This window comes from Aristolochia californica, unplaced genomic scaffold, assembly GCF_029961685.1.
Source record: "Aristolochia californica isolate CCGP_79_NKW_82.1479 unplaced genomic scaffold, dmAriCali1.0.hap1 SCAF_4, whole genome shotgun sequence".
Lineage (NCBI taxonomy): Eukaryota > Viridiplantae > Streptophyta > Magnoliopsida > Piperales > Aristolochiaceae > Aristolochia > Aristolochia californica.
In genome coordinates this window covers 40,631,698-40,773,227 of record NW_027182103.1, presented here as the reverse complement: position 1 = coordinate 40,773,227, position 141,530 = coordinate 40,631,698, and the positions used below count along the sequence as shown (strand labels likewise).

The 141,530-nt window shown below is 38.8% G+C and overlaps 12 protein-coding genes and 1 non-coding gene across 19 annotated transcripts; 6 read left to right on the top strand and 7 right to left on the bottom strand.

The window, feature by feature from the left end:
* Positions 1-1,103: 1,103 nt before the first annotated feature.
* On the top strand, positions 1,104-3,092 carry LOC137962835 (peptide-N4-(N-acetyl-beta-glucosaminyl)asparagine amidase A-like). The gene has a single exon (XM_068809935.1). The coding sequence runs from the start codon at positions 1,152-1,154 to the stop codon at positions 2,997-2,999; it is 1,848 nt and encodes a 615-aa protein (XP_068666036.1). The 5' UTR covers positions 1,104-1,151; the 3' UTR covers positions 3,000-3,092.
* Positions 3,093-4,872: 1,780 nt separating this feature from the next.
* On the top strand, positions 4,873-8,451 carry LOC137963337 (linoleate 9S-lipoxygenase 6-like). The gene is made up of 9 exons (XM_068810473.1): positions 4,873-5,044; positions 5,155-5,435; positions 5,579-5,819; positions 5,931-6,272; positions 6,347-6,432; positions 6,588-6,677; positions 6,784-7,115; positions 7,183-7,446; positions 7,586-8,451. Exons 1-9 carry the CDS (start codon positions 4,873-4,875, stop codon positions 8,352-8,354), a joined length of 2,577 nt encoding a protein of 858 aa, XP_068666574.1. The 3' UTR covers positions 8,355-8,451.
* TRNAK-UUU (transfer RNA lysine (anticodon UUU)) lies at positions 6,484-6,556 on the bottom strand. Its single transcript has one exon. It is a non-coding gene; the product is annotated as a tRNA-Lys (tRNA).
* Positions 8,452-12,092: 3,641 nt separating the features above from the next.
* On the bottom strand, positions 12,093-16,944 carry LOC137962079 (probable phospholipid hydroperoxide glutathione peroxidase). The gene is made up of 6 exons (XM_068808789.1): positions 16,691-16,944; positions 16,357-16,433; positions 13,521-13,582; positions 13,032-13,150; positions 12,400-12,567; positions 12,093-12,300 (listed from the first exon to the last, which is right to left on the bottom strand). Exons 1-6 carry the CDS (start codon positions 16,829-16,831, stop codon positions 12,268-12,270), a joined length of 600 nt encoding a protein of 199 aa, XP_068664890.1. The 5' UTR covers positions 16,832-16,944; the 3' UTR covers positions 12,093-12,267.
* Positions 16,945-19,151: 2,207 nt separating this feature from the next.
* Positions 19,152-21,567, bottom strand: LOC137963577 (acyltransferase GLAUCE-like). Of its 2 annotated transcripts, XM_068810705.1 has the most exons (3): positions 21,084-21,567; positions 19,666-20,584; positions 19,152-19,525 (listed from the first exon to the last, which is right to left on the bottom strand). In XM_068810705.1, exons 1-2 carry the CDS (start codon positions 21,537-21,539, stop codon positions 19,682-19,684), a joined length of 1,359 nt encoding a protein of 452 aa, XP_068666806.1. In that variant the 5' UTR covers positions 21,540-21,567; the 3' UTR covers positions 19,152-19,525; positions 19,666-19,681. The 2 variants fall into 2 exon arrangements, with proteins under 2 accessions (XP_068666806.1, XP_068666805.1); XM_068810704.1 differs by having other exon boundaries at positions 19,152-20,584.
* A 7,783-nt stretch (positions 21,568-29,350) lies between these two features.
* LOC137963647 (serine/threonine-protein kinase Nek6-like) lies at positions 29,351-30,415 on the top strand. The gene is made up of 3 exons (XM_068810802.1): positions 29,351-29,510; positions 29,705-29,740; positions 29,807-30,415. Exons 1-3 carry the CDS (start codon positions 29,481-29,483, stop codon positions 30,413-30,415), a joined length of 675 nt encoding a protein of 224 aa, XP_068666903.1. The 5' UTR covers positions 29,351-29,480.
* On the bottom strand, positions 29,630-35,298 carry LOC137963646 (biotin synthase, mitochondrial-like). Of its 3 annotated transcripts, none has more exons than XM_068810800.1 (7): positions 34,947-35,298; positions 34,014-34,193; positions 33,555-33,661; positions 32,041-32,246; positions 31,648-31,787; positions 31,058-31,357; positions 29,630-29,891 (listed from the first exon to the last, which is right to left on the bottom strand). In XM_068810800.1, the coding sequence occupies exons 1-6, from the start codon at positions 35,124-35,126 to the stop codon at positions 31,058-31,060; spliced, it is 1,113 nt and encodes a 370-aa protein (XP_068666901.1). In that variant the 5' UTR covers positions 35,127-35,298; the 3' UTR covers positions 29,630-29,891. The 3 variants fall into 3 exon arrangements, with proteins under 3 accessions (XP_068666901.1, XP_068666899.1, XP_068666900.1); XM_068810798.1 differs by lacking the exon at positions 29,630-29,891 and adding an exon at positions 30,650-30,829; XM_068810799.1 differs by lacking the exon at positions 29,630-29,891 and having other exon boundaries at positions 30,928-31,357.
* A 183-nt stretch (positions 35,299-35,481) lies between these two features.
* LOC137962878 (uncharacterized) lies at positions 35,482-38,568 on the top strand. 2 transcript variants are annotated; one of them, XR_011115176.1, is made up of 3 exons: positions 35,482-36,466; positions 37,579-38,013; positions 38,121-38,568. XR_011115176.1 is itself a non-coding variant. In XM_068809995.1 (2 exons), the coding sequence occupies exons 1-2, from the start codon at positions 35,892-35,894 to the stop codon at positions 37,838-37,840; spliced, it is 837 nt and encodes a 278-aa protein (XP_068666096.1). In that variant the 5' UTR covers positions 35,482-35,891; the 3' UTR covers positions 37,841-38,568. The 2 variants fall into 2 exon arrangements, 1 of the variants encoding a protein (XP_068666096.1); XM_068809995.1 differs by having other exon boundaries at positions 37,579-38,568.
* A 351-nt stretch (positions 38,569-38,919) lies between these two features.
* On the bottom strand, positions 38,920-53,783 carry LOC137963115 (U11/U12 small nuclear ribonucleoprotein 35 kDa protein). 2 transcript variants are annotated; one of them, XM_068810293.1, is made up of 8 exons: positions 53,462-53,783; positions 52,993-53,090; positions 52,849-52,900; positions 52,254-52,324; positions 52,044-52,134; positions 51,885-51,960; positions 43,258-43,336; positions 38,920-39,555 (listed from the first exon to the last, which is right to left on the bottom strand). In XM_068810293.1, the coding sequence occupies exons 1-8, from the start codon at positions 53,598-53,600 to the stop codon at positions 39,418-39,420; spliced, it is 744 nt and encodes a 247-aa protein (XP_068666394.1). In that variant the 5' UTR covers positions 53,601-53,783; the 3' UTR covers positions 38,920-39,417. The 2 variants fall into 2 exon arrangements, with proteins under 2 accessions (XP_068666394.1, XP_068666395.1); XM_068810294.1 differs by lacking the exon at positions 38,920-39,555 and adding an exon at positions 42,936-42,954.
* Positions 53,784-53,966: 183 nt separating this feature from the next.
* Positions 53,967-57,568, top strand: LOC137962560 (protein FAR1-RELATED SEQUENCE 4-like). The gene is made up of 3 exons (XM_068809497.1): positions 53,967-54,015; positions 54,370-57,051; positions 57,267-57,568. The coding sequence occupies exons 1-3, from the start codon at positions 53,974-53,976 to the stop codon at positions 57,279-57,281; spliced, it is 2,739 nt and encodes a 912-aa protein (XP_068665598.1). The 5' UTR covers positions 53,967-53,973; the 3' UTR covers positions 57,282-57,568.
* A 3,666-nt stretch (positions 57,569-61,234) lies between these two features.
* Positions 61,235-71,302, top strand: LOC137962117 (phosphoglycolate phosphatase 1A, chloroplastic-like). Its single transcript, XM_068808835.1, has 11 exons — positions 61,235-61,629; positions 62,688-62,755; positions 63,133-63,225; positions 63,313-63,384; positions 63,711-63,786; positions 69,758-69,813; positions 69,953-70,005; positions 70,166-70,263; positions 70,489-70,588; positions 70,817-70,920; positions 71,008-71,302. Exons 1-11 carry the CDS (start codon positions 61,371-61,373, stop codon positions 71,112-71,114), a joined length of 1,086 nt encoding a protein of 361 aa, XP_068664936.1. The 5' UTR covers positions 61,235-61,370; the 3' UTR covers positions 71,115-71,302.
* Positions 71,303-72,048: 746 nt separating this feature from the next.
* LOC137962823 (CMP-sialic acid transporter 2-like) lies at positions 72,049-126,475 on the bottom strand. 2 transcript variants are annotated; one of them, XR_011115170.1, is made up of 17 exons: positions 126,119-126,475; positions 125,040-125,305; positions 118,684-118,800; positions 118,404-118,460; positions 97,351-97,428; positions 97,213-97,257; positions 95,962-96,021; positions 95,630-95,752; positions 88,135-88,212; positions 84,063-84,132; positions 83,850-83,957; positions 83,612-83,745; positions 83,450-83,529; positions 80,322-80,370; positions 80,139-80,205; positions 79,683-79,841; positions 72,049-72,559 (listed from the first exon to the last, which is right to left on the bottom strand). XR_011115170.1 is itself a non-coding variant. In XM_068809910.1 (16 exons), exons 2-15 carry the CDS (start codon positions 125,202-125,204, stop codon positions 80,155-80,157), a joined length of 1,215 nt encoding a protein of 404 aa, XP_068666011.1. In that variant the 5' UTR covers positions 125,205-125,305; positions 126,119-126,475; the 3' UTR covers positions 72,049-72,559; positions 80,139-80,154. The 2 variants fall into 2 exon arrangements, 1 of the variants encoding a protein (XP_068666011.1); XM_068809910.1 differs by lacking the exon at positions 79,683-79,841.
* A 4,204-nt stretch (positions 126,476-130,679) lies between these two features.
* On the bottom strand, positions 130,680-135,118 carry LOC137961915 (PTI1-like tyrosine-protein kinase 1). The gene is made up of 8 exons (XM_068808554.1): positions 134,820-135,118; positions 133,777-133,954; positions 133,226-133,479; positions 132,938-133,064; positions 132,577-132,850; positions 131,885-132,017; positions 131,701-131,787; positions 130,680-131,152 (listed from the first exon to the last, which is right to left on the bottom strand). Exons 2-8 carry the CDS (start codon positions 133,868-133,870, stop codon positions 131,018-131,020), a joined length of 1,104 nt encoding a protein of 367 aa, XP_068664655.1. The 5' UTR covers positions 133,871-133,954; positions 134,820-135,118; the 3' UTR covers positions 130,680-131,017.
* Positions 135,119-141,530: the final 6,412 nt, after the last annotated feature.

The window sequence follows — 141,530 nt, the reverse complement described above, 5'->3', positions numbered from 1 at the left end:
GTATTGCATTTTGGGCTAACCAATGCCCAACTTCCTTTCAAAGCTTCATGAAATTTGTACCAGTATTCTTTGATGACATCTTGATCTATAGTAAGAATCTTGAAGACCCTACATCATCTAGATGAAGTCTTGAGTCGACTCCAACACTACCATCTCCATGTTAAATTATCCAAATGCACTTGATTCTTTGAAAGTACACTACCTAAGGCATGTAGTCTCTCAAGAAGAGGTGACAACAAAAACAATAAGATTAGAGCCATGCAAAAAACAATTAAGAGGGTTTTTTTGAGTTAATTGTGTATTATAGGATTTAATTGTGTATTTTTAGAATTAAATGAGTATATAATTCCAAATTTCTTCACATTGGTTCCTCTTTCCCCAAGAATCCTTGCATATTTCCTCAATACTTCTATTATTGCATCAAACCTCTTCCACCAAAAACATCCTTCAATATATTCTAACTTTCACTTCCAAATTCTAGCCTACTTGAAAGTCATACATTCCTAGTTTTTCTACTCGCGAATTGAAAAAGATAGGACCTTGAAAGGGTTTGTACCAATTCCTCGACCATATGAAGGGAAAACGGTTTTATTTAAACAAGTCAATCACCTCACCATGTCAATAAGGTCTGTTTGGAACTCCTAGAAAAGAAAAGAAAAAGAAAAAAATTTGATCGTTATTATATTAAAAAATAGTTAGTAAAAATGAGATAATGATCAAATTTTCCTTTTCAATAACTATTTTTAGAAATAATAATGGTCAAATTTTCATTTTATTTATGGGTCGAAACCGACCGGATAACACTTAATCCATATCCAATTAGAGAGACTTTGGCAAAAATCCTTTGTTAGTAAAGAAGAGATGTGGAATTTTGGCTAATGTAAATGATCTTTTGAACAATCAAATAACCTGTGAAACCTATCTGCTCCGTGATAAACCCGTTAAAACTGCAACTGTTGCAGCTCGATCCTTCGAAATTTAACGGGAGCGGTTCGATTCTGAAATCTTTACCTTGATCTTCATCGAACTCTCCGATTTAGTTCACCTTTCGTCGGCTCCGCCGCGATTTAAATTATTTCTATTCTCTGTTGTGAATTGTGATACTGCTTAAAAGGGCGTGAAGCTCGAAGTAGTGACCATTCTCACCTGTGATGGCTTTCCCTACTTTCTCGTTACCTCTCCTACTTCTCCTGCTACAACTGGTGAACCCTCTCCTCTCTCTTTCCAATCTCCACAAGGCCAAGTTGCTGGAACCTGAAACCCTGTTAGAATCCTCTAATGCAGATGATGTGCCCACTCGATTCTTCCAAGTAACCAGACCCATCAAACTCCCTACCACAAAACCCTGCTCTTATCCCATCCTACAGCACGATTTCGGCTTCACTTACGGAAAACCTCCAGTCACAGCCCCTTATACTCCACCCACAAGCTGTCCATCTCAGAACTTCTCTAAGATTGTTATGGAATGGACGGCAACCTGCAAAGGAAGGCAATTTGATCGCATTTTTGGCGTTTGGTTAGGAGGCGTCGAACTTCTGCGCTCCTGCACAGCGGAGCCAAAAGCTACTGGAATTGTGTGGACTGTTGAGAAGGACATCACTAGGTATTCCTCATTGCTCAAAACCCCTCAAACTTTGGCTGTTCATCTTGCGAATCTTGTCGATAAAACCTATACTGGAATATACCATGTTAATATAACCCTCCATTTTTATCCGGCCGAGGAAGAACATCCAAATTCGGCGGCATACTTGGGTAACAATTTTGATTCTCACCCTGATTTAATCATACCCATTTCGAGAAACCTCCCTCTGAATGATGGATTATGGTTTATAGTCGAGAACTCGACGGATACCCAGTTCAAGGAATTCGTAGTTCCGAGGAATACCTATCGAGCGGTTTTGGAGGTGTTTGTCTCTTTTCATTCAAGTGATGAATTCTGGTATACGAATCCTCCCGATGAGTACATAAAGGCGAACAATTTGACCGGCGTGCCCGGAAATGGATCTTTTCGTGAGGTTGTAGTTAGCCTCGACGGAAAGACGGTGGGGGCTGTTTGGCCTTTTACTGTTGTTTACACAGGTGGTATCAATCCCCTTCTTTGGAGACCCATAACTGGAATTGGGTCTTTCGATCTCCCTGTGTACAACATTGAGATTACGCCATTTTTAGGAAATATTTTGGATGGCAAGCTTCATGAATTTGGATTCGGTGTCACGAATGCTTTGAATGTGTGGTTCATAGACGCAAATTTGCATCTCTGGTTGGATCACAAGAGTTCAATAACGGAAGGACATCTTGTCCGATCCAGTGCAGAACCATTTAGCCCTTCTATAATCTCACATTTTAGCGGCTTGAATGGAACTTTCGTGACTGTAGCAAGAAGGAACATCTCTGCTACAGGATGGGTGAAGTCTTCTCACGGTAAGATCACAACGCATTCATTCCAGAATTTTGATTTTTTAAACCGGATGCTATTCGGAAAGGATGGTGATGAGCAGATTGTGAATCAGACGATATTTGCTAATTACGGCGTGTATGCGGAGTTTCCGGCCTTTAACATGTATTCAACCCAGGTGTCTCATCACTTTCCTCTTTATCTGTACACCGACACTCTGGACGAAGGCAACGGAAGCTACTCTCTGGTCTCAAATGTCTCGATGGGATTTAACGAGGAAAAGTTTTCCAGTGCTGGATTTGGTTTTTCGTATTCTTCTCTGAGAAACAAGCAGAAGGGTCAGGGATCTATGCTTGTGAAGGGAAACCTAGTGGTGGGTGGATTAAGCAGTACTCAACAAGCTTACAAATATTTCAGTAATGGCGGCTGCTACTTCAGGACGGTGAGAAGTAAAAACTACACAGTTCTTTCTGATGAATCGGGAGAGACTTGTGGAAAGGAATTCCATGGGTTCGGGTATAGTAAAAGGCCTCCTTTTGGGCACAGACGGGCCTCTCTTGCAGCCCACTTCGGACCAAACCCAAGGGGAAATAGACTCATTTGATTTTCTCTTAGAAATGCAATTGAAAATAATCCAAATATTGTTTATGAGTTGTGATGTAAGTAACTAAGTGAATGCAATGTGACTTTATGTGTATCTTATCATCAAGTAATCAAATTAATGTAAATTATTAACTATAATCTATTAAATAATGTGTACATTAGTGATTAATTAAGTGCAACCTAATTGTTACTTAGGTGTAACATATAGTGATTAATTAGGACCACTTATTATTAATAATTATGTTAATGTTATTTAAGGTTTCGGTTGTCGATTAATTAAGTGTATGTCATCGATAAATTTATTTAAATTTTATTTGATTAAACTGTAAAGTTAATTGGTTAATTTGTGTTGAAGTAATTAATTATGTATATCTTAGTGATTACTTAGGCATAGATTATAACTTAATTGGGTTAAGTAAAGCTTGCAACTCAAAAAACCCTAAAGAAAACTTTTGATCGACCAAATGGCCTACATAAAAAGGGTGTCGTCTAATCGTACATGAGAGAGAAGAGGTTTCGCTAATTTAAAGAGGGTTGATCCAATACGAAAAACCATTTGGTGTGAAACATACGACTCAACCACTATAGTAGGGAAGGGTAAAACTTTAGAGTGCACAAAAAAAAAAAAATCGATCAGTTGGAGGAAATCAAAAGCAATTAACCTTATAAGCAAAACTCGGAAGCGATCGACTACAAACAAAAAAAGAAAAAAAAATCAACTATAGAAGCAGCTGACTTATGAGAGGGGTTTGAAAAGAGATTTGATTGATTTGAAATTTGCTTCTTCTAAAATTAAACTTGAATAACTTTTGTTTAAGTATAATATTACGACATAAAATATACTTCTTATGAAGGATATGATCTCTAATCGAACTGATATTCTGTTCGGTAAACGGTTGAGACAGAATAGGTCCAAAGGACTACTCTGACACAAATTGACAAGAAACCTACTCACTATAGAACATAATCTTTTCTAAAAGCGAAAAGAAGAGTTTTAAAGAGGAAGATTAAGAGGGTTGGAATAAGAGAGAAGGGAAGAAGAAAGGTTCCTATTTTTTGTCCCATACCTCAATTTCCCTTTTTACCCTCATGCCCTGCACTTGCTACTTTCTCGAAGGAGGGTACCAATGGCACCATTTTTTATTTCTTCTTATTTTCTTCTTTGGGGATAATTTTTGGCAAAAAATTCCGCCGGAAAACATGAAATATAAAAAATAATTAATAAAAAACTTTATTAGAGTAATTTCCATAGGAATTATTTAAAAAAAATAAAAAATTCACATAAAAGTAGCAAATTTTTTTTATTGAAGAATAATGAATTAAAATATATTTTTTATGATCAATAAATAATTTATATGTAATTTTTTAAAAATAAATTCGGATAAAATATTTTTCTGAAAATATTTAATTATAATAAAAATTAAAAATTATGTCAAATATTATTTTCAAAAAAAAATCTACCACCAATTATTTAGTTTTTTACTGTGGATTTTTTTGCCTAAAAAATATTTTCTATGGGTTTTCAATGAAAAAATGGGTCAGTAAGGCTAATTTTCATCTTTTAGGGCAAATTTTGTCAAGTCTCCACAGTAGTTCCATTAGCTCAACACGAAGGCAGATTCATCTTGGTCGAGTTGCTCCTGGCGAGGGAATTTTTGCTATCCATTCCTAACAAGGAAGAAAAGGGATCCGATTCACTGCCAAAGTTGCAGGTTAGGCACCTTTCTTTTAAATTATTTCTTTGTTTTTGTAAGATAATGTTAATAGCTAGAATTGTTTTTCTTTCAATGCAAGCATCCATTATATACCCTCTCAATTACTCTATAAAGCTCACAACCAGTATTCAAAACCAGTGATCGAAGATTTTCGCGAAGATGCAGGTAGGGTGGTGGACGAGCTTAAGCGATTGTCTGCATTCGTGCAGTTCTCCTTCGAAAACTTTTGTTGTTATCAAAGGATGCGTCGTCATTCGCCGGAATTCAGGCCAATCAGGGCCGAGAAGATCAGCTTCAATTCAGCTCTACAGCAGCACCGAAGTAGATAACAGTGAGTCTCTGTGAATTTCTCTTTTTCGTTTTTCGTTTTTGTTCATTCTTCTCTACTGCTTTGTTGGACGCGTTCCATTAGAATTCAAAAGCTTCCAATCCATCTTCCAGGTACTCTCAAAGGGAAATTGAGTGAGAAAGCGTATCTGAAAGACGACAAGAGTGTGAAAGAGAAAGGATCGAGAGAGACAAGATATCGCGTCGAATTTCATGTTGAGCGGGAATTCGGGACACCAGGAGCTCTGGTTATACAAAACCAACACAAGCACGAATTCTTTTTGAAGTTCGTGAAGCTAGAAATTTCGAGAGATCAAACTATACATTTCGACTGCAACTCATGGGTTTATCCCTATTCCAAGACAAAATCAAGTCGCCTGTTCTTCTCTAACAAGGTAAACGTTTTCAAGCATTTAAATTATTTCATCGATGAATTGCATATTGGATGACTTTGCTATCATCATCACACAATACAAATTTGCAAAAGTTCATTCTGAGTTACTTAATCCGTTTATATCTGCGATCATGTACATGGAAGAGTTACCTTCCGAGTGGGACGCCGGAAGCTCTGAGAGAACTGAGGAAAGAGGAGCTCCGGAACTTGAGAGGAAACGGGAGAGGAGAGAGAAAAGAATGGGAGAGGATTTACGACTATGATTACTACAACGATCTAGCGAATCCTGACAAAGGCCCTGAACATGAGAGACCCGTCCTGGGTGGATCAAGACAGTACCCATATCCTCGCCGGGGAAGAACAGGCCGTGCTCGGAGTGCGCAAGGTACACTCTCTCTCTCAATTTCTCCGAATCATACAACCTGAAAGAAATTTCAGAAGAGCACAACAGATAGCAACTAAACGATCCTAATCTCTTCCTGTTACTTATGTTCAGATCCTCGCACAGAGAGCAGACCGGAAATTATCAGTTTGGACTTCTACGTTCCTCCAGACGAACGCTTCAGTCCGAAGAAACAGTCTAAGTTCATATCCAAATCGGTCCAAGCAATCGTGCAATTTCTGATACCGGAGGCAAAGTCCTTGTTTGAGGAATCGAACAGCTTCCAATCGTTTGATGAGATATTTGAGATATTCGAAGGGAACCGGAACCATGTCGTGGGGGGTTCAATGATTGAGAAGCTGGAGGCAGTGCTTCCTAAGCAGCTCTTTGGACGCATTACTCATGAAAGCAGGAAAGAAAATCCAACAAAATTTCCATTGCCCCAAATCATAGCAGGTCAAGTCTGGTTGTCTGTAAATTGCAGTCGTGTTATGTTATCTTCCATTGAAAGAGATCCGTTCTGCTTGCAGCGAGTGATTCAGCGTGGAAGGAGGACGAAGAATTTGGGAGAGAAATGCTCGCTGGACTGAACCCTGTTGTCATCAGAGGCTTAGAGGTGAACTCCCAATACCAAAATTTTAAAAATTTACTAACCAAAACACTAATTCGCCGTCTGTGGGAATCGAACCCACGACCACATGGTTAAAAGCCATGCGCTCTACCAGCTGAGCTAAGACGGCTTATTTTCTTATATGTCTTTTTGTTCTATAGACTTTTCCACCTGAAAGCAAGTCCGGCGAGAAGAGCTCCATCCGAGCCTGGCATGTAGAGAACAACTTGGACGGCTTATCCCTTGAACAGGTAAAGAATGTATACTTCATCTATTGTTTCAAATTCAACCAGGAAGACGCCGTCACCGGAAAAGAATCAATTGAAACCCATATTGGAAGCTGCATATTTGTTGCAGGCAATGGGCGAACGGAGGTTGTTCATTCTTGACCATTACGATTATTTGATGCCATTCGTGGAACGGATAAACTCCCAAGGGGTCTGCATTTACGCGTCCAGAACTCTGTTATTTCGGAGAGAAAATGAAGCTTTGAAACCACTGGCAATAGAATTGAGCTTGCCGTACCCCAAAGGCGATGACCCGACGTCTGCAACTACCAACGACTACCAGGAAGTGATCAACAGGGTCTTTCTTCCGGCGACGCATGGAACCGAACGGGCGTTGTGGCAGCTTGCGAAGGCACATGTTGCCTCTAACGATTCGAGTTATCACCAATTAGTTAGTCACTGGTGAGTCCTATAGCAAGCTCTCCTCTCCTGTAGAAGGAGCTTTACATAAATATCGCCATGTTTTCAGGCTGAATACCCACGCAGTAGCGGAGCCTTTCATAATTGCAACGAGAAGGCAGCTGAGCCAGATGCACCCAATCCACAAACTGCTGGATCCACACTTCAAAGACACTATGCACATAAACGCACTCGCCAGGAGCATTCTCCTAAACTCGGAAGGCATCTTGGAGAAGACCCTCTTCCCTGGCAAATTCTCTTTGGAGCTCACCTCCGCCCTCTATAAGGATTGGAAATTCGACGAACAGGGTCTTCCGGCTGATCTACTCAAGAGGTGCTACTCTTCTCCATCTGCCTTTCCGCCGTTTTCTTCTTCCGGAACCATTTGTCGTACCACGTATCCCTTACGTATACATGTTTCTGCCGGTTTGATCATCCGACTCTCTCTGACCTTATTGTTAAACAACGTCCAGGCGAATGGCCGTGGAAGACCCCCTCCAACCTTCCGGCGTTCGGTTGCTCTTCACGGATTACCCTTACGCCGCCGATGGTTTAGAGATATGGACTGCCATACACACCTGGGTCTCTGACTACTGCTCCTTCTACTACTCGAACGACGCCGCCGTTGTCGCCGACACGGAAATTCAGTCGTGGTGGACGGAGATTCGGATCATCGGCCACGGCGACAAGTCCGGCGAGAGGTGGTGGTACCAATTGAACTCAGTCTCCCATCTGACAAACACATTGACGACCCTCATATGGATAGCCTCAGCCTTGCACGCCTCCGTGAATTTCGGCCAATACGCATACGCGGGTTTCATCCCGAACCGTCCCTCCATGTGCCGGAAATTCATCCCGGTCGAGGGGACTCCCGAATTCGCTGAATTCCTGCGCGACCCGGACAAGTACTTTCTGGAGATGTTACCGGAGAGGCTAACCGCCACGCTGGGAGTGGCGTTAATCGAGATCTTATCCACGCACATGTCGGACGAGGTGTACTTGGGCCGGAGGGCCTCGTCGGAGTGGACGGACAACCCGGAAGTTCTCCTCGCATTCGAGAAGTTTGGGGACAGTCTCCAGCACATCCAGAAGAAGATCTCCGAAAGGAACATCGACCCCAAGCTGAATAACAGGCGGGGGCCGGCTAAGATTCCTTACACCCTCCTGTATCCTGATACATCTTCCGGCGATGGAGACGCTGGAATTACCGGCAAAGGGATCCCAAATAGCGTGTCAATTTGATTTTCAGTTTTTTTAAAAATTCATTTAATATTCTTTTCAGTCTGAAATATCTGAACGGCTTCCAAGATTTCACTTGTTTCTATTGAAGAAAAACATTTCACCATGTTTTGTATTCATCAAGTATTTATAGGTTATAAAGAGATAAAATTATATATCTACCATACAAGACAAGTATTATCCGTTATCATGTTTTCTTTATTATGTCCACGCGAGATGGAACTCTGAGAGGAGAGTCCATTCTTCGTCTTGAAAATAATGAAGGGTGTTCGTGGAAGCAATTTGGTGAGAGCATCAACCAACTTATTCGTAGAGGAGACATGGGTAACCTGAAGAATGCCACTCTGAACTTGTTCGCGAATGAAGTGGTAATCCAAAGCAACGTCTTTCATGCAATAGTGAAATATTGGATTAGAGCACTGATTTATAGCACTGATATTGTCATAATAAAACATTGGTTGTTGTAGAAGAAAATACCAAGTTTAGTGAGAAAAGAGCAAATCCAACGGATATCAGCTGCAGTGGTTGCAACAGAGCAATATTCCGCTTCAGTCGAGGAGCGATCCAGAGTCTGTTACTTCTTAGAACTCTAAGAGATAGGATTGCGACCTAGGTAAACAAGATAGACACATGTGGAAGTGAAATCATCCTTGTTTCCTGCCCAATCAACATTTGAGAACACATGAAAAGGTAAAGAAGATTACCAATGGAGGACAATACCTTGATCTAGAGTCCCATAAAGATAGCACAACAATCACTTGACAATATCCCAATGGTCAGTGGTAGAGCAATGCATAAACTAAGACAACTTATTTATTGCATAAACAATGTCAGGACATGTAAGAGATAAGTATTGGAGACTACTAACAACAGTCTGATATTCAAATGGATCAAAGTGTTAGAATGAAGCGTAAGTGTAGATGTTGTGGCAAGAGGCGTAGGTACAGGCTTTGCATTGGTCATGCGTGTGTGAGCAAGTAGATAAGAAATATACCGGCATTGAGACAAAAGTCAACCTTGAGAATGATGAACAACTTCTATGTTGAGAAGGTAAGTCAAAGAGTCAGGATCTTTGAGTGAAAATCGATGATCAAGAAGGTGGATAAACGTTGCAATAACTTGATCATTGTCTCCTGTAATAATGATACCATCTACATAGACCAAAATATACAACACAATAGTGCATGTGTGAGAGATAAATAGAGAGGATTCTGCATGAGAGTTGGTAAAGCCAAAGGTGATAAAAAATTGGTGTAACTCATGATACTAAGCAGGTGGAGCTTGTTTGAGACAGTAAATAGCATTGCGAAGTTTGCAGACATGGTGGGGATGATCACAATCAATGAAGCCCAGTGGTTGTGTCATAAAAACATCATCAGACAAGATACTTAGGAGAAATGCATTATTAACATCAAGTTGTTGAAGTAACAAGCCACGATTTACAACAAGGCTAAAAATAATGCAAATAATGGTGGACTTGACAATGGGACTAAAGGTGTCATGATAATCAATCCTAGGGCACTGATGAAACCCCTTGGCAACTAAGTGAGCTTTGTACATGTCAATAGAGCTATCAAATAGATGTTTAGTACGAAAAATCTAATTGATTATTTAGAGAGATCCAATTGCCCTACTTGGTAGAAAGTAGAAACATGAATTCTTTTTTTATGGTTCTATACATCTTACCACACTCTCTATATTCAAGCAGATACCACCACTAGTGATCATCCACCCATAACGAAATCAAAACCCCACTACTTAAATTGACAATGGTGTTGGCTCTGAACTGAAAGCTCCTTGAGGGAAGAGGTGGTTTGTTGGAGTAGGAGAAAGCAGAGAGTAAAACAATGTTAAGGCGCATCCTTAATCCAAATAAGGTGTAGAGGTTCCATGAGAATGGAAGGCTTCATTGGCTGGAGAAGAAAAACCTCATCATCAAAGGCAAAACATGGTGAGTGCAAAACCACAACCTTTATCTATAGTTAGCCAATTATTTTCCTTAAATCTTTTTTTTTTTTTTTTATTTCCAAGTGCTAACATTAATCTATAATTTGTAATATGAAATAGAGATGGAGACCAATTGTTCTACGACGTTTGCAATCATAGATAGCTGATGCATTTATTATGCTTTGTTTTATTACTTTTATTGCTGGCGGGAAGGGATTGGTTTCTTTATTTTCTAGAATGTCAACCACTTGATTCATGTGTATTGGTTTGCCATGTAGCTTTCAACATCTCTCAACTTAGTAAAAACAAATTCGAGTAACCAAGGTTGCTATCTTAGATGGTTCAATTTTTTGTAGCACATATGTCATCAAATGAGCACATTGGAGATGAACTTAAAATTTGGGTTTTGACAACAACTAGATATCATTGTAGATTAGCAAGGCAAATAGCTTTTAATAATTCATCTCTTGCGTCATTTTTTAAACAACAATCTCAATAAAATAAGGTTGGGCAAGCTTCCACTATTGCAAGATCTCGTTTTATTGTATATGGCCTAAAAAACATCATAGACCCTTTGAAGGTTGTCAGTACTAGAATAAAGCTTGAGGCATGTATCCTATATGTTTTTAGTTGTTTTAAGATAGACCACATTATTAGCCACAAACTCTTCTATACTGTTTACCAACCAATTAATTACCAAAGTGTATTTTTTAAACCGTTTTTGGTAGCTATCTCTCTCTTATTAGGTAAGATCAAATTATTTAACCATGCTGGAACCATTGTTTGAATTTTTGTTACTTTGTGTGGTTCATATTGTGTTGAACTTTTTTTCATGCTTTCGGAATTGTGTCATTGCCTTAGTGGAACTCGACTGTTCATTTGTGAGTTTGAAGACCAATTTTTTGTATTTTATTTTTTTAGGGGTTTTTGAGACATATTTGGTAGTAAGTTGAAGGTATACGTTCCAAGTAGAGGGGGAGTGCTATAAATTACCTATATGAGAAAATTGTAAATTAGAATAGAAAAAAAGTAAATCATAGTAAATCATAAAATAAAAAATACTATTATAAATAAAAATAAATATATTTAATAGTAATTTTGAAATATTAAAATTAAATAAATCAGAAAACAGGCACTTTATATAATCAAATAAAACCAAGGTGAAGATTCAATATTAAATAAATTTCATAGTTTATTCATTTAAAATATGTTAAGGTTTATAGTTTTCTCTGACTTCATCCACCCCAACTGCTACTAGTGCTGGTACTCTTCCCGTCCTTTAGTTTATGCGAACACGCTTACTTTTTTTTAAGACCAAGATTAGACTCTCCTCTTAGAGATAAGGATAAAGATCAAAATACAAGTACCAAATATACTCAAACTCAAACTCTAAAGAGTTGTAATATCTACAGTCACTGTTATAATTCTATAAATATGTATCTCCTTATCAATGAAAATCACGATAAACATTATTCTCAATTCCTAACTTCACAAAGGTACTTATATGTGAGCATCCACCTAAATTATCAACATGTAAAGCCCAAAAAGGGCCTACACGTGAAGGAGAATGTTAAGGAATAGTCCCAGAATACAATTATCTTAAATTTATTAGTTGATAAAAAGGTTTCCTTTTAAGTTTTTTTTTTTAGATGACATTAAAAAAAGTGACATGATATCATTGAAACAAGAGCCTGTAAGAATGAGCCGTCCACATTAAATCATGGCACGGAACGGTTCCACGTTCGAAACCCCCGCTGTCATCTCCTCAATAAATTAATAGGAGTGAGTTGAGCATACAAAAATAAAGACCTTAGATAAAGAACACTCATTTGACTCCAATTTGATCATAAAAGCCAATCTGGGTATTTGTTACAGAGAACTGACAATCCAAACCATACATAGTATAGCTCACATCATTCAAATTTTTGGCATAAACACGTTTAATTGTTCGTGCAAAGGAACAATGGAATCAGGCAACTGCCAACAGATTTTGAATGTCCTTCTGCAATGCAAACAACAGCAAGAGTTTAGCAAAACCATAGTTGCTTTAGATTACATAACATAGAATGAACAGGATAATGAAGTTTGGGGGATAACAAACCTCGATTTTCAGTGGAGATGTGGTGGGAGCATATCTGCTGACAATCTTCCCGTTCTTATCAACCAGAAATTTTGTGAAATTCCATTTGATAGCATCTCCGAATATTCCACCTTTCTGTGACTTTAAGTACTTGTAGAGAGGTGAAGCATCTTTTCCATTTACTTCAATCTAGAAATCAAAGTTTGTGGAGCAATAAGGAAGAAGGGTTAACATATTCTTGAAGGAAGTCAGAATCACAGAAACATCAATGACACTGGTTTCTTCTGATGCTCTTGAGCGTGTGAAGAAAATTAGATGGAAGTTATAATCACCTCTTTCACTAACCCTGTTCTATAATTACTGTCATTTCTGTTTAAGACTACAAAGCAAAATTACAACAAATACTGACAAAAGTTAAAACAGAATATCACCTAGCTGCCATACAAAACTAAAATACAGTAAGCCCAAGAGAATATCTCAGACAATTTAGCAGAATATTGATTCTTTTTTGCCATTGACATGTACAGAATTGAAGAATTGGAAAGAAAAAGGTCAAAATAATCCATTTGCTCCTCAAGTTAACCATGACGAGAGGTTTGAAGATTCAAAAGACGGAAAATGCCAGTATCCTGTTGCTTAGGTTCGTGGCTAACCTTATCAAAGACAGGAAATTCAGCTTTGAACATTGTGCAAACAGCTTGCTTTATTTCTTCATTACTTCCGGGTTCTTGACCCGCAAACTGGTTGCAAGGAAACGCCAGTATCTCGAATCCTATAAAAAAAGATAAATTAAAAACAATTAGAAATCTAATACAAGAGCTTTGAGGGTACCACTGTGCAGTATGCTTCACTCAAGAGACATGCTCTTATTAAGAACTACATTATATAGATACAGCACAAAACAGGCTTAACAATTACCATGGTTGCTGCAACATAGAAAATAAATAGAAAACAAAGAGCAGTGAACACATGTGGATATTGGACAGTCAGAACCATCCAAATGCCTCCCTTCTTAGGCATGAATTTTGATAAATCACCATGACAACCAAACTTCCCTCCTTTTGGAGGGAATGGAGATGACAAAGGCAGCTGAAAAGCACAACTACATTTCCACGAGTAAACCAGGTGGAGAAAACTTTTACCTTGATCTTTATACTTATCATACAATGTGTTCAGTTCCTTGTAGTTCGAATGTGTTAGGCCACTGCATTGGTAAGGAGAAACAAAAAATGGAGTGTCAGTGGAGAAGAAAGATAAACTACAACTAAAAGCATGAATTTCCAAATGGATTAAGTAAACAAAGAAAAATTACAACCACATCTGTATTTGAGAATTCCTAGTTCCACCATCCTTTTTGTCCAGACAACAAAATTTTTTTTTTTTTTTATGAAGATGTATTTCTATTAACAAGAGAAAATTACAGACGGGGAGGGAGGAAATCCCTTACAACAAGAGATTGCAGGAAAACTCCCTCCTTGGCAAGCACATCTACTGCCGAATTTGCAGATCTCGGAATGTGAGACCAAATACATGAAAAAAATGATACAATATCCAAAATCTCCTGGAATATGTCCCAGTGCCTCCATGGGGGAGTGGTATTGCGCTGGTACCAACCAGTCACAACTTTGGAATCCCCTTCAATGTAAATATGCCCACTGCAGTTGTCTTTGAACACCCAAAGTCCATTAAGAAGGCCATGTAACTCTGTCGACGTAGAGTCTGATATACCTAAAGGACCAGCAAAGGAAAAACATTGATTTCCATCTGAATCCGAAATCACGCCCCCAAAACCAGCGATCCCTGGATTGCCGAGAGAAGAGCCATCAAAATTCAATTTTAGGTAACCGTTCTCCGGGGGAGTCCATTCCTTCAGAACTTGGACCTTGGTTCCAATGTGCATCGTAGCCAAATTGATCCAGTTGTCTCGAATGGTGGTGACCTTAAAAGAGGTAAAAGGCTTTTTAGTCAATAGCCAGGTGGATATTTGCCCTGTCACTCTATCAACTACTCTAGCCTCAGACTCACTTTTAGCATCAAACCGCCTTCTATTCCGTTCGTTCCAAAGCCCCCATGGAACGAAACTAGCACAGGCTGAGATAATCAATTTGTCGAGACCAAGAAGGGGGTAGCCAATGATTAACTTGCAAAAACTTATCAGATCGGCAACAATATAGAATTGAATCTCCAACTTGCATAAAACAGAGGTCCACACATTCCATGAGTAATGACACTGGAGAAGAGTATGGCTAGCGGATTCAACTTCATTGTGGCAGAAAGGACAGAGTGGATCTATAGATGGGTGGCCTCTTCTTCTGAGTACATCAGCCGTGAGGATTTTACTTTGGCAAGCACTCCACATGAAGAATTTTACCTTAGGGGGGGGGGTACATAGTTTCCAGACAAAGTGGATATCATGTTCTCTTTGCGTCAGATCCCAACCATTGATGTATCTGTATGCCGAAGCAACTGAGAATCTCCCGCTTTTGTCAGGCCACCAAATGAGCTTGTCTGCATTGGAAGGCCTAATTCTGACATGATTCAATGAATCCAAAAGGCTGCTGGCTTTCATAGACTCCGTGTGTGATAGACCCCTTCGAGGGTGCAGGTTCACACCCCCTCCCTCAAATACATCTGCAACTGAAATTTCCCTTTGAGTGGAGAGAAGGAAAAGAGTTCTGAAAGAATTCCATAAAGGTTCCTGCCCTGTCCACCAGTCATCTCAAATTTTAAGAGATCTGCCACTCCCGACAAAAAATCTACAGGTTGCTGAGAAATTCTGAATAAGCAAAAAAATAGATCTCCATATTGAGGATAGTCCTCTCCGGTTTCCTCCAGATATCCACCATGACAAATTCCAACCCAACTTGGCACGAACCATATCCTTCCAAAGATTAGAAGAACTGATATAGGATCAAACAACCAAAAACTGAGGATATCCATAAGGCTATTTTCCCTACCTAGCTGAAACTTTGGCAAGAGGAGGACCATGATGCCAAAGAGTCTGTCAATATTTAAAATAACATATAATAGGTAAGCAAACAATTGAAGCTGAGGTCCATACTTGAACTTAGTATACAGCAACATATGGAATATGACACCACATCCTTCTGAAAATGTAGTGTCTTCTTTTTATAAAGTTGGAAAATAAAAATAAACATTACTAGAATCTTCCAAGTCTAAAAAAAAAAAGGAAAAACAAATCCGCATAAATCTTAGGCAATAGCTAGTTGTTCTCCCATTAATGTCTCTTGGGAATCCCAAAAATAGCAACCATATAACTTCAATTCACCAAGGTAGACACGCTCCAATATATTTTGGCACACCAAACTTGACAAAAGAACCGGATAATATTACTGGACCAGGTTCCACAATAATCAGTTAATAGTATGGGTGTTTAATAACGGCTCAAATTAATCTAAATGGAGAAAATATTCCACCAAAGCAAGAAAAGTCTGTAGCATAAAGAACTGATAGAGAGGAGCCAAACCAACTACATTCTTGGTAATTCAAAACTTGATCTGTAAAATATTAACTCAACAGTAACTGCAAATACAGCACATGAATCTTACTTTCATGCGGTAAAAATATACTATTAAACAAGAACAATTCATACTTATCAGTTCAGATAACACAAGATACATATCCAGTCAAACGATGTGTATAGAGATTGTCGATTGATAATTTCGAAATACTCATTATTTTTTCCTGCAAAAATAGGTGCCATGGACAAGTTTAAGTGCTGAAAAAGCTACTAAAAAAGCCTAATAAGAATTCCTCATGCCAAACCAATCAGGAGATGCCTTTTATTAGAGAAAAATGCCATCTATTTTAAGGCTACCCAAGCTACAAGAGAATAATTCCATTTCATTGCTCAACTCTCACCCGTTCCTCATGTCTATCTTTTCCAATATGTATCTACTACTAGGAATTCGAAGCAGAAACAGTAGAAACGAAATAAGATACTGGTCAATCAGTTACCACTTAGAGGCCACATTTACAATGAGAAGAACCTTCCCGCCGTATGTACTGAGGCTCACATCATTTCCTTGAACATCCTGTAGTTCACTTAAATTAGAAACAAACAACATCCATGGACGGAGATGGAATAAATCGATAGAGGGAGGTCGCAAAACCAGTTTCCATAAGACAGCTAGAGTCATTTTTAAATTCACAGAAGAAGTAGGACAAAAAAAACACGGAAAGTTTATGCTGAAAACGAGAGAGACTAAACCATATAAGAAGAACATGCAATAAAACTGAAGTTAAGAAAAAAAAAAAACACAGAATTGAGTTCAGGACATTGGAGGAGTACCTTGACAGTGAAATCGTGGAGGGATTTGCGCGTTTCTTCAGCCATATTTTGCAGGGTTGGAGATGAATTTTTGGAAAAGAGGAAGAGCAAAGCAAAACCCAGAACCAATGAAGAAGAGAACAAATTCAGGACTTTAAACATGGAAGCTCTTCTTCTAGAAGCCTAACATCGGTGTTGACGGAATCACAGAAAATAAAGAAAGACTTGCAAGAAGACGGAAGCCTGCAAGAAAATCCAAAATTTCTACGGGACGGAAATAAAATCCCAGAGATATGAGAAGCGCATCAGAAGCTTCGTCACTAATTGATTGAAGTAGGTGCAAAAATGTGACGTGACATGGAGGTTAATATTTACGTCCCAACCCAAACCTACCCACCTTATCTTCCCCTAAGTTGTAGCCACCTAACACATGACCCAAATGAATGTTTGATGTAGTGCTTGAAAGAACTCCTTTATTTTGCCTTGTTGGCTCCAATGTTTTTTATTTGACCAACTTAGACTAGAACTTGTAACCTTGAGATCACCGCTTTGTGTTGAAGAACAAACATGGATAAGTCTTATATGGCTCTCACAAGAAAAAGTCTTACAATAAACAAAAATTTAATATGGTGGTAGAGTCTTACAAAACTCATGGGAGAAAGTTTCACCAAGGAAGTCTTTTAGTTTTATTAGTCTTCTATTTGTAACAGGAAATAGAGGACCATTGTACTTAGTTGAATACACAATCTTCCTAAAATTCTAACATGTTATGAGAGTATGTCGGTGAGTTGATTCAGTCAATCATAAAGACGATGATTACTCTCTTCTTCAATCCCATCTTTTAGTTTTATTAGTTCCCAAACCTACCCACCTTATCTTCCCCATACGAATACGACTTCCAAGTACAAGCCCCTTTTTCCCTCTTGTAGAAGGTTCGGTTTCTTGGCTCCCATTCACCTTCACCTCTCAATACCAAATCCAAACGGGTTCATTAACCAGATTTGAGGAGAATTGTCTTACCATCATGACAAATGTATTAACTCTTGGAGAACTTAGTGGTGATGAACCATCTTTATGAAGTGAATGAGCATTTCTTGCATATTTCCATGGAGAAGAACTATTTCAATGTTCCTCATATTACTTGACCATTGGTAATATACCATTTGGGGCTTGAAGGCCGAGGATGACTTTTTAATGGCACCTCACGATATAAAGTTCTTGAAAGCCGATGTATAGTCAATGTAGTTGTAGCCACCTAACACATGACCCAAATGAATGTTTGATGTAGTGCTTGAAAGAACTCCTTTATTTTGCTTTGTTGGCTCCATGATTCACTAGATTTGTATGTTTTTTATTTGACCAACTTAGACTCGAACTTGTAACCTTGAGATCACCGCTTTTTGTTGAAGAACAAACATGGAGAAGTCTTATATGACTCTCACAAGAAAAAGTCTTACAATAAACAAAAATTTAATATGGTGATAGAGTCTTAAAAAGATCGGGTCAAGGGAAAATGCCATTTTGGAGTTTTATCAACAATTTGCGTGTAGGTGGGGATCCAGTATTTTCGGAGTCCTTATGTAAGGAATTACAAAAGATATTTTTTCAACAAAGATGTGAATTAGGAAGGATTGGTCGACGAAACATGAACCGGAGACTGAATCTTGATATACCTCATATTGGGAGAAAGTTTCACCAATGAAGTCTTTTAGTTTTATTAGTCTTCTATTTGTAGCAGGAAATAGAGGACCATTGTACTTAGTTGAATACACAATCTTCCTAAAATTCTAACATGGTATGAGAGTATCTCGGTGAGTTGATTCAGTCAACCATAAAGACGATTTACTCTCTTCTTCAATCCCATCTTTTAGAAAAGAAAAGAAAAGAAAAAAAAAGAAATGAGAATTTGACCATTATTATTTCAAAAAATAGTTAGTGAAAAGAAGATATGATTAAATTCATATTTTCATTAACTATTTTTGGGAATAATAAAAGTCAAATTCTCATTTTTTTTTCTTTTCTTTTCCATGGGGTTCCAAACCACCTTCGAACCGAGCATTCATATCACTCCACCATCGTTAGGTTCAATGTAGAAGAAAGAGAACCCATTGTTGTCGATTTCCAAGACAGATCTATTATCAGGAAGTGTAGCACTCACTAATCAGATTGAGAACCCACCACCATATGAAAAAAAACCACCGTTAGCTGCTCTGGTATTCTAATGCTGGTGATGGTTGTGTTCATGCGACAATTCATCTGTGACGTGCTAGTTATCGATATCCACGATTTGTCAATCAAGATTTTAGTTTTGGTAATAAAAATTTTATTTCTACAAATGACCATACAAGTCAACTTGGTCAATTAGTCATCAAAATTAGAGTATGCATTGATGATATATTAATCATAACTCAATTAATAGTTAAGATTAAATCAAACACATAAGGTCACACTCAAAATCAAATTGAACATTCATATCTAGATCTTATTGATAGAAAATGGGCCCACTTTATTGAAAATATGGAAGATGATGAAGAGATGAATTAGGTAATCAAATGAGTAAACTTTGGTGCTTAGCTACTCATTTTAATCCAATTACACAAGCTAAATATTTTGCTATTTATTTTTATTTTTATGGATCTGCTTCGGAACTTGACACGTAGGCTCCTCTCAATGATTTCTCCTTAGGTTTGGTAGCCTCTTTCACTATGAACCAGCCTGGCATGGGTCACAAGTACGTGTACATTTGTCCATCCCGTCGGCTCGATCGCCCATTCGGTCCCGAAGCCTCCATAAATGTTCTTCACACTACACCTCCAACATCATTTAATCCCACCGCCGCACCGGCGAATTTTCAAACTGGCAGATTGAAACCAGAAGAAGAAGTTCATGCAAAGAAATACGCACGTTTACTATATACCGCGATCACGTTGTGATCTACATCTAACGAGACTGTTTGCCATAAAATTAAGCAAAAGATTCTTGTTCTTAGTTCATACCTTCTTCTTTTTGCTCTTAACCCAGCAAATTATAGAAGAGAGATTCAAATTTTTCCATCGATTTGGAGGGGAGACCAACCAATGCATAGACTCCGGTTCCATTACCAGTCGTCCCCTCCTTGTCCGGCAAGAGGACTACTATGTCGCCATTGGGGATAACGACGGGGACACAGTAGATGGCATTTCCCCATGGGAAATCCACCTCCGAGAACCCGAGTCTCCACCATGATGATACTAGCACGTCACCGTGAGGCACCCCCCTGTGTAGCTCCCCCCAGTCGATCACCGACTTCGCGTACTCGTCCGTCATCCTCGTGGCCCCCTCTCGGACCGCCTCCACCAGACGGAAAAACGGCGCTTCTTTCAGTTCACCGTACGTGGTCGTCCCATATCCCGTCAGCACGGCGTTCCCGGTGTAGGATTTCGGAAGCGGCGGTCGCATCCTCGACCGAATGTCGACGGCGTAGATGACGCTGGAAGGCTTCTCGGAGTGGTCGGTCGCGGTGGCCAAGACCTTGCAACGCCAGAGATGAGCAGTAACGACGTTGAAGCCGGTTATGGCGGAGCTAGAGGCTCCGGCGCCTCGTTTGGCCTTCTCTTTAAGGTTGGCGATGTCGTCACTTCTTAGATGGAAGAGCTTGAATTGGAGTTGGCCGGTGGTGGGATCCAACAGCGACGCCCGGGGCTCTAGCACCGGGGGAAGGTCCGGCAAGGGTTGTAACTCCGGGTGGGGGAAGGTAACGCGTGGTGGAGATCTAGCGGCAAGAAGACGGCGGTCGTTGAAGGGAACCACGGCGAGGGGTTTGCCGGAGGCGAAGGCGGCCAGATTGTCGAGGAACATTTTGAAGCTCATGCCGTCGAATGTCAAATGGCTGGCGGATATGCCCATCGCAAAAGCTCCACATCTGAAGGATGTCACCTGAAAATACAGTCGTGAGCGAACCATGCTTATGGTTTCAGAGATGCTCTTAAATTGGTTGGTTTCGCTAATGCCATTAAAATTATGAGCAGTAACGCTACTGCATAATCTTGCCTCTCTTAACAAGCGCCACCATTGTCTCATATGACATGTCTCCATTTGTTATAAATTCTGCACCTATTAAACTCCTCCTAAAAGTTGAAACGGATCCTGGAACATCTCAATCCTGTCACTCATAGGTTAATATACGTCAATGGATAATCAATGAGTTGAAATTTTTTGAACCAGTCGAAATCTCAACCCATCATTAATCTCTCCCCTGGTTTTCTTGGATTAAGAGATCGATCTCGTTTTTACAGATTAGAGAAGGTTCATATGAAAGAAGACTTGTTGCTTATAAACTACCTCCGATAACTTTATAACCATGTTCACGGACCCCCACTGGTTTTTTACGTGAGTTTTCGATTACTTTTTCATGTGCTGGTAAGATCAATCATACCTGAATGCGCAGTAGAGGACGCTTTTCCAGCTCTATGCTTGTTTCAGGTTGAACCACGACGAGTTGACGAAAAGCAGGATTAGGGTACACGAGATCTCCGACCTCCTCTAAGGAGAGCTCACTCGACGCCCGTGCGAATCCCGCTCCAGCACCGTTACAGTCGATCTCCAGCCTCCCGTCCTCTGGATTAACTGTAGCTCGTCCAGCCATGAAATCGTACGCTACGAGCACTCTTCCCAGCGCCATCTCCAGCTTCTCGGCCACCATCTCCGGTGTGAACCCTTTGGTTGCCAGAAAGAAATGAACGGTTTGGACGTCGAAGTTTAAGACTTGGTCTATGTTGGAAAGGAACATGGATCTTCTCTCTGTGGGTTCAGAAGGAACCACCGTGGATGATCCAAGGAGATGGACCCGGAGGTCCTGAAGGGGCGGAAGAATTGGAGCCAAAGTTCCCATCGAAACAGAGAGAGTAGACTGAGAGCGATGGCCGAGAGACGAAGGTAGAAGAAACTGGTTCGAGTCGATCTTTAAAGGCAAGAACTGCTGCCGAAAGTGGTTGGGAGTAGATTAAACGTCCCCATAGCATTTATGTGTAAGTGAAATGAATGAGACATAATTACCAATTTTCTTACTTCCATAATAAATTCGAAGAGGAAAACTAAGACTCCACAGTCCACTGCGACCACGGAAAAACCACAAAGCTTTCGAGAGTAGACTTTCGATCACATCTTGCCGGAGCCATCTGTAAATGCAATCAAAGCCAGCTTTCGTGTTTTCTTTTTCCCTCCTCCTGCTTTACGATCGTTGAGTTGTTCTCTCCCTCTATGGATAGCCAATATTCAGGAAGCGGTTTCACGTAGTACAACTTTAGTCTTAAACGGAAAGATTTTTACTCAAGGAAGGACACCTAAAAGAACATTCTTGACACTATTTGTTTTCTACAGTGGAGCTCTGTTACAAAGAGAAGTCGTCTTTATTTTGGGGTATTCCAGACTGGTTTGTAGGCAAATAAACGAGATTCTTACCCTTTCCACGCTTAGAAAACCTAATCTGTGGGCAGGGTAATCAATAAAAACTGATTGTGATATGGTATCATTAATCTCTAGCAATTAAAAAGGACTACGAATCGGTGAAAAAAATTCATAGGTTTTATTGAATCTACGGCGAGTTATAATCTACGTAGCTATTGATTTTCTCAAAGTGGTGGCCCGATGCTAGAGCCTGGCCTGCTGGTTGGTCTGTTCCGGTGAAATCTACGTACAAAAGCCTTGAAGTAAACGAAAACGACGTGCCCGGAGCCGATTGTTTCAGTGTTTACCATTGAACTCCCAGTGAGATGGGTTGGTGGGGAAGTCACTACCCATCATTTTATATATGCTGACAAGGGGAAGCCAGCAGCAGCAGCAGCGTATGTTCTCCTAATCTTCCCTTGGAAAAATAGTAACTCGTATATGCATGCTATGGATGTGGATAATCATCTCCTGGTTCTGGATAGGGCGTGCATGGTTTCTTAATGAATCCCGTACACGATGCAGTGAACATTTACAGCAACCGGGGAAAAAGCTGTTCGGTGATTTGATTTGAGCAGCGACTGTGATAATCTGCAGTGTTATATATTCGTAGAACACGGCCGGCGTTCCTGCGTATTTAACTAAGCTTTAACTAATCAATTTAGAACTTGGGCGCTTCCTGAAATGGTGATAGAGAAAATTGTGACCAAAGCTGCTGTTAGAGGTGTTTACGGTTCCAAATCTCAACAGATACGGATGCGGAAGCTTGGGAAGGCTTTGTCAGATGCTTCATGGATGCCAAAGGTTCGTCACTTAAGTGTCACAATGAGAGAGAGATTGACGTAAGTAATTTATCTGAGACATTGATGCTTGGGTATCGTGATAGATCATTACTGAATATAATCCGGAGTAATTGCTCTAAAAAGTCCAGTTGAGTGTAGTTGCAGACTAATCCAACCTGATAAATCTGATACGAGAAAGCTTTTAAAGCAGAAAGAAGACCGACTGATGATATTTCCGGCGACCAAGTTATCTATAAATAGAAAATGGGGACAAACATTACAGATGAGAGAAACGCCCAAACCAGGCTCTTAATTCCAGCCAAAACCTATATTTTCCACTCATAAATGTAAAGATTAAAAACTTTATTCACCGCGATCTTTACATTTACATCACATATTTATACACGAAATTGTAAAGTAAAAATTTCTAATTCTGGCGTTGTGATCTGTCTATGCCGGATCTGTGATCCGTCGGTTCCGACGGATGGAAGCCTGGTTTGCAGGCTTCCGTTGCATTGCTGTTCACAACCCCTCCGCAAGCTGAGCGTCGGATTGGAATAGACCTGAAGTTTGGATCGAAAAAATTCAAAGAGAGGGTGTGAAATACTTTTGGTGAAAATATCCATAATTTGTAGGTGAGATGACACATATTGTGTGTGAAGTTTGTCTGCAGCAACAAGTTCTCGAAAGAAATGATAATCTAACTCAACATGTTTAGCGCGTTTGTGAGAAACTGGATTGGAGCTGAGGAAAATTGCACTTTTGTTGTCACATAAGAGTAGAGGTGGTTGTGGAATTGGAACATGTAGATCGGTAAGAAGATGTGTAAGCCAAATAATTTTAGCTACAGTGTGCACAAGAGCACGATACTCAGATTCACAACTGGAATAAGATACCGTTGGCTGCTTTTTAGCACTCCGAGAAATCAAATTATCCCCAAGATAAATGGAGTAACCAGAGGTGGACCGACAAGTATCAAGACAACCAGCCCAATCAGCATCAGAGTAAGCGATTAGAGCAGTAGGAGTAGCGGATGGACAAAAAATAAGGCCAAAGTGAATGGTACCATTGACATAGCGCAAAATACGTTTAACAGCAGGAAATTGATCTTCAGTGGGTGCATGCAGGTATTGGCTAACAGAGTTGACCGCATGGGCGATGTCAGGGCGAGTGATGGTCAAGTATTGAAGGGCGCCAACAAGAGACATGTAGAGATTGGGATCCAAAAATAGAGAACCATCTACGGACAAATGATGTGAAATGACCATAGGCATAGGAACCAGCTTGCTATCAAGTAGCTGAGTGCGAGTAAGAATATCCTGTGCATATTTGAGTTGACCGATAAATAAGTCATCAGTAGTTGGTAAGGTTTCAAGACAAAGAAACTAGCTGAGCAGACCCAAATCTTTAGTTGCAAACTCATAATGAAGCTCATGAGTGAACCTTGTGATAAGGGCTGAGTTGTTACCAGTAATAATTATGTCATCAACATAGATGAACATATATATAGTGTCTAAATGCTGATGAAAAACAAATAGAGAAGTATTAGCACGACTGCAGGAGAATCCAAGTTGAGTGACAAAGGAGCTAAAGCGCTGGAACCAGGCACGAGGAGCTTGTTTGAGACCGTAGAGAGCTTTTTGCAATTGACATACGTGATGCGAAAAATGAGGGTCAATGTAACCAGGAGGCTATTCCATGTAAATATTTTCAGTGAAAGTGCCGTTGAGGAATGCATTCTTGACATCAAGTTGGTGAAGAGGCCATTTGTTGGTCACAACAAGAGAGAGCACAACCCGGACAATAGTAGCTTTTACCACAGGGCTAAAGGTTTCAGTGTAATCAAGACCAGGGATTTGAGTGTAGCCGTTGGTAACGAGGCGTGCTTTGAGACGCTCAATGGATCTATTAGGCAAGTATTTTGTTCGAAACACCCATTTAGAACCTACAATATTGGTGTTTGTAGGTCGAGGGACTAAAATCCAGGTTCGATTATTTTGCAGAGCTCGAATCTCTTCATCCATGGCAGCAAGCCAAACTGGATTCTTAGTTGCAGATTTGAATCCTTTAGGCGCAGTAGAGACAAGGAGAACAAAGAGAAGTCCAAAGGAGCCCACGATACCGAGGTTGGCCAGATGGCGTGGTTTGAAAATGCCAGCTTTACCTCGGGTTAGCATAGGATGAGAACCCAACGGTAGTGTAGTGATTGTAGTAGGAGGAGTTATTTGTGTTTCAGGAGGTGTTGGACTGGAAATCTGTGCGACAAGGAGGGACCTACAAAAGAATCAGTAGTCTACAAGGATGCATCTACCGGATCTGTACAGATTGAACATGGGTTTAACCCGGATTGAGTAATGTGCAGAGAATGGTGTGAGGAGGAAGGAGGAGTTTGTGGATGGATACGACTGGGTTCCAGAAAGCTGGAAAAATGGAGAGAGGAAGGGGGGTGAGCCTGAGATGATTTTATAAAAGGAAAGTTGGTTTAATCAAATTGGGTATGGCGGGTGATGTAAATCCATGAGGTGATAGGATCAAAGCAGCGAAACCTTTTATAAGAGGGACTATAACCTAAAAAAATGCATAGAAAACTACAAGGTGAAAATTTGTTAGTCATATATTCACGTAAGCAAGGATATACACGACAACCAAAGGGATGAAAATTTTCATAATTTGGAACATAACCATATAAAAGTTCAAATGGAGATTTACTGTCAAGAAGTGATGTGGGCAAACGATTGATGATGTAAGTTGCAGTGCTGAAGGCTTCAACCTAGAAGCGAGAAGAAAGATGACAATAAAAAAGAAGTGCCAAACCAGTTTTAGTCACATGACTGTGTTTACGTTCTGCATGTCCATTTTGGTCAGGTGTATATGAGCAAGAAATTTGATTATGAATGCCAGAGGTACGAAGATGAGTCTAGAAGCAATTACTCGTAAATTCTCCTCCACCATCACTTTGAAAATTTTTAATATGTGCCGAATATTGATTTTCCACAAGTTTTTGAAATTGGGTAAAAATATTACAAAAATCTGATTTGAATTTCAAAGGATAAAGCCAAGTGAATTAGGAAAAATCATCAATGGAGATAACATAATATGCATATTCTAAATGGGATTTGATAGGTGAAGGACCCCATATGTCACGATGAATAAGGTCTAACACATGAGATGACCTATGTTCATGACGTGGATAATGTATACAATGATTTTTAGCAAGTTGACATGAACTACATAAGGATGGAGAAGGAAATAAAGAGATAAGATAGAGATGTCCTTGTTTATGTAAAGAAGAAATAACAAAATAATTTACATGTCCTAGGCAAACATGCCATAAGTCATAGGAAGCATGTACATATTTATTTTTAAGGACCTAAAGAAGGGCAGGGTTGCCACGCTACAACACATATAAGCCTCCATCTCTCTTACCGATTGCCACCACCATTCCTGTGAGACGATTATGAATTGTGAAAAAAATTGTTAGTAAAGGTAACGGTGAGAAGAAAATTAGATGTTAATTTACTAATGAATAAAAGATTTTTAGTGAGATGTGGAACAACTAAAACATCTAACAACTGAACATTTGGGATAAGAGAGAGAATACCAGTGTGGGAGATAGGTAAGGGGGCACCATTCCCCACAATTACAGAGTCCTTACCCGTGTATGGAGCAGGTTGATCCAGGATTAATGTGTTATTGGACATGAGCAAATGTCCCAGTGTCCAAGAACCAGTCGGAGGGTGTTGATCCAGTGAGAAAACATGATCCTAAAAAAGCCTCACCAAGATGGGTAGGAGACTCATTAGACTCACTGTGGGCATAACGTTGATTGCATCGATCAACATAGTGACCATCAAGATGGCATATTTGACAGCGAGGAGGGCTGTGGCCTTTTGTGGAATGAGATCAGCCTCGAGTGACATAATGGCGGCCAAAACCATTTGTTTGTCCATGGGTTCGACTAGAGCTGTGGATCGACCAGTCTGGTCCTCGGGGTGTGGCAGTGGGAGAGACAGAGCTTTCGAGTGATTTTTGAAAGAGCTCAAAACTCTCTGGTTGGGAGACGAGGTCAGAGTAGTGAGTGAGAGGAGTAAGGGCCATTTGTGTGATGGAGAAGGTGGAAAATTCTACCCCAACTCCACGGAGAAACCAGTGGAGTTTATCAGTGTTGTCGACTGGTCTACCAATTGCGTGAAACTGATCGCAGAAACCCTTGAAAGTGCGTGTATAAACGGCTATGGATTGATTTCGGCACTTTAACTGCTGAAGATCGTCTTTGAGTCGGATTTCCCGAGCCTTTGACCGATGACTGAAGGCGTTTTCCAATGCGAATCAAACCTCATGTGCAGTGGAAAGGCCAACGACTTCGGCCATTACCTCCTCAGTGAGGGAGGAAAGGAGGAGGCTGAGAAGGCGTTGATCCATTACTCTCCATTGCAAATATTCAATAGTATGAATGGTAGAATCTGTAGTAGCAAACTGAGGTGGTGGCGCGAGGGTTCCATCCACATAGGGAAAAAAATTATTACTCTCCAAAAGAGGAAGAAGTTGGCTTTTCCACAAGAGATATATTGTGGAACAAAATTTAATGGTAATCATATGGATGAGGTTATGAAGAGGAAGAATATGAGAAAAGGCTTCAAAGGCCATTTTTTTTTAACCAACTTGTTGAACTGAGTCAGGTCTGGTGCTAACCTGATTAGCTGTGCGAACCCGGGTGGTACGACAGAAGGGAGACATGCGGCTCGTCTCCTTCGTTTTTGACAGCGGGCAACTGGTGTTTCGGCGAGTGTCCGAGGCGATGTAGTTCATCTCCGACGGATTTCGGCCAGTGTCGCTTTTTGCACCGGTGATGGGGGGATGCTCGTTTCCGACTGTGTGAGGTCATCGAGTGATTGCGCTCTCTGGCCAAGGGTGGTGGTGGCCGAAGAAATTTTTTCCGATAGATGGAGCGATTATAGCTCTGGGAGGGAACCTCTTGTTGTCTGTTGTTGGGCTGGACGCTGCTACGGCGGCGATGAACAACGGGACTACATCGGCGGAAGAGGTTACTCGTCGGAGAGGAAAGAAGAAAATGTCTTGGGAAACAGGATTGGAAGGACTCCAGATGCCATGTAAAGATTAAAAACTTTATTCACCATGATCTTTACAAACCATTTACATCACTATACACAAAATTGTAAACTACAAATTTCTAATTCTGGCGTTGTGATCCATCTATGCCGGATCTGTGATCCGTCGGTTCTGCGAACGGAAGCCTAGTCTGCAATAAATATATCGTTAGCTTGAAACAGTCGTGTCTAATCTCTGCTTTCATGCTCTCTCTTGTCTCGTTCTAAATCTTTTCAAAAGCCCAAAGTAGGGGTACATCCACTACTCTCTCTGAGAGACGGGTGCCATAGTTTTCTAACTTGCTTCTCAACTGGATGGATTCATATTTAGAATCACCTATGATCCCATTAGCCTGGTCTGATTCGAGTGGCTCTTGATTTTAAGTGAAAAAATCTTGTTGATAAAAGATAACGAATAATAAAAGTAGAAAGTGGTATGAGACCATTCGTTTGATAAGTTACACACTTTATTCGAAATGGATAAAGGTGTTTCATTACAATTGAATTCGAAAGAACCTTTACTTGTATTTATTCTCTGTTGTACCTACTACATACTGCTATACGTTTATTCATTAAAATATGGCAATTTACTATTATTTTTATTAAATTTGGTGAAGATCTCTAAATGGGGGCAGTGTAGAGGTGATTGGGTGTAGTAGGGTAAGAACAAATCAAGGATGAGATGGGATGAGATGGGTCAACGGGGATTAAGACAGAAACACGATAAAGCTTGCAAGGATGAGATAGATAGCAGCACAAAAATCCAACCTCGTCATAAATTTAAGCTGTAAGAGAGTACACAGATCTCTTCTCCTCTTTTATTATGGCAAAATGTTGCCTAGTGCATGTTCCCTCCAGTCACTCTTATTGTACCATCCACTTGTCAAGAGTCAAGACAGATCCACCAACTCTTTATAAAACTTTTAATTTATGTAGAAATGTCACCTGTTATGCTTGCATTTCATGAAAAGTGTAAGACTTAAGGGCTGTCTGTATTATAACATTTCTTCTTGCTCTACTTCTTTCTGTCTTCTCACGTTGCTTGTTCATTGCAAGTGATTCTCAAATACATTTTTCCTTTCTTATTTGTATCTGTTTGGATTTATTTTTAATCCACTTCGTTCTGCTCATTCTGAACAAGTCTTCTCTACAAGTACCCAGAGATCAAGCACCGGCCTTTGTCAGCTTTTAGCTTCTCATTAACTTAATAATGGCAGCCATCACATGGTGCGTTTCTGGGTTCTCCTTTCCCAAAAGCTAGCATTTATCATCATCTTCACCTGCCCTTTGAATCAATTCCATGTGACGTTCGGTTATTATATATGCAAGTAAATCATTGCTGCTAAATAGAAGAGGTAGATCATCTTCACCTGCCCTTTCAAAGTGTTTCTTCCCCAAAGAGATGCACAAATTTCAAATCTCAGAGGAAAACAGAGTTCTAACTTCTAAGGTTTCCTAATTTCTCGCTGTGTCTTTCCACAGGATCCCTGGCTGTTGATGCTCTCTGTTCTGCACCACAATTTAAAGGTACATTTTTCTTTTGATCAATTTTTCTAGGTTTCTTCTATTGTCTTTTGAGTTTTTATATATATATATATTTCTATTGGAGTGATGATAAAAAAAAATTATTCTTATATCCTCTTTAATATTTTCTGGGAAGAATTTGGAATAGAAATTTTCCACACACAGAAATTTAATCAGAAAATTTCCTGTTTCTATAGGTTTCTATTGGCATAAACACAGGCTATGGACAAATGGTAAGTCTATGGAACAGCTATCTTACCCAACTATATTTCAACTATTGATGGACTCACTGGTTCTAGGCAGAAGAACTCCTGAGGCATGCTTATCTGAAGAAGTATGTCATTGAGTATGTAATGCCACTGTCTCTCATTTCCTCTCCTGCACCTGCAATGACTGAGGAAGGGCATAAAGAACGAAGCTTTTCAAGCATAAATCATAACAATAGTAGCAGCTCCAGCAGGGCCAGTACAGAAGCCAACAGCTCCTTGAGCCTAGTTACAGAGACATGTAGCCAATTGCATTCTTCTGCAGAAATCATAACACTACAATTGACACAAGAAAGCAAATCAGAGGGCAACTTTTCTGATCAGATTCATCCATCCAGTTTACCTAATAACATTGCCAAAAACAGCTTCTACCAAACCACCACAAATGGAGTAAAGGAAACCATGAATCATGAACTTGAGTCGAAGGGATGCAAAGACTTGTCTACCATGGCATCTGCTACTTCTAGAACCTACCAAGAAAGGGCTGAAGCATTAGAGTCCCTTTTGGAGCTTTGTGCTCAATTATTTGAGCAGAAGAGAATGGAGGAACTAGGTGGAGTGCTGAAGCCATTTGGGAAGGATAAAGCCTCACCAAGAGAAACTGCCATTTGGTTATTAAAGAGCCTAAGATCCATCGAGTGAAAACTGAGAGGAGGAAGGAATTTACCTTTGCAGTCAATCAACTTGCTCTGAAAATCAAATCAACCAAGTTAATTCGGTGCCTGTAGAGTGTGGTGCCTGACATTGATTTCTCTTTTGTTCTTATTTTACCTTTTTTGTTCTTATTTTACCAGTATTATGGAATATAATGCAATCAGGTCCAGGTAGACAGATTGCCACTTGAACTTGGTCACATTCACTTGGTTCTTGTATCAGATAAATTATCCAACAGCGTGTTAGACCCTCATAAATTCTGATACCAGACTAACTTGATTCAATAGAGACTCTTGAAAGCTTCGTGGCCACAAAAACGATTGCTGCTACCACAGAATTGAAGCAGGCACTAGATGAAAACCAGAAGCTAGTTTGCTGACCCCTCACCCATGCCTTTTTCACCTGGACAGGGGAGAGAGTACGTTTTACTAAGAAGTTTTTGCATGAAACTTACATTTTCCAGGAATAAAATATTAGCTGGTATTCATGTCTCGCCCAGGTTGGAGCAAAAGAAAGTTAATTCTACATTTAGTTAGCAACAACAAAAACAAAAAATCACCATATTCGGCCAAATGAAGTGAGATAGAATTACTTTAAATAGTACAATTATATGAATAAAACTTCTCTGACCTAATTAGAGGCAACAGCTGCTTCACATCGTTCTGCTTCATTAGTTATATCTTCGTGAAAATTGGATCCCTTTGGAATCAGGCCAAGCAATTTAAACATCAATTGATCAGCATCAAAATCATTGTTGGGGGTTGTCAAAAGCTTTTCGCCTGTAAAGATGGAATTTGCACCAGCAAGGAAGCAGAGGGCCTGCTCAGGCATAGAAAATCGGACTCGTCCAGCAGATAACCTAACCATTGCTTTTGGCATCACTATCCGCGCAGTTGCAATCATCCGAATCATCTCCCATATCTCAACTGGCTGAAGAAAAGCAAGATGAGAAAAAGGAGGTCTTACCATCACCTTTTTTTAAGAAAACCTGTTTGATTAGTCTAACAATTTTTTCAGCACTGATATGTTTTCTATGGTGCAAATGACACAGTCATGTACTAAGCCACATGACTTGAAGAAGAAAATTCTTAGAGTGGTGGGGATACCGAAAGTTAAAAAGATTCATGGAAATAAAAAATCAATGGAATTGCACAGAAAAGAAGAGTTCATATGGTCCTCACAGCACTAAAAGATGATGCCAAGTATAAGAGGATGAGTACCTTCTGATCCTGGAGAGGGGTACCTCTGACAGCAAGCAACGCATTGATAGGGACACTCTCTGGATGAGCTGGCAGAGTGGCTAATGTATGCAATAAACCAACACGATCCTCTTCAGCCTCCCCAAGCCCAATTATTCCCCCTGTTGGCACACAATTTATGAGTTACAAAAACAGTGGCATCCACAGAAATTGATTTATTTGATACATATCACTCTCCAATGTCCAGGACGCTAGTTAAAACATTAAACAGTTCATCATAATAGATTGAACATCTGAGTAACACCACATACAGTCCAACCTTATCAAGTTTCATCACAAACATTTCATTCATCTTGAATATTATACACTCTCATTGTTTAACCAATTTTTGAATGATTTCCGAACTAAAATCACCTGAGCAGACACTGATTCCAGCATCCCGTACATACTGTAGGGTTTCCAGTCGCTCATCGTATGATCTTGTGGTTATAATATTTGGGTAATACTCACGCGAGGTATCAAGATTGTGATTGTATGCTGTAAGTCCTGCCTTCTTCAATTCAACTGCTTGCTGCTTTTCCAGCATGCCTAACGTGCAACATACTTCCATGCCCATACCTCTGGGAATTGAACAAAAATGCATAGTCAGCACAAAGAGGTTTCTATATTTCCTTGATGTCTATGTACTAAAATTCATAAAAAAAACACATGTTAACTCAAAAAAAGCTCATAATCATGCTAAATATTGTTTTTGCTTTTCTGGAGTGAGATTTAAATTGAGCAACAACACGAACACATAAGAATCCTGTTGTTAAGCAGGATTCATTTGAATATGGAGAAAAGTGGGAGCATACACCTCGTTGCCAAAGCAGCAGTTCTTCCCTAAGGGGGTCATCATTTTCCCTTTTTGAAACAGGAGGAGGTTATCATCTTTTATGTATCACATTAGCAATGTCGACCATTTCTTTTAAGGAAGCAACTTTATTAGGTTCTTTTAGCTTCTTTCTATAGTTTTTTAAAATCCCAAAGATTAAATCTTCCATTACTTTCCATTGGTTGATTCAAAGTTGAAACTGAATCTTGGAGCACATCTTTCATAATGATTAAACTTCTTACCTGTTTTTCTAGTAATCTGCAAGTCATTTAAGAAAGAAGTTTTACTTAGGAAACAACACGAGACTGAAAGAATAAAGGACAAACAGAATCCATAATGTGGATAAGGCAACATAGAATGTTGAATGTTGTAAAGAATAGGGGATTTATTAGAGGAGGAAGCAAGTTCCTGACAGATATTTTCCAGAAAAAATACTAAATATTATAAACATGCTAACGATTTCTTGAAGAATTAATGTAGTTGCAAAAGAGGGTGCTTCTGTCAATACCAGAACATGAGGGAATCCCAGACTTATTTCCAGAAAACATATGTTTATGTACTTCCCCCAGCCTTAGAGGAAAAAACATAAAGGACTAGATATTTTCAATGAAGAAAACAAATCCAAATCTATCTCCATATTCACAAAGCCTTAAAGTTCCATAATGAGGAGTCATCCAACTTAAATCAGAAACAGAGTAAGAAAGTTAGTCATCCAGCTGAAGTCTATTTTATCAAATTAACTCTTGGAGAATAAGACACGGAAATGTTCTCTCAAAATACTGCAGAACTTCCACATAACTGCTTGAAAGAGTACATAGAAAAGTCACATTGAAGAAATAGGAGACAAGTGAAAGCACGAAGAGACATTAGATCAGATAATAGACACCTCAAGGTCTGTACTCGAATAAATGCACACGTGGAGACGAAACAATTACTAGTTTAGAATAAGAAATTTTGTCAAAATGCACAACCAGAATACTATCATGGGAAATAGGCTGTCAAATGTGAAATTGGCGAAACCAAGAGCACAATAATCAATGCATCTTTTTCATACCTTATTTCTTTTACATATTCAAGTATCTGATTGAAGTTAGTCTTCCTGCCAATGGTATCCCTCCATGCAGCACCCATGCAAAAACGAGTGCTTCCAGCTTCCTTTGCCTACAAAGTAAAAAGAAACTCGAGTATTAACAAACTGAAAGACTTTAAAATGTGTTACATCTTAAGAATATAAGATCTTCTCAAAGAGTGGAAGTTTTTAAAACACTAAGCAGTCATGAAGTTATGCCTAAGATCAACTTTAAAAGAATTAAATAAGCAAAAATATGCTCCTTCTTGCCATCAAAATGAACTACATTGAGTTTCTAACGTAGCATGCAGCTTTTTAACAGGAAAGCCAGCTTTTAGCCCCTGTTTGTGACTTCCATCACATGCTTTTTCTGGACTTCACACAGCATGTGTATCACTGACCAAATACTGAAAAATAAAAAAAATAAGAAAAATTAGATTGTACCTTCTTTGCTGCCTCCAGAACATCATCCTTGCTCATCAACTTCTGGGCTTTCAAACCAGTATTGTACCTAGAGGATTGTGGACAATATGAACAATCTTCACTACATCCACCCGTTTTAACTGAAAGAAGAGTACATTGTTGTACTTCCCTAAAGTTGTGGGTATGCCTGTGGACTTGAGCCTACAACAGAAGGCACAATTTTGAAATAACTTGTCATTTAGAACATAGCAGAGAGCAGCTACAGATAAAGATTCTAGCATAAAAGCCTTCAGAAGCAAAACAAAGTCAGCCCCCATAACATTGGGACGGAAATAGACTCTGAAGCTTCAACAGGCTTGCCCGGTTTGTAAAATTCTTAAAATCTTATTACGCTTCCATTAGGAGAACATTTTACTGTTTTTCTAAAGAAATTCGAGCAACATCTGAATCGGATTATCTCATTCAGTTGTATATCGTAATCCAATTAATGCGAAGTGTGAGTGTTGTGACACTCCCACGTCGATTCATTTTCGTACTCCCACTGAAAACTGACAGAAAGAGTGATTATGGAGTTTCCAGATGCTGTATTAAACTATTAATTGCCTATGTTCTTTCTTCTCTTCATTAAATTTTTAATAATGTTAAAGGCAGCACGAAAAGTGTACATTCAGAAAACATAAGCTAACTTCGACAATATCTTAACTCCCTCAACGTTAAAAGTGGCATACAGAGATGCGCCCCTTTACCAAATTAAGGGTAAGAAAGCTGCCTATACCTACCCAAAATAACATAAACCACAAAAAATTAAAGTTTTAGAATTAACCTAGAGCACATTATGAGAGGAACAAAAGAAGTACCCAATCCGCGGAGCATATGAACAACCAAAGAATTCCACCATAAAAAGTCCAAAGCAAGCAAGTCTATAGACTTGAACATACGACGAGGAAAACTTACACCATGGAAGAGGAGATCCAGCAGGGGAGAATCGTAAATAGACGTGATTTCACCCTTAGTCCAGTTGTTTCTTGGCCCCTCCCGAATCGTTCTCTCCGCCTGAACAGCGGCTGCGGAAGAATAAGAGCAATGGGAGATGGACAAGCTCGTAAGGACCCGCAGAGAACGAAACAGAATCATTATCTTCCTTCGTTAGGTTCCCCGAAGATGAGTTTTACAGAAATCCTGAGTAGCTCTCTTTACTGAATCCTCCAAAAGGTAAAGAGGATCGGAAACGGGTGTAATGGGCTGAGTGACTGGAGGAAGGAGGAGGCAGAGAGGCAGTGTTTCTCCATCTACAGCACCAGGAGTCGGTAACCACGGCGGAAAAAACAAGGCTGTCTATTATTATTATTATTATTATTATTATTATTATTATTAACCGACCCTGGTACCGGTGGTTTTTTGCGTGACATCATACCCGATGGCCACGTATACGGGTTTTATTGGGCGTAGAAAGCATTGCGTGCATGTTAGCAAAAGTGGTTCCAAGAAGTCCAAAAAAGAACAATCATAATCGTCTCCGGCTCCGCTGCTGATATCTCGTGACAAGATCAAATGAATCTCTCCTTTTTTGAATTCTTTCTTCCTTCTCCTGTCGACTGCTGTTCCAAAATTTTCAATTTTCTATAAATTACTTCCCATTACGGCATCACCCTTCAAACGACTCCTCTTGTCTCTCTCTCTCTCTCTCTCTCTCTCTCTCTCTCTACACACACTCTCGTCTCCACTCTACCTTCTGTCCAAATCCCAGACCTTTTTCTCTCTCTACAGACTTATAAGGCGTCTCCACTCTACCTTCTGTCCAAATCCCAGACCTTTTTCTCTCTCTACGGACTTATAAGGGGGGGGTACCTGCGTCCTCTCTCTACGGACGCGTCTTTCTGCCTCTGCCTCTGCCTCTCCATGGGTTCTGCAAGCAGGTCTCAAACTCTTTTTAAACCCCCCAAAACTGAAAACCCTAAAAACCCTTCCACCAGCAGCGACACGGAGGAACAGGATAACCTTCCCATGCCCCGGCAGTCGGATCCCTTCAAGACTCCTCTCTTGATCGATGGCCTTGAGGAAGACTCCGCTCTCGCCCTCTCCGAGTACCTCACACGGGAGGAGGTCCTGCGTCGTCGCTCCCGCCGAGTCAAGCAACTTGCCAAGTTTTACAGGGAACAGTACTGGGCTTTGATGGACGAAGTTAGGGTCAAGTACAGGGAGTATTATTGGGATTACGGCAAGAGTCCTTTTAAAGAAGATCAGGAAGAGGCTCATGATGGGGAAAAGGAAGGGAACAGCGAAACTGGGGTGGACGAGAAGAATCGATTCGGGTTAGGGTTTGAGAATATTAATGGTAGTATTGATTCTAAGGGGAGTATTAGTCAGAAGAAGTGTGCATTTCCCGGCTGTAAAACAAAGGCCATGGCGTTAACGAGTTATTGTCATCCGCATATTCTTGCAGACACTAAGCAGAAGCTGTATAAACCTTGCGTGTAAGTTACGAAGTGGCTCCATCTATTTAGTTTTATTTTTCTGACCTATTTTTTTCTTTCCTCTTTTTATTTTCGATTTTAACCAAAATATTCGCGCTGAAACAGTCAGACGTATGGAAATATTATTTCATTTCGTACCATTTATGTATTTTTAGGTATTGCGAATTTGGATGCCTCTATTATGGAACATTAATTTTCTAGATGTCTTTCCTTTTCCCTCTAATGACCTCGAGTTTGTTCTGTAGTAGCTTCTTGATGATATTCTAGAGTAAGGATACATGGCACTTTTGCTATCTAAGAAAGATTGTCTGTAACTACTGTTTTGGCGAATTCCATGAGATGTTATTATCTCTAATTTCATTCTAATGACAGCACGAGGTCTTTCCCCTTTTGCTTTTCAAATTATGTGATTGTACATACAGGATGATACATCTTATGAAGGGAAGATGATAGAATGCTCAAACCATGACAGCTTATTTAGGATCATGATTTCTTTTATTTTTCTATAATTACTCAAAGATGTGAATCCAAATTCCTTGAGAACATTGTTTGTGAAGGCAATCCGTTTCAAACAAAACATTGTTTGAGAAAACAATGGCGCTTTGATGTTCTTGAACAATTCATTTAACAAATTGCATTCTGTTTTTCATTTGCTTTATGTTGCTTCCTAAATAGGAAATTCTTTCTCGTTGTTGTAAATAGATAATAAAAAGAAGTATAGATGACAGCAACAATGTCTGTGGTTATTATATATTTTTTTTTTCCAAAAAGAAGAGAGAAACAGTTTAATAAAAGCTACAGCTGGTAACCTATGAAACTAATGCTGTCATTTCATTACTTAATCGGAGCCCATGCATTAGTTAATTATTTGTTTAAAATATTTTGGAGGCAATCACATTTGGGAAAAAAATTTCTTATTCACTTTGCTGCAAGCTTATATTGTGCCTATGAATATGCAGTTCTGATCAGTTTTGAGGTCAGAGATTTCTTGTATGAAAAAGTTGAGGTTTTTGTATGGAAAGCGCAGTTATATGTAGCTTGGATTTATTATCCAGTTTTCTTTTGTATTTTATTCCTAAAAGAGTGTTAATATGTGGACTCCTTTTTTCCAGTTTTCCGGTTGGGCAAATTACTTGTGGGAAGCCGATCCTAAGAGCTGCTGTGCCTTCTCTCTGTAATGGCCACCTCCAAAAGTATCAGAAGAATGTGTTAAGGGCTCTTAAGAAGGGTGGCATGAATGTCACTTCCTCAAGCAAAGCCCCAAAATTTTCAGTCATAATTGCAGAATATGTCCGGCAAATACAGGCAAAAAGACGGGAAGCCCGAGATAAGGTAGTCATGAATGTTGTTGTTAAGGAAGAGAATGGCAGTTGAACTGTTGCTGAGTAAGGTCAATTTGATAACCTCGTCCAGTGGAAAGTTCATAGGCATCCAGTCAAACTAACGTGGACAAATGAGCCATATAGATGCTGGGCATTAAGAAGGCCAAGGGTGGATGAAGTTCTCTGCACTTGGTGCCGGACTGTTCAGGACTGTGTGGATCTGAGGTATATCTACTTTTGCTTCTCAACTTCTTTGTAGATTCAATGGGCTGATCTTGATTCATCCTCCTTGAATTGTTCTCAAGGGTTTTCTTACTGCCAATTTTTGTCAGGGTATCTGTGATTATATGTCGCACAGGTTGTTGAGACACTTAACCATAGTGGCAGAGACTTGTATAGGGTTTTGCTGACAGGATTGCTATCTTTTCTGTGGGTTCGACGGGGCATTCCTGTGGTTGCATTTGGATGTGGTGATGGTTTTATGCGAGGGTATCAGTTGTATGATTTTAGGATTGTCAGCTTCTGCTTCATGGTGGTTTCTTCAATGGGTCTTGTTTTGTTTGTGAGGTTAATAGCCTGGCATTCACAGTGAGGAGTGTCAAGAAGTTGGTCATTTTTTCTCAGGCTGCAAGTGGCCGTGTTTCATACAATTGAAACAGTGTACCATATCCGTGTTTCATGTTAATATTCATTGTAAAGCTTCTCTTAAGAAAAAAAGTATTCTGCGCATGCGGGATCTGAATGAAATGCTATTTACCTTTGTCCTCTGTTGTTGTCAATTTGTTGGGACTGAGCTGTTTCGATAAGGGTTCTCTGGAAAGCATTCTAAGCCATGTGGTTGTGCGAAGGATATTCTGATTCGAAAATTTTCTGGCCATGAGGTTCTTGTTCTGTTGTTACGTTTAATGAGTACGCTTAACAGAGTATGTAAAGTGAAAAAGGAACGCAGAGCTGATGAGCTCTTGACAGTTTTTAATGGCTTTTTGATGGTGCAGATCATTTTTTGCTATATTCGAGTACGCAACAGAATGTTACTGGAGAATCTTGAGTCGTCTGGAGCAAGTCGAAGGCAACAAATATTCCAAAAAAGCGTAAATTTCTTACAATAAAATGTTGTGGAAGAACCAACAATTGTTCTCACAAAGCGTGAATTCTGCACCATAAAAGTGTTATGGAAGAACCAACTTTTACTTATCCAAAAAAAAACAAAAACAGAAAAACAATTTTAATAAGAACGAAAAAATTTCAAGGCTGTCCTTGTTACAGGTTTTGGATTTATCAGAGTAGCCGGATAGAGCATCTAAATGTTCTTCAAGGTTGTCTAAAGCCAAGATCTTCAGCTATGACTACAGTTTCTTCATACAATACCAAAAGTGATTGGATTATAAACGATTGCTATGACTATCCATTCGAAGCTCTTTTTCCAGACTGCTCCATTTCAGCATAAAAATCTTTCAGTAGATATTGTAGAGATCCATGTAAGAACATATTTGTCTCCACAGCACATTTTCTAGCCTGGCTCACCGGAACGAGAACATGAGATGAATGGCTCTCCTTGATGTCAAACTTAATTTCTCTATTCTTCTGCCAGAAACTAAGAGGAAAGCATGACACATGATGCCATTAAAATCAATCGAGACTATTATCTCTGCTTGAAGACTGCCTCCGCTCATGCCGGTGTGAATGCTTCTGCTTGTGCCTATGGCGCTTGTGAGATCGTTCTACCTCCTCCACAGACCCTTTTCTCCGCCTAGGGGGTGATGGTACCTAAGTATCACAAAGGAAAATATGTTCTTACACATAATTCTACATGATACAAAGAAAAATTAATAATTTAACCCTGGCAAACCAACTCTTTGCGCGCATATGAAATGGTGGTAAACGAGTGGTGTGGTATTGAAATTTATACTGCTACACCTTTTCTGTAGTAGGCAAAAACCAAAAAAAATTCTTCCTACTGAAGGCCACCAGGATACACATATACTACTATAACAAAAAGAAATGATGAAAACACCACCAGCACAGTTTAAATCAATAGCAAACTTAAAAGACTTTCAGCACTATTGAGGGATGTTCCAGCTGCTAGTTTGTGAAAATAGAAAAATGGCTAATTGCAAAATTATTTTTACCAAGTAGGGCTAGAGCAAGAATTTGAATGTCGTCTCAGGATGGTCAACTCTAATGCAGTTGAGAGCAATGATCACAACAAAGGTACAAAATGGCTACTACATAAAACTTTCTTTTCTAGGAAAAAAGGGCCAGGTGACTACACATTGAAAATATTTTTCGTAAAAATGAGTACTCCCAATGAAGAAAAATTAAACATCCATGCACAGATAGGGAGACAATTTGGGAAAACCCACTAAATCCAAACTATCTTCCCTATCCTCATTTTTTAAACATGCCGCCAGTGCATGAACAACCCAATAATAATGTGGGATTTAAAACTAATATCTTCTGCTCCAATTTTTCCCCATTATCAATGTTGGATTTAGGATCCCATGATAAAGAACATGAAGTAATCATTTAAAGGTAGATGATAGCCCGAAGGGAAGAAAGAAGAGAAGGAAGAAGAGAGAGAGTGAGAGAGAGAGAGAGGTGGATGGCTAGAGTGTTTGAGAAGAGGGAAAGAAGGATTAGGGTTGTAGTCACGTCCCTAATCTTCCCCCTCACATGTATTTATAATAATTGATATATCAAGAATTACATCAATACCCTTTTCCCTAAGAAGGGAGGAAAAGGGACAAAAATAAAGGATCATTTACATCATTGTCACTACATAAGTTGTATATTCTAACAATCACCCTCAAGCTGGGGGAGAGAAAACATCGTAGATACTCAGCTTGCCGCATACATTGGTCTGGATCTTGGATGTGACTGACTTTGAAAGTATGTTTGCCACCTGTCCTTGAGATGAAACATGTCTGAGAGATAAAATACCGGTTTGAAATTTCTCCCCTAAAAAGTAGCAATCTACCTCAATATGTTTTGTTCTCTCATGGAAGATCGGATTTGAAACAATATGAATGGCTGTTGATTATCACAATATAATTCCATAGGGGCTTCTTTGTACAACCCCAATTCAGTAAGAAGAGATCTTACCAATAGAAATTCACTGACTGCATGGGCCATAGCTCTGTATTCCGCTTCTATACTAGATCTCGCAACAACATTTTGCTTTTTACTTCTCCATGTAACCAGGTTACCTCTAACTAAAGTAAAATACACTTCCTATCGTCAGGTGATCCAGCCCAATATGCATCCGCAAAACCTTCAATGTTGAAGTGACCATGATTTTTATAGAGAAGTCCATGAATTCCTTTTAAATACCTCAGTATCCTCTCTAGAGTTTGCCAATGGGTAAGTTGTGGTTTGTGCATATATTGACTAACCACATTTACTGCATATGATATATCCAATCTAATCGATGCAAGGTAAATAAGCTTTCCTACAAGTCTCAGATATTTATCTACACCAACATCTTCAATAGAGCTTGCACATAGCTTTGTGTTAGTATCCATAAGAATCTGATGGTCGACATCTCATCATCCATGTGTCTTCAAGTAGATCAATAACATATTTTCTCTGATATAGGACAACCCCATGCTTTTACTAGAAGACCTCAATACCCAAGAAATAATTCAGAAGTCCAAGATCTTCCGTTTTGAATTCTTTGCATATCTTTTCTTTGACTTCTTTTATACTATCTGCATCACTTCCAGTTAAGACAATATCATCCACATAAACTGTCAATAATACACTGCCCTTTAAGATATTCTTGACAAAGACAGAATAATCTATTGAGCACCAGCTGAATCCAAACTACAACATTGCTTGGCTAAATTTTTCAAACCAAGCCTAAGGAGACTATTTTAGGCCATACAAAGATTTTTGCAATCTGCATACTGACTCCCCCTCTAAGAAGAGAAGGATGAAGAGAGAGAAGAAGAGAGAAAGAAGCAGAGAGAAAGAGTGAGTGAGTGAGTGAGTGAGAGAGAGAGAGAGAGAGAGAGAGAGGTGGACGACTAGAGTGTTTGAGAAGGGGGGAAAGAAGGATTAGGGTTTTAGTCACGTCCCTAATCCTCCCCCTCACATGGATTTATAATAATTGATATATCAAGAATTACATCCTGCCCCTTCTGTTGCAACTCCCCTGAATCCCCCACCCATGTCCTCCTCCATTGTCAATTCGTCCAAGCCATTTGGGTCAATCTCCTCAACCAAATTGGAATATAATTTTGCGTCCCCCCACAATCTGCCATCCATGATCCTCTCCATCACCAACTCTCGTCTTCCAAAACTTAGAAAGATGCTCATATCCAGTTGTGTGGGTCACATCCATTGGGCGCTCTGGAAAGAGAGGAATAACCGGAAATTCCAATTCAAAGCCTCTCCAATTGAGGTGCTTGCAGAGAACATTGCTAGTAAGGTCTCTGCCTGGCTATTGACGAAGGACTTCATCCACCTTAGTAGCTCTGATTTTAGGGGGAGCTGGCATCTGATTGCCACCATGATGGGGCATTCTTGAGCCCCAATCATGACAATGTGGTCCCCCCCAGGTCACTATAAGATGATTTTCGATGGTAGTGTCGTTGAATGCCATGGGTCCGCTGGTTTTGTTGGGGTAATTCATGATGAAAATAGTTGTCTCCTCTACTCCTTTGCTGGCTCATTGGGTATATCTGATTCTAATACCACAGAGCTTGCAGGTTCAAGGCCTCTTGATCTTCTAAGACCTTCTCATTGGGTCCTTCATCATCAAAGGTGACTCCAAGGTTGTCATTGACTGGTGCGCGAAGAGAATAAATAAAGAATTACATCAATCCCCTTTACCCTAAGAAGAGAGGAAAAGAGACAAAAAAAAAGGATCATTTACATCATTTTTGAAATGTCTTAACTTCGGAGTTCTGATGGGATCCGGTGCTTTAGTGCTGGTATGGATCATTTACATCATTGCCACTACATAAGTTGTATCTTCTAACAATCAAGATTATTACACTAGGACAAATGGTTCTGAATACTCTTCTCTCTTCAAGTAGGAGAGTAAATATTTTTCATTACTAAAACCTGAGACTGAGACTGGCTTCATGAATCCCTTCCCCATATAAAGATTCTGAATGAAGTTCAATATACAGGAAAGTACTAAACCTCAACTTACTGCACCATCTGTTGATCAAGGAAAGAGATCTTATCAAAACCACTAGCTTGATAGTAGTCAAGTTCAAGTGCAATATTTATGAGTCTCTTCATCCGTTAGTTGGCATCGAAATCAAATTAAGCTCATGTGAACTTTAGCAGTTTTATTTAACCATACAGATGGTCATGGTCCAGAATGTATGAAAGTAATGTAAACATAAGCAGCAGATTCACAGTAAGATTTCCTCACTTCAGAACATTTTAAAAGAAAACAAAAGAAAGAAGAAAGACAGAAGCTGAATAAAGAAAGGAGAGGTAGTGATACTGTGATACCTCAAAGCGTGTCATATATCTTCCTTCTGGAGGAGGTGGTATACCAAGCCTTTTCAGAACATCATGAGGGATTGGACGCCTAGTCAAATGAACAGGATATAGATGAATTATCTATAAACATTTTACTTTTTTAGAGATTGAAATATAAAAAAAAGATGGATAAACCATGAATAGTAACGATTAACCAACAAAAAGTAGGAAATAGGTGATTCCATTTTAGGGATATGAGAAACAAATTCAAATGCATATGTAACAAACATGTCCACTTTCTTTGGTTGATATGTCCAGAACTGCATATGTTATAGAGTATGTTATGCAATGTAAACTGGATGGCGGTCCTTACTCCTGGTGTTCTATGACAGATTGTGTTTTGTGTACGTTATACACATAGATATTAGCTAGTTGTCCAGATTCTTGGTGTTCTACTACTGTTTGGCCTGTGTTTCTGGGTTATTTTCTTTTTGTCATATAAGTATTAGGTACCTAGCGAGTGCTCTGAAAGCTCTATAGCTGGTGGAACACAAAGGCTGGACCATAACCTTATTCCATAGTGGACTGGCCAATCTGATGCCCTTACTCCAAATTAGCACATAGACATACAATAATCCACCACACATCCAAGGAGCCTACTCTTTGACAAGTCTCACCCAACGACTGGCCCTTTTCACGATTATATTAACTCTTGCTTTAGCAATAGGTAGCCCTTTCCATAAGTCTACCCCTTTTTAGACATGATGGCCCACTCAATGAAGGCTTTCATATTGATCAAACAACTTTTTTCACCTCTTTGATAGCTTTAACTCAACACTAGCCCTTTTTATAGATCTTAGGGTGAAAACAGGTAATGGTAATGAGTATTCTGTTACCTGTTTCATTTATCCTGCACCTACTCATTTACCCTTTCGGTTTGGAATGGTAAAGGTTTTCTGTGACACATAGACACATAATTATCCAACACACATCCACGGAACCTACTCTTGATTGGCCTTTTCATGTTTATGATAACACTTGCTTCAGCAATAGGTATCCATAAGTCACCGGCCCACTCAATGCGGGCTTTGATATTGATCAGACAACTTTTTTCACTTCTATGATAGCTCTAACTCAACAGTAGCCTTTACTATAGATCTAGGGGTGAAAACAGGAAGCGGATCGTTTGGGTAATGAGTATTCTGTTACCTGTTCCATTTATCCTGCCCAGATTCCTTTACCCTTTCAGTTTAGAATGGTAAAAGGTTTTCCGTTAGACATAGACATAATAATCCACCACACATCCAGAGCCTACTCTTTGACAACTCTCACCCTAAGATTGGCCCTTGGCCCTTTTCACGTTCATGATAACTCTTGCTTTAGCAATAGGTAGCCTTTTCCATAAGTCGCCCTTTTTTAGACATGATGGCCCACTCAGTGAGGGCTTGCATGTTGATCAGACAACCTTTTTCACTTCTATGATAGCACTAATTCAACACTAGCCCTTATTATAGATCTAGGGGTGAATACAGGTAATGGATCAAATGGGTAATGAGTATTATGTTACCTGTTCCATTTATCCTGCCCTATTCCTTTACCCTTTCGGTTTGGAATGGTAAAGGTTTTCTGTTACACATTGTTTACCCATTTGCACATGGGAATGATAAAAGGTTTTCTTTTACACATTCCTTTACCCATTCACCCACGGGTAACAGAGGGTAAATGGGCACTCTGGTAAATAAATAGATAAACCAAGAGGGGCAGCACCTCCTTCCCTGACCCCACATAGCATCACATGCACACACCCATATTCCAAGTTTGATCCACAAGACATACCAATAAGAAAGATGATTTTTGGATCCAAATATACAGTCAAGTCCTCAGCCAATTAAAAAATAGTTTGTTTATGTTGGCCTTTTGCTGATCTCCACTTCTATTGCTCCACTACATGCTGAGAATATGAGTGCTGGTGTGCTACACAAATTGTCAAAATCCTGTTTTGCCAGACATATGATAAAGGTTTATTTGGCAGCATACACTTTGAGCAGCTAATAGTACTCTGCTCATAAACTTGCAAAGGACTGGGTTTTCCATCCTTGTCTTGTAATTGACGGAGCTTCCGCCCCATGAGGGTTAATTTCCCCCTAGTTGTAAGGTTATGCATTTATTACAAGAATACGAGTTTCACTAATTTAAAAGAAACAGGCTTCTTGTAATCCCATTCAAGTATCTACAGGATAGTTCTATTTCCCTTCCTCACAACTCTTCATCTCATGAGCAGGGTGATTTCATTAGCAAGGGTTATGATCACTATTCAGAAAGAAAGAAAGAAAGCCCAAAAAAGAGGAGCTATGATTAAGGCATGACATCAGTTTTTAGTTGGCAAATCTATATAGACTGGTATCAACATGAGGTACGGAGAACAGAGACAGGTTTAATAACGAATGTCAACCTGGCTCTTTTGCATCATTTTGTGTATGACCTTCTAGGTAAGCTCACATCTAAGGTATTCTTGCAACTGCAATCTGTTTTCTCTTATATTAATGTAATGGTAGAGCTGGATACTCTCAAAACAAATAGTATTAAATATTCTTCCATGCGCTCTCAGCTTCTCAGTTGAGGAGGTGGGGATCAAACTGAGTGTGGCCTGCACAAAGAGCACTAAGTTGATTTCTACTTAAGATGCCTCAAAATCCCCTGCGGCATGCATCAGACATCCAGAAAACTTAGAAGAATTGTTGGTTGACCAATTGTTTTCTTGTTATCCATAAAAAAATGTTGACTTAATACCCTTGAAAAATGTGCACCGTTATCCTAATCTAACATCAGTAGTTACAAGTTTGATGTTCCATAGGCCCTTGAAATAAGAAGTGGAGAAAAATTCCAAAGACATGCTTTTTAACTGCTGACTCCTCATCATGAATAAACATTTATAGTGTATTCTTAGGCTTTTCCTAGTCCAACTCAGTGAACTGAAAACAAGCCATCATGTGATGTCTACAGAAAGATACATTAGACAAAAGCAATTCAAAATGATAACTTGCAGAGGAGGAACACACTTCTGGCCTATAAGTTACAAGAAAACCTCCACCTACAATTTTATAGGTGAGAAAGGAGAGATGTAGTACTTCAGCCCCTCATGAGGCAAGATGTACAAAAGCATAATGTGCTAAGTATGAAACTCTTTGGGTTGAGGTTTCAAAGTTCAAGACAACTTCATTAGCAGTTCTAGATCGATGTTTTACCTTTTCAATGTTTGCAAAATTTGATAATTTGCATCTCATCATCTCAAAGATATAACATATGTTAAAGTTCAGGGGTATTTTGGTAGTTTACCATGATATATTGAGTAAAAATGAAGTCATAGTTAGAAAGGGGTTAATTAAACATGTCCAATGATGTATTTTTTATCTTCTTCTATTGTGGTTTTATGGCTGTTAGTAATATAGGTGTTGTAGGGGCATTTTGGACTTTTTATCATGTAATCACTTAAGCTATTAATAAAGAGTTAGGGGTCAAATAGATACCCTAAGAAGACTGCTCCAAAACGTAGTCTTTCCCCCTTTCTCTTTTCTTCCACTTTCTCTCCTCTTTAATTCTTCCTTTCTCTTATTTTATATGGTATAATAGCAATTGATTTGATTGTTGTGGATCTTCAACAAGTTTCTTCCTCTTCTCAAGTTTGCAATCTTCCAGGAAGAGGGATTATCCAGAATTGCTGATTGAAGTTAAAGGTCAGACCCCTTTCTTGTTTATTTTATTTATTTATTTATTTATTTTTGCATTGACCCTAGGGTTGTGCTGTTAATTGAACAGTTTTATGTCATCTTTTGCGCCCCTAGAGGGTTGTTTGGGATTTTCTATCCCAATTCCATGCATACAGGCTCAGTACTGCATGCAAGACAGGCCATATTTACCTTCTTTTGACGTTGTATTCATTGGAATACTGGATTGTATCAGTGCAACTGTCTCCAACAGAATTTGGATGTCCTAATTTTTGTGTTGTGTGGGCCCTACCTAAATGGAGTAGGGTAATACAATGATCTTTTGGTGAATTATTGGTGCCGGTGTCTATAATATTATATTCCAGCGTGTGATTGTGAAATTCATTGCTGAGAATTGCTCTATGGGTGAATCTAGGGATGTGGTTATACCCTCTAAAGGCTCAAGCCATTCAAATTCCAAGGAATCTCACTATATTCAGATAACTTCTACTAAGTTGAATGGACGAGACTACATCAACTGATCCAGGTAAGTTCAGATGTTCCATAAGGGAAAAAAGAAGCTGAGATTTCTAAGTGAGGTTCCTTCTTTCCCTCCTAATGATGATCAGGAAGTTGAAGATTAGGTGATCAGGTGATGAGCCGTAACACATCAAAAGAGACTTGGGACACTTTGAAAGCTATTACTTCACAAGAAACCAATCTGTCAAGGATTTATGAGTTATATGCTAAATTCTTTGGCATGTTAAGGGGAGATAGAACAATGACCCAATATTTTACAGAGAGGAGAGGTATTCTACAAGAAATTAGCACTTTTCACCTCTTAACAACAGATGCTACAGAACTTGGGAGGGAGAAAAATCAGATTAGATTACTAGGTTTCTAGATGACTTGGGACCTGCATATGATGTTGTTAGAGCTCAAATTCAGGCTGATGATGGTGACCATACATTGGAGAGAGTTTATAATAGAGTTCTTTGTGCTGAAGGAGTGATTAAAACTGGTAAACCTACTGATTTGATGTTGTTCTTAATATTTCTTCTTCTACCTCTTGTTCTAAATCAGCTCTAGGTAGATGGGGAGGCCTTGGTGGAGGGATGAGGAAGGGATAGTGCTGGAAGAGGTAGAGGCAGTGGTGATAAAAAAAATGTGCGCATTGTGGAAGATCAAATCACTTCTCAGATAAATGATGGGATAAATTCGGAAAACCTGTTTGGGCTAATTCCAAAGTTTTGATGGAAAGTGGAGAAGTGGTTAATGGTAAGACTGGGTCATCTAGTAGCACCGAGGATACACTGCAGAAGATACTCCAATGGAGAAGTGGTTAATAGTAAGACTAGGTCATCTAGTAGCACATACACTGCAGAAGATACTCCAACAGTTGGAGTAGCTAGCGTTGACCACCACTTAGACTCCAACGGCTAGTGCCACAATGGCAAGCTTAGGAATGTCTGCACATCATATTTCCTCTCTCTCGTCTTGGGTGATAGATCTGAAACCTCCAACCATTATTAGGTATGTCGTCTATTTATCAGAGGTATCTCTATCCTCATTTCATAAATTGTTCACATTAGCTGATGATTCTACTTCCTTTGTTTGTGGAGAAGGGGATGTTCACTCTTTATCCGAAATTTTGTTAACTTCTATATTGTATATTCCAAATTTTCCTATCAATATATCATCAGTTAGCAAACATACTAAGTCACTTGCTCAATCACATTTTTTACATCTCATTTTGTGTTTTAGGACTTGCAGACGAGGATGAAGATTGGTTCAATGCATGAGAGTAATGGGTTGTACTACCTTGACATTGTTCCAGAGAAGAAGTCTATTGCATTTCAGGCTAGGACCTCTCCTTATCTATGGCATTTGCACTTGGCACATCCTTCAATGGTCAAGCTACGTCAGCTCCTTCCTACTTCCTTTGATTGCCAATCATGTTAGCAAGGGAAGCACCACTACAATTCATTTCTCTTAAGTGGTAGATAGAGTCAGCGTCCTTTTTATTTGATTCATTTTGATGTATGGGGTTTATGTCAGGTTCCCAATTCTTTTGGTTTTTAGTATTTCTTGATATTTATAGATAATTATATCAGGTGACTTGAGTGTAACTCCTTTGGGAGAAAACAAAAGTATGTGATGCATTTCTCAAGTTTTATGCTGAAACAAAAAAAACAATTTGGTGCTTCTATCCAAGTTTTCCATTCAGATAATGGTCTTGAATTTGCTAATAGTAAGTTCTCCACTTTTTACATTATGCATTGCATTATTCATCAAACATCCTATGTACTCCTTAGCGCAATTGAGTTGCAGAATGCAAGAATCGCCATCTACTTGAAATTGCTCGAATAAATTTTGTTCCAAATGAATGTTTTAAGTTCTGGGGAGGTTGCAATTGTCATAGCTTGCTATTTGATTAACAAAATGCCTTCTTCTATATTAGATGGTTGTATTCCCATGCGTCCGCTAAAACCTAGGAATAAGCTTTTTGACTATTTCCTCGAATCTCTGGTTCTGTTTGTTTTGTTCTCTTTGTTGGCCCTCATATTGATAAACTGTCTCTTCAACTATTCGTTGTATTTTTTTTTTTTTTTTGGGTATTCCAAGAAATAGAAAGGTAATTGATGCTATGAGTGTACACCTTATTTTTCTTAGGAAAGTGTATGTCTTTGTTGATGTTACCTTCTTTGAGAGTACATCTTCTCTTTTGTTGTCTGAGGAACTCTCTTACCAACAGGATCTCTCTTCAGTCATCTTTACCTATTCCTATTCTTAGATGTCCCAAGCACCAACACTAGTCAACATCCACAAAAACCATTATAGGTATATCAAAGGAGACATGTCATCTACAGTTATCACCAGTTAAAGGCCCAACACAACAATCAACGGCTCCCACTCCTTCGCTGCCCCCACCATCAACCTCTGTGCCTGCAAATCCTGTTGTGAATGATCTTGATCTTCCTATTTATCTTCTTGTACTCAACATCCAATTTCTCGTTATTTGATTCTCTGTCTCCTCAGAATAGATTGTTTGCCTTGTCTTTGTCTAGTATGTTTATTCCAACTAAAGTGCAAGATGCTTAAACTTCACTGGAGTGGGAGAAGGCCATGAATGAGAAGATAAGTGCCTTGGTTGTTTGCCTCTTGGAGCAAAATTAGTTGGATGTAGATAGGTCTATACAGTATACTGCATATGGCATTGTAAAACGCTATAAAGTCAGACTAGTTGTTAAGGGGTACACTCAGACAATTGGGGTTGATGTTTTTGACACTACTATCTGAATTTTGATATCAGTTGTCATCAATAACAGCTGGTCCATGTCCTAGCTTGTTATTTTTATATAGAGTCTTGCAAGAGGAAGTGTATATGGAGCAACTTCCTTTGTACGTAGCTCAGGTGGAGATCGATAAAGTGTGCAAGCTCCAAAAAACTATGTATGGTCTAAAACAGAGCCCACCAGCATGGTTTGAAAAACTCAATAAGGTGGTTAAACCACTCTCTATTTATTTATCATCGATAGACTGGTATTATTGTGTTAGTGGTGTATGTAGATGACATTGTGCTCTAGGAACGACATTGAAGGTATTAAGGAAGTGAAGAACCATCTCAAGCAACATTTTCAAACCAAAGATCTTGGTCCACTAAAATATTTTTTGAATAGAAGTGGCCAGAAGCAAAAAGAGTATGATTGTCTCAGAGGAAATATGCAATGGATGTTGACTGAGTATGGATTGTTGGGTGCAAGACCTGTAGACAAACCTATGGAAATGAACTCTTGCATGCAAGATGGCAATGATCCAATACTCAATGATAGAACCATGTATCGGAGATTGGTTGAACAATTAATTTATGCTATTGGTTACTAGGACGGATATATCATTTGCAATTGGAGTTGTGACCAGTTTATGTACACTCACAGAAAAGTGCGTCTTGAGGCAGTACAAAGAATCTTATGGTACTTAAAGGGACCTCCTGGAAAAAGGGTTGCATTATGAACCACATGGACACTTAAATATTGTTGGTTTTTCTGATGCTAATTGTTCCAGATAAAAGTTATACAAAAATTCACTATAGGATATTGTGTGTTTGTTGGAAGTAAATCTTATTATCTGAAAGAGTGAAAAACAAAATGTAGTTGCCTGATCAAGTGTTGAAGTAGAATATTGAGCAGTGAAGCACACCATAAGTAAACTTATGTGGGTAAAATCAATGTTACAAGAATTTGGTCTAGGAGGAAGTGGTCCCATGAAATTGAAATATCATAACCAGGCAGCAATATTTATTGCTAGCAATACAGTATTTCATGAGTGGACAAATGATGCAGTTTTAAGTGGTAAAGTGATCACTCTATATGTGAGGACAACTGACAAGGTTGGAGACTTGTTTACCAAGGCCCTTGAAAAACATCTATTTGTTGAATTTTGTTCCCAGCTTGAAGGGGAGTGTTAAGTTCAAGGGTATTTTGGTAATTTACTACGTTATATTGTTGACTGAAGTCATAGTTAGAAAGGGGCTAATTAAACATGTTCAATGATGTAATTTTTATCTTTTTCCATTGCTGTTTTATGGATGTAAGTAATATAGGTGCTGTTGAGGCATTTTGGACTTCCCATCATGTAATCACTAAAGCTGTTAATAAAGAGAGTTAGGGATCGATTAGACAACCTAACAAGACTGCTCCTCAACAGTCTTTCCTCCTCTCTCTTCTCTTCCACTTTCTCTCCTCTTTAATTTTTCCTTTCTCTTATATTACAACATACTCAAAAAATTCTAATATGATATATTCCCTCATAAATTACAGAAGCTGAATGGGTAATAAAGTGCTTAAAATTAACATTTTAACCTCTTCTGATGTCAGCCTGTATTTTTTATTTTTTGCCTTTTGTTGAAATATATATTAAACAATGAAATTCACTATGAAAGAGAGTAAATACAGAGGTGCTCGAAATGGCCTTTCACGTCCTCCAAAGCGTAGTTGTCCAGACTCTTTTTTGCCACCAAGTCCTCCTCCTATGGCACATTAATAGCTCAAATTATTCTACGCACAAAAATGAAGATCAAATTTTCAAGATGAGGAATGACTTTTAACTGACCTAACCTTCGAGGGATCCAACCAGGCATCAGCTGTTGCCTATTATAATCTACAATTATTTCACAGTCATCGATCCTAGAATGGTGGGCTTCCTGAACATGAGAGGAATTAATGCCAAAAAACAGTGTATTCAAAGAAAAAAGATATCATGTCACTACTGGCAAAGAAACTTCAAGAAGGATAAACTTAAGTCAGACAGAATCTTACATACCTCATATGCACGGCGCATATCTTTTTCAGTTTCATACTCAACAAAAGCATAGCCACGTGAAGCACCTGTCACTATAAATTCATTGCAGGGTTAAACAACCTCAAGTTAAAATGCATTATACATGTTTTGAAACATTGAACTATAGCATAAGGAAAACCACCTTAGCACAAGGTGTAACCAGACTAATCTCAACTGGAAACTTAGAACACCTCTGGATTAATTTGAAAAAAATAAACTCTGCCAGACATGATAAAAAAGACTTAAAAGTGTTTGTTGTCAATAAAACTAAATCACATCAAGTTTAATGTGGTTAATGATTTGGACAGCAGCTAAAATTAAGAACAATGGCTTGCACTTGATTGCTAGTAGAAGTACAGCCACTGGCCAAAGAATGGACATGAGTTCTTACTTGGATACAAAAAGCAAATAGAGAGAACCTTAAGACATGATTGTTAAAATATAAACCATGAAAATAAATACAACTAGACACATGTATTGAAACGCTAAGATTCCGATACAGTACATCCAAGTGCAACAAGTTGATAATCTATGTATGCTTGAAAACATGGTGAAAAATTATGGATTAAAGAGTTACCAATATCACGGACCAATCGCAAGTTCTTCACCTTTCCATATCTACTCATAGCCTACAAGAGAAAATTGCAAAACTCAATAATCGGAACACGAATCTGAAGCCAAAATCTTCAGACTCAGCAAAGAGGTCATATCAAGCAAATACCTTGTTTAGTATCTCTTCACTTGTGGAACGAGAAAGACGACCAACGAACAAAGTGCAATACGGGTCTCCGATTACCTTAGGATCCCCAAGTGGGTCGTCTGCAAAATAAATTTCGTGAGATCAAGAAGTTGAAGTTCGTACTCTTTAAAGTTCGATAACAAAGCGCAAGAAATAACTCCAATATGCAACATCCAGGACGAATTTCGTGTTCTCCATCTTAATCTCATAGTGAAAAAATGAAAACCTAACGCCGTGACTGACCTGACAGTAAGATTTTTTGTTGGAATGGAAAATAAACAAGAATGACAAATAGAGCAGAACCGTAGAAAAATATAAAACGGGTACTCCCAAACCGAGTGAGATTTAATTTATCAACTACTTAATCCGAAAAGAATTGATTCTTTACTTTAATCCGACGCGGTGACTCAAAATATCATAGCCAGTGATGCTCCTTACGAAAGAAACTTACACAATCCAGCAGATTGACAAAGAAGAGCTCGATAGATGGCGTTGTCGTGGGGAAGAGTGTCAGTCCCGTCGATGCTTCCAGCTTGAATTGGATAGTAAGAATCCGCATAAAACACAGCGTTTAGGTTGCTGGTAGCCATGGCAGTTCCGTGAAGTGAAATTCACGTTTCCAGTTTCCCCTGAATTCTGAAGTAGCTCAGGTTACTCCCAGCCCCATCTAGCAAGGAGCGGAGTGGGGAGGATCCATTCTCACAAATTTCCGACGAGAGAATTCTCTCCGATGGCTTGCGGACCACAAAGTCAGGCTGGGCCCACACGCCTTGTGATTTTGGCTGACCCGTTCATCCATTATAACTTGGGCACTTATAATTGGAAAGAACTTGGGCACTTATAGGTGCCCCACAGCCGTGGGCCAGAGTAGAACCAAACAGTCCTTGACCTCCTGGCGCGAGTACTATCGCGATTTTACTCTACGCCGGTTGACGCTTCAGCAGGAGACTGAAACGAAGAGCCATGGCGGATCAGTTCCAGGTTTCGCATTTGGGTAATTTTCAGGTACTATGCGGCTTTTGCATTAACCATTTGTTTTCTGTTTCATTTGCTCATCTTGGTGTTTTTACGGAATGCTTAGGGCTTAGCTTTCTCTTTGTGGTTTTTCTTTTTCTTTTTCTTTAAATGTCTTCGTTCATTTTTTTCAATTGGATCTCTCTCTGTTTATTGAATTTTTTTTTTTTCTTCTTAGATAAGCATCTTATTTCATCGTCTATTATTTTTTGTACAACAAAGGAACTTTGATTTGGAGTGCATTTCATCTCTCATCTATATTTAGAATTTTGAGTAAGTTTTTTCGTAGTTCTCATTTTTTTGACAATTTTAAGATAGAGATAGTTGCATTACGTTATGATGCAGTCTCCTATAGTTGGAGTTGACATGGGAACAGCTAGCCTTATGGAGACCCAAAGTTGTCTGGAAATTGATCAGACTGAACCTCTCATGGACCTTGATCATTGTATGGCTAGAAACACACTGGAAGGGCCTTCTCATTGCAAGGAGTCCACTGCCACAGAAGTAGCTGCATTTCTAGAACCATGTGCGGGCATGGAATTTGAATCTGAAGATGCAGCTTATTCTTTCTATAATGAATATGCAAGGTGTGCAGGTTTTGGGGTCACTAGGCGATCCAGCCGACGTTCTCGGACAAACAGAGCATTTATTGCTGGACAATATGTATGTTCTAGACATGGTTTCAAGAAGTCCAATGGGAAAAATAGTGCACGTTCCATTTTGAGGGTGGGGTGTAAAGCTATGATGAAGGTGAAGAAAATGGACTCAGGCAAATGGGTCATACTTGACATCATCAAAGAACATAATCATGAACTCAACCCTGAGAACATTTGTTTGTTCCGATCACATAAGGAACTTAAGCCCCCCAAAAGAAGTCCTATGAAATGCAGACGAGCATACATGATGGAACATAGGGGACATGAAGAGTCAGAAGGTGGTGCAACAAAAAGTATTGGATCTCATGGGGAAAGGGATGATGTGGAAGAGAATTCTTTTATGGCAGAGTCTATAGTTGAAGGTGATGGAAATTCAGATCCCTATATAGGTATGGAGTTTGAATCAGAGGAGGCAGCGTATCTGTTTTACAATAGATATGCTAGACGTGTGGGCTTTGGAGTGACCAGAAGATCAAGCCGGCGTTCAAAGACAAATAAATCATTCATTGCTGGACAATATGTCTGTTCAAGACATCGCTTTAAACGGCGTAATGAGAAAACGAATAACCCACAACTTATAGCATGGGTAAGCTGCAAGGCAATGTTAAAGGTAAAGAAAATGGAATCTGGCAAATGGGTAATTGTTGATTTTGTAAAGGAGCATAACCATGAAGTACATCCTGAGAATGTTTTTTTCTTTAGATCACATAAGCAGTTTCTCTCTTCTACAATGAACTCTATCGGAGCAAAGAGAACCTCAGGAGTACGATCAAATAAGATGTTCCCCATCTTATCGAAGCAGTGTGGTGGAATTTGCAGTGTCAGCTACTCAGAGGAAGGCTGTCAGACTCCTGTTGATAAAGAAAAAGGAAAGTCCCTTACATTGAAGGATGCAGAAATAATTTATGATTACTTTATTCGTATGCAGCATTCTAATCCCACTTTTTTTTATGCTATGGAGCTGGATGAGGGGCAACGGTTTAGAAGTGTCTTCTGGGTTGACGCCAAATCTAGGATGGCTTATACTCACTTTGATGATGCAGTCACCTTTGATACTTCATATGTAATGAATAAGTACCGTGTACCATTTGTTTCTTTCACAGGAGTTAATAATCATGGGCAATCTTTGTTGTTTGGTAGTGCTCTCCTTGCAGATGTGACTACTAGATCAATTGTTTGGGTGTTTAAGGCATGGCTTACGGCTATGTCTGGACGTTCACCAATGGTAATAATGACAGATCATGAAAAAGCTATGAAGGAAGCAGTATCAGAGGTATTTCCTAATGTTTTCCACTGTTTTAGCCTCACACAAATCTCAAAGAAAGCTCCAAAGAAACTTGCTCATGCATGTACAGTTCATGAGAATTTTATGAACGATTTGAGTGAATGCATTTTTGGTTCCACCACAGACTGCGAGTTTGAGACCAGGTGGAAGGAATTGCTTGATTGTTTTAACCTGAAGGAGGATGAGTGGCTTCAAAGTTTGTATGAAGATCGGCAGTTCTGGGTTCCAGCATTTGTAAAGGACAAATTTCTTGCAAGGATGTTTTCAGCCCAACAAAATGAAAATTTATGCTCTTTCTTAGATGCCTATGTGAATTCTGAAACAACTGTGAAAGAATTTTTAGGAAAGTATGATGAAGCTTTACAGAATAAACGTGAAGAAGAGGCTCGAGCAGATTTTGAGACATACTACACAAAGCCTCTATTAAAGACACCCTCACCTTTTGAGACACAATTGGCATCGGTCTATACAAGAGAAATATTCAAGAAATTCCAAGTTGAGGTATCAGGTATAGCTGCTTGTCATATTATAAGTTTTCAACAAGAAGGGACATCCACTTCTTATATGGTGAAGGATTTGGAAGCAATGAAGGATTACACAGTTAAGTGGAACATCTCTGAAACTAAAGTGTCTTGTATTTGTCAACTCTTTGAGTTCAGAGGTTTCCTCTGTAGACATGCTATGACAGCCCTCGTAGCATCAAGCATATATAAGATCCCATCTCACTATATCTTAGCACGTTGGACAAAGGATGCAAAAAACAGAAAGAATCTGGACCATGGTTGCACTCCTGTCCAAAGTGATGGGCCTGAATCTACAGTCCTACGTTTTAATGACTTGTGTAAACAATCCATTAAGTTTGCAGAAGAGGGGTCACTGTGTAAAGAAACCTATAATGTTGCACTAGCCGCACTTCAAGAAGCACTGGAAAAGGTTGTGAATAAGAACGACTCTCTAGGACGGATTGCACAACAAAGAGCTGTGAGCAGTAATGGTTACTATAAAGTAAATGAAGGAAATGAAGAATATAGTGCAGTAGAGATACCAGTAATGGTTGACCCTTGGCGGACATATCAATTAGGACTGGTATTACTCTAACCTTTTGTTTTATTTTTGTGCATCAAAATTAACCTTGTTTAAAATCTGCCATTTAGAAGAAAAAATAATATTGTAGTTTATAGGCTGTATGGCTGATCAATGCTAGTTGGTTCATTAAAAGATCGGCATGATTATTTATAAACACTTGTTTTTTTTTTTGTATCCAGGATATTGAGAAATTTTTTTTTTGTGTTGCAATTCAGGGTGATGGCAGTTGATGACTGTTACAACTACAGCCATTGATGAGAGTAAGGAAAAAAGTAGGCTGGGCTAGATCTGAAATATAGTACATGACTGGTAAGTTGTAGGCATTCCATGATCCAAAGAATTCCTCTCTTCTTTTTTTTTTTTTTTTTTTTGAGTAACTTTTTTAGATTCATTGGTGGTGTAATGTAGTTTCTGCTGAGGGGGTGTGCAAATAAACAAGGAAAAATTTATAATCTTGGCAATTGGAAGGGGTCACAGAAGGCTCTTAAGTTATGTGGTAGTTCTCCAAGCATTAGCGTTTAGGGAAATAGACTTTAAAGAAAAGAAAACTTTTAAGGAAATAGGGCATGTGCGTAATCCTTTGCAATGCCTTTCTCCAATATTCCCTTACCCTTCTTCTTTATGACTTCTCGTTTTAACTTCTGAAAACCGAAGTTGTGCAAATGGCATCTTGGCTGACTCATCGCATGAAAGCAACTGAATGAGCCAATTTTGTCTTTCTAACAAACATTTTGAGGATGTAGGATATTTCTTTGTTGAAGTATTTCTAATGAGGAGAAGTGAGAAACAAGAGAGCATTGGAGATCCTTCTGGAATTGTAGTGTGCAAAAACAATCACCACAATAGCCCACAAACAAGGCCAATGCTTTTGGATTGAAAAAAAAAAGGTCTATCCTGAATGCATGGAGAACATAACTGCTAGAATAGCTGCGGTTACATTTTCTTGAATGTTGAGTCTCCACCAATAACAAAGTCGAACTAGTAAAACTGAAATCATTTATGAAAATAGTCTGAGATGTATTCTCAATTTATCTATGATCTATGAAATCATTTATACTTATCAAGTATATTTGATCTCTAGAGAGGACAAGTCAAATCTGAAATGGACTCCATTGAAGTAGAAGCCCCTGAAAAATTGCTTCTTCATATTTGTATGGTTCTGGGGTTATAGTTCCTAAGCAGCATACTCCAGTATTATGAGCTAAATCCTTTGGCACGTATGCCACCACCCAGATGCGTGATCAATTCTGAATTTTGCCTGGATGAACATCCAAGTTTCTAAAGCTCAGGAAGGAAGAAAATGTCCCCCTTGGTGGCAGGCCTTCCAAATTGAATAGGTGATTGTAGACTTCAGAAAGTGTGAGGAGATCCAGAGGTCTGAAGTCTAAGGAGATCTAGAGGTGGGCATTGCTATCTTGTTCATCACATACGTTGCCTCTCTTTCAGTTAGCCAAAGCAAACAGTCAAATGTCAAGCAGCTGTAACCTTCTCTTTCAATCCACTACTCTCAAGATTATGTTAGCTTTTTGCATACAAGATGAATTGCTAGGAAAGGAACTTTATTATAAAAAAAAAAAAGATGATTCTAGGCTCACATAAGAAAGCAAAACAACAGGAAAATCATTTTCCCTTTGGGACCGTTTGTGCAACTGTTGGAAAACAAAATGACAGAAAAATAATTTTCCCTTTGGCTAATTTTCTTATTGGAAATTTTCCATTTGGAAAAAATCCCCTTTGACAAAGAGGAAATCTTCTAATGGTATTTTTCTTACACTTTCTCTATTGGCACAAATGCATCCTAATTGGTCATGAAGAATGAAAGATGAATTCGCTTGAATAACCCAATGTTAGTTTTTAACCTAAAGCCGTTTGGTCTAGTGGTATTCTCTTTACACCAGGTGCACGAGTTCAAATCGTGTTACGCCCTTCTAAAAAAACTAATGTTATTTTTGAAAAGCATTGACGATAACAAAAAAAAAAGAAACTTAATAAAAAAGTGGAGAGAGATGGACATATATAACAATGAATTTATGCTATGAGATGTCAGACAATGGGAATGAGGTCGACTGTATGTGACTCCAACACCCTTGAGATAAGCAGCCTGATTGATGGACTCCAATGTCAGGAATATGTGTCTTCCTCTATATGAGTATCCAATGTTGTGTCTCACCATGTTGAGGGGTAAGAACCTTGTTTGAGTATCGAACAAGGACATGTCCTAAGATAGTATTATATACTAGATATTTATGTAAAATTTACTAGTATATAAATTTGTATTATTGAATAATTGGAATTGAAGTGGATTCATATTATATTAAATGCCTTTATAAACTTTCATGTTAAATCAATGTTATTATTTGTAGATAATATTCATGGTAGTTTGAGGTATGTCGGATTTTTGAGTTAAATATGCGTAAGTTTTGGATTTGATTATGTACTATAATCAGTGGTGAGAAATAATGTTTTGGACTCTCCTTATGTTTTTGTAGTTTTATTTTATGATCAAGAGTAAATCTTACTAAGTTCATATTCACATATGTGGTAATTCATTTTTCAGAGGATCTAGGGACAAACTAAGTACGGTCAGCTATTAGTGCTAGTTAGGAAGACTTCCTTTAGGCCGAAATTGGGAGGGGTGTGGGAAAATGTACAATTTTTGTGTAGTTGTACATATATTTTCTATTGAAAACCTTATTTTTCTATAAGAGAAGATAATTCTTTTGGTAAGAATTAGTAGATAGTATACGACAAACTCGGATGAGTAGTAATCTAATGCAGCCATACGGAGATTTACATGGTCACAGAGAAGGAGATAGTTATTTGACAAAACACATAGTCGGGTATAATAGTTATTACATTCAAAAAATGAAAAAGAAGGTTCGATTTAAGTCCAATCAAACTCGGAACATAATTTTTCTCTCCTTTAAAAGTCTCTCTATTTTATAAATGTTCTTTATCTTTATTTTTAAATTGAAGAAAAAATTAAAATAAATTTTAAACATGATGTAAGAAATAAGAAAAAGATGTAGATTAAAAAAAAATATTGGTTAAGTCATTCAATCTATAGTTTTTGTTAAATTAAAAGATAGGTCCACCTAAATTAGATGGAATTAGGTTCATACTTTTTTTTCTCTTATTATAATTTTAAAGAATTATAATAATTTAAAATTAGTAATTTTAAAAGTCAGATTTTATCTATGATCTATGGAAATTAATTGCTATGACTAGAGATTCATGTTTGGATTTACAGATTATGAATTTCATGTTGTATTTATAAAATTCATTCTGTTAGTGCGCTTAGTAAGTAAGTGAATTAGTTTGATTATAATAAACTTTAAACCATTGGATTTACATTTTGTGTTAATATATTATTAATTAATAATATGTAAATAAATATATTATGTTATTGATAAATTAATATATTTATTTATTTATTTTGTATTAAAATAGTGAGTTTTAATGTTAAACTATATCTTATGTCATTACGAAATAATTTATTTATTTATTATATTGGTTTATGTTATTTTTAAAATTTTTATTTATTTTAAATAATTTATTCTAGTCACACGTAATTAGTATATTAATTTATAATAAACTGTAATCATTAATTTGTTTAATTATCCAATTTCTATAATTAATTAAACCATTAGGTTTATTTATTATATTCTCTTATGTTATTTTTTAATTTTTTAATTAATTTTGTATAATTTATTCTAGTCACACATAATTATTGTTTTAATTTATAATAAATTATAATCATTAAGTAATATAATATAGTTTTTCATTAATTAAGATATTAATATATTCTAATACTACACGTTAAATCACTTATAATTGTAGTTAATTATATGTTTAGGTATATATTCTATTTAAGTATATTATAAAAGGTTACTCATTCTTCCTTATATCATATTTTTCATTTGGGGGCACTAACACTGAAATCTGTTTTCCAGCTACTTGAACTTATCTACACTAACACCCAAACATGAGTTGAAGTTAAATCAATTTATTTCACTTCAATTCAATTTGTCACTTCAATTCAAGTTCATTGTGGATGATATTTTAATAAATAGATTTTTTATTTTCGTTTCTCGTTTCATTTTCCACTTCCAAATTCCAATTGCTCCTCTGATATGTATCGTCGTGCTAATCCTTCGGACACCAACCGCTTGATATGGATAACCGAGGAAGCGCCCGCCTCCATTGTCACCCATCGGCTCTCGGAAACGAATTCCAAAAAAGACGAGCTCGCCACTCACCAATGGCCCCCTCCAAAAGTAGAGGCAGACAAAGAGGCGACGTCAGAGTAAAGAGAAGAGATGCAGTGTAGAGTCTCCCATTCACTTCTGCGCATCTCTCCTCCTCTGTTTCTCCCCAGGATCCCGTATTGTCGGTTTTTGGGGCAGAGTAACGTGTCTGCCCGGCGGAACCCCTTGTTCTCTTGTGTCAGGCCTAGATCATGGAACCGTAAAATGGGGGGCTCTCATGTGAGTTTTAGCGTTAGAGCGACGGCGCAGCAGCTCAAGAACCCTGACGAGTTGATTGATTCCGTTGAGACGTTTATTTTCGATTGTGATGGTGAGTCAGTTTGAAAGTTTGTGGAGTCGTGTTGTGACTGTTTTGGAATTGTGGAAGGGTTAAATTTCCTTTCTGTGTTTTATACTTTTCACGCCGAGTCTCTGTATATTACTGAATTTTGATCGCTGACACTTGAGTTCAATACTTGAAATGGTGCAAAGGTCTTTGTATTTGTGGCAGAAAATTTGATACTCTGTCGATGGAGTTTGAAGGAACACAAATACATATTAGTGAGCTACATTTGATTTTTCTATCTTTTCCTTAATTTGGGCACTTGGTCGATGATGGCAAGGTGTATGGTCCGCGTTCCTTTAATATGCGATGTGGGAACATACCAGTAACCCTTCAATTAGGATATTTACCTTAACTAGATGCGTTCTATCTGTCAACAATCTGGATTTTCTTTTACGTAAACAAACTCTATTTCAAAAACTGCTAGATATTTAGGCAAGGAAAGACATGGTGAAAGAAGATCTAAAACTTGGTGAGTAGCTGAGTGGTGCTATATGCAAAAAACTACTGGTGTCACATTATCTTCTATTCTCTGGCCATGGTACATACTCTCATAATTCATTATTTATTTGCTGTTGGGCCGGGAAAGTGGAGCATAATTAGAAAAACTGGAGAACCCAAAATGGAAAGTATGCATGTATACCCGTGCTGTTAATCTCCAAAATTCCCTTCGCTTAAATTTTGTGGTTTTCCTTCTTTTGCCATTATCATAATTTTGAAAGTTCAGGTGTTGATTTTTCAGTTATTGATAGTGAAACCTTACTTAAGTTCCCCATCAAGTGGTTTATGTGTTTTGTCAAAGTCAAAATAACTATGATTGTAGTCTAGTTTGACACTATAATGGATAAGTGGCAGGATTTTGCTGTATTCGATGCTAGGGCACTAGTTCTCATATGTTGAATCTGTAACTTCCTTTACTATGGGCACATTCTCTGCAGTGTTCTCTGTGTCACACTGGAACTTGTGTTTTAGAGGTAGTTACCAATGGTGATTAATGAAGGGGAAAGTCTGTTATTGATTTCATCTATCTACATAATATGTCTCAGGAGTCATATGGAAAGGGGACAGTCTTATTGATGGGGTACCAGAGACTCTGGATATGCTTCGCTCAAGGGTTGTGTAAAGATGCTTCAACTAGCATTTCATTCCTTTGGTTTCCTATTCTACTTTTAAATAAATTATTTAATTTCATTTTGTCAAATAATGTCCAGTTCCATGAAATAAGAGAAGTGAATGCAAATTGGGCATGTGAAAGTTCACTTGTATCCTGAGAGCTTTAATCTAGTCTTGCTAGTGGTATTGTGATGAAGATTATTCCTTTTGCAAAGGTTTTGCTCAGATAAGTGTTTTTTGTGAGAACCCTATTATCTGTGATGAGAATTTGTTCAGAGTAATCATATAAAATGGCCTCATCAAGATAGAGTACTTTTATATCTTTACAGGTTGAGTTGTTGGTGAAACAATCAATTTAATTTTTTGTTCTTTTTACAGGGCAAACGACTGGTTTTTGTTACAAACAATTCTACAAAGTCCAGAAAACAATATGGCAAAAAGTTCGAAACACTTGGTTTAAGAGTAAACGAGGTCAGTTCAGAATCTACTTCTCTCTCTCTCTCACCCCCTCTGTTTCCTTGCATGCTTGAAATAATATCTGAAGTTCACTTTATTCAGGAAGAGATTTTTGCGTCTTCCTTTGCTGCTGCCGCTTATTTGCAGTCAATTGATTTTCCAAAAGATAAAAAGGTATGCAATGAAATGCCAATGAACATATAGGAAATTCAAGTCCAACTTGGAGTTCTTTGAGGGTAACTGATTCATCTTTAACAATTTTAACCTATAGGAAATTCAAGTACATCTTGGAGTTCTTTGAGGATAACCGGTTCATCTTTAACATTTTTGTGGTCACGTGTGATTTCTTATTTGTCTTTAGTGGATAGCTTTATCATTTTAAATTTGGCTCTCCTTGGGCCCTTGGACCAGTTTGGGTTTTGTGATTTCTAAATTCATATTTCAGTTTTTTTTTTTCTTTTTTAACACATAACCCAAATCTGACAATTCAGTGATTTCAGGCTTATGTTATTGGGGAGGATGGAGTTTTGAAGGAGCTAGAACTTGCTGGATTTCAATATCTTGGTGGTCCAGAATGTTTTTTTCTCTATTATTATGACAACACCCAATTTCGAGGCATGATTTAGGTGTTTCTAATGCATCCCTATTTGTTCTTGATTTTTGCCTTTTCCATTTATTAATTTAAACCACATATTGAAGCATATTTCTCCATCTGATAAAATGTATGAGTATTCAAGAAATGAATACAATGACAAGAAAGAATTCATTAAGAGGCCACCCCAAGTGACTGACAAAACAAGATCAAGGGACTGACGGAACAGTCCAAACATCCACAAGAGAGAGCGTAGCTCTCTGGTTTCACAGCGAAACGAAACACACGACGAAATCCAGAATTCTGTCTGTTGGAGATTTTTCCCCTTTCATTAAGTATATATCCTTTAGGTTTTCCTGTTACAAAATGGCCCATGGGCCCAAGACAATACCCCCTCATCCCATTAAGCCTAATCAAATAACCCTATATACATATCCCAAATTATACAACAATTATGAATATAAATTACATTGAATATACATTTTAACATATCGTAACATCCCCCCTCAAATTGATGATGGTGAGTCAACCAGCAACAATTTGCCAACCAAAAAGTTATGTCGGGATTGAGACAATGCTTTGGTGAAGACATCGGCCACTTGAAGATCCGAAGAAATGTACGGTAGAGATATTACCCGGCGCTCCAAAGTATCACGGATGGAGTGACAGTCAACCTCAATATGCTTGGTACGCTCATGAAAAACCGGATTGGCTGCAATCTGTATAGCACTTGTATTATCTGCATGAAGCGATGTAGAGGAGGGCTGAGAAAACTGGAGCTCAGCAAGAAGACCACAGAGCCAAATAACTTCCGAACACGCAGTAGACATAGCACGATTCTCGGCCTCGGTAGATGACTTGGACACTCGATCTTGTTTCTTACATTTTCAAGAAATTAGTGTATCGCCTAAAAACATACACCAGCCTGTAGTAGATCGACGGGTATCGGGGCACCCTGCCCAATTAGCATCACTGTAGGCAACCAGATGTAGCGCAGAGCCAGTAGGAAAGAATAAACCACGAGCAGGGGAGCCGCGCAGATAGTAGATGATGCACTGAACGGCCGCAAGATGAAGATGTCGAGGAGATGCCATAAACTGACTGACCTTATGAACAGCATAGGAAATGTCCGGGCGAGTAGTAGTCAAGTAGATGAGACTCCCGACTAGTCGTCGATAGATAGTCGGATCATCAAGGAGAGTCCCTTCATCTTTCCGATATTTGACATTGACCTCCATAGTGGTAGCCACCGAAGATGTGTCCTCCAACCCAGCGGGTGTGATAAGATCTTGAATATACTTATGTTGGTTTAAGAAAATACCTTTAAGTGTGTGATGGACCTCCAACCCTAAGAAGTAGGTGAGGCGTCCAAGATCCTTCATATGAAAGTGGCATGCAACACCTTCTGAAGCGTGGGAATCAGTCCAGAGTCAGTGCCAGTAATGATAATGTCATCCACATAAACCAAGAGAATGACCATGCCTGCAACAGACTTATGATAAAAGAGGGAGGAATCATACTGACTCTGGGTAAACCGGTGGAGAATAAGAGTGCTACGGAATTTCTCAAACCAAGCCCGGGGGGCTTGTTTAAGCCCATACAAAGGACGTCGTAGCTTGCAGACGTGATCGGGAGAGGATGTAGACATACTCGAGGGAAGCTTCATATAGACATCTTCCAGCAGATTACCGTGGAGAAAAGCATTCTTCACATCCATCTGATGCAATGGCCAAGATTGAGAGGCTGCAATGGCTAAGATAGTACGGACTGTGGTCATCTTGGCAACTGGGGCAAAAATTTCCTCATAATCAATCCCATATTCCTGCCTGTTCCCCAGGGCCACAAGGCGGGCTTTGTACCTATCCAATGATCCATCGGAACGCAGCTTGACAGAGAAGACCCACTTACTTCCAAGAGGCCGAATAGTGGGAGGGCAAGCCACAATGTCCCAGGTGTGATTCTCCTCTAGCGCTTGTAGTTCAGTTTGGATGGCCTTTTGCCAACACGCATGTGCTATGGCCTGTTTATATCCAGAAGGAATGGAAATAGAAGACAAAGTAGCTACCAGAGATACAGGGGAGGGAAAACCATACCGGTCAGGAGGGTGAGAACTACGTGTGGATCGACGAAGATGGAGGGGAGCAGAAGTAGAGGGAGGATCAGGAGCAAGCGCTAGGTCAGAAGGGGAAGAGGGCAACGAAGCAGTGGATTGAGGCTCATCAAAGCTCGGCAAACTAGACAAAGAGGTAGACGGAAGTGTAACTTGAGATGGAAAGAAATATTGGTTTTCAAAGAAGACCACATTCCGAGAAACACGGACTCGACGTGCCTGAGGATCATAGCAAACATAGCCCTTTTGAACACTGGCATACCCAAGAAATGCACACATAACGGATTGAGCTGTAAGTTTATGTCGTTCATGATCAGGTAAATGCACAAAACAAACACAACCGAACGTCCGAAGAGCTGTGTAGGACGGAGAATAACCGAATAATTTAACAAAGGGAGAGACATGACGCAAGACAGGCGAAGGCAGGCGGTTAATTAAATGGACGGAGGTAGAGAGAGCTTCACACCAAAACCTAGGAGGAACGGATGATTCAATGAGAAGGGTGCGGACCATATCAAGAAGGTGACGATTTTTGCGCTCAGCAACACCATTTTGTTGGGGTGTCGAGGGACAAGAACGTTGAGAGATAATGCCTTTGTTTTGAAGAAATTCTTGAAATTCTGCCGACATGTACTCGCCCCCAGAGTCAGAGCGGAGTACTTTAAGGTGAGCGGAGAACTGGGTTTCAATGAGTGCAAGAAACCTCTTAAAAACGACAAAAACGTCAGACTTAGCTCGTAGGAAGTAGACCCAGGTAAATCGACTAAAGTCATCAATAAAGGTGACAAAGTACTTAAAGCGTGCATGCGAGATAACAGGAGCAATTCCCCAAACATCACTATGAATAAGGTCAAAGCAGTGGGAAGCATGCGAGGCATGATGCGGAAATGATAGAGTTTTACTTTTGCCAAGTTTACATGATGAACAGTCAAATGACGTGTCACGAGACATACAATCTTGATTGCCTAATAAACTTGATTTAAATAATGTACGAAGTACAACCGAGTTTGGGTGGCCTAGACGTCTATGCCACAACTTAGGGCCAGATCCAACAACATTACAAGCAAAAGAAAGTACAGGAGAATGTGGAATAACAGTGGATAGAAAGACTTTAAGTGGAAATAGCCTGCCCACTTTAGGCCCCTTCCCGATCACCTTCCCCGACGCTTGATCCTGCACAACACAGCCAAAGCGAGAAAACTGAACATTACAGTTTTTATCAACCAATTGACCAACAGACAAAAGGTTTGTCGACAGGTCAGGAGACACAAAGACATCAGCTAAAGATGGAGAGAGATCACCAACAACACTGATAGGCAGAGTGCTGCCATCAGCAGTGTTGATGTGCAGATTGCCATCATACTTTCAGACATTCGAAAGAGAGACCACATTGTTGGTCATGTGGTTAGAGGCACCAGAATCAAAATACCATAGGTGAGTAGAAAAGTTCTGTTTACCTGAGATACCAAAAGTAGAAAAGGCAGAAATGATCATCTGTTGTACCATTTCAGGAGTGAGAGTGGTGGAACTGGCAGGTGCTGGTGGAACAGGAATGATAGGGACTGAAACAGCAGGTGGCAATGTGGTAGAACTAGATGTACCAATGGATGCATGATAAGCTGTAGGCTTCCTCCGTGGAGGTCGTGTAGGGCAAACGGTGATGTGATGACCCGGCTTCTTACAGTAGCTACAGAATAGAACCGACTTCTTGGGGCAGTCCCGAACAAAGTGACCATAAGCCTTGCAGTGGAAGCACTGAACAGAACTGGTGTCCCGACCCTGAGACCTTCCTTGTGCTACATAAGCTACAGGAGCCGAGAGATCATCCTGAACGCGAGGTGTCATGCTAGCCTGAGTAGTAAGGCGCTGCTCCTCCCGGAGAAGTTCACTCAAACAGGCATCTAGGGACGGCACCGGATGACGATTCATCAGATGTGATCGAGCAATCTCAAACTCGGGACGAAGCTTCATCAAGAATTGATCCCGTTTACTGGTGTCATGGACAGCTTGCACAGCAGAGAGAGCAGCAGCAGGGACATTCTCATAAACAATGTCAGTGTAGTCAGCCCATAGATTTTGGAAGCCCGAGAAATATTCTTCAATCGAACGACTGCCTTGGGTGAAATTTGCAAGTTCATATTCAACTTGAAATCGACAGGCCGTGCTGGTTTGACGATAAACTTTGTGGAGGTAATTCCACATATCGGCGGCAGTTTTGTAGGGCCTCAGATTTGGGACTAGGTGAGGCTCAAGAAATCCAAGTATCCAAGTCATGACTCTAGCATCCATGATGATCCATTTTGACAATGCGTCAGCATCGCCAGGGGCCGGATCACTCCCATCAATATGACCCCATAAACCTCTTCCCTGAACAAATAACCGGAACTGAAATTCCCAAGTACCGTAGTTCTTGCCCGTGAACCGAATAGGAACGAAATCGGATTTATCTGCTAACATGATAAAATTGAATCTAGCAAAATTCTTGATGCACCCCCTCAAGATAAGAAATTCTAAATAAACCCTCACTTTTCAGGAATTGCAAATAGACCCCTACACTTACTATCCAAGAGTTGCCCCCCAGGTTAACAGAAATTCGAATTAGACACCCAAACTTTCAGAAATTCGAAAAGCATCCTTGTACTTTCAGAAATGCCAGAATAGCCCCCCAAGCTTTCAGAAATTGCAAAGCGGCCCCCAAACTTTCATAAATTTCAAAGCGGCCCCCAAACGTGCATATATGTCATAGAGGCCCCCAATCTTTCAGAAATTGCAAAGTGGCCCCCAATCGTTCAGAAATTGCAAAGCGGCCCCCAAAGATTTTTAAATTGCAAAATGACCATATGCCAATTAATCACCCGAAACGAACGCGCGGGAGAAAAAATTTTTTACCTTCGTTCCCCCTTCCGGTAACGGAACCCCCGTAACTCGTCCGGCAACGAAACCACCCCACAAGTATTTCTAACAGCGCCCGAAATCAATGCCGAAAGTGAACAGAAAAAAAAAGGGTCGGACAACATAGGTCGTCGGACGAGAAATACGTCGGGGTTACTCTTTCAGAGCTCTGATACCATGACAAAACAAGATCAAGGGACTGACGGAACAGTCCAAACATCCACAAGAGAGAGCGTAGCTCTCTGGTTTCACAGCGAAACGAAACACACGACGAAATCCAGAATTCTGTCCGTTGGAGATTTTTCCCCTTTCATTAAGTATATATCCTTTAGGTTTTCCTGTTACAAAATGGCCCATGGGCCCAAGACAATACCCCCTCATCCCATTAAGCCTAATCAAATAACCCTATATACATATCCCAAATTATACAACAATTATGAATATAAATTACATTGAATATACATTTTAACATATCGTAACAGTGACCTGATAAAGAATATTCGAACAAATTAATGTTGAGTTCTCAAATAAGAAGACCTGTGGGGAATGCCAATGAACTAAGTTGACTTCAAGCCAAGCCCAAGGTCAGTAATAAGTTCGAACATGTATAAAATTTTCTGTATAACGCAAATGTAATGGAATAACACTGAATTAATATATGCTTGAGTACACTGTCTGTCATTTGACTAATTTTAAAAAAAGTTTTTAAATATTTTATATGTTTTAAATTGTTACTGTCTTGTTCACTAATACTGAAAGTCAGTTGAGTATTTTACTTATTCTCACCACGAAACATTCTTGCTTTTTATGAATAAAATATTTGGATAAATGTATAATTTATATGTACACATACTACAACATAATTTGAACTATAAATTTATTTTTTAAATTCTAAACATCTATAGAAAAATAAAAATTTGATTTTTCTTATTTTGTGGGTATACTGCAGGCAGATGGCGATAAGAAGATCGAATTGAAGCCTGGATTCATGATGGAGCATGATAAGAATGTAAAAGAGTTATGCATTTGATTCTTTTTAAAAATGGATTGGTATCTAGCTGGATTGAATAAGATTGTAGTAAATGGTCTTATATCTTCCTGGCCTTGAACTCTAACCAATATTCACAATGGTTTGCATCGTTGTTTAGGGTGGGGCTGTTATTGTTGGATTTGATCGCTACTTCAACTACTACAAAATTCAGTGGGTGAAACATTTTTTCTTGTGTTCAAAACTCTCAATGCAATGGATCTAGATATATTTTCTATTCACTCTCTTTGACATGAGTTGATTGCAAAATGTTTATAAAAATCATATATTTGATCCTGAGGAACTCATGTTGGTGACTTTTGGTACATTTCAGGTATGGAACACTTTGTATACGTGAAAATCCAGGGTGTCTTTTCATAGCTACAAATCGTGATGCAGTTACGCATCTCACTGATGCTCAAGAATGGGCAGGTATGTAGCTTAAAAACTATCCCGCTGCTCTGGAAATGCTACACCTAATACTCTTTGTACCTGGAGTTAAAAATATGAAAGTAGTTGATAATACAACATCAAGGACTTAGTCAAAGGAAGGTGGAAGCCACTGAAGAATATTTTGAAAAGTTTCTCTTGCAGATAATGTAAAATCTTGGAGTTCTATTTATTGATGTACTACAAAACTAATGAAGTCATCTTCAGGTGGTGGTTCCATGGTTGGTGCAATCCGTGGATCAACTCAACAGGAACCTCTGGTTGTGGGAAAACCGTCAACATTCATGATGGACTATCTGTCAAACAAGTACAATCACATAGCTCTCTCTCTCTCTCTCTCTCTCTCTGTTCTTGCTCCAAATTAATATTTTATAGAATCTTATTGGATTTGTATTGAGTCTTATTGGGTGTGACTTTTAAAAATGGACTAGAAAAAATGAGCAATATTTATCTCTCACATGATCAATTCCTGAAACCAAGACATTATTTTGAAAACAAAGAAACTGTTCTCATTTGAGTTTCTGAAATATGGCAGATTTGGTATACTCAAATCTCAAATATGCATGGTAGGGGACAAACTGGATACAGATATCTTATTTGGGCAAAATGGTGGATGCAAAACCCTTCTTGTTCTATCAGGTAATTCTTGTCCTACCCATCCAATCTCTCTTAATGTGGGTATTTATGTTATTCCAGTAACTTAAACAGGAATTCTCTCATTCATAGGTGTTACTACTCTCTCCAAGCTTCAGAACCCTGATAATGCCATCCAACCAGATTATTATACTAGCAAAATAGCCGATTTTCTTACCCTCAAAGCTGCAACTGTTTGAGAATATAATGCCATTGCCATTTCAGTACACATTTTTCTTGATTACAACATGAAGTGTATATAAGATCGGATGGAAATTCTCCACCTTCTTGTTAAAAAAGGTAGTTGGAGGACACTTGCATTCAGGAGTTAAACAGCCAATTTATTTGACTATATTAAAAATTCAATTTATTGATGATGCTTTCTATTGATTCGCCCCTAATTTTGCCTTTACCTTCGATCTGGTCTCCTCTGTTTGGCTATCATAGGGAATCCTTCTTCTCTACCAACGAAAGACTTCACATAGCCGGAGTTTCCCATCTAATGTTGTAATTTTAGCAACCAGAGCCTCATTTGGAATATCCTGGGTTCTTTGGGATCACCGAAAGCTTCTTTGGCAATTCTTCTATCACTCTGATATCTATAGCCTCCGAGCTGCTCGCCAACACCCCCAACCACAGGCGCATCTATGAGAAATGGATCTGCTCTTACGGTTGAGCTCGCTTAAGCTTCGAATTTTTACCATTATAAAGTCAAAAGATGAATCGCCAAATGATAAAATAGAGATGATGGATGCTCATAATAGCCTAAGGTCTGCTCTTCTAATGGTTGTGTTTGTTAGTTAATTAACTATTAATTACTTTCCGTAAAAAAATTATTCCTTCTTGAACCACAAATGGGTGATTCGTAGATGAATGTACTTGAAATTTCATTAGTTCGTAGGTTTCCAGGAATTTCAAAGTGAAACCACATATTTCACTACTAGAAGGCTGCAATCTTCATGCATAACTGGTGGAAACGCCTGCATAGCGTCAAAAGATTCCTACGTTTTTCTATTTCTTTGTAAGAAAACATCTTATAACCAAAAAATTATATATATGAATTGGTTTTGACTGATGTCTGCACAGATAAAAACAGATATTCTGCCATATCTAGTATTTAATAACATTCACAAAGAAAAAGTCTCTTTTATCCCTTAAAATAACAAGCTGAGTAGATACGTCAAAATTTCTTCCATATCTAGTATAAAACGCAATTCCATGTTACACATTCAAAAATGGACAAAACAAAAGGGTAGAGGCATAAAGAATAAGGCACGCTGGCCACGGCCTCAAAGTGTTTAAAGAACAGGCAGAGGAAGATACAGAAGGACGATCATCAGTAAATTCTAAGGGAATACATGTTATCAAACTTCAACACGAAGGAGAATTTTGCTGCCTTCAGATGAATACAACCCAAAAGCTTCAACTATATCTTTTGCTCATTTTGGAACCACTCACTTCTCATCCTTTCTGAATAGCTCACTAGAAGCTAGAGCCAATTAAAAAAGACTGGCAAGAGTAGTGGACAGAAGAAAACAAAAAAGAATAGTTTCTCTTCACCTCTATGACATAGTTTATTGATCGATATAAGAACTGGCTCAACTGTAACTGAATGTCCAGCCAAAAGAATCTTCTTATGCCATTCCTGTCATAAATATAAAAGGCAAGCAATTTCAGCAAAATGTTCATACAAAAATGTCACACCTTTTAAAGTGAATTAGCTAAATTGGGCAGTCAATTTTCTAAAGCAAAAAGGATTGGCATTCATCACTATCTTGTAGATGGTAGTATATAATTCAGCCAATAATCTAATCAAATACGATAAGTATAGCTATTAATGCTTTCATTTAAAAAAAGAAAAGAAAAGCTATTAATGCCATATGGAACCCTTTTTGGTAAACATCATATAGACAACCCAAAGAGCAACCTACTGTAAATTTGCCTAAACAGGATCTGGAGCTTTCCTGATCTGACTGTGAATCATTTTCTAAAGAATCAAAGGTGGTCTAAGATTCAGTAATAAGCTACATTTTTGCAACACCTCAATCTCTATTAAGAGGTGTTGTTGGACTAGACCAACAACACTATGGCACTTCAAAAGATTTTCAGGTTAGATAAGGTTGTCCAATCTGTTCCCAAGCTAAAATCAATTGAACTGAGTATGTTGGATAAAGCTTCATTGTCCTTGTTTAAAATTACTGAAGCATGATAATCAAGTGCCATGATATTCGTTGTTATTTTTGAAATGGGTAAAGTTGATCAAGAGATCTATTAAATGTAGTTTAAGGCAGTTTGGTCATTTTATATGATCAGTATATTTCAATGAGAGTGCAGTCAAGTTCAGAATGTTTAGGTGTGTCTATGGTTCAATTTTTATCTTGTTTAGAAGTGTAGTTAGGTAGTTACAAGGAGTTATGTATAAGAGGGGAAAATATGTAACTTTATCTCAAATTCACTTAAGCGTAGGTCCAACCGAATTACCTCATTATGTATAAATAATGAGGTAACATCGTATCGGACTTCGATTACTAATGTGTTGCTCAAGTTTTTTACAGACTTATATTCGGAAGAATGCCCTAATAGGCGAAAGCTTCAGAATATCAATCTCTCTCGTCTCTCTCCAGCAGCTGCCTCTTTCCTAGAGTTGTCGTTTTCAGCCGGAGAAGTTGAGCGTGCTGGTTTAGGCAAGGAAAGTGATAGGGCGCTGGGCCCTGATGGCTTTAACGGAGATTTTTTTTAAAAGATTCTGGCCTCGACTCAAGGAGGATATCATAGCAATGATTAATGGTTTTTTCAACAATGGTATCACCTTCCACAGTATCGGCGCGTCTTTTATTGCCTTGGTCCCGAAGAAAGCAAGTGTGGAGAAGCCAGAGGATTTCCTGCTTATCAGTCTCGTCACAAGTGCTTAAAAGATTATAGCCAGAATCTAGGCTCATCGTCTAAAAGTTCTTCTCCCATCAGTTATCCATAGAGGACAAGGCGCTTTAGGAAGAGAGATTCTGGACTCCACTATGGCTGCTCATGAACTTATTGACCATTTCCGGTGCAATAAGGATCCCAGAATTGCCCTGAAACTAGATCTTGAAAAGACTTTCAACAGAGTGAATTGGATCCTGCTAGATGAGATTATGGAAAAATTGGGTTTTGGTGATCGATGGAGATTCTGGATCAGAAGTTGCGTGGGCTCAACCTCGTATTTTCTTCTCCTTAATGGTTCAGTATGTGGTAATTTCAAAGGGACCAGAGGAATTAGACAAGGTGATCCGCTCTCCCTGCTTCTATTCAATATGGTTGGTGAAGATTATGGAAAAATTGGGTTTTGGTGATCGATGGAGATTCTGGATCAGAAGTTGCGTGGGCTCAACCTCGTATTTTCTTCTCCTTAATGGTTCAGTATGTGGTAATTTCAAAGGGACCAGAGGAATTAGACAAGGTGATCCGCTCTCCCTGCTTCTATTCAATATGGTTGGTGAATTCCTATTCACTATGTTTTACTCGGCAAGTAATCTTGGGTGGCTCCCTCCTACTAGTACCAATCAAGCTTTTAATATTTCCATCCTTCAGTATGCAAACAATACTGTCATATTTGGAATCGGCAACACTGACAATGCAAGAAAGATTAAAGTGGGCCCAGGATTTTCTATTGATTGAGAGACAATGTTTGATTTTTTGAGTTCTTTTTCTGCCATAACCTTAGGGTTGATGGTTCCTAGTGCCCATTGAGCAGTTCTATGTCTGCATCACCTCTAGGAGGGTCGACATCAGCCTATCTTTTACCATTTTTGGCAGTTTATGGCAGAATTTACACTTATTCCAGGCTTGATGCATGTTGTCGACGCATATTTAAATTTTTTATCAAACCCTAATTTTTTAAAGTGGGGCCCACATAATCTACGCAGATATTAAAGTGTAGTGAAGCTATTGGTTGATTGTATTGATTATTATTTGTGCTTATGGCTGATTCCGATCATGCCCTCAAGGGAATTTGGAGGTTCTGAAGAGAGATACTATTTTGATTACTACAAAGAGGTTGAATGGACAAAACAATCTTAGTTGGTCTAAGTCAGTTCGTATCTACTTTAAGGCCAAAAGGAAGTCAAAATTTATTAGAAATGATCCACCAATCCCTATTACAGAAGATTAGAAAGCAGAGAATAGCCAGGTCATGACCTGGTTATTCAATAGTATGGATTCAAAACAGAGAAATTAGATTATGAACTGTGAGACAGACAAGGAAATGTGGATCTCCTTGGAAGCGTTATATGTACAAACTTTTCAGCCTGAAGCGAGATGAAAGAACAATTACTAACTACTACGATGAGTTACAGAGTACTCTGCAGGAAAATAAAATGTATCACCTTTTCACCACAAATGAAAAGGAGCTTCGAAAGTAACATAGGCAGATATATGTTGCAAAATTTTTAGATGAATTAGGATCAAACTTTGATGTAGTCAGGGCTTAGTTGCTTGCTTCATATGACATTCTACCACTTTCTACTACCTTTAACAGAGTTACGCATGCAGAGATAGCAATTATATCCAAATGAAGTAAAGAAGTTAGGGGTGTTAATGAAGCTGCACTTAATACTCTTGGTAAATCAGAATCGGTTAGAGGTTGTGGTGGAAGTATCAAAGGCAAAGGCCGAGATGGCTCAAGTAGAGGATGAGGCTGAATTAATGGTAAAGGTGACAGAAAGTATGTTCATTGTGGTTGCACAAATCATTTTTAATAAATACTGTGAGTAAGTTTGGCAAGCCTACATTGGCCAACTCCTTGGTTCATGACAGCCCTGAGTCCTCTGCTAGATCTATGGTAGGTATTCTACCAGATGCTATGATGAGTTGCAGCAACTTGACTAGCGCATCGCTCGCTTGACTTTAGCTTCTTCTTCCTCAACATTTGTAGCTCAGCCTACACTCCCTATTGCTACCTTTGCTAGTTTAAGAACGTCCGCCTTACAACTGCATCCTATGTCTTCCTAGCTTATTAACTCAGGCCTCTCCTCCCATATGTCAAGTATGTCATCCTTGTTTATTGATTTGAGTGATTTATTAGTTTTTAAACATGTTACACTTGCTAGGTTTGTGTCTTATGCTCAGGGAGTGGAAAATAGTTCACCTATCCCGTTCATGTCACATAAATTTGTGATGTTTGTTCCCAAATTTCCACTTAATTTGTCAGTTAGTCAAATTACAAAGTGAATGAATTATTCATTGACTTTTCATACCTCTCATTGTGTATTTTAGGATATCACGACAAGGAGGATGACTGGTTCCACGTGTGAGAGAGGATTACATCAGTTGGAAGGCTCCCCACAACAGTTTCCACCTGCATTTCATGCTACATTTTCACTCTTTCTATGACATTTATGATCAGGGCATCCTTCTCTAGTGGAATTAGTTCAACTATCCCCTACTTTTCCTTCAAATTTGTCGTTTAAGTGTGAATCATGAAAACTGGGCAAATAGCATTGAACTACATTTCCTTCAAGTCAAACAAAAAGTAGTAGTTTGTTTGAGATTGTTCATTTTGATGTATGGGGACCTTGTCCTATCTCTAGTATTTTCGGATGTAAGTAACTTTTTTCTTTCATTAATGATTTTACTCATACTACTTGGTTGTATCTCTTACGAGAGAAACCGAAAGTACTTGATGATGTCTTTAAAAAAAAGTATTTGATGTATTGCAAAGTTTTTATAATGAAATCAAAACAGTTTGATTCATCTCTTCATATTTTTTGTCTGACAATGGATAGAAATTTATGAATCAAAAGTTTGATGTCTTTCGCTAGAATCATGGCATAATTCATCATGGCCGAGCATAAAAATCGTCATCTTTTGGAAGTTAGATGCATGATGCGTATTCATACGAGTGTTCCCAAATCATATTGGGGTATTGTATGTTTTCTTATCAACAGGATGCCTTCTTCAGTACTTGGAAGTAAAATTCCCATACAAAGTTTGATTCTGTCAACTACTTTGTTTCCTCTATCCCTTCACATTTTTGGGTGTGCTTGCTTTGCCCATGTGTTTGGTTCTTCTATAAATAACCCGTCCCCTCGTGCAGTCAAATGTGTTTTTCGGGGTAATTTGGACACAGAATGGATACAAATATTTTTGTCAAGTCCACTAGAAAAACATTTGTATCCATTAATGTGACTTCTTTTGAAGATGTTCCTTTCTTCTCTACTTCCTATACAGAGTTTACTCTGTCCTTCACAAATTTAGATATAGTTGCTCCTGCTTCTGTCAAAGATGTTCCTAGTCCGCGACAGTCTATGACTGTAGTAAAGCCCTTGCACGTATATCACCTACGGCAAGCCACTCAGCAATGAGCCAAGGGTTCCTCTCTCGCCTGGTCTAGAATCCTCTTTGCCTACAGATCTTGAGATAAGAGATTTACACCTTCGTATTGCTATTCATAAGGTTGTATGTCATTCGACATCCATTGTCCAATTATGTGTCATTTAATTCGTTATCTATCTGGTACAAATAGTTTGCTCTATCTCATTCCTTCTTCTGTGCAGGGTGCTTTCTTGTCTTAGTGGAAGCATGTTATGGATGTTGAAATGGAGGTTTTACATCACAAAGGTACATAGAATTTATGTGATGCCCTTTCAAGCGCTACAGTTGTGGGATGTCGTTGGGTGTACACTATTAAATAGAGAGCAGATGGTTCTAGTGAACGATATAAAGCTTTTTTGGTTGCTAAGGGGTATACTCAAGCCTACAACATGATGTTTTTAAGACGTTCTCACCTGTCGCCAAGTTGACGTTTGTCTATGTTCTTGTTTCTATGGCAGTCAACCAGGGCTGGCCCTTATTTCAATTAGACATTAAAAATGCTTTCTTATATGGAGATTTAGAAAAAAGAGGTCCACATAGAACAATCACCTGGGTATGTTGATCAGGGAGAGACTTGCAAAAGCAACCTCCTGGGTATATTGCTCAAGGGGAGACTGGAAATGTGTGCAAGCTCAAGAAGGCAATTTATGGATTTAAACAGAGTCATAGGGTATGGTTTGATAAGTTTAGCCAAATAGTAATGTCTTCTAAGTCTACGCGATCACTCTCTTTTTATTATGAAACAGTTGTCTGGAACATTTTCAGGCCAAAGATCTAGATTCCTTAAAATACTTCCTTGGAATTGAAGTTGTTAACAGCAAAGGAAAAATTGTGTTCACACGAACAAGGTATGTTATAGATATGTACACGAGTATGGTTTGTTAGGTACAAAAACTATAGAGACACCCATGGAATTTGGCAATGATCTTCATGATGGGATTGGTGTTTCTGGCCCATATGACGGGCCCTCAGAAGATTCCAGTCATGGCAGAGTGGGAGTCTCCCCCTAGTGATTGCATTAAGCTGAACTTCGACGGAAGTGCTCTGGGATGCCCCAGACCAGCCAGGGCGGGGGGGTCTTCAGGAACCATAGAGGAGAGACTGTTCTTTCCTATGTTGGTATTGCTGATTCCAACACTACTGAGGTGACTGCTCTTCATTTTGGATTGAAGATTTTCAAAGACCGTCTACTAGGGAAGCTGCTGATTGAGGGAGACTCTAAAGTGGTCATCAATTGGTACTCCAATTCAGCACCCCCCCCCCCCCCCCCCCCCCCCATACTTGGCGGCATTGGCCAATTATTTCCTCTATTGCAGATATTGTAACCTCAATTACTTGTACGTATCACATTCCTAGATAAGCCAATTCTTTGGCCAATCTAAATTTGGAACATCCCAGCAATCTCTCATTGTTTGGGAAGCTTCCCCCTCCTTGTAATCTTGCTTATTCGAGCCTTTTAATACAACTCAACACTATTTCAAAAAAAAAAAAAGTAGTGAAGAGCTCCAGGACAAAACAATGCATCAAATATTAGTTGGAAAACTAATTTATGCCTCAATTAGTCGTCTTGATATATCCTTTTCTGTAATTATCATAAGCCAATTTATGGAACATCCACGCAAGGTTTATGTAGAGGATGCTTAGAAGATGTTGAGGTATTTAAAAGGGTCACGTGGAAAAGGGGTTGTTTCTTTAACCTCACAATCATTTGAAGATTAAAACCTTCTCAAATGCAAACTATGTTGGCTCTAAACTTGATAGAAAATCCACTACTAGATATTGTGTGTTATTAGGGGAAATTTTAGTAAATTGGAAGAGTAAAGAGCAGAATGTGGTGGATCAGTCTAGTGCAAAAACTGAGTATATAGCTATGACTCATATCGTAAGTGAGTTGAGGGTGAGATCAGTTGTTCAAGAGTTAAACCTGCGGATTACTGAACCTATGACATGTATTGTGATACCCAGGCAACTATGTTTACTGTCGGAAATCTAGTGTTTCATGAGATAACCAAACATATACAAGTTGACTACCACTTTATTTGATATGAAATAATGCTAAAGGAAGTTGTTACCCCTTATGTTCATTCTTGTGATCAAGTTGGTGATATATTTACTAGAGTTTTGAATATACGTAAATTTGGGGCATTTTGTAACAAGCTAGGGCTTCTAGACATATATGCTTCAGTTGGACAGAAACTATAAATGTATATAAGGGGCAGTTTGGTCATTTTACCTAATTGGTATATTTCAGTGAGAGTGCAGTCATGTTTAGAATGTTAGATGTGTCTATGGTTCAATTTTCATCTTGTTTAGAAGTGTAGTTAGGTAGTTATAAGGAGTTATGTGTAAGAGGTGTAAATATGTAACTTTATCTCAAATTTACTCAAGTCAATAAGAAGGAAGAGGGGTCGAATTCTGACCCTAACAAGAGCTCTCCTCTATGCTCCCTCTCTTTCAGCTCTTCTCCTTTTACCTCTTTCTCTCTTCTCTCATTCTTCTATTTCTCATTAATTTCAAACTCGTACTGTGACATTCTGCAAGTATAACCTCAATCATTTGGGTTGAATCCAAAGTTCTATCTGGTACAAAAAAGTAAAAAGTATCAGCTGATGCAAGAACTATAATGAGAAGATGCATCCCATATCTGCCTGAACAAGGGATTTGACCAAGAGTTTATGCTGTATCAACCTCAAAAACTGCAACTATACAACTGAATCATGATCAAATTCTATGCAAGTCATGAAAGGGATTTGATCAAGAGTTCGCAAAGGTCTATTATGCTAGGATCTCAAAAGAGAAAAGCAATGGAACCTGCAAGGTAAATACAATATGAACAGACGAAAGGAAGACAAAGGGAAAATTTAAGTGATTGTAACCTGCCAAACAGTAACATCAAGTTGGCAGAAGTGGTTGTCTGTCCTCAGAACCAATGCGATGGCTAGCCTGCAAATAAGGATTGGAATTCATATTGAATAGTAAAAATAATCAATGATACACTGACTACATATTTAGCAAGTAAAATAAAGCGTTATCCCAGTTTTCCAAATACAGACACTCACATCATCATTTGCTCCAGCTGCCATGTTAATGAAAGACATATCCTTTGACCTGAAAAACAAACCATGAAAATGGCTCAATAACAAAATAAAGTTTCATGAAAAGCACAAATTTCATTAAAATAGCAAGCAAGAACAAACATCCAACTTGAGAACATTGTAAACAGTAAAGCAAAAGCCTTAAACCTTACAGAAAGAGGTGTTAATGTTGATTAAATTAACATTGCCTCACAAATACAGCATAACAGAGAACCAAGAAATAATTTAGTTTCAACTTCTTCAGAGTTCACATCATCATTTGAAGATGAAAACAAAGAAGAAACAGGTTAAAAGGTTATAAGCAATAGGCATGGATGAAGAACAATACGAGTCTCTTAAAATAATTAATAAAGCATATTATTGCTCGGCTACTCGCTCGGCATTTAAAGATATTCCTTCCCCTGGTCATTCACAATGGTCAAGGTGTTTTCCTTAGGGGAAGGGACATCCTTGACTCCTCCATGGCAGCTCATGAGCTCTTTGACCACTTCTCTCGCTCTAGCGCTCCTCTCTTTGCTTTGAAGATGGATCTTGAGAAGGCCAGGGTGAATTGGGACCTCCTGCACAAGCTTTTGGGGCAGATGGGTTTTGGTGACCATTGGAGATTCTGGATCAGGTCATGTGTCTCTTCGACCTCCTTTTCCCTCCTCCTCAATGGGTCAGTTTGTGGCTTCTTCAAGGGATCCAGGGGTATTCGGCAAGGGAATCCACTCTCCCCCGTCTTATTCAACATTGTGGCTGAGCTCCTCTCGGCCATGACCTACAGGACGAAGGAGGTTGACTGGCTTGAGCCAATTAGCAGGATTGAGACTTTTGAGGTTCCTCTCCTTCAGTATGCGGATGATACTTTACTATTCGAGGTCGGTTCCTTGGAGTATATTGTGAAGATCAAGGCCTTGCTGGGCCTCTTTGAGATTACTTCGGGGCAGAAAATCAATTGGCAGAAGACATCTTTGGTGAGGTCCAACATCAACGCGGAGGAGCTTTGGTCCATGGCGAATCTCTTGGGCTGCTCTATCTCTACCCTTCCTGCCACCTACCTCGGACTCCCTCTTTTTACGTCTTGCATCAGCAAAGACCTTTGGGGCCCGGTTATTGAGAGGCTGGATTCTCGTTTGGCTACTTGGGGAGGTCACTTCCTCTCTAAAGCGGAAAGGCTTACCCTTCTTAAGTTTTGTTTGGCTGGGATCCCAACTTACTTTCTCTCGTTTATGCACTGCCCTGCTGTGATTTGCCACCAAATCGACAACTTGATGCAGAGATTCCTTTGGCGACGTACCTCTACCAATTCAAGTACCATCTGGTGAGGTGGAAGGATGGATGCACTCCCAAATCCAAGGGAGGTTTGGGTGTTAGGCTCTCTAAAGATATGAATATGGCGTTGTTTCTCAAATGGATCTGGAAATTCAACAATGCTGACAACAATCTTTGGAGATCAATGGTGTCGTTCAAGCTCAACTGGCATGTGGCTTGGTGGACCTCTAGGGGGGAGGAGAGCTCCCTCATCAAGGGAAGGACCTCGGCTTCCCCCAACCACGAGGTGAATTGTATTTGGCATCTCTTTGCTCCCCAAAGGTTAAGTTCTTCCTCTAAAGTGTTGGGCTTAACAGAATCCTCACTGATGTCAACCTCCAATGCGGTGGAAATTTCTGAGTGAGTATCATGTGCCCCCTTTGTGGCCTTGAGAAGGAGACCTCTTGCCACCTATTTGTGGCTTGCCCCAATTAGTGGTTCATTTGGATGAGAATCCTCAGCCGGTTTGATATTCAGCTCTGCCTGCCAGAGGACATCCTCTCGGTCAGTCGTTTACTTCTCGGGATCCCCCTCCCTAAATTAGGGAAGATGATCATCTCTGCTTGTGTTACTTTCATCCCTTGGGGCATCTGGACGGAAAACAATAATAGGAGCTTCAACTCCAAGCATCTTTCGCTAGACCGAGTCATTTCCTCTACTAATGGCCACATCTCAGCCTGGCTCCACTCCAAGGAGTTTTCCACTCTTTCGGAGCTCTCGCTCAGGGAGAACTGGAGCACTATTGCTCGTATGGGAGGCCCTTTGAAGTCTCCAGCGTTGTAGCTATGGCAGCCCCCTGATTTGGGCTACATTGAGATGAACTTTGATAGCAACTCCCTCGGCAATCCTGGCTTGGCCAGATATGTTGGTGTCTTTCGTGATTCAGATGGAAGCCAGCTTTTGTCCTATTCAGGACCTATGGGTATTGCTGACTCCACTGCTACTAAGCTTCAAGCTCTCCTCAAATGCCTCATCATCTTTCGTAAGCATTTCTCCGGTCCACTCCACATTGAGGGGGACACTGTGGTGATTGTTGGATGGTTCTCCTCCCCCACTTTCCCGTCGTGGCGCCATTGGGATGTGTACTATTCCATTATGGAAATTCTTCCCCATATTACCTGTATTTGGTCTCATGTCCCTAGATTTGCAAACAGGTGTGCTAAGCAGGGGGCCTCCCTCTATGCCCCTCTTGTTAGGGGGAGGCCTGCCTAATCTTGTTTGTTTGTTTCTGGTTTAATCAATTCATCTCTTTCTAAAAAAATAATTAATAAAGCATATTGTTATTATTATCATCATAATTTCTTTGATCAGGAGTTTATCAAAATTGCGTAGATCAATATATTTTTGCCATCATTCAAGAATCATGGTGTTACGACTTGCCAAGTCGACCCACAACTCAGCCAGTTCGACTCGGAAATGGGACTGGGCAGGTTGGGCCAAGGGGCCAAACTTGATTCTTCTGCAAAGGGTGAATCCTCCCCCTCACCAAGTCTGACCCAAGTCTGCCCGAGTTGCGATCCAGCTCAGCAGTTCAACTTGGAATTCAGGGATCCAAGTCAGGTCCCAGTTCCAAGCCATAACACCCTGTCATCACTAACTTTATAAGAGGTGACACTGAATAAAAAGTTGAGTGACAAACATAACCTAGCCTTTGACCTACAAATTCACTATCAAACAAGCAATAAGAGAGAGAGAGAGAGAGAGAGAGAGAGAGAGAGAGAGAGAGAGAAATTAAATACTCATGGAAAGTAATTAGCAATTAATTAAGTCACAAGCACAGCCAATAGAAGACAACAGACCTTATACTATTCTGAGCATCCATCAACTCTATTTTGCCATTTTGGGGTTCATCTTTCACTTTAGAAAGGGATGAAAAGAACTGGAAGATGGAAAAGTAAATGTAAGGATAGTTCACAAAGCGAAATAAATAATGAGGAAAATGTTTTAGTCATTGACATCACCTGGTGCATTGAAATGAACACAATTGAGATTCCCAAAATAAAGTTTATCGTCAGGGTATGACCGAATAAAGCAGCAGAAGCAAACCCAGTAAAAATTGTTGCAACAGTTGATGAATATTTCTTCAAAATTGTATCTGAAAAGAGTGCAGACAAATCAGTTAGAATACATTTCAAGTAAATGACTAATGGAAAAAAAAAATTAGCAGCAGATCTTAAAAACAAAAACAAACTAGTTCACCTGCATATTTGAAAAAAAAAGAGGATAGAATGCCCTGTGCTGCATTGTTGCAAATTAGAAACATCGTGGCCCTAGAGTGTCCTTCGAGGATATGGAAGCTGCTGGGACCTGCAGAGTTTTTTTGAACAACAAACCATGGGACTTCCATAGATCCATAAATTGCAAGAATAAACTGTATAAACATCAAAGACAGGTAAATGTGTGGGTTCATACCTTTGAAAATGGCTGTTATCACAATACCAAGCAAATTGAATATTGCTCCATAACCATAGAGAAATAAATTCTGCAAAACCTCGGATTCAATTTCCAAGCTAAAACTGTGGCTATCAAGAGTTTAAAAAAGTTGCAGAAAGGTAGTCACAAATTGAACCAACTTTCTCGAATCAGTAAATTCAAAGCACCAGAGAAAGATAATTAAATTGAGTTACTTTTTTTTTATGAATGTGATTTTATTAAGAGAGCAAAGAGGAGTTAACTCCTAACAACAAGAGATCGCAAGGAGGCTCCTTACTTGGCTAAAGCATCAGCCACAAAATTTGCTGATCTTGGAATGAGAGACCAAAAACAGTCAAAAAGATTGATAAAATCCAAAATTTCAAAATAGGGATCCCAATGTCGCCACAGAGGCATAGAGGCATTCTCACACCAACCAATCATCACCTTGGAGTCTCCCTCAATCAGGATAGGCCCAGAGCAGTGATCTCGAAAAACATGGAGCCCATTAAGAAGGTTTTGAAGTTTAGCCGTTGTGGAGTTCGCAATACTGAGAGGGCCGGAAAAGGAGATGATCTAGTTCCTAAGAGAATCACGAATCACGCCACCGACACCCGCTAAGCCAGGGTTACCGAAAGAAGATCCGTCAAAGTTTAACTTAAGGACACCAGCAGGTGGCGGAGTCTACTCACAGATAACGGGAGGCTTTGAAGAAGTGTGGAGTTGGGCAAGGCACCTTCAATTATTTCTGATGGAAGATCCTGAGAAAGGAGCGAAGGCTTTCCGAGAGTGAAGCCAAGTAGCAATATTGCCTGAGATGGTTTGAATTATTCTATCTTGAGTGTTGAATTTGGCATTGAATTTTCTTTGATTGCGCTCTAGCCAAAGACCCCAGGGTATGAATGTAGAGAGGGCAGAGATCATCGATTTCCCGAGCCCGGGGACAGGGGTCCCTGCAAGCAATCGGCAGGCGGCGACCAAGTCTTCCAACAAGCAGATGTAGCCCAATTCTGCTAATAATCAACGTCCAAATCTCCCAAGAGAAAGGGCACAGGAGAAGCAGGCAGCTAACAGTTTCTTCAGTTGCATGGCAAAAAGGGCAAATGGGGTCAACTCCGAACTGGCCGCGAATTCTAAGATTGTTAGCTGAGAGAATCTTGTTGCGGCAAGCAGTCTACATGAAGAACTTTATTTTTGGGGGAGCATTGAGACACCATGTGAACTCTACTGCATGCTTGGGACCGCGAGTAATCCTGCCTAGAATAACAAGGTAAGCAGAGGAGACTGAGAAGGAGCTACTTTTATCTGGCCACCAGATTAATTTATCTAATTTGTTGGCTTGAATTCTGGTTGGCTACAAAGTGTCTAAAAGGCGGCTGGCTTCAAGGCCCTCAAGCTCAGTTAGACCACAACGAGGTTGAATGTTCCATCCCCCATTATCAACGAGTTCGAATATGGTAATATTCTTTAATTTTGAAATTCTAAAGGCTAGGGAAGGTGTTCTGAAGTGGCATATCACCCAACCACTAGTTTTCCCAGAATCTAATATGATGGCCATCCCCCACATAGAATCAGACAACTGATGAGAAAATTGGAGTGAGGAGATAGAGAGACCTCCATATAGGAGATAAATGCCTTTTGTTTCCTCCTTCAATCCACCAATTCGAGGAAATGCCAAGAGCACCATATTTTTCCAGGGGTTTGGAGCAGATGAGTTGAGTCTCCAAATTCATTTAAGGAGCATAGCTCAGTTCATGTCTTTGGAGAGATGGATTCCAAGACCTCCAAAGCTCTTTGGGAGGCAAAGTTCCTCCCAATTGACCAAATGGTACTTGAAATTAGGGTAGTTTCCTCTCCAAAGAAAGCGCTTCTTCATCTTATCAAGTTGCTGACAAATCGAGATTGGGCAAGGCATGAAGGATAAATAATGGTTTGGAATGCTAGCAGTACATGATTTTAAAAGAGTCAACCTTCCAACCTTGCTAAGCAACCGACCCTTCCACGAAGCAAGCCGCAATTCCATCTTCTCAATAATTGGAGTCCAAAGATCTTTGCAGATACCGCCCGTAAACAGAGGAAGACCGAGGTAAGTACAAGGGGTGGATGAGATTGAGCAACCAAGCACTTCTGCCATTTCTGAGAGGGAGTTTGGGTTTATATGGAACCCAATCAAGGAAGTTTTACTCCAATTTACTTTCTGACCTGAGCAGATTTCGAAGAGTCCCAAAACTGCCTTTACTTATCTGATGTTGGCCATTGTCCCAGCTCCGAATATCAAAGTGTCATCCGCATATTGAAGGACAGGAATATTGAAAGCCAAGGAGCTGCTAGTTGGATGGAGCCATCCACATTCTTTGGCCGAAAGTAACATAGCAGGGAGGAATTCCGCCACAACATTGAAGAGGAGAGGTGAGAGAGGATCTCCCTGTCTCAATCCCCTTGAGCTTGTGAAACATCTGCAAGTTGTACCATTCAAGACTAGAGAGTATGTAGCAGAGGCCAAGCAGCTTCTAATCCAATATCTCCAACGATCTCCAAAGCCCATCCGGATCATGATGTTGTCCAAAAGTACCCAATTTACCCGATCGAAAGCCTTTTCTAAATCCAGCTTAAGTGCAAAGGTTGGATCCTTCGAACGGGAAAAATGGTCAAACAACTCATGCGCTGCCATAGTGGAGTCCAAAATGTTTCTACCCTTCAAGAAACCACTCTGACCATGGCTGATAACAAGAGGGAGAACTGTTTTGAGCCTGTTTGCAAGTAGTCTAGCAATAATCTTGTAAGTACTTGAGATCAGACTGATAGGACGACAGTCACCAGGTTTCTCAACATTTCTCTTCTTGGGGATCAATGAGATAAATGAGGCCCCCATGCTGTGGAAGGAGATGCCAATCTTGTAAAAACCTTCAACCATCTTATAAATATCTTCCTTGATAATTGGCCAAGCACGGTGGTAGAATACAACGTTGAATCCATCTGGCCCCGAGGCCTGGTCACAAGCCAATCCCAGGACTGCCTTTTCAATTTCCTTCTGGGAGAAAGGAGTTTCGAGAATAGAAGAGGCAAAGTGAGGGAGATGCCCAAAATGAAGTTGCTAGACTTTGGGCCGGTTAACATAATCATCAGTGTATAAATCTGTGAAAAAACTGAGCAGCTCATTAGTAATATGGATCTTATCCGACGTTACCTCATTATTGATGCATAAGGAGGTAATTCAATTGGATCTCTTCCTCGTTGATGTGAGGGAGTGAAAAATTTTTGTATTAGCATGTCCATCAGTTAGCCATTCAAAGCGAGCTTTTTGCTTCCAGCTGATTCTTTCCTGAATTAGGAGCGTTTGTAACTCCCACATCGTCTTTCTGTCCTGGAGTCTGTCCATGGAAAACCACTCCCAAGAGACGAGCCAGATTCATCATGTTTTGCCAAGTTTCCTCGTCATACCAACTTCGTTCATTAAATTGAGTTACTTATAAACACAGAGGTCAAAGAACTGTAAATTTGAGAGGTAAAATAACATCCTCATGGTTTCAAATAAAAAACATTGGTCATATGATTTCTTTTTTCTTTTGAGAAAAGGCACATTTGTGTATTCTATGATTTCATGAAAATAACGAGCATAATTAATGCCTATAGTCAATTTCACTAGTCAGATAGTCCAGTAGTGATAGGAAATCCAAAATAAAGAAGCCAATTTCACTAGTCAGATAGTCCAGTAGTGATAGGAAATCCAAAATAAAGAAGCCAATTTCACTAGTCAGATAGACCAGTAGTGGTGACCTCTAAGCCAATAGCAGCCTAAGTAAAATTCTGCAGGTAGGCTTATAGTTAGAGATGAAAATCCAGGCAAAGAAGCCTCAGGAGAAAAATCACTTAAAGTGCGAATCAAAAACCAACAGACTCTAACCTTGAAATCTGGGAAAAGACAAGACATCTCAATTACTATTAAGCACATATAAAAAACCTGGTTTGAAAGAAGTACAGAAGGTCACAGATGACAACTACGCTATCCTTCACGAATTAAACATCAAAATGCATCGCTAAGTCTAGCAAAAAAAAAATAAAAAAAAAATACCTGAAGGTAGATGCTAGTGTCAAACTGGCTCTTTAAAGCATACTCGTTATAAACTGAAGCCAGAGAAGGAACAGTTACCTGAAATTGCATACCCCAAAGTTAAGTGTCATGCAACACAAGCAGGAGATGGAAACAATGTATTTTAATCAAATTAACTGCATACATGCCATCAAAATCACCTAGGCAAAATGACCAACAATGGAAAATAATAAAACTCAAGAAATGAAGTACTTATTTACTATTACATTTTGTTGAAGTACATGTATATGGGCATTTTGGTCATTTCCTATTTGTAGGTGTGTCTTTCCATGCAGTAAGTTAGGCATCATGATAGGAGTTTATGTTCCAAGTTTCATGTTAGTTCAATAAATACGTAGATAGTTACTGAGTTTAATGTAATGAGGACATTATTGTACTTTTGTACCTTTTTTACTCAAGCGAACATATTTAAACAGATAGAGCTCAACTTTCAGCCCTAACAGAGTGCAGCTCAAGCGCATTCTTTTCTCTCTTTCTTTCCTACTTCTCTACTTCTTGATGTTTTTTATGCAGCGAATTGCAACCTTGAGAAGTCTTCTTCAGCCATATTCCTTCCCTCTCAAGTCCTGTGACCCTTGTTTTTGGAGATTTTACCAATTTTCCCTGAGCGAGTAAAAGTTCAATCTTTTCCTCCTTTTTTGTGCCATAACCACTTGGTTGATGGCTTGTCATATATTTTGAGTAGTTCCTATTCTTGTTTGTGCCCCAAGGGGGTTTATTATTGCCTAGACCTGAATCTGGGTCAGGCCTATACCAGTGCAAACTTGCACAGCATGTGCCCTATATGCGCAGTTGCATGTTTTGTGGATTTGGTTTAGAATGGATGCCATGATTTCTCGAGGTACATGGACACTTTGTCACCCACCTAAAGGAGCAACTATTGTCAGATGTCGATGGGTATACACCATCAAATATCAATTTAATGGAAGTATTTACATGTACAAGGCTCGATTAGTGGCCAAGGGATACAGCCAAACCTATGGAATTGATGTTTTTGAGACATTTTCTCCCACTGCTCGCCTTACTTCGGTTTGCATTCTAGTGTATGTGGCACTGAATAAGGGTTGGCCCCTACATCAATTAGACATCAATGATACCTCTCTATATGGTGATTTATAGGAAGAGTTGTATATGGAGTAACCTCTTTGGTATGTTACTTAGGAGGAAACAAGATGCAATTTGCAAAAGGCAATTTAAAGTCTATAACAAAGCCCTAAAAATTGGGTTTGAAAAGTTTTTTTTTTTTTTTTATGAAATGTGAATTTTATTAAGAGAAACAAAAGGAGCTAACTCCTGACAACAAGAGATTGCAAGGAGGCTCCTTGCTTGGCTAAAGCATCAGCCACAAAATTTGCTGATCTCAGAATGAGAGACCAGAAACCCTCCAAGAGATTTACAATATCTAAAACTTCAAAAAAAAAAACATCCCAGTGACGCCACGGAGGAGGGGAGGTATGCTGGCACCAACCAATCACCACCTTAGAGTCTCCCTCGATCAGGACAGGTCCGGAGCAATGATCACGAAAAACACGAAGCCCATTGAGGAGGCTTTGGAGTCTGCAATACCAAGGGGCCCGAAGAAAGAGACGATCTGGTTCCCAAGAGAGTCCCTGATCACGCCACCAAACCTAGCTAAGCCAGGGTTACCAAGAGAAGAGCCGTCGAAATTCAGCTTAAGGGCTCCAGCAGGAGGCGTGGTCCATTCGCAGCTTCGAGGAGAGGTGGAGCTGGGCTAAGCTTCTCCAATTATCCCTGATGGATGTTCCAGAGAATGGGAGAAGGCCATTCTTGAGTGAAGCCAAGTAGCAATACTGCCTGAGATGGTTTCAATAACTCTATCTTGAATGCTGGGATTGGCGTTGAATCTTCGTTGATTTCGCTCCAACCAAAGACCCCACGGGATGAATGCGGATATATCAGAGATCATCAGTTTCCAAATACCGGGGATAGGAGTTCCAGCAAGCATACGGCAGGTGGCTAACAAATCCTCAAGGAAGCAAAGTTGGAGCCCAATTTTGTTAAGAATCGATGTCCAAATCCTCCAAGAGAAAGGACACAAAAGGAGCAGGTGGCTTACAGTTTCTTCCTGTGCATGGCAGAAGGGGTAAATGGGGTCAACTCCACGGTTGCCACGAATTCTGAGGTTGTCAGCAGAGAGAATATTATTACAGCAAGCACTCCACATAAAGAATTTTATTTTTGGGGGGGCACTAAGACGCCAAGTGAATTCCACTGCATGCTTGGGACTCCGAGTGATCTCTCCTCGAATAACAAGATAGGCGGAGCTGACAGAGAAGGAGCCACTTTTATCTGGCCACCAAATTAGCTTGTCTGATTTGTTAGCTTGGATTCTGGTCGACTGCAAAGTGTCCAACAGTTGACTAGCTTCAAGACCTTCTGAATCAGATAAGCCACGACGAGGCTGAATGTTCCATCCCCCATTATCAGCAACTTCACTAATGGTACTATTCCTCAATCTTGAAATACTGTGGAGGCTAGGAAAAGTGCTATGAAGAGGCATATCCCCCAACCATAAATCTTCCCAAAATCTGATATGATGCCCATCTCCCACAAAATCGGACTGTTGTTGAGAAAGTAGGAGTCAAGAGATAAAGCGACCGCCATATAGGAGATAAATTCCTTTTGTTTCCCCCATTTGTCCACCATTTTGAGGAGATGCCGAGCTTTGAAAGCACCATATTTTTTCAAAGGTTTGGAGCTGACGAATTGAGTCACCAAATCCATTTAAGGAGTAAAGCCTGATTCATATCTTTGGAGAACCGAATTCCAAGACCTCCAAAATTTTTTGGAAGGCAAACTTCCTCCCAATTGACCAAATGGTACTTGAAATCCGGGCTATTCCCTCTCCAAAGAAAATTTTTCTTCATTTTATCAAGCTGCTGACAAATAGAAGCTAGGCAAGGCATGAAGGAGAGATAATAGTTTGGGATGCCAGCGATACATGATTTCAAAACAGTCAACCTTCCTGCCTTGCTAAGCAGGCAACCCTTCCATGATGCAAGACGTAATTCCATCTTCTCTATGACTGGAATCCAAAAATCTTTGCAAATACGACCAGTGAAGAGAGGGAGGCCAATGTAAGTGCAAGGGGTGGATGAGATTACACACCCAAGCACCTCTGCCATTTCTGAGAGAGTTTGGGTTGATATTGAATCCAATCAAAGAAGTTTTCCTCCAATTGACTTTCTGACCTGAGCAGATTTCAAAGAGCCCCAAAACTGCCTTTACTTTTTTTATGTTGTCCAGCATTCCTGCACCAAAAATCAAAGTGTCGTCCACATATTGAAGCACTGGAAAGTTGAAAGCCGAAGAGTTGATGGTTGGATGCAACCATCCACATTCTTTGGCCGAGACTTGCATAGCAAAAAAAATTCCGCCACAATATTGAAAAGAAGAGGGGAAAGAGGGTCACCCTGTCTCAATCCTCTAGATCCCTTGAAGCATCCACAGACTGTTCCATTTAAGATAAGAAAGTACGAGGCGGAGGACAAACAGCTCCTAATCCAATATCTCCAATGATCTCCAAGGCCCATCCTACTACTCATAATGTCATCCAGTAGACTCCAATTTACCCGGTCAAATGCCTTTTCTGAATCCAGCTTAAGGATAAAGATTGGATCCTTCGAGCGAGAAAATTTATCAAACAACTCGTGCGCCGCCATAGCCGAGTCCAAGATGTTTTTGCCCTTCAAGAAAGCACTCTGGCCATGGCTAATAACAAGTAGGAGAACTATTTTGAGTCTGTTTGCGAGGAGTCTAGCAATGATCTTGTATAAACTTGAAATCAGGCTGATAAGACGAAAGTCACCAGGGGTCTCGACATTTCTCTTCTTGGGGATTAGAGAGATAAAAGAAGCTCCCATGCTGAGGAAGGAGATGCCAGTCATGAAGAAGCCTTCAACCATTTTATAAATATCTCCCTTGATAATCGGCCAAGCACGATGGTAGAATTCACCATTAAAACCATCGGGTCCTGGAGCCTGATCACGAGCCATGCCTAAGACTGCCTTCTCAATTTCCTTTTGGGAGAAAGGGGCTTCAAGGATAGATGAGGCAAAGATGGGAAGCTGCCCGAAATGAAGCTACTGGATTTTGGGCCGGTTAATAACATCATCAATATATAGATCTGTGAAAAAACTAAGCAACTCATTGGTAATTTGGGTCTGATCCGACGTTACCTCATTATTGATACATAAGGAGGTAATTCGGTTGGATCTCCTCCTCGTCGATGCGAGGGAGTGAAAAAACTTTGTATTGGCATCTCCTTCTGTTAACCATTTAAAGTGGGCTCTTTGTTTCCAACTGATTCTTTCCTGAACAAGGAGAACTTGCAACTCCCTTTGAAGAGAAAGGCAAGAAGAGAATTCAGATGGAGATAAGTACCATTGTTCTTCCGAAGAGTCCAGCTCAACAATGCGGGAGAGAAGAGAGGATTTTTTTTCTTTGGCAAATTTGCAACGTTGGAAGGACCAATCCTTAAGTTTCTTTTTGAGGGATTTGAGTTTTATCGGAAGAGACCACTCTGGTCGACCCCAATCTAGAAGATTTGACCACCAATCTTTCAAAAGCACATCAAAGTCAGATCCGAGAGCCAAATGTTTTCAAATCTGAATGGGGGTGGACCCCATCGTCCACAAGAGGTGGATAATAGAATGGGCCAATGGTCGGATCCTACCCGATTGAGGACTTTCCCCGAAATATCTTCGTAAAGATGGAGCCAATTTGAGTCTGCCAGGTGGGGTTTGAAAAGTTCAATACAGTTGTTTTGAAGTATGGGTTTATATGGAGCCATTGTGACCAGCCCATGTTCGTACTGAAAAGACAATCAGGAGTTAGTTCTGGTTGTGTATGTGGATGATATTATGTTGACGGGAAGTGATTTGAAAGGAATTGGTGCGATAGAAAACTATCTAGCATGGCAGTTTCAAATGAAAGATTTATAGAAGTTTTTTTTTTTAAATAAGGTGTGAATATATATATTGCAAGATGAAGAAAGTATACATACCTTGCTAAAGAAGGTCTTCCTCCACAACAAGCTGTTGGAGGGAAACGCCTTGTTTAGACTGATTATCTACTAAATGATTAGCAGATCTAGGAATATAATTCCATTTACAATGCATTTGGGAAACTAAAGTACAAATATCCTCAAATAATTCCCAACGCCGCCAAGGAGGTTTTGAAGATCAAGATTTAGAGAAGTTAAAATATTTTCTCGAAATTGAAGGGAGTTGTTCTCTCTCAAAGGAAGTATGTTCTAGACATGTTAAATGAGTATGGGCTTCTGGGTGCATGTCCAGTGGATACTCCTATAGAAGTCAATGTTAGTCTTCACAATGATCAAAGTCTAACCTTAAGGATAAAACTCTAGTATATATGTTTATTGGGTAAATTAATTTATGCCACTATCACGAGACCAGATATATCCTTTGAGCGGGTGTGATAAGCCAATTTAACAAATAAATAAAATAATAATAAGCCAATTTAACATGCAACCTCACAAAGTAAACTTGGAGGTTGCACATAGAATCCTAAGATATCTTAAAGGTGCTCTAGGAAAGGTCTATTATATACCTCTCATGAGAAAATTGATGGGTTAGGCTATTCTGATGTGGATGACACATGGTACAAGATGGATAAGAGATCCACAATAGGTTATCGTTGCTTTGTTGGAGGTAATCTAGTTAGTTGGAAGACTAAAATACAAGATGTAGTTGCCAGGTCCAACGTTGAAGCCAAGTATAGAGCAATGGCTCATATCTTGAGTGAGCTCATGTGGGTTAAATTTGTTTTGGTGAAGTTAAGTTTTCACATTACTAAACCTATAGTTTTTTTTTTTTTTTGATAAAGATGTATTTATATTAACAAGAGAAAAATTACAAAGGAAGAGGGAGCAGATCCTTCACAACAAGAGATTGCAGGGACGCTCCCTGTTTGGCTAGCACATCTGCAGTCGAATTTGCAAATCTCAGAATGTGAGACCAAATACAAGAGAGTAGTGAGGTAATATCTAAAATCTCCTGAAAGATGTCCCAATGGCGTCACGGTGGAGGGGAAGCACCCTCGCACCATCCAATGACCACCTTCGAGTTCCCTTTAATGTGAATGGGACCACTGCAATTGTCTCTGAAAACGTGAAGCTCATTGAGGAGGCCATAGAGCTCAGCTGACGTTGAATTGGAAATACCTAACGGGCCGACATTACTGAACCTATAGTTATGAAGTGTGATAATTATGCAGCAATAATTATAGCAAGTAATTTGGTTTTCCCTCCGAAAAAATTGGGGTTTGATTGCACATATGGCGGGCCCCTGCAAGAATCCGGTTATGGCCACCAGGGATCTCCCCTCCCCCCCCCCCCCCCCTCCCTTGGCGCCACTGGCAAATCAGTGATTGTATTGCTGACATTGTGTCATTCAGCCAATTCTTTGGCTGATAAATTGGCAAAATTCGGAACCTCCCAGCAATCTCTCATTGTTTGGGAAGGCTTCCCCCCTTGTAATATGCTCGTTTGAGTTCTCTCTTAATCAAATTCAGCATCATTAAAAAAAAAAAAAAAAGAACCAAACACTAAGTAGACTGTCATTTCACCATTTGACATTTATGTTCCAACTTGAGTGGGAGTATAAGGGTATTTTAGCCATTTCCTATTTATAGGTGTGTGTCTCTAAGCGTCGCACTAATTTAGGCATCATAATTGGAATTTATGATCTAAGTTTCAAGCTAGTCTAATAAGTATTTAGAGAGTTACTGAGTTTAATGTAATAAGAGACATTATTGTACTTTTGTACCTTTTTCACTTAAGTGATATATTTAAACAGATAGGGCTCAATTTTCAGCCCTAACAGAATGCTGCTCCAATGCACTCTTTTCTCTCCCTTTTGCCTCTTCTTCTTTTTTCCTTCTTCCTTCTACTGCTTGATATTTTTCACATTTTACTTTTCTTCACATTTTGCAAAATGTCAACCAGTCAAAAGACTGTCCTTATTCCAATAGCAATCATCCAAAAATTAATGGTTGTCCTACTCCAAGTTGTACAATGAAAACTCCTAGACCATGTCAGGACCTTTAGTAGAAAACCATTTCGGAGAACCCAAGCTGGTTGGACCAACTAGAGTTTATCACCGACAGACATAAGATAATATAGCGACACATAAGAGCATAGAGTTGTAGATAAGACTTCTATCGGGAAATGAAATCACTTTCTGTATTTGATATATGGAAAAGAAAGTATAACTTTATTCCAACTTGGATAATAATTCTTATCAAACTAGTCAAGTAATATCACCTGTCAGTGCAAAACATAGAATTAACTTTAGTATAATCAACAACAAAAGGGAGCCAAACACTTAAAAAATGAACAACAATTTCTGAAAACTGTAATCCAACCTCCAACTAAACCATGGTTCCAATTGTTAGTGAATTAGCTGATACTTACAAAAATTAATGTATATATGTATACACCCGTGGCAACATGAAGACCCATAGCAGTAGTCCCCTCAGGTAGGGAACGGAGCTGATTGACACTGATTCCAATTAGCAACAAAGCAAGAGCTTCCCACTGCAAGACAATAAGGGTAGAGAAGTCAGTACTCGGATAAATAAGAAAAAAGTAAAAGATCCTTGTCAAAATGAACAAGGGTAAATGGCATAAACAAAATTTCTATCCACAAATTGTGTTATTTTTTTACATAACAAATTTTGTTAAGGTTATTTTAAAGCACAAAAACACCATTCTCTTCTTAAATGTCAAAACTAAAGATTGCAAACCTGGATAATGGAAAACCGTCTTCTCATGATAAACTTTAATAGTACCGCAATAACCAAAACCTGTAATTTTATATTGCAAGAAAATAAAAAATGATGTAATTGCATATACGAACAAAAGTCACTGCCATAATGAATTGAACACACTGGAAAAGTTCTTCTCAATTGGATTAGTAGCTTTACTGCAATTAGTGTTTCAATCCTAGTATAATATACTCTAGCAGTACTATCCAGACAACCCAATATTTGAAATGTTAGCCTAAAATTCTTATGGCAAAAACAAAACCTTGGAAGGTAGGGGTGAACACCAACCTCAGGAAAGATCAACCTTAGAATTATGACTACTCAGATGCTACATGATGTGATTTAGAAGTAGCAAACTAAACAGAAGTTATGGAGACCTAACCAGAATATTGAAGAAAAATATGATTATTTTTGGATATTGACTTTGTATTAGGGACTGTAGTTAGTTCTTTAATCTATATTATGTGTAGTTTTTCTTATTAAATGATGTATGATCTGCTCTGGCAGTTCGCTTGGTAATCCAGATCCATCTGGTTTTGGTGGTGCCATCTGTAATTCGGATGATACCACTCTCCTCACTTATTCAGGACCTCTGGGGACGTCTGACTTTACTTCTGCAGAGCTCATGGTCCTCAGCCAAGGCCTCATTCTCTTTCATGATCATTTGTCGGGACCCCATATCATAGAAGGTGACTCCAAGGTGGTGATCTTCTGGTGCTCATCTTCCTTTCCTAAGAACCCTTGGTGCCACTGGAATGCTTTCTATGATATCAAGGAGATCTCTTCTTTTTTTTCTTGTGTATGGACTCATGTTCCGCATTCCGCCAATTCTTTGGCCGAAGCTCTTTGCTAGGAGTGGGATCCCCCTCCAATCTTTTATTGTTTGGGGATCCCATCCTTGATTGCTTGTTGCTTGTTCACTTTGCTTAATAAAGCTCATCTCTTTCACAAAAAAAGATGTATGATCTGCTCTATGGTTCTTTAATATATTTTTATTAATGTGGTAAGAAAACTATATACAGCTTGAATGCCAAAGCTCATTGTTATGACTTGGGACATCCGTTCTCCTCTATGCAAAAGGAAGTGGTCTCCTCACATTGAGCCACAGCCTTACTTTTTTCAGCAAAAAAGTACCTTTTTTCTTACAAAAACTATCCTTAAAAGCCTGTTGATCAGTTCATGGTCATACATCAGGTGGTATCATAACAAAATTTCAAACATGAAAATTACCTTAAGGTTGCTCAGCATTTTTACAGTAGCAGGATTAAAATAGAGCTGTACATAAAGTAAACAAACTAGTGAGATTATAGACAAGTTGGCATGACAAATAGCACCCAAGACTGCAGACACAAGCACCAGAATAAATACCTGCATGATAAACTTTAGATAGTTATTGATAGCATATAAAAGAGCTGGAACAGCAAGAAGCACATTGTTTCGAGCTGCCTGCAAATAAAGAAGGACATATTACATTCCCTTTCCAGGTTTTGAATGGTCAATGAAACAAGGAATTTTTACATAGGGAAGAGCATGCACATGTGCAGAGTTTATGCAACATGCTCTATATGATACATTTGAATGATATAAAGAAAGAACCAACTGTTGAAGGGACAAAACTAGGAATCAACTGATGAAGCCTAGCATAAAGCCATGGTAGGAGTAAAACATTGTTCAGCTAATAGAAGCAAGATGCTACCCAAACAATAGATTTTAATTGTATTTCTGATGGTGAGGTGTTCGAACTTAAAGATCTTTATTCTCTTAAAAGTTCCACAGTTATATAGAGGCAGTGTAGTTTGACATCAATATTCAAACTCTAATCATTATACAGCAATATACAAGAGTTTGACAGGTGAGAAGAGCTTTTCATTAGAAAAGTGTTGAGAGTACAGTTTTTTTTAAATAAAATTTTGGGAGCATTCAGGGAGAAAGTCGGCCCCTCCTGCCCTTTCGCATTGAGTTTGTAAAAAGAGATAATAAAAAGAGAAAAACTAATAAAGAAGGAAGCGAGAAGTGCAACAAGAAGATGAGAAGAGTGCAGACAGAGAGCAATTGTAGGGGGCAGGAATTCAACCTCCCCCTTTCTTATAAACCAGCTTAAGTGAAAAAATAAGGTTAACTCACATTAATGCCCCTCTATACAGAAAACCCTTACATCTTCCTAGATACAATTCATACTAAACTGAAAATTGAAACATAGAACTATAAGGTGAAGGTAAACTTCCTACTATATTAAAAGGAACATACAACCATATAAAATTACCAAAACATCCGTACATATACATTTCAACACCCCCTCAAGCTAGAGTGTAAATATCGAATAGTCTCAACTTGTCAGAAAACACTGACTACTCACGTCTTCCAAGGGGTTTGGTGAATACATCACCAAGTTGTTTCGAAGATTTCACATAAGGTGTAACAACCTTCCCTTGCATTACAGCATCTTTGATAAAAAATTTACCTCAATGTGTTTGGTTCTCTCGTGAAATATTGGATTACTGGCTATAAAAAATTTTACCTGATTGTCACACTTCATAACCATTGAATTTTTAATCTGGAAACATAACTCAACAAGAACTTGTTTCACCCATATGAGCTCACACATTGTATGAGCCATCACTCTATACTCTGGTTTGGTATTGGATCTTGCTACTACACTTTGTTTCTTACTCTTTCAACTAACCAAGTTACCCCCAACAAACCAACAATAACCAGTCGTAGTCCTCCTATCTATCTTGGATCCTGCATAATCTACATCAAAGTATCCTATAACATCAAATAGGAGCACTTTTCAAATATTTTAGGATTTCTATGAGCAGCTTCTAAGAGTATTTTATGTGGATTCTCCATGAATTGGCTAACAACTCCCACTGCAAATGATATGTTTGGCCTATTAATTGTGGTATAAATGAACTTATCCGCTAGGCACCTATATAGTGACTTATCCTTAAGCTCAAGACTTTGATCACATGAACACTAGTATTGACTTCCATGAGAGTATCTACTTGTCGTGCACCCAACAATCCATAATCTTGTAACATATTTAAAATGTATTTCCTTTGTGACAGGACAATACCTCTCTCGCTTCAAGCCACCTCAATACCTATAAATCACTTCAGCTATCCCAAATCCTTGTCTAAAAATGTTTTGTCAAATACTTTTTGACTTGTTCAATTTCTTCATTATTACTCCACAACAACACAATATCATGCACATATACAACAAGAACAACAACCCCAAATTGTCTCTTCCACACAAACATGGAATTATCAAAATCACTCCTCACAAAACCAAAATTCATAACTAACTGGATAATTTTTCAAACCAAGCCCAAGGACTCTATTTTATACCATAAATAGACTTCTGCAATTTGCACACCTTCCTAGTCTCCTTATGAGCAGCATATCCAAGAAGTTGCTCCATATATACGTCATCCTGCAAATCACTAAAGAAACGCATTTTTGATATCCAACTAATGTAAGGGTCATCCTTTATTGACTACCACAGATACCAAAATCTTGATAGATGTAAGACAGGTGACAAGGGAAAACATTCCAAACTCATCAATCCCATAGGTTTGGGTGTATCCTTTGGCCACCAATGGGCTCTGTACCTTTCAACACTTTCCACCTGCTTTGTATTTAATGGTATACACCCAACGACATCCGAAAATGTTAGCACCCTCAAGTGGGTCACAAAGTGTCCATGTATCCCTAGAACACAAGGCCTTTATCTCCTCATCCATAGCTTGATTCCAATTAGGTAACCTAAGGCATGCTGCATTGAATGGGAAATAGAAGAAATAGACAAGGACAATGCAAAGGATTTACAGGAATGATAAATAATCAAAGGACACATATTTAGATACTAGATGAGTAGTACATGACATTTTTCCTTTTTTGAGTGCAACTAGTGAAGTCAGAGAGCTCAGGTTCTACAAATGAAGAATTTTATGGTGAGAGACTTGAGAAGGGGCCTTGTTGTATGTGCATGGAGTCATTGATATAATTGTAGTGGCTTCAAAGGTGATGGTCGTGGCTGTGTGGGTGAAGTACCAGCACTTGAACCATCCATAACAACTATAAGAGCTGGATTTTGGACTATTGAACGTTCTTCAACAAAAATCAATGTAATTGGTGGAGACACTCAACAATGAAAAATAAGTGTATTTTCAAAAAATGTAACATCATAGTAGTAGGATTGTAGCACTTGTATCCCTTCCAATAACACGAATAACCCAAGAAGACACACTTAACAAGCCGAGGTTACAATTAGTGACTATTATTCCCAAGAGAATGAACAAAACAAGTAGAACCAAACACTCTAGGACATAGATCAAATATTTTGCACTAAGGTTTTGAAACCTAGATGTGGACACGCCCCCGAAGAACAAAAAAATAATAGGGCTAATTAGATGACAAGAGGCAAGGATTCCATCACCCCAAAAAGACAAAAGAACATTCATCTAAAATAATAAGGTTCATGTAATCTCAAGTAGATGCCTATTTGTGCGTTCAACAACACCATTTTGTTGAGGGGTGTATGCACACAAAGTTTGATGTAAAATCCCAAGCATGTCACAAAAGGATTTGAATTTCTGGTTAAGGAACTCCAAACTAGTATCTGTACAAACAATATGAACAAAGGTCCCAAATTAGGTCTTTATTTCATTGAAAAACTTGGTAAATACATAAAAAATCTGATTTCTCATTAATGAGAAATACAAATATTACTCTATGTTGGAAGACATGAATATGATGGAGTCATTAATACAAATGATGATTCCTCAAAACCAAGAAGTTGGGACCATATGGTGCTGGAATATGTTTTCCTCAAAGACTAGCAGCTTTGCTACATCCAAGAAGTGCGCACACATATATACATACATACATACATACATACATACATACATACATACATACATACATACATACATGTGTGTGTGTATATATATATATATATATATATATTATAAAGTTATGAAATTGAGGTTAAAGGAGGAAAAGTAGAAGAAATAAGAGGAGAAGAGAGAGAGAGGAAGCAGCAGGAAGCTGCACGTGTTGTGTTGAATTTAGAATCTCATGACAAGGTCCTCAACCAAGGTAGTGAAAGAGGAGAGGAAGAAAAGGAGGAGAAGAAAGGAGAAGAAAGAAGGAAGAGAAAAAGAAGAGAAAATTCGACTAGAGAGATGGAGAGAGAGAGCTTGGGAGAGGAGACATAAGGACGAATTTGAGAGAAGAGGGGAGACTTAATGATCTACCCCTTGCCTTGAGTTTCTATTTATAGTGTTAAGGAATAATCTCACATAGAGTGGAGTACAAAGATCTTGAGTTTATTAGTTGGTAAAGAGGTTTCCTAAGTTGGCTAGTCATTTTGGAATAGGGCCTTGGACCCAATTTAACATATAGTTTATGAAGGAAGGTTACAATGACTATAATGCCCTTAGGGCTATAAACTCTCAAAAGAAAAAGACATAAGTAGACATACATCACTTCTTTAATTACACTCTTGTGCATCATTAAATTACACTTTGTGCCACCTCCTTGACGTGGGTAAGGTATTTACCTTAATGCCACTTTGAGGTGTCTTCCAATATGTTGAGGGCTCAGAATTCTGTCCTCCCTCTTTTATTAAATCACTTAAGAGAGGGTTAGTACAAAAGGACATAATTGCCCCTCATTACAGCATCTCCCATAACTTCTCAAATACGACCCAAAATTAAATGAAAATTGAAAAATAGAATTCCGTTATGAAGGCCAACTTACTCTAACCCTTATGAGAAATTTAAAACTATAAGAATGACCAAAATACCCCTATATACCTTTTAAAACTTCCCTTCAAACTAGAGAATAAATATCAAACATACCCAGCTTGTCACAAAACACCAAGTTGTTTAGATGACTTCACATATAGAGTGACAACTTTTCCTTGCATGATAGCATCTCTAATAAAACGGCAGTCTCAATGTATTTAGTTTTCTCATGGAACACTGCATTATTTGGCTATAAAAAGGGTTGTCTAATTATCACACTTCATAAACATAGGCTTTGTAGTGTGAAAATCAAACTCAAAAAGTACCGATTTACCCACATAAGTTCACTCACTGTGTGAGTTATTGCTCTATACTCTATTTCAACGCTGGATCTTCCCACTACTGTTTGTTTCTTACTCTTAAAACTCACCAGATTACCTCTAGCAAAGAAGCAACACCCAGTGGTACACCTCCTATCCATCTTACAACCTATATAATCTGCATCTGAGTATCCAACATCAATTTTCCTATGAGTATAGAACAGACCTTTTCCAAGAGCCCCTTTGAAGTATTTCAGAATCCTACGAGTAGCTTCTAAGTGTATTTTCCTTGGATTTTCCATGAATTGACTAACCCCTCCCACTGCAAAAGATATATCTAGTCTTGTAACATTTGCACAACTTAACTTCCCCAAAAGGCATTTGCACTGTCTTATCCTTAATTTGAGGACTTTGAGGATCATGAAGGCTAGTATTAACTTCCATTGGTGTATCCACTGGACATGCACCCGAGAGCATACTCTAGTAGCATATCTAAAATGTACTTCTTCTGAGATAAAACAATACATTTCTTACTTCCAGCCACCTCGATACCAAGAAGTATTTCAATTATCCTAAGTCCTTTGTTTGAAAGTGTGTTGTCAAATGTTTTTAAACTTGCTCTATTCCTTCAGAATCACTTCCTAACAATACAATCCCAGACTGCCTTTTTAATACAAACATGGAATGATCACAATGGCTCCTTGAAAATCCTAACTTCATAATTATATTGCTAAATTTCTCAAATCAAACTCGAGGACATTGTTTAGTCCAAAAATAGCCTTCTTCAATCTGCACACTTTTTCTGTCTCCCCCCTGAACAATATACCCAAAAGGTTGCTCCATATAGACCTCCAAATCACCATACAAGAAGGATTATGAAAATAGTAGTAGGATGTACCAGGAAGACCAACTCAAGAACGATTCATCAAACACCATATATGTTTGGCGGCCTAGACAAGGTCATCCACCGTCATACAATCCAATTGTGAAGCGCAGTCCCATAAGGACACAACTTTAAGCTCCCAAATCATTTTTTCAAGTGGTGTAGGTTCGTAAACTGTCTCACAAGGGAAGACGACCTGAAGGGTGCCAAATGCAGCCCAATTCCAGCGGTGACGAATATCTAGTTGAAACAATGGCTATCCTTTTTTCACAGCCATAGAAATCAACATGCAAATAGATGTCAATCTAGCACCTAATGAAAATGGCTCAAACACATCAACACCAAATGTTTGAGGATTGTCTACAAATAGATTAGACGCTAGCTGAGATGGATCAGAGGACACAAAATATGGAGTATTCTCAAAGAATGTCGCATCTGCAAAATGTATGTCTTGCGGTTAATAGGATCATAGCATTTATACCCCTTTTGAAGACTAGATTAACCCAACAAAACACATTTAACGGAATGAGGACATAACTTATTAGCAGAGTAACCAAATAGGTGAACAAAAAATGTAGATCCAAAGACAAGAGGAAGAACATCAAAGAGTTGACAACGTGGTTTTAAAACTTTCATAGGGACATGTCCTTGCAAGATGGATGATGGCATACAATTTACTAAGAAGCATGAAGTTAAAACTGCATCACCCCAAAAAGATTTGGGAACATTCATTTGAATTAGTAATACACGAGTAACTTGTGATTTAGAGATTCAAGTCCATCATCAATACAAAAAACAAAGAATATTGGCAACAAATTGATTTTTATTTCATTGAAAATTTTCAAAAATACATCAAAGACCTCAATTTTTTCCTCAGGAGATACACCTATGTAACCCTACTAAAATCATCTAGGAAAGAAAAAAAAGCACTTGAAACCAAATTAACTAGGGACTCAACATAGGCCTTATACATCAGATTGGACTAATTCAAAGACTCTAGAACTATGACTAGAACTGGCTGGAAAACTCGCTCGAGGATGTTTCCCAAGTTGGCACAATTCACAAAGGTAAGGTTAGCTAGCAAAGAAGGAAATGATTGGCTAAGTTTAGTTGGTGATGGATGTCCCAACTGTAGGTGCCATAGATACGGAGAATTTTTAGTTGTAAGAGTGATTGCCTTTGAAATAAACACATTATCCAGAACGTAGAGCCCACCTTTCTCATGTCCTGAATCAATTGTCCTTTCTGTCTACCTAAAAAAAACAAGCAAGAGAAAAAGTTACAGAACAATCGACAGATTTTGTAATATTACTAACAAACAAAATATTTACAAGAAAGTTAGAAACAAAAAGAACTGAGTGCAATGACATCTGAGGAGTAGTGTCAATGGTACCCTCCCCTTGAATTGATGAGGTAGACCCATCAGCTAAAGTAACAATACAATAAGACTGGGGAGTGATAGACTAAAACAAAGATGGCTACCTAACATGTGTGTAGAGATGTTTCTGAATCAATGATCCAAGAGGAGAATGAGACACATTCATTGTTTGAATACTTATGCTTGTCATTGTGGCACTTTTAGTGCAAGAGGAATCTGGTTCTTTGGAAGTAGTGATGGTAGGTGTGGAAGTCAATTGACCCAGTCTCTGATGTAGTTGTTGACTTGTGGGCCAGAGTATGGAGTGTGGTCCATTTCGGTCATAATAGAATTTGCTCGTGCTGGCTTTCCAAAGTTTTCCCAACATTTATTTGAAACATGGTTGGTTCTACCACAATAAATACACTCTTTGTCCCCTCTATCATTGTGTCCAAGTCTCTAGCAGGACCTCTACTACTTCTCCCATGTCCTTTGGCCTCAAACTTATGGAAAGAAGTCTAGAGGTTGAGAACAATAGAATTAGCTACTATTTTATTCTTCTCATTTTTACCAGCCACTACACTTTCAGCTCAAACCACACAATTAAATGCCTATCCAAGGATTGTGACATCATCATTATCCAATAATTGTGCACGAAATGGCATCATACTTAGGTCCCAAACATTCCAAAAGCCTTGCCATCAGCATCTGATTTTTCTCTTTACGAATTGCATCTACATTTGTAGTAAAAGGATGGAAAATACCGATTTCCCGCAAAAACACCTCACATCTAAGTAAACTAGTCAATAATCGAACTATCTCTCCATTGCATGTTAAAATACCTTACATAAAACTCATATATCCTAGACAATTGCTCTCCAAAGATAAGATAGAGGCAAGTGTATTCCATATTTCTTTCAAAGTTCGAAAACTCAAAATTTGTCACTAAATTTAGGTTCTATTCTATTGGCCAACTAGGTCATCACTTGATTATCTTCTACCTCCAAATCTTCAATTATAGGATTGGGAGGGTCATCCCTAACATACTTGGCCTTTCTCTTTGCCTTTAGAAACATAAGAACCAACTTAGACCAATTCACATAGTTTTGCCCAGTCACAGAAGTAATTTGAATAGGGTGAGAATGCCTACTATTTGAACACTATGATGGCTTGATTGGAGTAATTTTATTTTTTTTGAGAAAGATATAATAATAAAACGAGAGAAATTACAAAATTTGAGGGAGCAAGTCCCTTACAACCAGCGATTGTAGCGCAGTTCCCTGCCTGGCAAGAACATCTGCTACCGAATTAGCGGATCTCGGAATGTGAGTCCAAATACAAGATACAATTAAGGTTATTTCTAAAATTTCCCGAGAGGTATCCCAATGCCGCCACAGGGGGAGGGGATACACTTTCACACCATCCAATAACCACTTTTGAGTCCCCTTTGATATGAAGAGGACCACTGCATTTGACTATGAAGACGCGGAGACCAGAGAGGAGGCCATGAAGCTCTGCAAACGTAGAGTCGGATATGCCTAGAGGGCCGGCATAAGAGAAAAACTAATTGCCAGAATGATCTGAAATAACTCCTCCGAAACCAGAAATCCCAAGATCACCAAAAGACGAGCCATCAAAGTTTAACGTAAGATAACCGGGTTCAGGAAGAGTCCATTCTTGCAAAACCGGGATCTTTGTCCTAGAATGCATCATAGCCAAATTTCTCCAGTTTTCACAGATAGGGGTGCCCAAAAAAGAAGAGAAGGTTTTCTTAGTCAGAAACCAAATAGATATATGAACCACCACTCGGTCCGCAACCCGATCTGCAGATTCACATTTTGCATCAAATCGTCTTTTATTGCGCTCATTCCAAAGCCCCCACGAGATGAAGCTAACACAAGCAGAGAGCATCATTTTTCCGAGGCCAGGCAGAGGGGTACCAGTGAGCGACTTACTGAACGAGAGTAGATCAGCCGCCATGTAGAATTGTAACCCAAACTTACTAAGAATGAAGGTCCACACGTACTTGCTTCAGCCATTTAATCCTATGACAACCTCAAAGTATGCCACAAGTATCCACAAAATAATATTCTTAATCCAAAAGAACAATATGTATAAAGTGCAATTTGCACATGTCAAGTGGGCCCCAGACTCCTTAATTAGGGTACAAATAAAGGAACCACAATCGAACAATATCACCAACGGCCCTCGAGTCACCCACTTGCACCAATAATAACAATAAATCAATCACAAAAACCAGTAATTAAGGCTGACACAGGCACGTGATAGAGATACAGGCACATGATAGAAATGTAGGAACAGGATAGGGACACAGGTATGGATTTAGCAAAACATCCACAAGTAACCCTCTAGGAACAGTAAAATCATAGTACACTAATTAATAGTAGGAACCATCAACCAAATGGTTAGGGCAGAAAAGGAAGTGGAAAGATCTGCCATTTATCCAACCAGGAGAAAAATTATTTGAAGAAACCTTCTATAGAAATTCAAAGTTTGTAGAGGGAACAAGAAACTGCCTAAAGAACCTCCCAAGATCAAATTCTATTGTTTTGATACCATGTAGTTATGAAATTGTGATTAAAGAAGAAGGAAATATAGAAGAAACAAGAGGAGAAGAGAGAGAGGAAGCAACAGGAAGTTGTGGATATTGAGGGCCCAGAGTTCGAGTCCTCTCTCTTTTATTAAATCACTTAAGTGAGGATTTGTACAAGAAGACATGATTGCCCCTCATTACAATATCTCCCATAACTTCTCAAATACAACCTAGAATTAAATGAAAATTGACATATAGAATTCTGTTATGAAGACCAACTTACTCCAACCCTTAAAAGAAATCTACAACTATAAGAAATGACCCAAATAACCCTATATGTGTCTTATATATATATATATATATATAAAACCCTAAACCCTAAACCCAAATAACCCTATATGTGTCTTATATATATATATATATATATATATATATATATATAGAGAGAGAGAGAGAGAGAGAGAGAGAGAACTACAGACATATGGGCTTGTTTGTTATATGGAGTTTGCTTGACCGACTCATTTTGATTATATTTGGGCCCTCCAACATCTTTCTTTTGAACTTTTTGTCTCCTCTCTATGATAGAAAGAAGAGAAAAAGGTAGAGAGTAGCCTCCCCCCCAACTACTCTCTTGTCCCCAACACTCCTATCACCCATTGCAAGGGTGGGTACGAGGCATCGACAGAGAAATGCAGGCAGTGATGGGTTTAACGCAGTCAAACTCATCTCAAGGTAGGCCAAGGCAAGAACAGGGTGGAGCATCAAGGCAAAGCAAGATAAGGTTTACCTACCAGTTGCCATCCCTAGCCTTTTCCCTATCTGATCATATCTAAAAAAAGAAACATGAGTTTTTCCTTCTCCTCCTGTCTTCTTTATCTTTTTCATTCACCTCTAGTTCTTTATTTTCTTCTCTTGTTTTTACCAATTTAAAGTTCAAAGGAAAACTATAGCTTCTTATGTAGTGTAGAAATGTAACACAGTATAGTAGCCCTGTAGATGGCAAAATAGAAAGAGTAATAATTAGGATTTCATTTCCATCTCTTGTTGACTATCTTCCTCTTGTTTCTATCATTTCTTAAGCCTTACTTGAGAACTTCACAAATGTCGGTGCTTCCAGGTCATTGTTACCTTGGGCTGGTTGCTCAAACATTAGGAAGAAACACATGGGATTCTCAAACTTTTTTTTTTTAAATAATGCTGAAATTTATTAAGAGAAAGCTCAAACAAGCAAGTTACAAGGGGGAGAAGTCTTCCCAAACAATGAGAGAATGCTGGGAGGTTCTGAATTTTGCCAATTTATCAGCCAAAGAATTGGCTGATCAATGTTAATAATACAATCAATGATAGGCCAGTGACACCAAGGGGGGAGCTATCTTTTGAACACTAGCTGATGACAGTCTTTGAGTCTCCCTCAATAAGTAGCTTGCCAAAAAGACGCTCTTTGAAAATTCAGAGTCCGAATAAAAGAGCACTCACTTCAACAGTATTTGAATCAGCAATGCCCACCGGCCCAACATAGGACAGAATAGGGTCTCTACTACTATCTATGAAAACACCACCTGCTCCAACCGACCCAAGACAGCCTAAAGCACTGCCATCAAGATTGAGTTTGATGTAGTCGCAAGGGGGAGGATCCCAGGTGGTCATAACCAGTCCTACAAGGGCCCGCCATATGTGCGATCAAATCCCAATTTTCCCGAAAGGAGACTGTGAAGTTGGGTCCAAGGCCCATCCCAAAACAGAGACACCCAGTAGAGAGGCAAACTCTTTTTTGGTATGTAACCAGCTCGAGATAAGGCCCACTGCACGAGAAGCCGTATTTTCCGGGGTGCTAGCCTTGGAATTGAATTTGTGGTTGTTTCACTCTAGCAATAGGCACCAAGGGACATGTGCGAGACATGCCAAGAGAAGTAACTTGCCCAACCTAGGAAGACGGATCCCCATAATCATCTCATAGGTGTCAAAGAGGTCTTGATGCAGCCATAGTTTTTTTTTGAGAAGAGTTGTAAATGTATTCAAAAGAGATAAAATACAAACTAAAAAACTAAAAAGACATTTCCTCCACAACAAGATGTTGGAGGGTAACGCCTTTTTTAGCTTGAACATCGGCTAAATGATTAGCAGATCTTGGTACATGTTTCCAAGTACATAATAAATCAGAAGTTAAATTACAGATTTCATCATAAATCTTCCAATGACGCCAAGGAGGTTTTGAAGGCTTGGAGCACCAATTTATAATAACTTGAGAATCCCCTTCAATCAAGAGAGCACCATCCTTTTTTTGTTTGAAGAGTTTCAGCCCGTTGAGCAAGCCATGTAATTCCGCACAAGTAGAGTCTGATACTCCAATTGGACCCGCATAAGTGTAGAGAAGATTTGCTTGATCATCGTGAATTACTCCACCAAATCCGGCTGGGCCCGGACAACCGAAAGCACTTCCATCAAAATTTAATTTAAAGTGTCCAGGAGGAGGTCTAGTCCATTCTATCATAATAGGAGCCTTCGAAATAAGAGACATTTTCGCAACATTTCTCCAATTTTCCCTCATATTTGTTGCTCTTAGATCACAGAATTCTTTGCGAAGGAGAACCCAAGAGCTAACTTGACCGACTATCTGATCACAGAGAATATTCCGAGGAATAGATTTCTGATTGAATTTGCGATTATTTCTTTCTTTCCATAAATTCCACACAATGTGTCCAACACAACAAGATATTAAGATTTTCCCTAACTTCGGAAGATGGGAGCTAACCAAAGTATAAATAGTGTTTAGCAAATCTTGCGAAGGGCAATATAATAAACCGATCTTGTCCATTAATTCGGTCCAAATCTTATGAGCATATTCGCAATGCAAAAGCGTATGATCTGCTGTTTCAGGAGATGTGTTGCAAAATGGGCATTCTGGATTGGGAATATTAATGCCTCGTCTTTGCAAAGCGTCAGAAGTTAAAATTTTTTTAAGACATACCGTCCAGATGAAAAATTTGATGCGAGGAGGAATCGGGAGCGACCAAGCAAAAGTAACAGGATGTTCTGCGTGAAGAGGATGGTAGGAAATCAAATGATGGTACGTTGAGGCTGAAGAGAACATACCTTGTTTGTTGGGTGTCCAGATGAGGATATCGGAAGAATTTTTTAAGGCCACACCAGAAAGTAAATTGATCAGGCCAGTTGCTTCAACAGTTTCAGAGTCATTTAATGCCCGTCTGAGATGAAGATTCCACCCACCCGAGGACTGCCAATGGTCAGAAATCATTGAACTTCGAGATCTTGACAGCTGGAATAAAAGAGGATAACTTTCCTCTAAGGAACTAGTCCCGATCCACCAATCGGACCAGAAAAGAGTATTTTCACCACTTCCAATATAGCATTTGACGGCGGCTTTGAAGCAAGGTAAGAGTTTGGCAATTTTCTTCCAAACAGGGGATAACTTGTAAAATCTTCCCCCCTCCGTCCACCAACCTCTCTCTTTTCCTGATTTACTTGCAACCATTCGGCGCCACAGTAGATTGGGTTGCATGTTGTACTTCCAAACCCACTTTAGTAGCAGAGACTTGTTGGTGGTAGCAACGTCACGAATCCCGAGGCCCCCCATTACAATTGGTTTACAAACATCAACCCATTTTACAAGATTAACCTTTTTTTCCCCATTTGGCCCATCCCATAAAAATCTTCTTTTCAAAAATTCAATTCTATCCCGAATAGAAGCTGGACAATTGTACAAAGATAAGAAATAGGAAGGTATTCCATGAAGGCATGATTTAATTAGAACCAGTTTACCAGCTTTGGATAAAAATTTTCCTTTCCAAGAAGCCAGACGCTTCTCAAGCCTCTCAACAACCGGAAACCAGGAATTTTTCGAAGGCAGGAAAGGAGTCAAAGGTAAGCCCAGATATGTACTCGGAATTGATGCTACCTTACAACCCAGATAGTTCGCCATAGAGTTGAGAATAGATGCATCAATATTAAAACCAAAGATTGTGGTTTTCTCCCAGCTTATCTTTTGACCAGACGTCAATTCAAAGATATTCAAGATAGCTTTCATGCGTTTTATTTGTCTCATGGACCCTTCTCCAAAAAGAATAGAATCATCTGCAAACTGAAGAATGGGGACGTCTTGGATTGGATCAGAAAAAATAGGACTGAGCCAACCCGAACGTTTAGCAAACCGGATCATAGAGGTAAGGTATTCTCCAATGAGAGTAAAAATAAATGGAGAAAGGGGGTCTCCTTGTCTGATCCCTCTAGAGGATTTGAAGTATCCTCGGGGTTTCCCATTTACCAAAACAGAATAAGAAGGGGAGGAAATACAACTCCGCATCCAGAATTTCCATCTGGTACCAAAACCCATACGGTCAAAAAGATAATCCACCAGTTTCCAGTCAACCCGGTCAAAGGCTTTCTCAAAATCAATTTTCAGAACAAACCTAGGAAGGGAAGATTTTTTGAACGAATGAAGAAGTTCATGAGCAGTAAGAGAAGAGTCCAGGATGTTTCTGTCTCGGATAAAAGCACTTTGACAAGGATTAATTACCTTGTAAAGGACAGCTTTTAGCCGATTAGCCAACAGACGACCAATAATTTTATATGAACTGGAAATGAGACTGATGGGCCGGAAATCTTTAGGCTCCTCTGAATTTGTTTTTTTAGGAATAAGCGCAATAAAAGATGCACCAATTCCAGAGTGAGTAATTCCCACTTGGTGAAAATTGTGAACGAAGGCACATACATCATTTTTTAACAGATCCCAAAAACAGTGATAAAACTCACCATTAAAGCCATCTGGTCCGGGGGCTTTATCTTTAGGAAGGCCCAACACAGCCCGTTCAATTTCTTCTGAGGAGAATGGTTTTTCAAGATCCATTGCGTCTTCAGTTGAGATGCGCTCGAAATTGAGCTGATGGATTTTTGGTCTTCTGAAACAGACTTCTGAATATAGCTCTGAGAAATACTTCACCAAAAGGTTAGAAATGGAGGCACTATCCGTTACCACTTGGTCTCCGTTACAGAGAGCAGTGATACGGTTAGTCCTCCTCCTGGCCGAGGCGATGGAATGAAAAAACTTTGTGTTTCCATCACCCTCAGCCATCCAACGAAATCTTGAACGTTGTTTCCAACGGACAGAATCAGAATGAAGAAATGTACGGTATTCAGCATTTAATTTATTTCTAAGCAAAAATTCAGTAGGAGAGATTAACCTTTGTTCCTCCAGTAGATCCAGCTCAGAAATGCGGCGGCGAATCGAATCTTTCTGGGAAGCAGCAGAAACACGATGATTTTTATCCCACATTCTGATCTTTGCTTTGAGGGCTTTCAGTTTCCGAGGGAGGGCCCAGCCCGGGTTCGGATGATTTTCCAATTCGAGCCACCAAGATTTCAAAGAAGGGATGAAAGCCGTGGTTAATAACCAGGCATTCTCAAACCGAAAGGGAGATTTTTCCCACGCAAGAGGCCGGGAATTGAGTTGGATAGGCCAATGGTCAGATCCAATTTTGTTTACGACTTGGCCAGAGGTGTTGGGAAAAAGAAGGTTCCATTCTATATTTGAAAAAAATCTGTCCAATTTAGACAAAATGGGGGGGTTCTGACAATTTGTCCAGGTGAATTTTTTCCCCGAAAGAGGAATCTCGGAGAGAGCAACACTATTGATAAAGTCAGAAAAGGCTCTCATGGTTGATGAGGTTCGGGAAGCAGGAGGACATTTGTCAGAGCAAGATAATGTCGCATTGAAGTCTCCTCCAATGAGCCAAGGGAGGTCCCACAATTGGACAAGCTGAAAGATTTCCTCCCAGAAAGATGCTCGGTCACGGTACCGAGTAGGCCCATATATGCCAGCAAGAGCCCAACAAGTACCGAGGTTGTGATCCCGGAGCTGGATACCTATTGAGTATCGCCCCGGAAGGACGGAAATAGCATCAAAAGCAATTGGATCCCAGATGACAATAATGCCCCCAGAATGGCCAATTGCAGCTACATGCGCCCACGCTGGGTTGGAGTCATACCATATATTACACACAGTTGAATAATCAAAGGACTGTATCTTCGTTTCAAGAAGTATAGCTATTTTTGGTTTAACATCAAAAAGCGCTGCTCGGACGAGAGCACGCTTGGCCAGAGAGCCGAGACCTCTTACATTCCATGATAGAACGATCATGGGGAACGGTGGGAGTTGATGTTTCGCTCCACGGCTCCAGCTTCAGTGTATCCCGCACAAAATATGTTGGCAAGCTCCGTCATTTCTGAAAATTCTTCTCGAGGAAAGGATTGTTCCTGTTCCAGCAGGAATAGGAGGAGCTCATCGCGCGGATTGGGAGTGAAGGCCTTGGCTAGGGTAGATTCAGAGGTTATAGTTGGGGGGAGGTCGGACCAAATTGGAGGGATTCCATAGGGGAAAGCAGGGGGGAGATCGTACCAATCATGGGGAAATTCCATTGGAAGGACAGGAGGGGAATTTGGAGGGGGGGAAGGTGGGGGGGTAGTGTCTTTGATTTTATCTTTGTCCTTGTTTGTCTCGGAAGGTGTGGGGTTACCGAGTTTGGCTTTAGTTTTCCCTGCTTCTTTTTTCCTGGAGTAGGTATATCGGAAAGGGGTGGTGGCAATTTGTTTTTCAGTATTGGTGTGGAAGGGAGGGGTGAAGGGTTTGGGGTTTGAGTTTTCCATGGTGTCGGAGTGGGGGTAAATAATACGAAGGGGGGTGGGGCAGAGGATAGTGGGAGAGTGAATATATAAGGGGGAAGGGGAGTGAGAGGGGGGTTCGAAATCCCAAGTGGATTCATTAGAGAAGAGGGATGGCCTTAACGGGGCTCGAGGGGTGGCCGTATAAGGGGAGATTTGAGTCAGAGAGGGAGGGTTTGATGGGACGGCGAGAGGAGTTGGTTGCTGGGATGGATGGGATGGGTGATGAGGAAGGTTTGAGGTCGGGGGGGTCGCAGAGGGAGATCCTCGATAACGAGCCGAGAATGTGGGTGGAAGTGGGGGGGAAAGGGGATTTATCGAGTTAGAGAAGCTGCGGGACGGGGATGACAAGTGAGGGGTGCGGCTTCGGGAAAAGGAAGATTTAGGCGGCGGAGGGAAGGAGAGGGATTTAAAAGTGAAAGGACGGGAGGGTGGCGTGATTTGGACTGAGGAATTGGCGTACGGTAGGCTTCGGGAAGAGGAAGATTTGGGTGGCGGAGGGGATGGGAGGGATTTAAAGATGGAAAGATGGGTACTGCTTCGGGAAATGAAAAGCGGCGGAGGTGAAAAAGTTGATGTAGAAAGGGAAGGGCGGGGCGTGATGTCGACTGAAGGGTGTTGGAGGTTGATGTATGGCAGGCGAGTTCGGGACTCGAGGTGTGGCGTTGGGGAAAGGGTTGATGGTGGCGTGATTTGGACTGAGGGATTGGCGTACGGTAGGCTTCGGGAAGAGGAAGATTTGGGTGGCGGAGGGGATGGGAGGGATTTAAAGATGGAAAGATGGGTACTGCTTCGGGAAATGAAAAGCGGCAGAGGTGAAAAGGTTGATGTAGAAAGGGAAGGACGGGGCGTGATGTCGACTGAAGGGTGTTGGAGGTTGATGTATGGCAGGCGAGTTCGGGACTCGAGGTGCGGCGTTGGGGAAAGGGTTGATGTAGAAAGGACATGACGGGGCGACGGCGTGATGTGGGCTAAGGCGCTTTGGAAGTTGTAGAGGTCGACGGCTGTGGATTTGATGGTTGAAAAGGTGGTTTGTTTTTTTTTTTTTTTTTTTTTTTTTTTTTTGTGTAAGAGTATGGTGCGGGGCTCGAGGTTGAGAAGGTGATGATGGATTTTGGTAAATGGAGAGGTAGGTATGTGGGGGAAAGTGTTTTTTGTTTCGAGGCGGGTTAGAGTTTGACAGTGATGGATGTGAACAAAGGGAAGTAATAATCCCCTTGTCCGGATGTGTCTGCACATCGGTTTGAAAGATCCTATCAGCTTTTGGATTTGGGGAACGGTGTATTGCAGGTGTTTTGGAATTGGGGATTGGCACTGTTGCCAAGGGCGATTTCAGAGATGAGATTTTGTCTGCGGATGCACTTATGTGGATAGGATCTTTTTCGGCGGGGGCAGTGAAAGGGTTACTGTGAACTGGTGTTGATTGGATTGTTTCGGGATATGGGGATTGATGTTGTGTGGTTGGATTTTTTTTTTGTTTTTGTTTTTTCGGAACCCATGTCCGATTGAACTCCGAGTGCGGCTTCCGAGTCGGTAACTGACGGATCTGCTGAGTCTGGGTTGTGTTTCGTGAGGTTTCTTCCGAGTTGGCTGCCGGAAGGGTTTCCAGATCTCCGAATTCCATGGAGACCCAGATCATGGTTTTTCCGCAGGAGATATGAAAAAATTGTAAACCACTTACCGGTGATTTTGGCCGGATGAAAATTTTTTCTCTGTGAAGCTGCGTTGGCTGGCTTTCGGCCCAAATAACCTCTCCGAATTCTTTTGTGAGGCATTCCAGAGTATGCCGGCATCGGATTTCCACCGGAAGACCTTTGACGATCACCCATTGCCCCGAGATGGGGGTTGTGAGTTCTGGGCTCCAATTGGTCATGTGGAGGATCGTTGAAATAGTCTCTGCCTTTAGTGAATGAAGTCTCTTGCGGTCCTCCTCCGAATGGCAGTTGATGATCCAGCTCCTCTTATGAGCTTTGATGATGGCTGTGAACGTGATATTTCGTTTTTGCAGCCATTCTTGGAGTTGTCTTCTGGTGAAAAAATTTTCCGGGTCTTCCAAGAGGACTGCCAGGGACATTTTGCGCTTGCCCTCAGTTTCAATGTGGGCTGGCAGGGATATAAAGAATTGTTTTTTCTGGGGTGAAAATTGGGGGAGTGGTGTTGATGGTGGTATTGGATAATTGGTTTTGCAGGTCTGAGTCTTCTCTAGTGGAGGATCCGGTGGGAGCGACAGAGTTGTCTGGTGTGAAGCGCTAGGTTGTGAGTGGATTTTTGGTGGGGTGGCTAGCTGCTGAAGAATTTGATCAAATCGTTTCCAACCCATTCCAGAAGTGGAGGGCTGTGGGAGGAAAATCATACCCATTATCATTTGTCCACGTCTTTGGTGGATGACGCAATGAAGAAGGCCTCCATGATACTGGCTGTGAACTTGGAATTCCAGATCGCCAGTGAGGAGTGATCTGCTGTATTTTCTTCCCATGTTTCCTACTTGGACTTTCCTAAAAATGTCTAGGAAAAATCTGACTGCGGAGATCGGGAGGGAGATGTATGATTTCTTTTTCCCCTCTTGCGCATGAATCTGGATGGCCTCCCCACTCTTCTCCTTTCTCTTTTGAAAAGTCAGCTTTGCTTTTCCATTCCGGAATTCGTATATGGTCGGATCCTCCACAAGGATCCTTCGGCGTGAGGATTTCGAGATTACAGTTTGCCATCTCTCGCCTGAACTATCTTCAGATTCAATAACTTCCTTTTCCCTCTTTTCTTCTTCTTCCGGTTGTTTACCTCTTCGTTGCTGCTGCTGCCGGTGCTGCTTCCTCAGACTGGTTCGATCTTCGCCTCTTCCTGGATGCTGTCCTACTAGAGGTGCTGGATCAGAGAGAGTGGTCGTTGAATGGGAGTTACTTCGTTCCCCAGATGGTTGGTGGGAGGAAATTACTCCTTGACCGACCTCTCGTCCAGCCATGACTGACCCCGCAAATTTTTATATTCATACAAAGAATAGAATAGGAGCTATAGGGAATAAGTGATTTTATGTATATAGGGACATTTTTTTTGATGCAGCCATAGTTGGAGCCCAATCTTTTGAAAAATCTTCATCCAGACTTGCCAAGAGAAATCACAATATAAGAGAACATGCTGGGCTGTCTCGTCGCACATACCACAAAGGGGACACGTACGATCGGGGGTTGTGTAGTCTCTATTGTGGAGATTGTCAGAGGTGAGGATTTGTTCCCTGATGGCTGTCTACACGAAAAAATTGATTTTACTTGGCGCTGAAAGCTTCCATGCCAAGTTTGCCTTGTGCTCATGCATGTTGTAATCTTGCTTTCTAATATGAGAGTAGGCGGATGCAACTGTGAACCAGCCATTAATACTGGGCTTCCATTTCAGTTTATCAACTACATGCTCACAGACAGTAATGCCACTGAGTCTGGAGAGGAAAGCAAAAATTCGAAGTTTCCTCATCATTTAATCTACGACGAAACGTGAGACTCCATGAATGGTCTCTCCAAGAATCGGCCATTGAGCAAGAGAGGTCCTTCACCACCCTAGAAAGCCCCGGGAAATCCTCAAACTTTTCAAACTTCTACAAAATTCTAATTCTCAATTCTAGTAATACTAAACCCTTGATCACATACCAGCTTAAAACTATCATGTATTGGATCAGAAATTTGCAAATGGCAACCATGCCTTTTTAAAGAAACTAAGTTATCATGATGTTCGAGTAAATTTTTTGTGGATGATGAACTTAATGTATCCATTCCTCTAGTAGCATTTTACATGTTCCTCTTGTTGTTTTGTTTATTTTCTTACTCTTAGTGTTTCCATGGAATTTGTCATGCAATTAATCATCCAAGCTAAACTAGGTCACTATTTCCTACCTTTTGTTGCATAAAAAAAGGAAACAAGATATAACAACATATTTTTTTGAATTTTTCTTAATTGGATTTTAATAACTTATCTAACATTTCAGGGTTCAGATCTCTTACTGTCCCCATAGAGAGAGAAGAGGGAGGGGGAGGAGTACAGGGAATCTGGAAAAAAATTTACTTGAAGCCAAGAAAATAATATGATAAAATCATCCTCCTTACATATGTTAGGAATTAAATGCCCAAATTCCAAACTCACGAGAGCAATAATAATAAATGCGGAAGAAAAGAAAAACAAGCACGAAAACAAAAACAACAAGATTTATACAGGTTCGCCTCAAGCTGAGACTACGTCCTGTCTTCCGCCGCTGAAGTAATCCACTATGAAGATGAAATACTTTACAAGTGAAATCGCATACTTACAGGTGTTTCTCTCTAACCTCCCGGGCTGCAACTCGAGACGCTCCTCGATATAAGATGATTAAAACCCAACTAGCGGCACCCCTCAATTATAAAGAGAAACTTAGGGCAACCGCATTACAAGAGTGAAATTCCTAAAATGCCCTTAATGAAATAACAGTCAATATATTGTGGACCGGGCGGGGGCTCTGCCCCCTACACCCCCGAGAGGGGGGCGGGAACTCTCACGGTGACCTGACCACACAAGTCGATCCGCGACCAACTCAGCTTAGGGCATGTTAATTAGGCTCCACAACTTAACGACATACATTTCCAAAAAGAAATGTTGCAAGGACCAGTATATATTGCACAAAATGCCATGCTGCTAGTGAAACAGCAATCAAAGTAATCTTTTTCGTCATTTCACTGCCATTTGTTAGTCAGCATCTAACCACCATCATATAGACTATGAGTAAATTAGCATAGTTATTGCATAACTTCAAGAATATGAAAAAATACCACCAGTGAGCAGCACAGTTTGAAGTTTTAAGTTGCACAACCAAAACAAGACAGCAAGTCTTCCACAAAAATGCTTGTTTAACTGCAAAAAACCACCTGAACAAATGTTGATAAGGAAAGCAGAGGCTTCTCTCCAACCTTCTGATGCCTAGCCTGCCAATCACCATACCATCACATAAAGTTAAACTTTGTGGAGTTTACACATGGCATTGATCCCCTCGCTCAGTTTACCCAGCGTTTAATTATGAATTACCAATTCCTCTTTCTATAGCCACTTCAACTACTCCCATTAAATTAGAAATAACAAAGTGCACAAAAAAAAATTAACTGCAGAGAACGTATCAGAAAATAAATTTGAGGAAAAATGTAAGATAACCTGGAATACAAGCATAACAACAGCAAATAGAACCTTTGCAGCCTCCGTCAAAAAATTAACACTGATGGGACTAAACTTGAAGCTCCCATCCACCTTAGACATATAGACTAAAATGGGCTGCACAAGACAAAAAACAGCACTGAAATTCTTAAATATGTCAATTTGAGAACTGCCTTATCACATAATGAGTAAAACCAGAACTTTATGTAAAAAAGAAAACAATATTGAACATTCAAATTTCAATGCCTTTATACCATGTGTTTCTACTTTCTCACAGACTAAATTACAATAATGAGTATGAAATTTTGGCCACCAAGAACAGATAAAGAAGCCTAATCAACGCCCTACACTAAGTTACATAATAAGATACATCTCATGAAAAAACTTCAATTTAAAGATGACAGAAATACATAAGTGGCATTGCATTTGAATGAGTTTAGCACGATTGTTAATCAATTGACATTCGTTCAAATTAAATTTGATGATAAGGTTTGTGCTTTAATTCTTTTGGTGTCTCTGCCAAATTGTTGGGAGCCTATGAGGGTTGCGGTCAACACTCTGTAGGCAATGGGAAATTGATCTTTAATGATGTTCAAGATACCATTCTTGCAGAGGAAGATCATAGAAAGGACTCCGAAGAATCGTCGACATCTAATTTTGTCCCAAGTGTCAAACTTCGAGAGGAATTCCAACAAGGGCAATGGTAGAGGGAAGTCAAGGAATGGAAGAAGCAAGTCCAAATTCGGAAAGAATGTGGAGTACTGGAATTGTGGCAAGTCTGGTCACATAAAGAAAAACTGCAGAGCACCAAAGAAGGATGAAAAGAAAAATGATGCTACAAATACGATGACTGAAGAGGTACGAGATGTTTTACACTTGTCTGTTGATAGCCTATTGACTCTTGGGTGTTAGATTCAGGAGCTTCTTTTCACACCATTGCGCATCATGGAGAATTACGTTGTTGGAGATCACGGGAAGGTGTAACTTGCTGATAGAAAACCTTTGGATATTGTCAGTACTGGTAATGTCAATTTGAGGATATCAAACGGGACAGTGTGGAAAATTCATAAGGTGAGACATGTACCAAAACTGATGTGTAATCTGATTTCAGTAGGGCAGCATGATGATGAAAGTCATAATGTGACTTTTAATGGTGCTGCTTGGAAAGTCACTAAGGAAGCCATGGTTGTTGCACGAGGAGTTAAAACTGAAACCCTTTACATCACTTCCAGTTGCAGAGACATGGTTGCAGTTAATAATTCTGATTTGTGGCATTACAGACTCGGTCACATGAGTGAGAAGGGAATGAAAGTGTTTTAGTCCAAAGGCAAGCTACTAGGGTTGAAAACTGTAAACAACAGTTTGTGTGAAGGCTGTATTTTCGGCAAGTAGAAAAGGGTTAGCTTTTTTAAGGCCGGAAAGGAGCAAAAGACAGCAAAATTGGAGTTGGTTCACACTGATGCGGGGGGGGGGGGGGGCGGCTGCAATTGTTACTTCCCTTGGTGGTTCTAACTACTATGTGACATTTATTGATGATGCAAGCAGAAAGGTATGAGTTTATTTCCTAAAAAAGAAATCTGATGCCTTTGATACCTTCAAGAGATGGAGAGCAATGGTTGAGAATGAGACAGTTTTGAAGGTGAAGTGTTTGCAGTCAGATAATGGGGGAGAATACATAGATAATGATTTCAAGCAGTACGATGCTAATAATGGAATCAAGATGAAGAAGACCATTCCTGGAAAACCTCAACAACATGGAGTAGCGGAGAGGATGAACAGGACCTTGAACAAGTGTGCTAGGAGCATGAGATTGCATGCGGGATTGCCAAAGAAGTTCTGGTATGAGGCTATTAGCACCGTTGCCTATTTGATCAACAGAGGTCTCTCAACACCATTGGATTGCAAAATACCAGAAGAGGTCTGGAGCAGTAAAGAGCTAAACCTTTCTTTCTTGAAAGTTTTTTGTTATGTTTCTTATATTCATATTGATTCAGTTGTTAAAAATAAACTTGATGTTAAATCTAAGATATGTTTCTTTATTGACTATGGTGGTACCGAGTTTGGTTATCGCTTCTAGGATGACTAAAGTCGTAAGATTATCAGGAGCAAGGACGTGATCTTCAATTAAGGTGCCCTGTATAAAGACAGGTTGAGAACAGAGTCTGAGAGCACAAGTGATGAAGCCAAGAAATCTGAAGTGATTCAGTTGAGAGATCTTCCAGTTATTGAGAGGGAGAATATTGCTCAGGAAGACCAAAAACAGATACCCCCAGAAGTAAATCAAAACATTCCTGTGACTGAACTTAAGAGATCTGCCAGAACTTGCAAAGCACTACAGAGGTACTCCCCTAAACTAAATTTTATTTTGCTAACTGATAAAGGTGAACCAGAGAGTTATGAGGAAGTCGTGCAAGTTGATGAATCAACCAAGTGGGAGTTGGCCATGAAGGATGAGATTGATTCACAGTTTTCCAATCAAACATGACAGTTGACCGAGCTACCAAAAGGGAAGAAGGCCTTGCAGAACAAATAGGTGTACCGAATAAAAGACGAACATGATGGCAGCAAGCGGTACAAGGCAAGATTGGTGGTAAAGGGCTTTCAACAAAAAGAAGGCATTGACTACACTGAGATTTTCTCTCTAGTAGTGAAATTGACTACTATTAGAACAGTGTTTGGACTAGTGGCAAATAAAGACTTGCACTTAGAGTAATTGGATGTAAAGACAATTTTCCTTCATGGTGATTTGGAGGTAGAAATTTACATGATGTAGCCACAAGGTTTCAAAGCACAAGGAAAAGAGAAAATGGTATACAAACTTCAAAAGAGTTTGTATGGTCTTAAACAATCTCCAAGACACTGGTATAAGAAGTTTAACACCTTTATGAGTAGTAATGGTTTCTTGCGGTATCAGGCGGATCATTGTTGTTATGTGAAGAAGCCTGATGACTCCTACATCATTCTACTGCTATATGTTGATGACATGTTGATAGCAGGTGCTTGCGAAAAGGAAATAGATAAGTTGAAAAGAGAGTTGTCCAAGAAGTTTGCAATGAAGGATTTGGGTGCTAAAAAAAAATCCTTGGAATGAGGATTACTAGGGATACTGATGTCTTGAAATTGTCACAAGAATAATATGTGAAGAAGGCGCTGAGCAGATTCAACATGAATGATGCAAAACCAGTGAGTACTCCTCTGGCTAGTCACTTTAGGCTATCTAAGGAGCAGTCACCTTCTACAGCGCAGGAGCGAGCCTACATGGCCAATGTGCCTTATGCTTCTGCTATTGGCAATCTCATGTATGAGATGGTGTGCACTAGACCAGACATAATTCATGCAGTGGGAGTTGTGAGCAGATATATAAGTAATCCGGGTAAACAACATTGGGAAGTAGGGAAGTGGATTTTCAGATATTTGAGAGGCACTAAGACTCAGCCTTATATTTCAAAAATTCAGATTTGGGATTATAGGGTTATGTAGATGCTGACATGGTTGGAGACATTGATGACAAGAAAAGTACCATCGGATATGTATACACATTGGGTGGTAGCAGTTAGTTGGGTCTCTAAGTTGCAAAAGATAGTTGTTCTTTCACTACTGAGGCAAAATATGTCACCATGACTGAAGCCAACAAAGAGATAGTATGGTTGCAGTCTTTCTTGGACGAATTAGGTCTCAAGCATGGGAAGAATGTGTTGTATTGTGACAATCAGAGTGCTATTCATTTAGCAAAGAACCTTGTTTATCATGCCAGAACAAAGCACATACAGGTGCGTTGTCACTTCATCAGATCGGCTCTGGAGGATGGAGTCTTAGCACTTGAGAAGATTCAAGGGAGCCAGAATTCGACTGATATGTTGACAAAGACTGTTACGATTGATAAACTAAAATTGTGTGCAACTTCAATTGGACTTCTCTCTGAGGATTGAGAAGTTATTTCCGCTGCAAAGGAGATATTGATGATGGATTAGCCTCCAAGTGGGAGATTGTTAAGTTGTGGACCTTAATCAACGCCCTATATTGAGTTGTTACGCGGATTGACCTTCGCGGTAAGGTCAACGTGGGGATTGGAAGGGGGCAGGAAGCCCCCTTCCCGGGGGTGCCCCCGCCCTGTCCACAATATATTAATTGTTGTTTCATTAAGGGCAGTTTGAGAATTTCACTTTTGTAAAGTGGTTGTCCTAGTTTTCTCTTTATAATTGGGGGGTGCCGCCATTAGAGTTTGATCAATCATCCGAGAAGTATCATAAGTTGCAGCCCAAGAGGTTAGAAAAAAACACCAATAAATGTGTGCGATTTCTCTTGTAAACTATTTCATCTTTATAGTGGATTATTGCAACAGCGAAAGACAGGACGTGGTCTCACCTATAGGCGAACCTGTATAAATCTTGTTGTTATTTTTCATTGCTTGTTTTTCCTTCTTCCACGATTATTATTATTGCTCTAGTTAGTTTGGAATTACGGCGTCCAATTCCTAACACATAAGAGATCTCAAAGGAAGGAGAGACATGGGAGAGATGAGAGAAGAAACCAAGGGAGAGATAGAAAAAGAAAAGAGAGAGGGGTGTAGGGACAAATTTGAGCCGAGAGGAAGAGTCTTGAATGCTCTTCCCCATGCCTTGAGGTTGTATTTATAGTTGTGGGAAAGTGTTTACAATGACTACAATGCCCTTAGGGCTATATGATTCAAAAGGAAAAACACATAAGAGAACATACACTGGCTTGCATAATTACAATTTTGTGCCATCTCTATGAAAATTTTCCTTATTTACTAGTCATACCACCCCTACACACATGAGTACCTTTTAACAGATAGAATACAGGAAGACACTAAAATCACCACAGGGTAATGGTGGCGCCATTGCATGTTAAGAGGGGAATCTGCCTAATGTCGGATGTTAAGTGGGGAATTGCCTGATCCTACCCAGCTTAAAGTGGGGAGTGGGGAATGGGGACTGGGGACTGGGGAGTAGAGAGTGAGGAGTGGGGAGTAGAGAGTGGGGAGAGGGGATTGGAAAGTGGGGACAAAGAAAAAGAATAAACCTCAAGATGCAGGGTTTGGGTGCAGAGAGAAATCCCATACACAGTGAACACGAGGAAGAGGTTTTTAAAGAACCCACCCCCAGAGGTAAAAAGAGACATTAGCTGTTATAATTAAATGAAAAGACATAATTTAGATAGTTCTCACTTAGTTCTAAAAGGTATATTTAAGTCTGACATAAAAAAAGGCATCCCCGTATCTCAATAAAACCTAAAACTAGAAACAAATGAGCACTCAAAGGGAAATAACCAACCTTCTGTTCTCCCTTCCCCCTCTTCCCAAATGACAAAACATGATGTAGATTACTTCTCTTCATAATCACCATAGGCTTCTTTCATCATAGAAACATATGAGTTTGCCAAGGACAGGAAAAAAAAGGATGCCAGGGCATAGAGCTTTAGAGGTGGCTATCAAAGTTTGCTATGTGCAAAAGGTTCCTTTTTCAAGATACGAGAACATTTAGCACCTTCTATCTTGAATGTGGTAGCTATCAAAAACTAGCTTGACTATACCACATTCGGAGTTTTGCACTCTTTCTGATTGGCTTATTCATCAATTTTCTTTCATTTTCAATTTTTCCTAAATGTTTCTTTCCTCTTGTGGTGCCTGACTTCAAAGTTCACATGTTAACTGATTATATTAAATGGAATAAAGAAGCAGTAGATATCTGGTCTATTAGAGTCATCATCACATCCTTCTTAAGTGCATTTCACAGTTCTATGAAGAAGGTGAAATGCAGCTATAGCAACCACTTCTTCCAAGAAAAACTCCTTTTTTTTTACTTCTTTTACATCTTTACATCAGTAAATATTTTTCACAAAGATTTTTCTTTCTTCTGTAAATGTATTCAAAATGCAATTGATTTCTATGAGTTTGCTTTATGATTTCAGGAGATTAAGTTTTCTTTTCTGAGATTGTTTTCTTCCTGACCTTTTAACAGACAAGGATGTGAGACAAAACAGTGGGGTAGTGTAGAGTCAAACAAGAATTAAGGTTAAGATTAGGTTTGGACAGAAACCCTCTTGTGGAGAGGAGTGAGGTTGAGGCAAGAAGTTCCAATGCAGGCAGAATTGGGTTTCCCAAAACCTACTAAAACCCAAACTAATGCCAATCCTACCTTGGTTGTCAAATTTAACAGATTCCAGAAAGTTAGTAACTTATCGGAAGATAAATGGTTTCAGCTAATTAGTTGCTTAATACAAAGTGAAAATATATCCGTTACAAAAAGGACAAAACGTAATTGAACCCATATCATATTTTTCCACTACGATTGATAATTTAAGTGAACATAAATTGGGATGGTCTAGTTAATCACCTGGAGCCCAACCAAGACACAGTCACCAACAACTAGAAGGACATTCAGAGCACGATATTTTGATGATATCTTGTTTCTATGCTGATCATATGCCCTTGCAACTGTTTTGGAACCTGGGGAAACCAACTTTGAATGACAAACACTGCATTCCATCATCCCGCTCATTGTCCACTCAACCTACTGCTCTCAGCAGGTAAAGTCACACTATTTAGGATACTGTGTTCACCAAATTGAAGGACCAACACCAGAAGACGTTCTCAAATGATCTAAAAACAATGCACAGAAAACTTAATATCAAAATGCATTTCCTTGAGAGAAACTAATATATGAGGACTTTCAGCTCCCCAATGAGATGTTAAAACCAACAATGAAGCCAAAAATTCTTGATGTTCACAGACATAAATCTTCCACAGTAGCTCAAATGTCCAATAGATTCAAATTTTCTTTTAAGAATACAAAGACAATCAAATGAAGAGATTGTGGTTCCTTCTTTCAGGATCTACCAAGCAAATAAGGGAAAAAAAACAAAGAAAACCACTGAACAAATAAATAAATCATCAGAAAGAACTCCACATATTAAAGAAGTTCAAATTCTAACAGCAATAAAACAACTGAAACGACTAGCTAAAAGGACCACAAAAGCAGTAATTACTTCGGGACAAGAAACATATCGAAAAAATAAGTTTCGACGAAACCAAACAAATATTACCAGCTACACGGGGCCCAAAAGCAAAACGACAGTTCCAGTACCAGGTTACTCCCTCCCCTGATCTTAATGGAAACAAATTAAAAAAAGACATACGTAGTTAAATTCTTGCGTTTGGGTTGACCCACGCCATGCCAAAAGAAAGAGATCTTTCTTCAAACACTCAAGATATATGCATTTTTTTGGATCTCGACCAGAACACGTGAAAATCTAGACAGCATTATCAACAGAGAAGAAAGAACTAAAACAATGGACCAAGATAACAGATCTATACAGTTTAGAGCTTGCAACTGAGACGCCGCAGGAACAGAAAAATTGAATTAGCGAATTCCTATCGCAACCAAATCATTGAATCCAATTTGGGAGTTCTTACCAATCTAACTCCATAAGAAACGCAGGAATTCACCCTCCTCGGGCGTAATTCGTACCGATCCAGCACCTGAGTTCGCGTTTGCGCACGGACTAGCTCGAGCGGCGCAAGCAAAACAAAGTAGTTCGATCTGATCCACAACAAACTGCTGTCACCGGATCTAGTTGAATTCCTAGGGCGGCGAAGGAGAAACGAAACCGAAAACGATCCGAAATTGGAAGAGGAGGGAAAGAGACGGAAATAAGTTCTTGAAAGAGAAATAAGTGTAGACTAAGGAGAGTTGCTGCTCCTGTCCGGCTCTCTTTTGCTTGGATTTTACAACAGGCCTTCTTTGCGCCTCTGTGGCTGTTGCAATTCGCAGGCGTACTCCACGCCTTTACTTGTATTCGTTTGTAAAAAGTTAGAAAACGGAATAGAAAATTCCAGGATCAGCGGACTCCCTAAGCACGGAGATTACCGACTCGTGGCGTGCTCAGCTGGTTGAAAGTGGACCGGTTGAAAGTGGACCGGCAGATTGCGCGCCAAAATTGGACGATAGACTAGTTGGCGCCAACTCGAGTGCGACGTTTTGCGCCACTTTAATAGGAGTTTGTCGGGAGAAGCGAGAGAGACTCCGCAGCGGCAACCCGAGTACGTTATCAGCTAGAGAGATCTTTCGCGCGAGCGACGAATGGCCATCCTATTCCTCGCTCCTTGAACCGGCCGACAGAAATATGGAGCTAAGTAATGGGCTTGCTAGTTCAGAATAGAATAGAACTTAATACGAAAAATTATTTAGTATAAAATACTATCTCAATTATCTGATCATGATCAATGGTTATCTCAGTCATCCGATTAATAGTTATCTCAGTCATCCGATCATGATTTGATCGGACAGCTGATATTTGAGAGAGTCATTTCGCATGTTTCACACCAAATGATTTTTCGTATTGGATTGGTCGTGATAGAACTACCTTTGCTATAGGGCCATGAATTGTTAGACTTGACCCACATGAGGTAGGGAAAGGTGTATCAACTTTAAGTAATGCATGTCATTCTCAATTCCAGGGAGGCGTTAGCTTTGTTGTAACATATGAAACAACATAAAAAATATATATATATAAGCTAATTATAATGCATATGCTAATTTTATAACATAAAAATAATGAAAAATCAAGAATAACCTAAGGATGAACAAAGTTCTATCATTTTATTTCTTAATTTAAGTGTTTGTTCTATAAATAGATTTGATTTTTTATGCATTAATTAGAATTTTAAAAAAAATCATTAGAAAACTTCACCTCCTTGACTTGAAGTTCACCAATTTTCTTTGTCGACTACTCCTTGATGACAAGTTTGAATTGGATTTAAGTTATTTAATATTTGGACTTTCATAACTCTGATCAATTTAGGTATGATTACTTAAGTATGGAGTGTGGGTTCTTGGAATGTTATACTCTTGTTGGGTCTATATATGATTGGTTGGATACGGAGGAAGAATCGATGAAATGAAGAGATTTGAATAGGTTACATGTTTTTTTAAGTTTACAGAATTTTATGTTGTGTTTGATCTATGTATGGTTAGTTAGATATGGGGGGAGAGCTGTTGGAATTGAAAGTTTGGATAGATTAAGCATTGTTTTATTTATGCATGACCTTTATTTATAATAGCGGAAACAATTAGGATCATATTACAATAAAACTACATTTGTCCCGATTACACTCAAAACCAAACATTTAAAGATAAATCATAACACAATTAAACAACTTAACATAAAATACACTTTTTTTTGTGAGACCTCTTTCCCATGAGACTCCTCTTAGACTACTCCACCATATTAATTATGGTTCTATGAGACTTTTTGTTGTGAGAGTCATGTATGACTTTTTCATACATAGTTTTTTGAAGAAATTTGCATGGTATTTTATGTAATTATATGAGTGGGTGGCATAACATGTAACTAGTAGTCAGTTTAAGTGTTTTTCTATTTTTATGTATTAGGTTGTTAGTATGACCTTTGGTTATTCCAATTTTGATATATCTCTCTTGAAACTTTGGATTAAGAAACGGTTTATTGGGTTAAAAAATAGACTAACAAAGATTTCTTTTGAGATATAATTTTATATATAAATTTTCGTTCTTGATGGTATATAATGTCTCAAAAAATAAAGATTTTTACAATCACATGAATCCTTTATGTTACCTAACACATGTTGCTTTAGATGTCGATTTCTCTTTGTGGAAAACTCTGATTGACAAAGATTCTTTTATGTCAGAAACTAGACTCACAAATATTTTCAGCAAAGTATAATTTTTAATATAAAAAAGTTTCGTACGAGGGTATGAAATCCAAGGAAAATAGATGTTGGGAAAAAAGAAGGCTAAAAAGGAAAAGAAAACAAAACACAACTACCAAAGAAGAAAAATAAGAAAATGAACACATTATCTATGTAGGTTTACTAAGTCAACTCACACAACCCACTCAGGTCCAACTCTTAAATACAAGTCCGACAATAATTAAACAACTCTAACAAATTAGAAATCCAATAATACTATATCCTCTTTTGTTGAACCTTCTTCCCATGAGAGTTAGATAAGACTCTTGTATATATTTTCTTCAATACTTAAATTCACTCACAATTTATATTCATCCATGTTGAAATAACTTATGTTATACAAGTGGCATGTTATGTAATTTTCTCATTGTATACATATGTAAACTCAAGGGCTCTTTAGTCATTTTGTACTTCGCCTTTATACATCTGTAACCATGATTAAGGGGTATGCTCTAGAATTTTTGTCTTTTTGTACTTTAAATGTGTATACATCTACAACCCTAATTAAGGGATATGCTCTAGAATTTTTCCCTCGTGTTTTCTTCTTCCTCTGGGTTCTTCTCCTTCCACCATTGCATTATTCTCTTTCTTATTCCAATTCATCTAGTTCTCACTCATAGTAATTATAACCAAACTTGTTCTTAATACCAAATGTCAATCCACAAGCTAGTAACTTTCTCCAAACTTTCCAAGTTGTGCAAAGGGGTCATTTAACATCTCCAATATATTGATCCTAACCTTTTAGTTTGTCATAACCCAATATTTATGAATCTGTGCTTACTATGGGTCGATAGAATAAGAGGATTTATCAAGACATGTCTCAATATTTAATCATCTAGGAGAGTTTTTTTTTGCACGGGAAAAATAGATTTCAAGAAAAAATTGACGATTGTTCAATATTGAGAACAAAATGTCAGAGCTAGGTGGTTCCAGACCACTTAGGTTAGGTTTCGTCCACCCCTGGTCCACTTAGGTTAAGTACTTGGTTTTCCGCACTTAACAAACTGGTCGGTCTGTTGAGTTGTATTGGCTAGGCGTTTGATATGGTATCAGAGCTGGGCACCATGTTCTACGTTCGAATCCCAACGGAAGCAGTAGGTGGGTGTCAGAGCTAGGTGGTTCCGGTCCACCTGGGTTAGGTTCCGTCCACCTATGTTTGGTACTTGGCTTTTCGTACTTAACAAACTGGTCTTTTCCATGAATTATTCAAATCATGAGAGAAACAACAACATTGTCGCATTGTTAGAGACCATAGGAAAACAAAACGATGGGAAATCAATTTCCCTTTTGACTAATTTTCTCATTAGAAGATTTTCCTATTGAAAAAATTGCCTTCGATTGGTTTTCATGCATTTGTGCTAACATAGGAAACAACAAAAAAATCATTTATTGTGATAGTATTTACACTAGAGATAAATTAATTTTTATAAACAATAAAAATAAGGTTAAAAATAAGAGGTAAGTGATCAAGAACCATTTTATTGCTTCTTGGTTTATTTTTCCTATAGTTCCCTATTGGAGCAATAAGAAACTCATTTCTTTTATCCTTTTTAACATATGTTAAGGTGTGTTTGTGTCAATAGGAAAATGGCAGGAAAAAATATGATTATTTTTCCTATAGTTCCCTATTGGAGCAATAAGAAACTCATTTCTTTTATCCTTTTTAACATATGTTAAGGTGTGTTTGTGTCAATAGGAAAATGGCAGGAAAAAATATGATTGAAACATTTTCCGACAAAAAATTTCTAACATTTGTGTCATTTTTAGGGACGAATTTTTTTCGTTTTCTCTTGATTCTTCTTGGTTCTCCTTACCTTTAAGAAATGTAAAAAAGGATATGAAAATAAACCAAAAATCAGTTAAGTAGTTCTTGATCACTTACCTTTTACTTTTAACTTTTTTTTTTATTATTTTATAAAAAAATTATTTATTTCTAGTGTAATCACAAACACCATTACTAATTTTTCCATTTTTTTCCTAGTGCAAAAAAATAGATTAAATGAAAATTTTTCCAATAAGAATTTTTTTCATGAAAAAATAGTAAAAATAAAGATTTTCCGGTTGATTTGTTTTCATATCGCGGCATAAACTGTCCCTTAAAAGTAAAGAGGAATCAAGAGAAAAAATTTCCCATAAAAAATGATACAAATATTAAAAAAAAATTAACAAGAACAGACGAAGAACGAATAAGAACCAACCGATAAGCTCAACAGATTATACAGCAAGTATTTGGGCCAGAAACATACTCTAAACGAGGAAGAAGCCAGCTTCATATTATGAACATTTATAGATACATAGCCGCAATGCCGCAGGCATTGTTTCCACCTTTTTTTTCTTCTTCTTCTTCTTAAAAAAAAAAAGTAATAATGCAACCATTGCAACAAAGCGCCACATAAAGAGAGCAAATTAGAGCTCGCCACACACTCTCAACCAACCAAATCCCATGTCCGAATGTTTTTATTTATGTTGAAAAATAGAAAGAATGCAAAGATCAACCAACTAATCCACTGTGAACACAACCAACCGATCACTGCAAAGATGTGATTTCTCTAACATCAGAGAAACAACGAAGAGAAAACTGTAGTCTTAAATCTGGGGAGTCAGGGCAGCAGGAGGTGCAGCTTTAAAATGGAGAAGTGGTTGCAGTGCCTTCACCACAATGCTCATGTTTGGCCGAAACTCCGCTTCATACTGGACACACAATGCTGCCACAGCTGCCAACTACAGTGCAAATCGAACATTTTAAAAGAAAATACATCAGAGGAGTATTTTCACATAAAAATATCATGTTAAGATCAAAAATGAAAAATTCGGGAAGTGTGCATAAAAGAACTACTCCCCCAGGGAATAGATAGAAGGTAAGATTAGTTTACACAAACTATATCAACTTAAATGCCAACCACACATGCGGGTACACTTAAATCTTAGGTTAGGATAGGAGATAGTGTCATTCAATCTCATTTCGCTTAAAGTTTAAAGTGAAAAACATGCATTTTTGTGGTGTTATGTTCTTTACCCCTCTCTATCAATTAACTCATCACTGTTCAATTCTCTAGACAAAGTAAATTTTGAATCACCTCTCCCCGTAAGCTAACAGTTGTAATAACCCACTTCTGCATGCCCTCAAAATTTCAAATTCAATACCCATGCTTCACAGGAGACCATATTTCCATCCTACCACCTAGAGATGTATTATTGAAGTGTGAATTTTATCAAAAACATCATACACGGTCCTCATATGGTAGAGAGAGAGAGAGAGAGATGTAAACCTTGGCAACTCCCTTTGGTGGATAATCACCCTTTAGCTTTGGATCTACACATTGTTTGACCTTGTCTTCGCTCAGTCTAGGGGTTGCCTGCAGAAGCACAAACCAGATATTAGGCACAACGAGGCATTAGCGAGTTATCACCAAGCATCACAAGGTAATGTTGAAAATATGGTATGGTCCTCACCCAAGTGACAAGACTTTGTTGTCCACGAGGCATTGTATGATCAACAGGTTTTCTACCAGTAAGTAGCTCCAGAAGTACCACACCAAAGCTATATACATCACTTTTCTGTGTCAACTGTCCTGTCATGGCATACCTGCAAGTTATAGTGACATGATTAGCAAGGAACAACCTTCGAAGCTCATAAATGGATAAAATAGAATTAATTTGTCACCATTTTCAAAGAAAATAATGCCATAGACATCTTAAAATGTAAAGTGGTCACTTTAAAAACAAAGTGTGCTTTCTGTTTTGGACAATCCTCCAGCCTTGGATGCAATAAGTGTAACAGCAAAACATTCATAAGAAATTGGAAGAATAATCTTAAAATCCTATTTCCTCAAGCTAATTATAGATGTTACCGAAGTAGTTCCTCTTGCCTACTCTAATAATTGAGGGAAAACACTCAATAAGAAAAGGAAATTTGGTAAAAACTTCATGACCTCTCATCTACTTTGCTTGCTATAGTGAAGAGTAACCTGTGCTAGAGTAACTATGCTAAACATCAAGCATTGGAAGCTAATAAGGGAAGTACCAAAATATCATGCAGGTAAAGAATGTTACTTTCCAGAAAATACAACCAAACATGTGGAGCTTACATGACACAGCAGCATGACATATGACCATGATAAAAAAATCATGTTTTAGGCACTTACTCAGGTGCATGATACCCAAAGGTACCCAGAACACGTGTAGAATGAAGACGAGCAGCCATGTCAGGAGCCTGATTAGAAAGGTTAAAATCTGCAATTTTGGCTTTGAAGTCTTCAAATAAAAGTACATTGCTTGATCTGATATCACGGTGTATAATGGATGGTTGAGCCTTCTCATGCAAATACTCAAGGCCTCTTGCTGCATCGACAGCTATTCTGACTCTCTGCATCCAGTCAAGTGTTGGACCTGGTTGTGCACCTTGCATTCCTTTCCTACCTAAAAATGTCAAATATTAGATACATCAACAAAGTAAAAATGGATTAGTGGAAACGTGCAGGAAATTATCTTGCTGTGTTATAATACCATGCAAAATATCATGCAGTGAACCCATTGTTGCAAATTCATATGCTAACACACGTAGGTTTCCTTCCACACAGTAACCAAGCAACTCAACAAGATTATCATGCTTCAGTTTTGAGACAACAGCAACCTGAAGTAGAAAATAACATCACAGTCAAAGAGTGTGACAGAGAAACATGTCAAAAAGCAAAAAATAAAAAAATAAAAGCCAAAACAACCCTTTTGCGGTCAATAATACATGCTGATAGCGATTAAAGAGGAAAGAAATAAGCCTCAATGCTAAGTTAGTACCTGACTTAAAAATTCACCATTGGATTCAGGTTCAGATGAAACATCGAGCTTCTTAATTGCCACGGCCCTTCCATCATATAATGTTCCATAATACACTCTTCCATAAGATCCTTCACCAATTAATGCCTTGGAGCCAAAGTTATCAGTTTTTTCTTTTATTTCATCTAACGGAAGAGCAGGTACATCTATTTCTGCTGGTGCTTTAGGTAGTTCACTTTTGAACGTAGATGAAATCTTTGGACCTTTCTGGTTTCCTAGAACACCATCAAATAATAAAGAAATGTGTCATAACAGCTACCCATTCAATCCCACAAGAAAAGAAACATATAAACAGGTTGTACTAGGTAAAACACGACTTTTAGACATTATAGTAAAAAGTTTTACCCAAATTGTTCCCAAAAAAGATTTTTTTACTCAACTAGGAGCAGCTCCAAGTAAGCATCCAAGCTACAGTATACATGAACAGCACATCACAATCTCCTAGTCATTTTTTTGTGAATCAATTTCAGAAGGCACAAGACTACATTTCCAAGAACGTCAAAATAACCTACCATCTTGAAATTCCTTCAGGTTCTTCTGGAAGTCATTGTCCTGGTGATGGTAACCTTCATCCACTTGACATGTACAACACAACCAGCGCTTCATCTTACTACCTTATTTGTTTCTCCTCTGAAACTGTTTAAGATATTTTCAAGACGTGCAGAGAAACTAGGTGAATGTGTATTGCGCCTGCAGACAGGTACATTGGAACATAAGTCAACCACTGGAATACATAGGTCGTAAAGAAGAGTTGAAATAAATACCATCCTTGCCATAACTGACGAGAGGAAAAGAGCACCAAAAACCTTCCAATATTCTTTAGAAATTAAAAAAAAAGTCGTAAAATTTAAGCAAACGAACTGAGAGTACTTTCAACAAACAGTCACAGAAACAAACCACGAGATTAAAAATAAAATTAACTACAAAAGCGATTTCTTGTCCAATACAAGCAGAATTGGTTGCATCAAGAGCACGGCGGAGGATATCGTTATAAGAAGGGATTTACGAGATTTGGCAGGAAAATATTCACGAAAGGTGACTAGAGAACTGGAAGAAACAGGTCAATTTTCTGGAAACATCACCAACAGACCCCGCATTTGAGTGTCGTCCTCCATAAAAAAATCAGGAATAATTAGATAAGAAAGAAAACTCCTTAAATTCCAGAACTATTTGAATCCTATAGCCAGAGGCACCATTGAATCAACAAATATACCCCAGGACCACAAGACAGAACGGCGTTCCCCCAGAGGAAATGATCAAATACACAACCCAAATTCAATAATCACAACAAAATAATTCCACTATAGTAAGAAAAGAAAAATCTAGCCCTAGCTTCCAGAAGAACGCACCACACAAAGCGCCCGGAAGAAAAGGAAAAGGAAGAAGAAGATTCGATTCGTTTGGAATGGTACCCAATAAAGACAACCACCGCACTAACCACAAAGCTCTCCTTTTACGGCCCTCACTCGGGAAGAAACCCACGGATCCAATTTGACACCCATTCACCAAATCCCAGAACAAAATAAAAAAACACGAAGCTAACAATTCAACATACCCGCTTTCCACCCGTGCAGCAAATTGCCTCTTCAGCTCCTTAATTCTTCCTCGTACGTTGACAGAGGGAGAAGACACTGTTTAACAAACGGTCGGAGAGTATGCAAAGACGAGACCGGTGGAAGGAAGAAGAAATGATGGCACTTGGATGGGGGGATTGCCAACGGAGAGCCCTCGCTTAAAAGACGTCGACGGTTTGTTGAGGAAATTTTCAGCAAGGAGGGCTTCCGTTGGTGGTCATTTCACAATTTCTCAGAAGAGGCTGGAAAGGAACGAACCAGGACACGATTGGTTTTTCGTTTTTTAATTTATATTATTAAAATTGCCCAGCTAAGACGCCGAACTCGCCCCCGTAAAGCCTTTCTTCCCCCGTTTTCCGTCGCAGAATCACCTCCCCCACGCCCCCCCTGCCATCGCCGGACCATCATATCTTTCCTGATCCCTCACGAGCATAAACGTTATTTTGAGCCGTGCGGGACCAGGAAATCTGGTACTCACGCAGACTGCAGTTAAGGCCGTTTGAGGAATAACCGATGGCTAAGAACAGGAAAATGACCTGTCCACGCGGTAAAAGTTCCATAACCTGGGGCCCACCTTTTTCTATTTATTTCTGAGTTTCTTTACTGAAATAATAGTTGATGGATTTGATCACAGCCGTCGGTATAATCACAGGCTGTAAAGGAAACGCATTGCGATCCTTGATGGAAGAGCAATTGATTTTTTATTTTTTGAAAAGGAAACCAAAGAAGAGTAGTTGATTGTATAGTTGGTCACTTGTGTTTGATGAGTTGGGTACGTTGATCTGACTAATTTATTTATTTATTTATTTATTTATTTTCACAAGTACATAAACAAGAAAAACTATTTATTTCTTCCGTTATTTTCTCTCATTTTCCATGAGCATCCAAATAAGAGAAAATAAATCTATTTTCTTTTCTTTTCTCTTTCTCCTTCTCTTTTCTTCATTTTCTTTACTCTCCACTTTCTATGTTCCAAACACAACCTAAAAGTTCAACCTAAAGTCGACCAAACATTGCACCTTGGATCTCCATGATTGGTTCTTCTAAAGCTGACTAAAAAAATGTTATATGTATTTAATTGAGGATTTGGCTCCCTAAGCAGTTGCACCAGTTAATGTGATGATTCTATTTGGAATTAGTGATCTTTGATTTCAAGTGTTTCTGATAATTGTATATGTGGATTTTTTTACTTGTTAGGAATTTATCTCAACGAGTAATTTTAAGGATTCCATTCATTCAAAAAATTATGCCCATTGCACGTATCATGAATAGAATGACATATTAATAATACCCCTATATTCTTCCCTTTTGATTCTAGTCCCCAAAGAAAAGCGAATTAATTATTTAAAAGAAGAAATTTGTTATTTGACAATTGAACAACGGCTACAAACACTTGAGATCAAGAATCAGATATAGCTGATACACCAACGATTTACTTCAGAAATTTACAATGATATTCCTACTACTTTTTGGCATCTTAAGAAATATATTGTTCCCTTACCATATGTTGAATTAAAAACATTCCTACCAAAGCTCTTCTGAGTCAAATGAAAAAGGAATATGTAGATCTCTTCAAACAAGAAATTAAAACATTGTTAGCAAAAGGATTAATTAGAATATCCAACTTCCCCTGTATAACATTTTATGTAAAAAAAAGTACTGAGAAAGAATGAGGAGTAACTCACCTAGTAGTAAATTATGAACCACTTAATGATTGTTTTAAATGGATTAGATATCCAATTCCAAACAAAAATGATCTTTTGGATAAATTACATTTTTGCCAAAATATTTTCTAAATTTGATCTTAAATCTAGCTATTGGCATATTCAAATTCATGGCAAGAATAAATACAAAACAACATTTACAGTCCCTTTTGGGCATTATGAATGAAATGTTATGCATTTTGGGTTGAAAAATGCTCCCTCTGAATTTAAAAATATCATGAATGATATTTTTAATAGTTATAGTGAATTTTTAATATTATATATTGACGATATTCTTATAATTTCTACTACTATAGAATCACATTTTAAACATTTGAATTTTTTCAAAAAAAATTATTAAACGAAATAGTTTGGTAATTTCAGCCCCTAAAAATAAAATTATTCAAACAACTGTTCGATTTTTGGGTCATAATATTAATCAAGGAAAAATTATTCCTATTGATCGATCAATTGAGTTTGCATCTAAATTCCCTGATGAGCTAAGGGATCAAAATCAATTACAAAGACTTTGGGTAGTCTAAATTATATTTCAAACTACTATCCTAATCTTGCTCATGATTCCAAACTTATATAAGCAAGACTAAAGAAGAATCATGCACCATGGACTATTGCTCATATTATGGTTGTCCAAAAAATCAAAGCTAGAGTGTGACAACTTCCTTGTCTTGCGCTAACCAACCCTCAATGGACAAAGTTTTTTGAAACTGATGTCTCCCATATTGGTCATAGAGGAATTTTGAAACAATTAAATTCAGTTTCTATTAAAAAGGAATTGGTAAGATTTAATTATGGATTACAGTAACTAGCACATTTGAATTATTCAATTGTTGAATAGGAAATTCTTTGTTAAATGCATAGAAAATTTTCAAAATAATTTACTCAATCAATAGTTCTTGTTATGACTAGATTATTCAATTGTCAAACAAATTCTCAAAAAAATGTGAAAATTTTGTCATCTAAACAAATATTTGTCAGATGGTAAGCGGAATTAAGCGCCTTTGATTTTGATATTCAATATATCAAGGGAGAAAATAACTCTTTACATAATTTTCTTACCCTTGAATTTTTATAGGGATAAAATAATGTCACATTTTCTTGGCAGGGGAAATCCTCTCTTTGTGAAAGGAGGTAGAGACTGAGGCAAATCTAATCCCAATAAAGGGAACAATTAAGGAAAAAATAAAGTTTTCTAGACATCTTCTTCAATGTCAATGACGGACATGGTTTTATCTAAATCCAATATTACAACTCTTCCAACTACAAAAGAAATTTTGGTCATCAATCGCGAGGATATGCTAGTGACTGCTAACCCTTGGAAAAATTGTTCCAAGTGGTTGAAAATATCTTTCTTTATGATAACCAACTACAAATCGTGGTTTGATTATGAAGCAATTATGGTTCATACTCACTCAATGACTAATCATCACACCTTGTCCAATATCAAACAATTGGACAGTCCAATTGCTTATAGCAGTTACACCATAAAATAGATTTACCTCTCCAATGATTTGGGGAAAACATAATCTTTCTGATGAAGAAAATGCTCCTAATGCCAAGGAATTACTGGGACTATGTTAATGTGTGGTCAAATATGTTTTATTACTAATATCCTACTCTTAAACATACCTGGTATATAACTCTTAGTGCTAAATTTAAGAAGCATAAAAAGGATAAAATACCTATTCCTTTATGGGTATACAAATGGTGGGCTAAATTTGGGCCTCCAATTTCAATTCTTCCTGAACCCATCCAGGAATTATATGGTCAATAGAGGGTCATCCATCCTAGTAAAAATTTGGTGAAAGGATTAAATACTTTTCTTTTTCTTGTTGGAATTTTTCCTTTTTTGGATATGGAAATGGGATTTTAAAATTGCATTCAATGAATTCCAATTGCCAATTTTGCAGCGACATTCTATGTTCGATTGTGGAATAAATTTGCCACAACAACCATGTAGAATAAAATTGCGGAAATCAAAGTTGTTATTCTAAAATTTGAAAATTTAACTCCCAAATATGTGGAGCATTCGACAAATACGTCACCCTTTGATATCATCAAAGCTCAAATCAAAGGAAAATTTTATGCCATCTCTAATGATGAATTGTTACTTAGAACTCTTGACTCAATTAAGGAATCATTTTTAACAAAAGTGAATAAAAATCATAAAGAAGACAATATGTCTATTTCGACCTATGAATCCTCTAAGGAATGCGGAAGTGAAGGTGATCATGAAGATCACGATGAAGTTTCTGACTCACAACCAGAAGGAGATGAGGATACATTTTTTTGTGAGCATTTGGATGCAATTATTCACAAAGTTCAATAAAAAACTAAAAAGAAATAATTATCTTACAAAAAAAGGGCTCATTTGAATAATGATACCATCAATTTCTTACTAAGTCTAGACAAAAGGTCAAAACAATTATGGTTAGATCCTAGAAAGGTCCTTCGTGAAGAGAAAACCAAGTGCCATAAAGAGTATACTGTCGGCTTACCTAATCTAAGGGAAAAACAACAGCAAAAAATTCATTGCACACAAAAAAGTAGATTCCCTGGCACATCACGCTAGCCCGCAATTCAAGAACGCTACATGAAAACTATCGACAATTGGCCCGTACTGGTAGAAAAGAAGGAATATTTTATGTTCAATGAAAAAGAAATAAAGATGACTTATCTTAAAGTAGAAAAGATTAAATTTGATTTGAATGACTTTAAAAATTGTTCTCAATAATGGAGTTTTATTGTGTACGATGGATTCTAAAATGTATTAAATCTAATGATTTTATTTTCTTAGTCGATAAGGTTCCATTGTCTATATAAACGTAACTCTAGTGTTTGTAAGGTATCTCTTGAAAAACGTTTCAGAATGTCCAAGGTTGCCTATTGATTGTAAGTGTTTTCTTTCCTTTTGTAATATAAAGTTTGCATACTTTGAGTTGTGTGTTTTAAAATTAGCAATCGATCCTTTGATTTATGGTATCAGAGCCATAAAGGTTCAAGGCTAAACTTTGAATGCTACTATAAGTTATAAAGCATTCCTAATTTATGGTATCCACTCCTGCATATGCTATTGATAGAAGCATTTATGTTAGCACAAATATGAGTTTGGTTAGTACAATAGTTCTTTGAAAAATTCCTAATTAGTGGAATTTAATTTAAAAAAAAATTAAATGATTGGACAATCCCGTTCATTAAACCTACCTTAGTTTATAAGAAAGACACTTTCACTCTTACTTTTATCATGAGAATTAAAACCATGAAAAAATGATTAATATCGACACACAAGATACAACTCTAAAATTATTAGAGTTAGAAGATTTAATAAATTATCTTAATTATGATAAATATAAATACATACACATAGGATGTATTCAGATAGTTTTTGACCCTCAGATCCTTTTAGGCATGAATAGTTGCCTACATGCAATTTTAAGAGATGACATACTTAGTCTGGCCAAGATGTGCAATTTACACATTCTCTTCCTAAACTTGTCAAATTAAAATCATCTATTCCTGTAGGTAAATGTATTATTACCTTTGAGGCAGTAGCCTATATCCAGCCAGAATCTCCACAAAGTTTGTTGAGTCAAATTCATAAACAAAATAATTTTACTAATTTAACTTTACAGATAATAGGTCAAGAACTTAATAGGATTGAAGAAATTGTCCATGAGAAAAATGTTTCTTAACTGTCTGTTAAACAACCTTCGATTTCTCTAGTAAAAAATAAGGATATTATTCTTCCTACCAAGCCTACTCCTGTTGTCAAAGGTTTTCATACAATAGCACCAAATGAATTTGCCCAGGAGTTGTTAGATAGACTAAAAAATCTGAGTCTTAATATGCTTGCGGTCAATGCTACCTCTAGTTTTGACTTTGGAGATACTATTTTTTCTTCAAAATTAGGAATTACATACGTGAATTATGATATCACATAGTTAGAAGAATCATTCCAATAACTTGTACAATCACCTACAATACAAAAGTTGGTTTATGATAAGAAAGCCCAAAGGCCTATGATATTCTTTATGAAGAAAATTTATAAATTGATAAAAAATCTTATGATGACAAAAACATTTATGAATAGAACATAGATGGTCTGTTTGAATATAAGATTTATGAGATATTACGCAAAATAATCATGTATAATAGCATATGTAAATAGAATAAGAATTATGATGCAACTATTGCCTAAATGATTACTTCAGGATTCTATGGAATCTTAAAAGGTTGGTGGGATAATGTTCTCACAATTGACCAACATAATGAATTTTTACTGCAAATAAATATATTGTCAATGAGCAATGTCAATTTTTGCTGAATGACAAAGGAGAACTTGTCCCTTCTGAGACGAAGATGCTGGTTACACCCTCATCCAAATAATTTTTATCCACTTTGTTGGAACTCTTACATCGAACACTGATCATGGGTGAGTATTACTTCAAAATTTTCGTTGCAAGAAACTTATTGATAATTAATTAGTAATTAGATATCATGTATTGATTATTATTATTTAATTATAAATAAATAATTCAATTATCAACACATAATAATTTATTTTAACTAATTATTTATTTAATTAAAAATAAAATATTTACAAATAATTAAGTAGTAACCAATAATAACTTAGCTATTAATGGGTAGTTATATATTATTAATAAGTAACTAAATATTATTCACTTAAATACCTTTTCTTCGTTGGAAGATGTGTGATATTATCGGATATTCTGATCCGGGTCTGGACAAGGATTTGAGTCCGGCTTTGGATCCGAATCTGAACTCTATCGAGCAAACGGCTTAGTCCAAGAAATCTCTTGACCCAGACCGATCACCTATCAAGCATGAATGGAACTGACTCGCAACAATTACCAGATCAAGAGACTTGTCCAAAATGGTGGAAGCCGAGGAGGACATTTCCCTCCTGTCGAAGGAGACGCATATGCGCAAGATGATTGACAAGATTGAGAT

Bases quoted from the DNA above. Each gene is read 5' to 3' on its own strand.
- LOC137962835 (XM_068809935.1), top strand. From the start codon at position 1,152: ATGGCTTTCCCTACTTTCTCGTTACCTCTCCTACTTCTCCTGCTACAA.
- LOC137963337 (XM_068810473.1), top strand. From the start codon at position 4,873: ATGCAGGTAGGGTGGTGGACGAGCTTAAGCGATTGTCTGCATTCGTGC. The intron at 5,045-5,154 runs GTGAGTCTCTGT...TCCATCTTCCAG, and splicing joins CAGCACCGAAGTAGATAACA to GTACTCTCAAAGGGAAATTG. The intron at 6,433-6,587 runs GTGAACTCCCAA...TTTGTTCTATAG, and splicing joins TTGTCATCAGAGGCTTAGAG to ACTTTTCCACCTGAAAGCAA.
- LOC137962079 (XM_068808789.1), bottom strand. From the start codon at position 16,831: ATGTTTAAAGTCCTGAATTTGTTCTCTTCTTCATTGGTTCTGGGTTTT. The intron at 16,434-16,690 runs GTACTCCTCCAA...AGTGAACTACAG, and splicing joins TCCACGATTTCACTGTCAAG to GATGTTCAAGGAAATGATGT. The intron at 13,151-13,520 runs GTAAAAGTTTTC...CTTTTTTTATAG, and splicing joins TGATAAGTATAAAGATCAAG to GATTCGAGATACTGGCGTTT.
- LOC137963577 (XM_068810704.1), bottom strand. From the start codon at position 21,539: ATGGGAACTTTGGCTCCAATTCTTCCGCCCCTTCAGGACCTCCGGGTC. The intron at 20,585-21,083 runs GTATGATTGATC...CTGTATTTTCAG, and splicing joins GTCCTCTACTGCGCATTCAG to GTGACATCCTTCAGATGTGG.
- LOC137963647 (XM_068810802.1), top strand. From the start codon at position 29,481: ATGCTCTCTGTTCTGCACCACAATTTAAAG. The intron at 29,511-29,704 runs GTACATTTTTCT...CTGTTTCTATAG, and splicing joins TTCTGCACCACAATTTAAAG to GTTTCTATTGGCATAAACAC. The intron at 29,741-29,806 runs GTAAGTCTATGG...CACTGGTTCTAG, and splicing joins ACACAGGCTATGGACAAATG to GCAGAAGAACTCCTGAGGCA.
- LOC137963646 (XM_068810800.1), bottom strand. From the start codon at position 35,126: ATGATTCTGTTTCGTTCTCTGCGGGTCCTTACGAGCTTGTCCATCTCC. The intron at 34,194-34,946 runs GTAAGTTTTCCT...CTTCTGTTGTAG, and splicing joins TGGATCTCCTCTTCCATGGT to GCTCAAGTCCACAGGCATAC. The intron at 31,358-31,647 runs GTACTCATCCTC...GCTTTTCTTCAG, and splicing joins CCCCTCTCCAGGATCAGAAG to CCAGTTGAGATATGGGAGAT.
- LOC137962878 (XM_068809995.1), top strand. From the start codon at position 35,892: ATGGGTTCTGCAAGCAGGTCTCAAACTCTTTTTAAACCCCCCAAAACT. The intron at 36,467-37,578 runs GTAAGTTACGAA...CCTTTTTTCCAG, and splicing joins AAGCTGTATAAACCTTGCGT to TTTTCCGGTTGGGCAAATTA.
- LOC137963115 (XM_068810293.1), bottom strand. From the start codon at position 53,600: ATGGCTACCAGCAACCTAAACGCTGTGTTTTATGCGGATTCTTACTAT. The intron at 52,325-52,848 runs GTAACTCTTTAA...ATGAATTTATAG, and splicing joins GCGATTGGTCCGTGATATTG to TGACAGGTGCTTCACGTGGC. The intron at 43,337-51,884 runs GTATTTACTCTC...TCATTTGACTAG, and splicing joins AGGCCATTTCGAGCACCTCT to GCGTCCAATCCCTCATGATG.
- LOC137962560 (XM_068809497.1), top strand. From the start codon at position 53,974: ATGGCGGATCAGTTCCAGGTTTCGCATTTGGGTAATTTTCAG. The intron at 54,016-54,369 runs GTACTATGCGGC...GTTATGATGCAG, and splicing joins CGCATTTGGGTAATTTTCAG to TCTCCTATAGTTGGAGTTGA.
- LOC137962117 (XM_068808835.1), top strand. From the start codon at position 61,371: ATGCAGTGTAGAGTCTCCCATTCACTTCTGCGCATCTCTCCTCCTCTG. The intron at 61,630-62,687 runs GTGAGTCAGTTT...AATATGTCTCAG, and splicing joins GTTTATTTTCGATTGTGATG to GAGTCATATGGAAAGGGGAC. The intron at 70,264-70,488 runs GTATGTAGCTTA...AGTCATCTTCAG, and splicing joins TGATGCTCAAGAATGGGCAG to GTGGTGGTTCCATGGTTGGT.
- LOC137962823 (XM_068809910.1), bottom strand. From the start codon at position 125,204: ATGAGCGGGATGATGGAATGCAGTGTTTGTCATTCAAAGTTGGTTTCC. The intron at 84,133-88,134 runs GTATTTTTTTTT...GAGGTTTTGCAG, and splicing joins ACACTAGCATCTACCTTCAG to AATTTATTTCTCTATGGTTA. The intron at 80,206-80,321 runs GTGAGTGTCTGT...CCTTATTTGCAG, and splicing joins CAGCTGGAGCAAATGATGAT to GCTAGCCATCGCATTGGTTC.
- LOC137961915 (XM_068808554.1), bottom strand. From the start codon at position 133,870: ATGAAGCGCTGGTTGTGTTGTACATGTCAAGTGGATGAAGGTTACCAT. The intron at 131,788-131,884 runs GTGAGGACCATA...GTGCTTCTGCAG, and splicing joins AACAAAGTCTTGTCACTTGG to GCAACCCCTAGACTGAGCGA. The intron at 131,153-131,700 runs GTTTACATCTCT...TTTGCACTGTAG, and splicing joins CACCAAAGGGAGTTGCCAAG to TTGGCAGCTGTGGCAGCATT.